The sequence below is a fragment of the Heloderma suspectum genome, chromosome 1 (genome assembly GCF_057233095.1).
Source record: "Heloderma suspectum isolate Gila_16-S chromosome 1, 16-S_ref, whole genome shotgun sequence".
In the NCBI taxonomy this organism is placed as follows: domain Eukaryota; kingdom Metazoa; phylum Chordata; class Lepidosauria; order Squamata; family Helodermatidae; genus Heloderma; species Heloderma suspectum.
Window position 1 is genome coordinate 80,357,912 of NC_139458.1, and position 144,179 is coordinate 80,502,090.

General features: G+C 41.5%; 1 protein-coding gene across 2 annotated transcripts; it reads right to left on the reverse strand.

Moving 5' to 3' along the window:
• Positions 1-5,982: 5,982 nt before the first annotated feature.
• Positions 5,983-117,941, reverse strand: FUT8 (fucosyltransferase 8). Of its 2 annotated transcripts, XM_084849085.1 has the most exons (10): positions 117,717-117,941; positions 106,807-106,922; positions 106,378-106,543; positions 97,959-98,073; positions 71,397-71,634; positions 69,001-69,078; positions 44,522-44,768; positions 37,360-37,536; positions 29,112-29,262; positions 5,983-7,767 (listed from the first exon to the last, which is right to left on the reverse strand). In XM_084849085.1, the coding sequence occupies exons 1-10, from the start codon at positions 117,917-117,919 to the stop codon at positions 7,450-7,452; spliced, it is 1,809 nt and encodes a 602-aa protein (XP_084705211.1). In that variant the 5' UTR covers positions 117,920-117,941; the 3' UTR covers positions 5,983-7,449. The 2 variants fall into 2 exon arrangements, with proteins under 2 accessions (XP_084705211.1, XP_084705219.1); XM_084849093.1 differs by lacking the exon at positions 69,001-69,078.
• Positions 117,942-144,179: the final 26,238 nt, after the last annotated feature.

Below are 144,179 nucleotides of genomic sequence, written 5' to 3' on the forward strand. Positions count from 1 at the left end.
AAGGTCCTAAAATCAGATTCAGTGTGTATGTGTGTGGGGCTGACTCAGCTCCCTAACCACCCTGAACAGCTCAAGTGGGCAGAGGTTTGTTCCTGGCACCTCAGGCGGAGGCAACAGTGAAAACCGCCTGTTATCAACTTTGGCTGATATGCCTTCTATGCCCATTCCTGGAACATGTGGACCTGGTTGGTGCATGTGTTGGTAATCTCTAGGCTTGATTTCTGTAATGCTCTGTACTTGGGGCTGCCTGTATATCTAGTTCGGAAAGTTCAAGTGGTACAAAATATGGCAGCCAGGTTGGTCTCCGGGACACCCCATGGAGACCATATTACACCGGTTTTAAAATCTTTACACTGGCTGCCAATTTGTTTCTGAGCAAAACAGTGAAAGAAGCAATTGTTAAATGTCTGAAAGAAGCAATTGTTAAACCAGCATAAAGTGCTGGTTCTTACCTTTAAGGCCTTACATAGTCTAGGTCTAAGGTACCTTAGGGAGCACCTTCTCCCCTACGTCCCAGTCCACCACATAAGGCCCTCTCAAGGTTATCTCCTGTGGCTGCCTAATGTGAGATTAGCAGCCACATGCAAGAGAACCTTTTCTTTTGCCGCCCCTCAGTTGCGGAATGACCTGCCAGTTGAAATGTGCCAGGTGACATCTTTGAAGGTTTTTAAATAGGAATTAAATACTATTATTCTGGCAGGCCTTCCCATTTTAGAACTCTTGCTCCTCTTTGTTGACTGCTACATACTGTTTTTATGCTGTGTTGTTCTTATTGTTGGATTTTTGTTAAATTGTTTTTAACTTTGTACACTGCCTAGAGTATTTGTATATGGGCAGGTTATAAATTGATTGAATAAATAAATAAATAAATAAATTGTCAACTCAGGGTTCAGCTGATTTTTCTGGGTCTTTGGGGGGAACGTTCTATCAAACACAGCTTCCAGAGAGGTACGAAAAGGCTATTTATGCACAAGTGCAAAAAGTTGTGACCACCTCTCCCAAAAATGTTCTCTCTCCAGATTAAAATAAAAATATAAACTCAATTACAGACAAACAGCAGTGTACAGTATTTTAAACAGTAGCTCTTTCAAACTGACATCAGGCCTATGCATCCAAAGTATGTAATAAGTTAGTCTAATTTTAATTTTCAGCAAGGGTCAATAAAAATTTGCATTTTTTGCCATCCATTAATTAGATGTAACTTCCCATCATTGTATATTATTTAAGGAGCAATCCTATGTATGTTTAGACAGAAAAAAGTCCTACAGCTCTAAGCATGCCCCAGCCAGCATGGCTAGCTGGGGAATGCTTAGATCTGCAGGACTTTTTTCCTGTCTAAATACATAGGCCTGAGCCCTTAGGGAATTGATCTTTAAAATTCCCAGATCTTTAGGTATCATCCCTGTGTGAAGGAAGTCACCGAGCTCTTCCACAGTTATGCAAACAGTAGCTTGGATGTAGACAACCATTAAAATTATATGCAAGGAAGGCTTAGGCATCACCTGTTTTATATACTCTAGAAGAATATGGATGCATTAGGCATGAACAAGCTGATTAAAAGAAAAAAAACTCCTCCAATTTAAAAAGCTGCCTTACATGGAGGGCTGGTAAATTGCAGTTCATCAATGATGGCAAGAAATCCTACTGTGTGCCTAGGTCTCATTACCCACTTCTTTGGGTTTCAGTCATTATTATCTAAGAAAATGCCTGCTCAAATCCAACAACAGGCAAGCGGGGAACAGAGAACTATCTGAAGAGCTGTGAGGGGGAAGGAAATATTATTCCTGCCAGTTTTTCAGCAATGGACGGACTGGTCCAGAGGAGCTGGCACTTGTCCCAATAAAAAAGCAAGCCTAGGATACTGTTGGAGGAAGCATTGCGCCTCCTCAGGTGTAAAGAAAGTTCTAGCACGCACGCATGACCAAGAGTCCAAACCTCTACACTGCCTTTCACATAGTGTTTTTCAGCACTCCAACACCACAATGCACAAAATGCTTTCAGGTTTGTCAAGCGCATCCAAGATCACACTGCTTTTGACGATGTACAATGATGGCAACAGTCTAATCAGGGTTCTGGGGTTTTTTTTAACAAGCAAGAATGAAAGCCAGCAAGTCCATGAATAAGTTATCAGTACAAAATGAAACAGTCAAAGAGAGTAATTTTAGGAAGATTGGCTCCTGAGAGAAAGCATGGCAAAATATACGAGACACATGCTATAGTGCCGCATTGAGATGCACACACCACTGTTGTGCCTAAGAGTTGGTTCCCACATCCAGCTGTAAGCTCCCTTCTGCAAATCACTATTCCACACATGAGCAACATAAGATCAAAGAGTCGTGAACTCAAACTAGATCACCACCCATCTTCTGTGGAAAAGGTTGTTTTCCACGCACCCACAATAGGTGGCTTTCTCCCAGTTCAAACAGAACTATGCTAAAAATCTAAAGAACATTTTTTCCCCCAGAGCTCACTCCAGGACAGGTAGGAAGGTAGAAAGTAATTTGTAATCTGAAAGAATTCTTCTCCCTGCTGTTCACCCACCCACTTACCTGGTTGCTGCTATGGTGGCAGCAGCAACAAGGAGGGAGATGAACACATTTCTACCATCTCTTCTCTTAATGGAACACTATTCCAGTGTTCTCCCCAATTCCAAGAACCCTGAGGTATGTACTTTCCCAGAGCACCTAATGTTAGTAGGATATCAGGTCTCTTAGGAAGGATAAATTTCCCAGAGCTCCTGGTGTTATCACAGCATTCTATGTGCAGAGGGAGGAGGACACACATTCAAATTGCTACCACCACAGAAGAGGAGCATGGGGTGAGAAATCCCTCCCTCCTGCCACCAGAGGAGAAGTGGGGGAAGAGAGAGACCTCCCTCCCTAGCCAATGCAGGCACCAAATAAGAGGGCTTGGAGGCTCACAATGGTGGCAATTATGAATTACAAAATGAGAATCTCTTTGTATTTTCCACCTTTGCTCGTAATTGCCAGCCCAACCTGAACTGAATCTGAGGGAATGTGTGAATCAGCAAAACTTGAGTTCGCCAAAGTTCTCCAAATTCCATCTTGATGCTCATTCCAACTCGAGTCTGTAACAGACTGCAAGCTGTTCTTTTTGCAGGAAAATCCATGTGTATTTTCGTGCGTATTTTTCCAAATGTACAAATAAATTGTGCGTATCTTTGAAATGTACGCATTCTTCTCCCCTTGAGTAACACGTATTTGAAGTATGCATTTTTTTCATGAACATTTTTCAAATGTATGTGTGCTGTTGAACACTCCCCCCCCCCCCAATCACAATGAAAGCTCAGAAATGTACGGACTTTGACCACGGATTGTGTCCAAGTGTGCTGGGTCTGTAAGGTGTGAACTGGGTAAACCCTGATCAAAAATGAACTGAGATGAATTTCCCATACATCCCTAATCCACCCAACATTAATTATTATTCAGATATTGCAGATGCAGGTCTGAAGGTAAAAACAGTTGTTCATGTAAGGCCAGAGCGTACGGCTTAGGTAGTGACTTCCCAGCTTACATTATTAGCTGCCACACTAAACCAGTTATTTATGAAAGAACATGCCATCTTATGCGCAACTGCCATGACATATGGATCAATTGATCAAGAGGAACTGAAGGATAATTCTCTTTTTTGTTTTCTTGGGACCAACATAGTTTATTGCTGTGTTTTCAATATAGCCTAGCCCAAGTGGTTGCAACAGGATTGTAGGCTCAAAGTATGGTCCTCTCATCCTTAATTTCTGTAGCTCTTTATGGTAGTCCAAAAGCGTTAAAATTCTCATCTTGTGTTATCCTTGCAATAGTTCTGTTCAGTAAGCTTCATGGCTAGGAAGAATTGTCCCACATCAAATCCAGCGCTATCAACTACACCATATGCAGTATCTTGTGATAATGAGTCTCTGTGACAGCTTAGGGGCTATTAACAAGGGTGGGAACATATGTGGACTGCATCCACCAAGGTGATCTGTGTAGAGATTAGGGTGTTATATTTCTAAAAACTGTGTTGCCACATATGCAATACACAACTGAATACATCTAAACTCTCAAAATACTTTGTATTGTCTTCCTCATTTCAGAGAGTCTTTTAAAAGCAGAAATTTGCCATGTTAAATTTAAACGTAGCTGTATGAGATTTGACGGTACTTTTTTTTTTTTTTAGTAATTTAGCTGCAGAAACAAAACAGCAAACATCAGACCACCTTTAAACATAAAATATCTCTTCAAAAAGTTTCAATTGTAAACTTAATTTCATTTAGAAACCTGTATATTTTAGCACCACTTTCAAAGTTTAAATGAAATATCATAAGGAAAAAATCATATGGTTCTCTGTTCACAATTATTTATGAACAGAATCAATTTTCTCTCAACTTTTTAGAGAGATGGAGTTAAGTAATTATCACCAATTTATTTGACAAGGAGAGTAGCAGTAAGCTCCCAGGATATATTAGGGTTAACCAAAAGATATTCTCACTACTATTGAATACTCAGGAAAAGGATGACAAAACTATCTTTATTTTTCTTCTTGTTAGTCTGGTGAATAGACTATATTTGTTCCTTTTAAGCAGAAAATAGGGTACATTTGTTTGTCTGCTCCAAGACATGCTAATTCAGTAAGCTATGCTAAGAATTGAAGTGGATGCATTGAACAAAGTGAGTTCTAGATGACTGCAGCACATCTGATATGGAAACTTGTGGATTACAAGACTGTAAAAAGAAAAACAAGTGTGAACCAGCAGTTTTGAAATGGCTCTGCAGTACACAGAGAGATGCATCCTCTGGATGGGAAAGGAGTGATACAGCCACCAAAACCTTGTTTTCAGAGGTTTGTGGCCCCTTCACAACTTGCAGAATTGGTGGGTACACCAAGTATACCCTGTAACATCCAAGGAGCTTATGTTTTTTCCACCACACTCATGCTGTAGGGAGACTGGGCCAACTGTAGCTTCCTGGAATGTGTATCTACTTGCTGTTTTAATGGGTACCCCGCAGGTATATATGATATACCCAGTAGGTTGTAATGTATAGGAGAGTTCTAAGATGATATAGCAAGAGTTCCTGAATTAACACACTGCCTTTAAGTAACCTTTTTCACAGCTGTTTGCTCCTAAATATGAAGTTTGGATTATCTCAGAGACAGACTCTCTACAACATACCACAACAGAGTCCCAGACTCATAGACTCATAGTCCCATCAAAGATACTTAAAGTGATTGCGTGGAAGGTTCTTGGCCTTTGGCAATTAAAACCAGGATAACTTTAAACACCATAAAAACATAATTTTAAAGAAAAAGGCTAACTCCAGAGGGGGAATAGTACCAAATAATTTTCCAGGCATTCAAAATATGCTTCTAAGCCACCATCCAAGAGAAGAAGATTTACAAAAACAGAATGCTTTAAGCTGATACCATCTGTAATTCATGCCAAAAGGCATCTCATAAATATCTAGACTGATAACAATGTAGGATATTACTGTAATACACACTGCAAAATAGCATAGTGTTTGATGTTAAACTGCTCATGTCTTCATAGAACAATACAATATAATTGGCTTTGAAAACTTCCTTTTCCCCTAGCCCTGTCACTTGCACAGAGATGTCAAGTCTGACCCAAGTTTTAACAATATGCAATAGCTGTCCTGGGAATCAGCAGGGTTTGAGCTAAGATCCAGCCTTCCATTTTGCCAATGGAAATTACATATTAGGGGTTAAGTTGAGCAGCTGTGCAGCAGTCTGCTGCACCAACTAGAACCAGGAGTATATAAATGACAGCTTGTATGGCTCAGTCCAGGAGTCAGAACAGAAACGGGTACACCCAGGTTTGGGACGTTTGGATCCAAGGGAGAGATAGAAGAGGTGATACATACAACACTAAATTAGACCAGTTCTATGTTAGTTTTCTGTCTTTTCTTATCAAGCTGGCACACACCGTGCATCTGTTAACAAAAAATATATATTGACCACGAAATATATCTATTTCGAGAACAGAAATGTTCATTTTAATATTCAAAAGTGTCTCTTGCATCCCACCATCCCATATTAATGAACTGCATGCTTATGTTTTACATTTCATTAACTGCTCTAACTCCATCAGCTCACTGCAAAGGAGTGTGACACATTTTGTAATGAGAAACAAAACAAAAAAAACAGGGCTAGTGCACTATAAGCCCTTGATAAGACAAGACAAATTACAACAATCTCAGCTTAATGCTATAAGCTATTCCACAATGTTGGTGTGGTATCATGTTATTCTCAGGTGATTTTTTTAAAAAAAATCTAAACATTGCCACAGTTAACCTTAATGAACTGTAAAAGCAAATTCACAATACAGGCTTGTACCAACAGCAACTTCAGCCATGGCTGATTTTGCATTGTGGCTGTAAAACAGGGGTGGGCAATATGTGGCCCTTGGAGACTGCTAGCGTGGCCCACTGCAGGTGCCCAGTGCCACTGCCACTCCCCAAATCCCTGTGCATCATGGCCATTAGGGATGAGGGTGCATGAGGATGACGCCAGTCCATCCCTTGGACTCACAAGGAATCAAAATGATAGTACATCATATCCCTGTTACTTGAGAGCACCAGAGAAAAATCTTATGTGTTGTCAAAATTCATCAGAGAGAATTTTCCCAAGTAAATAAGTAAACGGTCTGAAAAGATAAACTTCTGACAATTCTTCAAATTCAAATTACTTGTAGAACTCCAGCTATTTTTTTTATTTATTTTTTGTTATCAAAGACAATGTCCAGAAACAGTACTAAAGATTCAGTTCATGGCATTGTTTTACAAAAGTTCCTACCAGACAATTATTTTATTGTTGGATGTACTCTTTATTAATTATGGGATGAACTAAATCAATGAAATTGCTAACAAAACCCCTGTAAAGAAAGGTCTAGTTTGATTTTTGAATCTGTTGGTTGGAGCATGTTCAGTGGTCATAACAACATCAGTTAAAGGCAAGCATGACTCTCACCTATCAATAGAACTAGGCATGGCTCTTCTAAAAGGTCACTGATCTTTCAAAGAGAGGCACCATGTTTTAAATTCTGCACATACAAAATATGCTCATGTCACTCAAATTACACAATGCAGCAGTGTTAAAAGTCTTATTATAGTCTATTAATGGCAAAGAACTGAGCTCATAGCTCATATATGACTCATGAGAGGGACATATCCTCAAAGAGACAAACAGTATAAAACAACAGATTTCCTGTTGAATGTGTATCAGTGTGCATGTGTGCGAGTGCATATAACAAAATAAGTCCAAACAATGGCCCATCCAATTGTTCCAAGCTGAGTATCCAGTTTGAATGATAAAAGGCTTTCATTTTAACTGTACGTTAAAATGCAAATTCATATCCCACAAACGCCAACAGTAAATACGGTTGGTTGAAATAGCTTCAGAGTGGGAGTTGCTTTGAGTTTTCCTGCTTGTCTTCTATTTGTCAGCCTCTGGATATGTGGGGTACTTGACTGTTTCAATTTTCTCTTTTACTTTGTAGGAGGGGTATAAGCCTGTTTTTCCTAATTTTCTATTGATGCCTTTTGAATAACCATCCCAGTGGTTTCCAGCAACGCCAATTATATCTCCAGGTTCCATAGGAATTTCATCAGACGTTTGGGGATAGTGAGCATAAATGGCAATCTGGTTGTGTGCATTTTGTCCTCCAAAATAATAGATATCATCTAAAGAGTGAAAAAAGGCAGATGCATCTGGATGTAATGTCTGCATGATTTCATAAGCAACTCGACAAACCTAGGAAAAATAACCAAAGAAGAAAAACCAATTAGCGAAACAGTATTATTTAGCATGTTCTAATACGTTACTTAAGCATTCCTGAAGCAAGTGTATTTTGTCAGACTTTTACTCCAACTATTCTTAAAACATACTACTTCAATAACTTAATGAAGGGTTGACCCTTTTATTATTCTTACGGAAACCTAAACCTTTAGATATTTCAGTTAATTTGGAAAAAATCCTACATTTCTATTTTTAAACATTGTTTTCTTGAAAATGGAGAATGTGGCAGAGACAATTTCCTGAAACCTTCTCCACATAATGTGTTTCTTAAAAAATTGCTGTACTGAATGAGAGAGATATAATCCATCTTAAGTTGTTACTTTTGAGTGTGCCTCCTGTAGACCAGAATTCTGTCTTCTAGCCATTGTGAATACCTTCAAATATTGCAATCTGAACTCCCCAGCGTCTGCTACACAAGCAAAGAGGCAAGTCATAACCACTTAAAACTGGATGAATTCAGACCTGCCGATTTGCCTTATGTGACCCCTCTAACCACCATATAATTGTGACTTGCTGATGCTAGCAGGACGAGACTGCTCTGACATCCCTTAGGAAGTGGTGCAAGGAGATAATGGCTGTTTAGTCTCCCTCTGCACATTCACCCAAAGCCCCTTTGGTGGCAAAGTTGCATTATGCAGAAGCTTTCTCAGTGGCAAAAAGATGTCAACTTGCACCGGTGCTGAGAGCCTAGGTACCAGATCATGTGTTGCATTAAGTATCTCTAGATTATTCCTTCCACCTCCCATCTATATTCCACAGGTGGCAATATAACACTTTGTCCATTCCTTTAACATAATCAGTTGCTTTTGAATGCTTCAGATCACAGCCACTTTTTCTCTAGTTTTTCTGAGAAATCATAAGCACCTCAAACTGAAATGGGGAAGCATGTCTCTGCCTGTCTTGAGTGTTGTATACAAAATCTTATTAAATCTTATTAAGAGATGATGCTGAGTTTTGTGATTTCTTCACTTGGAACATTCACCTCAAATAAAAAGCAAACATTATGATCTTTCATGTTGTTCTCTGACTCAGATTTTAATCTGAGCCAGAGAAGAACTCCTTCCAATTTAATTAATTAAACTCAGTTTGATTCAGAATAAGCCCACCAATTTGTCCCTTACCAGCCACTGCCCACTTACCTGGCTGTTACTGCTTCAGTAGCAGCAGGAGGTAGAGAAGAAGTCTCCTTTTCCTTTCCTCATCCTAAGTGCACAGGAGCTGTTATGGTAGTGGTCTAGGCACAGGGAGTGCTGATAAACATAATTTTCTAAGTGCTCCCAAGATCCATCAGAAAGTTGGGAAAACTACATTTGCCAGCAAATGGACCCGATTCACTTCCATAGCAACATCTGCACCAGGTATCAGGTGGAAGAGAGACCCCCCACACCCTCCTCTAATAGAGCCATGGTAGCCACAGCCTCAAGGTAAGAGGGTGGGTGGGCAGAGAGGGATATTGCAGGGGGGCTGGAGAGGGATCAAGGATGTGACAGGGTCCAAGTTAACTCAGTGTGGTTCAGAATAAGCCTAGCGATTTCCAATTTGGGCGTGTGTGCCCATCTCTAATCTTAATAAACAGAAGTATGTGTACCTTTACCCAAGACAGGACAATATTTCCCCAATACCGTTCATCTGAGCAGCACCAGTTCATTGTCTAGAGTTATAGCAATTTTGCTGGATCAGCCTGATTTACCTGTATCACTAAGGTCTACTTAGCTTTGACAAAACTCAGGACAACAGTAGATAATGATTCGTAAGGTTAATGTCAAGGCTTAAAAAAATTAGAGCAACATGTTACTAACAGAGCACATGGAACAAAATGGCCATTGGCCAAGATTGCAATCAAACACTTCATGACCCAGCCAAAACATACAAACACTCAAGGTATAGATTCTTATTTGCATATCAACCGAACCTCAGGCTTTATCAAGATTTGTATCCCGGTTCTCCTCATATATGTAGAAGATTTAGATTTTCTAAGGTTGCTATCCCAAACACATTCATTTGTTTTGTTTGTTTGTTACATTTATATCCTGCCTTTTTTCCTCCCATTTACTTGGGAGTAAGCCCCATTGGACTCAATGGAATTTACTTCTGAGTAAACATGCAAGGATTGCCCTGCAAGTGTGTATTTTTCCTCGTATAGCCCCATGATGGCTAACAGGTTGGATATGAAGCAACTGTTGCCTGAAGAATTATAGGATTCTTGATTCTGCCCTATGTAGCTAGCTAGTTGTCCACACACACACACACACACACACACACGTGTGCACACATGCAGACACATAACTATCTGGGATACCAAGAAACATATATGATTATCAAGGCCTGGCATGAATTTAATTATCAATAAATTGACTGCTGAAACGTATTGTTACAAGTCAGTTACATGACTCTTTGACCAGGTAAAGTGGAGACAGATTAAGAAGGAAATATTTCACATTATCTATTTTGTTCGTTGAATTTAGTTGGCTATTTTCAGTCCTCTCAATTTGTTAGCTGTTCTGATAACCTTTTGGGATTGAGGAGTAGGATATAAATGTTTAATATAAACACAAATATTTTTCCATCACTATTACATCATTCTTCTTTTAAGAAGCTTGTCTTTGCACATAAACCACCTCTCATTTAAGAATGGCAACATTCCCAGAGATTATTATGAGGAACTGCCTTTTTTAAACTGCCTTTTTTAAAGGCAGTTTTCAATCCTTATGGTAAAGGTCTTAGCAAGTGCTATGGACACAAAACCACAAAACACACTGGATGTACTAATATTCTGTCAGTGATTATTTAAAACATAGTAAAACACTTTATAGGCCACAAGCCTGACTTACTGAATTCTTTACAAACCTTTAAAAAGTCTCAACTGAATAAAAAATAGCAACTCATCCTCCAAGAGGAACATTAGAACCTAACAGTAGCTCAAAGGATGTTTACTACATTGGTTATTCACTGGATTAAATTCAGATTCTTAGTATTACTCTGTAGACCCTCCTTAGAATCAGACCAAGGCACTTAGAGAACCTCTGCTCCCTATGACTATGATTTTCCTAGGCGGCTGTATTCTTCAACCACTCCAAAGCTGTCAGGCTTAAGTAGAAGTCCTCTTAGAGCTGGAGATAGGAATACCTTGGCATTAGCCCAAGGCTTTGGATAACTGGAGAAGATTACAATGACTAGTCATCTCATGACCTTCAGAGCAATGTATAAAACCTCTTGCTTTTTAGAGTTGCCACTAAATTGATTAAATGAAATATGAATAAGAAGACATCAAGACCAAAACAAAGTAGCAGTAGAAAAAAAAGGGGAAAGGGAAATGAAAAATGGATAGCATGCAACTGCCAGAGAATGTTGAAAGAAAAACTAGGCCAATCACTATTTTTATTTCATCCTTACACTTTTGAATGAGGTCAAAAATGGTGATAAATGCTTTAATAAAAAAAAAGGTAGATGGATAGTTGGTAAACAAAATAAATTCCAATCTAGAGTGATCAAACGTGTATCCCTTTTAATAAGCCTAAAACACGGAGTCATTTATCAGAAGCCCAGATTTACATATTCCCTATCATCTATGCCTAACAAAACACTAATAATGTGTTACGCTTGTTATACAGATTACCATACAACAATTTAAATGCATATATAGGTTAGTAAGAAAATAAGCATTACTTTGGTTGCTACAGTTCTAAGTCCATAGCAATTGACAAGAACTTTACGACCAAGGCTGACAGCTGATATCTAAAAAAGAAAAAGATGCAACCTAGCCACATTATAATCAATGGCGCTTCCTCATTCTAAAATCAGGAGGCGAATAAAGTGATTCCTCCTCACCCTTTTTAAAAGATAACCTTATCTATTAGTTAAACCAATTCTGTTCTTTTTTTATTTAGAAAGTGTAGTAGCCATATTTAAGGCCAGACTGAGTGGTCTTATATTTCTGCAACGTTAGTATAGTTTAGCAAAAGATCAGCAATGTAGAAACTGCCCTTGTCAGCAAGCTGGATTGCACAACCTAGTCATGCCTTTAACATTTTGCTTACTGCAGGCTGTAACCATGTCTTAAGATAGAACATCCTGTGGCCCACTTCCTGTACTGTAAACAACTGTGCTAACTGCAAAACCACGAAAGAGGGGACGGGAGAAAGGGTCGCATGTATGTCATCATTACTATAAAAGAAATGTGTAACCATAGTTCAGGGCTTTTGGCTCTTTGGAAAAGATTCCAGCCTCAAGCCCGCGCGTTAAATAAAGAAGTTCTCATTTTCCTTCACTCCGTGGTCTCTCTGACTTTGATTTCTGCTACATAAATGGTGCCGTGACTCGGATGTGGCAGGCTCTAAGCCAGACAGGTGGCACTTGCCTGCTCTTTTTTGCCGCACCAGGAGGGAGACCTCGGCGCACATTTTCCCTTCTTGGCGCCACCGACCTTTTGTCGGGTGAACGGGAGACCGCTTGCGCCGGGATCTCCTGAACGGCTGTGAGCATCAAGGGAACCCCGGCGAGCGGAGAAAGGAACTTGAGCCCTGCCTGTATCGCAGCTGAAATTGCGTTGAAACCCACATTGGAAGCCTTCAGGAAAAAGACAAGTATATGGGAAAAGAGGGCCCCGCCTTTAGGGAGAAAGGCCACTGGGCAGAAAAAAAGAGGGCCCCGCCTTATGAAGAAGGTCAGTGTTAGTATACGTATACGAAAAGAACCTACTCCTTGTGAGTAGAAGGGGGACCTCATCACACCCCCGAGTGGGCGCCAGTACCCAGCACGCCAGTACTCAGTAGGAAGCTGAGGAAGCTGGGGAAGCCGTTTTCCGCTCTGATAAAAAGTGGAAAAAGTGGGTGGCAGGGACATATGGATGTAGTGGAGAGAATGATGATTGTGTGAGTGGCTACTGCGGTTTCTGAAGCATACCGTTGACCGTCCGGATGCCCAGGCCAGTAGCAAAGTGCGTGGTGTATAAAATCCTCTTGTGTCGGCCAGTGAGACCCCTTACTCACTGACCAATCCCCATTCCCTAATTGTGTCTGTCTTCAATTTAGGAGGGAGGTTATGGGTGGAGGGGGAAGCAAAGCTTGCACCCCCTTGGGATGTATGTTAAAGAATTTTAAGAAGGGTTTCAGTGGAGATTATGGTGACCCCCCCATGACTCCACAACGGTTGCGAACCTTGTGTGAAGTAGAGTGGCCGTCTTTTGGTGTGGGATGGCCCACTGAAGGCTCTTTAGATCTTAGCTCAATTAGTCATGTATATGCCATTGTGGTAGGGGAGCCTGGGCATCCAGACCAATTTCCCTACATTGACTCATGGGATTCTGTGGTCCGCACCTCTCCCCCCTGGCTTAAGAAATGCTTAGAAACCCAGGCCAGAATTTTAGTGCTTAGAAAGGAAAAGATAGCCAATAAAATGCAACCAGTTAGACGCCCCAAATGAAGACTTAACAGAGCTAACGGCGTTGCCACCCGCCTATGCCCCGCTCCCACCGCGGGCCCATGTCACCGTGAGGCTGCCGCGCCAAAACACAGGAGTTCCTGAGCCTATGTCGTCTCCCCGGCCTCCCCGCAGAAACCGTATCATAGCCCCACGTTTCGATTTGGAACTGTCACCATCGGCTTCAAGCCTAGCAGGCAATAATTCGCCGCTTTCAACTACTGCCCCCAACTCCCCCATGATGCCTGTGGAGACGTCTATTTCTGTAGGGTCTGAAGGTTCTCTTTTATCGCCTCAAACAGTGCTAAGTAAGGAAACTGAAGAACTGGAAAGTTTAAGGAATTGGGCTGCAGATTTAGTAAAATCAGCAAATGCCCTTAAGAAAAGAAGTTTGTTCCGACAAAGTGACGAAGAGAGCTCGCCTACTGTTCGTCAGTCGGAAAACGAGGCTCAACATTTATTTCCCCTGAGGCAAGTAACCCAGATGGTGCATAACCCGGACCCAGAGGCAGAGGCGCATTATATTCCAGTTCAAGCTTATACCTATGCGCCTTTTACAACCTCAGACTTATTAAATTGGAAAACCCACTATGCCTCCTATACTACAAAACCTCATGAGTTAGTAGAACTATGCTCTAGTATTATGGCCTCGCATATGCCCAATTGGCAAGATTGCCAACAGCTACTATTGACATTATTCACCACAGAAGAAAGGCGACGAAACCATCAACAGGTAGAGCGTATTGCCTTGGAAAGGGCTCCTGAAAACCACGTAAACCCCCAAGGATGGATGAGAGAAAGAGTGCCCTTAGAAAATCCCCATTGGGATCCAAATACCCCCGCGGGGTTAGAGCGCCTTACCCAGTATCAAACCCTGCTGTTGCAGGCAATGAGGGCGGGTATGAAGAAGTCTATAAATATGACTAAAGTCTCCGAAGTGCTGCAAGGCGCAACCGAAGCCCCTGGAGAGTATTTAGAACGCCTCTTAGATGCATACCGCCAGTATACCCCCCTCGACCCCGAAGCCCCAGATAACCTGAAGGTAGTCAACATGGCTTTTGTAGCCCAAAGTTACAAAGACATCCGGAAAAAGCTTCAAAAGTTGACTGGGTTTGCAGGAAAAAATTTGACAGAACTTTTAGAAGTTGCTCAGAAAGTGTATGTGAATCGAGATCAAGAAGAAAAGAAAGAGAAAGAGAAGAGAATGGTTAAAAAGGCAGAACTGCTAGCTGCAGCACTAGTAGGGCCACAAATCGGAGAAAAAGGCAGAGGAAGAGGCAGAGGGCAAAGAGGACGTGGAAGAGGAAGAAGAGAACTTTTGAGGAGAAATCAGTGTGCACAGTGTGGAAAAGATGGACATTGGTGGCGTGAGTGTCAAGGTGGACCATCAATGTACCAAGAAGGGAATCAAGGAGAATACCAAGGGCGAGCAGGGGGGCAGCCAAGCTGGCAACCTAATAATTGGCAGAGGCAAGGAGAGTCCATAGAGAGATATGAGATGAATCCTTTCACGGGGATGGCCGCGACATAAAGTCTCGAATAGGACAGACCGGGCCCCCTTCATCTTGGCCCCGGGGAGCCCTTGGTCACCGCCACTGTTAGGGGCCGAAATATTAATTTTATGATAGACACCGGAGCGGCCTCCTCTGTAATAACCTACCCAGTGGCACCCCTCACCCATCAAAAGGTACGAGTAGTAGGGGCGACTGGAGTAGTAGAGGAAAGGCATTTGTTACAACAAAGGACTTGTCAGCTTGGGAGCCATATAGTAAAGCATCAGTTTTTATATATGCCCGAGTGTCCAATGCCATTATTAGGACGAGATTTGTTATCAAAATTAAGGGCCCAAATATCCTTTGAAGAAGACGGAACAGCGGCTGTAGCCTTTCGGCAGCCTCAGAAGGGCAAGCTCTTGACACTCACTTATCCGCAAGAGGAAGAGTGGAGATTACATTGGACCATGCCAGTACTCGATGAAGAGCCATGGCAAGCCTTTCAGGTGCCCGGAGTATGGGCGGAAGATAACCCTCCAGGAATGGCCAGATGTGTGCCTCCAGTTGTAGTTGAGTTAAAACCAGGAGCAATACCAGTATATGTGCGACAGTATCCACTGCCACGCCAAGTGATACTAGGAATACAGAAGCACCTAGATCGTCTACTAAAATATGAGATACTCCGAGAATGTCAGTCACCGTGGAATACACCCCTCCTGCCAGTGAAGAAGCCCGGCACTGAAGAATACCGTCCAGTGCAAGACCTGAGGTTGGTCAACCAAGCAACCGTGACAATACATCCAGTCGTCCCAAATCCCTATGTTTTGCTAGGATTAATTCCATCTGAAGCTACTCATTTTACTATTTTAGACCTGAAAGATGCTTTCTTCTGCATCCGACTGGCCCCCATAAGTCAAGCTATCTTTGCATTTCAGTGGGAAGATCAACTGACAGGGAGAAAAACCCAATTAACTTGGTGTCGTTTACCACAAGGTTTTAAAAACTCCCCTACGCTGTTTGGGACTGCCCCAAGTCAAGACCTTCAAAATTTCCATTCGGAACCGGGAAAAAGAGTTCTGTTGCAGTACGTAGATGATTTGCTTCTTGCAGCATCATCAGAACTTGAGTGTTGGCAAGGGACACGAGAACTGTTACACCTTCTGTGGGAACGCGGATACAAAGTGTCCCGGAAAAAGGCGCAGCTATGTAAAACCCAGGTGCGGTATCTAGGGTTTATAGTGTCTCAACATCAGCGAGAATTAGGCCCCGAACGAAAAGAGACTGTGTGTGCCTTGCCTGAGCCGGCCACTAGAAAACAAGTGCGAGAGTTTCTGGGGGCCGCTGGATTCTGTAGAATTTGGATTCCTAACTTCGCTGTTATGTGCAAGCCTTTGTATAAAGCTACTAAGGGCCCCGAGACGGCACCGTTTCAGTGAGAAGAGTCCCAGAAAAAAGCTTTCAAAAATATTAAAACAGCACTACTCCAAGCGCCAGCTCTAGGACTGCCTGATGTGACTAAGCCTTTTCTACTGTATGTGCACGAGCGAGACAATGTAGCTGTAGGAGTACTAACACAGCAGCTAGGCTCCTGGCAGCGACCTGTTGCATATTTATCTAAGCAATTAGACCCGGTCGCAAAAGGCTGGCCAGCATGTTTAAAGGCCATTGCAGCAACAGCCCTCTTAGTCCAAGAAGCAGATAAGTTATCAAGGGGACAGGAATTAACTGTTCGAGTTCCACATGCAGTACTCACCCTGATAGAATACAAGGGGAATTATTGGTTCACCAATGAGCGCATGACCAAATACCAAGCCATGCTCTGTGAGAACCCGCGTATCAAGTTAGAAGTGTCATCCAACATAAATCCAGCTACGTTACTACCAATAGCACCAGGAAGTCAGCCCGAACACGACTGTATCAAAACTATGGATGAAGTTTACTCCAGCCGTCCAGACTTGCGTGATAGCCCTTGGCCACACCCAGATGTCACTTATTTTACTGATGGAAGCAGTTTTGTCCAAAATGGAAAAAGATATGCCGGCTATGCAATAGTAACAAACGACAAAGTCATTGAGGCCAATCCCTTGCCTGTAGGAACCTCAGCCCAAAGAGCAGAATTAATTGCTCTTATTCGAGCTCTAACATTAGCCGCTAGACTTACCGTCAATATTTACACGGACTCCAAGTATGCCTTCACTACCTTCCACGCCCATGGAGCATTGTATCATGAAAAAGAATTAATAAATTCAGTTGGCCAAGGTCTCAAGAACGTTGCAGAAATATCTGCTTTATTAGATGCTGTATGGCACCCTAAACAAGTGGCGGTAATGCATTGCCGCGGACATCAAAAAGGGACCAGCGATGTAGCAAAAAGAAATAGATGGGCGGATCAAGTAGCAAAACAAGCTGCCCTTCAAAAGGGACAAAATATAGACAGAGAAGAAGTAACGGTCATAGCAACTCCGCTGTTCCAAGTCAACTTGGCGGATATGTGTCCAGCATATACTCCAGAAGAAGATCAGATGGCTGTTAATTCCCTCCAAGCTAAAAAAACAGCCAAGAAGTGGTCGGAGTTGCCAGATGGACGAATCTATGTACCTCATCGGCTCGCTTGGAGCATTGTACAAATGGCACACAAAGCTACCCATCTAGGGAAAAGTGCCCTGGCAGCATTGCTACAGAAGCAAGTTTACATCAATGGCATGCACGGCCTTGCCAATTCAGCATCTGCGCGGTGTGTAGAATGTTCCAAAAATAATCCAAGACAAGGAAAAGGGCCTCCACCAGGAATTCAGCAATATGGTTCTCTCCCTTTTGAAGCCCTAGTGGTCGATTTCACCAACATGCCCAAGGCAGGACACTATCGCCACTTATTAGTTTTTGTATGTACTTATACCAAATGGGTAGAAGCCTATCCCACCCGGCCTGAAAAAGCTAGAGAAGTTATAAGGGCCTTAATGAGGGACTTTATCCCCAGACATGGCCTACCTCTATTCATTGGATCTGATAATGGTCCTGCTTTTATTGACAAAGTATTACAAGAAATTAACTCGTTACTTGGCATTCAATGGAAACTCCATTGTGCTTACCGTCCGCAAAGTTCTGGACAGGTAGAGAGGATGAATCGAACCCTCAAGACCCACTTAGCCAAGTTATGTCAAGAAACCAAAAGAAAATGGACAGAAATGTTGCCCTTAGCTCTGTTCAGAATTCGCTGTACTCCTCACAAAATTACTGGTTTGTCCCCTTTTGAGTTAATGTACGGCAGGCCTCCTCAAATATTAGTTGGGTTAAGAGGAGACCTACAAGAATTAGCAAATGTCAGTCTAAGGCAGGAAATTCAAGCACTGGGCAAAGTTCTCCAAGCTCAACGCCGGTTTGTCTTGGAGAACCGACCCCCAATTCCCATTACAGAAATTCATCCCTTCCAACCAGGGGACGAGGTATGGATCAAAGAATAGAGAGATGACCCTCTGATTCCCAAATGGAAAGGACCAAATACTGTTATACTTTCCACCCCTACAGCTATAAAAGTAGCTGGAATTAAGCCCTGGATACACTGGACGCGAGTCAAGAGGGCAAGGGAGGGAGAATGGACTATAAACAGGAATCCTAAAGATCCTTTAAAAATCACTTTAAGAAAACAGTAAGAAGATTCAGACTAGACCCTACTGTAGACACACCGGGAGACTGTCCACCCTGCGTACGGTCAGATCTGCAACTGGAGAATTAAAAAAGGGGACTAGACCTTACTGCAGCTAACCAGGAAATTAGCTGTCCTGCGTACGGTCAGATCCCAAGAAGATCAAGTATGTGTGCTGCTAAGCTAGTAATATTAGTAGTAATAAATTATGTTTCTCTAACAACATGTAGAAAAGGGGGACCTGGTGTAAGTAAAAGAGAGGTTCTAGAAGGTGATGTCCCAAATTTCTTGCCTGATATAAGAGAGAAGAAGAAGTTCCCACAAGGCGGTGCCTTTAAGGAAAAAAGTCTGCCCCAAAAGTTAGCTGAAAACTATTGGCTACACTTAGCTAACATCACTGGAATCACCCACTTCTGCCTCCCAAAGAACCTACCCACCAGTAAGCTCATTAGCACATGTCTAATACCTGTCTGTAGACAACCTGATAAAATAGAAATTAGGCGTTATACTACAGATTTGTCTTATTCTCATAATCCTTCATGGGGTACTGTCTCAAAAACTCTACCCCCTGCAGAGTTCTATTTAGACACCCCTATTGTCGCCGCTACAAATGCTACGTGTGCACGAATGATTAATTATAAAAAAAGATGTAAAATTGTCCCTGGTCCATCCATAAATTGCAAAAAAGTTCAGGATATTCCCTTTAATTTTGCACATGTACTTTTACCTAATGGATGGTTTTGGACCTGTGGTTCCCGTACGTGGTCATTTATTCCAGCCAACTTGTCCGACAGCCAACCATGTTGCCTCAGTCGCCTAGCCCCTTTTCTTCCCCCGTGGCCGATAAAGAAAGCCCATCACCGACAACGTCGAGCTTTAAAGCTGACTGAAGATTGTAATAGCCATTAAGATTTGGAATCTAAGAGGTCAGCCAGTCAAGCCAATCATGTTTTCCTATTGTGATATCGGCCACAATTTGGTGCAGTCTGTTGATTTGTTTATCTATAGCATTGCTATTGTCAGATAAATTGGAACAACAGAGGTTCTGGTGGGTTTCACAACCTAAATGATGAAGGAGGTAGAGGTAATCTATACCAGCCCTGTTTTCTAGCACGGCACCTCTTAGGTCATGGAATTCTTTATTGAGCAAGGACAGAGCTTGTGAGGTGGCGTTTATACTTTTTGCCATGGCACAGGCCAACCGGTTGACCTCTAGACCATTTTCTAGGGCTAGCCCCCCTATCCCAACTAATGACACTGCTAATGCCAGCTTTTCTGAATCTGAGTAAAGTCACAGGCTCAAGGCGGCATTTGTTCTAATTCTGCCTGTAGTGTTAATGGGAATACTGTTATGTCTCTGTATCCCTTGGTTTATACGTTGCCTGAAAAATATGCTGAATGCCTTAACCTCAAAGACTGCCGCCCGTTATACGCTGTTAGCACTGCAAGATATAAAATAACCTAAGTTGCTAAGAAATGCTATAATTGTAAGGAAAATTATGCATTTAAGGGGGGAATGTAGTAGCCATATTTAAGGCCAGACTGAGTGGTCTTATATTTCTGCAACGTTAGTATAGTTTAGCAAAAGATCAGCAATGTAGAAACTGCCCTTGTCAGCAAGCTGGATTGCACAACCTAGTCATGCCTTTAACATTGTGCTTACTGCAGGCTGTAACCATGTCTTAAGATAGAACATCCTGTGGCCCACTTCCTGTACTGTAAACAACTGTGCTAACTGCAAAACCACGAAAGAGGGGACGGGAGAAAGGGTCGCATGTATGTCATCATTACTATAAAAGAAATGTGTAACCATAGTTCAGGGCTTTTGGCTCTTTGGAAAAGATTCCAGCCTCAAGCCCGCGCGTTAAGTAAAGAAGTTCTCATTTTCCTTCACTCCGTGGTCTCTCTGACTTTGATTTCTGCTACAAAAGGAGAAGCAAAGCCAATAGCTTCAGCCATTCTTATCTGATATTACTATCTCTCTGCTATAAATTAGCAGTATTTAAATTTCTTGTAGATTCTTTAAACAAACATATAATAAAGTAAAATTCTTGGAAACAGAAAATGTAGCTTTGAGAACACACTTAAGCCTCATATAGTCCAAGATGTGTACTGACAGGACTCATTACTGCTAAATTAATTTTGCCTGGTTTTCAAATAAATATACAATCAACTTATTCTAAAGCATCTAAAAATTGCATTAGTTGGTTTAGCAGGTTGCAAGTTCTCCTTACAAACAGCTCTTCATAGCTGGAAATATTATCTAATATACCATCCATTTCATTTTCCTGCAGTGTAAATCCAATGCATCTTATAATATTGGGGAAAGCCTATGATTATGACAGGTGAGGTACGAGGGGAAAGATGGCTTCATACATTGCAGAGACCTGAGAAGGAGTGTCTGCAAAGCATTTTGTGTGTTCTGCAAAGAAAGCCACATTGAACCCCATGGAATCCCTGTCAGTGGAGGCCATATGACCCACTGCAGGGGCAGTGGGGTGGGGGCGGTTTTGCTTCCATTAGATTGTTGTCCTCAAATGTACAACTCTTTTTCCTATAGGAGTAAAATCCAGTCAAGCATTTCTATTGGTAAATGTAAAAGGGTGCACACACATTTGTGACTAAGGTGGGACTAATGGCCAAATTACTTGCTATGTCAAATACATTTTTGCATTTAATGTGACTGTAAAAAGCAAAATAGTTATGCAGGGGCCAAATCAGGACCATGGTAGGTAGAGAGGGGGAGTTTAACCCATTCCCTCCTTGCCATGGTTCCAACAAAACTCAGCCCTTCCCAAAGCTGCCATTGGGAGGAAAGTTCCCCCTTGGCAGCAATGGGGATTGATATTTGTAAAATCCATGCCAGTTTGGGAAAGAGTTAAACTCCTCCGCCCCCCCTGCTATGGTCCTGACCGGGACCTTTCACACCTGCTATTTAAGTTTTAAAACGTAAAGTTGGTCCCAAGTCTGTCACATAGTGTTTAGTATGAGAGACAAGTTTTATGCCCTCCCAGCTGTGTCCAAGATTGCATCTCATTTACATTATCCCATGGAATTCAACTGGAAAAACTGAAAGCTGAGCCAAGTCCATTTGAATAGCCCTATCTTGGGTTCTGCTTCTTGGTGTAATGGTAGAATGTGATGGAATCTTGGGGTTGGATCCAGAGAAGGGGGAGCAAAACTATCCTCGAGCAACAGAGCTTTCCTGGCTTCTCCACCCCACTATAGAGCTCTGTGCCCCCAAAAGCAACCCCAAGGGTTGAAGTTTGAGGGATGTTCTGGAACAGCATAGGATGGGCATGGGCGGGTGGGGCGGGGCTGCTGTGGGACAGGGAAATCTGAAGAATTCAGCAGGGCTGCCTTGTGCAAGCCTTCCTCCTCACACAAGGCATCTCTGAATCCAGGCCTTGGGCTTCTTATGTATATTACATCCTAGCCCAAGTTTTCAGATTGTTTTGCCGTGTGTCTTAAAGCCCTAATTACGTAACTCAGTAGAGTGCCATATCAGAATAGTCTGTTGCATTGTTTCTGAAAGATCTGCTCAGGTTGGCTACCAGAAGCCACTGATAGCCCAGTAACAACAACAAAAACAAAACAGAGAACCACACACCTTCATTAAAAGGTAGCATACCACATTCTGCACCAGCAATAGCCTCCTAATTTTTATTAAGGGCAGCCTTACACTTGCCATATCATAGTAGTTCTGCCTTGTGATAATGAAATCATAAATGGCTGCCAGGTCAGCATTTAAAAGTGTCATGCTCTTCCATCAGTAGAATGTAGTAAACACTTTGGGCTACCAGTTAGCACAGTAAAATGGGTCTGTAAACACAAGAGTTCTAAAGACCGTATTAGAGCCGTTACAGGAAGATGAATGCCATCTAATATATAATATATATATATATAGTATTCTGAAATCAGATAGACTTCAGAGCTGGGGAAGGGGAACCATCTCAACTTCCCAGCCATGAAGATAAGGATGTGGATCTGAGGTATTAGAAAATTATAATAAAGGTAGCTTTTGGACATCTCTTTGTTTTCAGAGCAGTGGTAAACACCAGATCCATGACCTGCTTTGTGTCGGTTATGGAAGACACAGCTAATCCTGAGGAAAGGTTATTCAAAACTACTTTAAAAAAATTCTCCAATTCTTAAGCATAATTTCTGAAAAGCTCTGATATCTCAGTCAAGGAGTCTGTTGTATAAAGCAGTGGCCTTATACCAACAAAATGTCTAATGCATTCTGAGCCTCTAATATCAGAAAGACAGTTTCCATGTTGGGTTTGTTTGGAGTGGATATATTTGGCTGCATTTTTTACAGCTCAATCCCATGCTATTCCTTATTACCCACATAATCAAATCCTTCGCTAATGAGCTTGAGTTACCAAGCCAGAATTATTTCAGTCAGGACAGATCAAAAATTCTCAACCAGTTAAGGTTTCAGTAACACATGCAATAATTGGCTATTTGCCACTACACTTTCATTCAACAGCAGCAACATGTGGATGGGTTTCTATTTGCCTTCATCACAAAATCCCAAGGCTGGATAAGGGAGGATACCCCTCCCCTTCCCCCTAGCCATAATTTTCTTTTCTTTAGGATATATATATATATATATATATATATATATATAATTATTTATTTTTTAATAATAAAGACTTATAAAACTATCATAATTGTTTTTTGAATTCTCTTCTGCTTTTCTTTTAATCTCTCTTTACAGTATGATAAACCAACCTGAACATATACAGGTTAGGTTCTGAATTAACTTGGTGCTAACTCCTATTGCCTCCAACCCCGCCACAAAATATATAGGAATGGATTTATTGTTTGGTAGAGTCTGAAGTGCTTTACTGATGGTGAAAATACCTATGGCTGCACTCCACAAATTTCCTATTTTCTATTTCCTATTCCCTATTCATATGGCATAATGTTCCCACAAGCAGGCCATTTGTGAGCTAAGAAAATGATAGAAAGTAACATGTGAAAGACATCCTTAAGACTCACATCTTTAAGGCTATGCAGATTTCACCAATGCCTGGCTATTAGGGCTGGGCATGGACCCCCTGATCCAACTCAGAAGCTGCTTCAGGGCTTCTGAGGCGGGCCCGATTTGGATTGGGCTGATTTGAGCAGCCCCCGACCCATCTCAGCCTACAAAGCTGAAGTGGGATTTAGACATCCGAATCCCACCTCCCCCAACCCAACATGCCGCCCAGACCCCAGCTCCTTACCTGGGCCCTTGTTCCTTGGGGGGAGGGCGCCACCAGGGGAGCTGCTGCTGCCACTGCTGCCGGGGAAGCCAGTGCCACCGGGGAAGTCACTGCCGACACTGTCAGGGAAAATGCTGCCCGTCGCAGCTTGCCAACAGGCATGGGGGCAGGAGTCGTCCTCCAATTGTGCTCCCTCCTTTCCTTGGAAGGAGGGGAGGGTGCCCAGTTGGAGGATGACTCCTGCCAATGAGCGTGGGCTGCCGCCACCGGCTCCTAGGCCCTATGGATGTGTGCTGGCAGCCGTCTTGTTCTGGGGAATGGGCGGAGCCATTTCACCCTGTTTTTGCGCTGTGGATGATCCATGATTTTTCTGGTACAGTCTGTGGAGGCAGATGTGCTGTGTGGTATGTTGGTGGTTTGGGGGATTTGCTCTGCAAAAATCTATGAAATCAAGAATATTCCCTGCCAAGGATCCATGCTTTTGCACCCTAGCTGCGCCCACAAGTGGCAGATCCGTTATTTTTGTGGTTCAGTCCACAGAGGCAGATGTGCTCTGTGATGGGATGGTGGTTTTGCGGGTCTCTCCTTTAAAAATCATATGAAATCATGAGGATCCTTTTTTGTTTTTATGGATCCTCATTTTAACCAGTCCCCATAGCACATGCTTTCTTCTTGGCTTCGTTCTGCCAAAGGAGAGTGGGACGGGTTAAGGCTCTGCTGTGCTTGACAGAAACTGGTGCAGTTGCTCCCAGTGGCTATGACTGGAGCAGAGAGAGAAATGCCATGGAGCTTCCCTCTCAGCTCCCATCCCATCTTCCTGCCGCCGCCGCCACCACCATCATTGCGCACAATGGCAGCTCGTCAGGGCAGCGGGAGGCTGCTCAATTATCAGGCATCTCGCGCACCCCAATGGATCATCTTGCAGCCCCCCTGGGGTGGGTGCACCCCATTTTGGAGACCACTGCTCTAACCAAATAACATTCAGACAGTCCTCCAGTAACACCACCTCTCTCACAATGAGCAAATGGAAGCTACCTCACAGCAAAGCTCCCTCCTCCTCCCTCCCTCCTCCTCCCTCTCCTCTCCCCTTCTCCTGCCTCTCCCAGTGGCCGGATTGCTCTCAAATCAATACATTTGGCATCTCCATGTCCTCTCGCCTTCCCCCCTCCCTCCTCCTCCTCCTGCCCCTCCATGTGATCTTTCAGCAGTTGATACATTTTGGAGACAACCTGTCTAGGCTGCTCAGAAGGCATAAGAGGAACTCCAAATAGACAAGGTGTTTTGTGGAGGAGCCGCTTTGCTTCAGGGCGCCTCGGTGCTGGTCTGATCCACTTTGCATCATGACAAGGTACCTCCAAATCAGCCCGCTTCACCTTGTTATTCAGGCTTCATTCTGAGGCGGTGCACAGCCCTACCGGCTATACCCTTTTTGCATGGAAGTATATATTTTTCTCTCTTTCTTATAGTCACACTGCTGACACTCAACTTCTCAATCTTTGCAACCTTCTATAACATACGTCAATTCTTCTTTGCTGAGCTTAAGGTTCTCAAATCCATCAAAATTAAAAAGCCTAATTGACTTACTCATCAGCAAATCTCACTTAGAGAAACAATACACTGAAGTAATCAGCAAAACCAAATATGTAATGGTTTAATTTTTAATATAATTCAGTTTGCCTAGCTACAATAAAGGTAGATATTTCCTCACCACCCTAAAGTGATTGCTGTTTTCAACAACTGGTATCTCTCCATATTAGATTATCTCTTCTCATACTATGTTGACATTAGACTTGAAAAATGAGTCAGCACTAAGTATCAGGTATTAAATATAAGTACTCAATGTAATCTTCATTTGTTTATTTCATTTCTGAAATCTCCCTGTTCATAGAGAAATATTAGTATATATTTAATTATTGATACTTTTGTACTATGAGACTCTGCATTAATAATCAGCATTTCAGATGGAGAACGTGAGAATGGGCAACTGGTGAGTCATAAGTCTTGCACCCCTGTTTTATTCCAAACAGGTGTGATTGTTGCACATGTGGAAAATTGTTCACAGACATGAATAGCTGCCAATCAAGGCAACTGGAGATTCAACAAAACTCTCATTTCTGTTTTTAAAATTATTTATTTAGGGCACAATCCCATGCATGTTTAGGTAGAAACGAGTCCTACAACTCCCAGCATCCCTCCAGCCTGCCATGCTGGCTGAGAAATGCTAGGAATTGCAGAACTTTTTTCTGACTAAACGTGCATAGGATTGCACTCTTAATTTATATCCCAACGTTTGGCCCATACACACCATCAATATGACACTATGAATAATATAAAAAATTAAAGCACTGAAGACAATCCCTAAGTGTCATATTGTATTTTACAGAAATAGTACTACTGCTATATAGTAGGTCTCTGCATGGACCCCCCCCCCCAATTAATTTCAGAGGCTGATTCGGATCTTCTGAATCAGCCCTGATTCGCTTCAGATCTGATTTGCTTCAGATTCTGATCCAAATTGAGATCTGGATATCTGAATTATTCGGTTTTTACATTTTCCCATTGACTTGCATTGGAAAACATACATGACCATAACTTTTTCCATTTTTATGATAAATACATGAAATTTGGGAACCTAACAGCCTCCATGGAGGTGACTGAACCTGCCAAACATCAGACCATTTGGCCCAGTAGTTCTTCTGCTAGGCGCAGGTAAAATGTGCTTTTTTGAAGGAAATCTCTCAAAGCAGAGAGCTATAATTCTTCAGTGCTTCCACAGAAGTACATGAAATTTGGGCATCTGGCAGCCGCTATGGAGGTGACTGAACCTGCCAAATTTCAGATGGTCTGGTCCAGTAGTTTTTGTTCTAGCCATGCATAAAATTTCCTTTTCTCAGAAGCTAAAACAAAAGGTAAAAGAACTGTCAGCTACACAGGGGATTAGAGATCCTAATCAGAAGGTGTTTATGGCGACAATTAGGAGGCCACTATCCCTAATCTCTGGTGTAAGATTTCTTCTCTTTTTTTGAAGTGCAAAAGTACTTTCCTTTTGTCTGTCCTGAATCTGCGGCTCTCATTTAGGAAAGAAAAGTTAAACATCTCTTTGGCTGCAAATTGCAATACAGATTACCTGGTAAAGTCACACTAACAGAACTCAGTGAGGCTTATTTATTAATTGCACTGTTGCACTTTCTCTACTCCATATAATTTTATAAACCTTCCCCTTTATTTGCCTTTCTTCTAAATTAAATAGCCCAAACATTGAGGAACTGTTCCAGACCCCTATCATTTTATAGAGGAACTGTTCCAGTCCCCTATCATTTTGGCAGCCCTTTTCCCCAGGAAGTATAAGATGAAGGAAACATTCTTTAAAAACACATGTAGCCTAGCCTGATCATATTCTTCTTATGGCTATTTGATGTACACAAGGGAAAACATGCAACAGGCAAAGTGTCTTTGAAAATCAGCAAGTGATGATGCTTCATATTATGTGTATTGTGTAGTGCTTTGCTCCACAGTATATACTGGACTGTGTATTGGTGTACTGCTTTGGCCACACACTGTTTGCTTGTGTGCAATAATGTGTATGGTGCACTCACACAGCGCACACACACACACACAAAACCAAAAGAAAAGCAGATACAGAAAGAAAAAAATACTTACAAGCTAAGGGTGAGGGGAAGGGAAATAGCACTAAAGCCTACAGAAGAGAAAGTGCGTTGGTGTGTTTGTTTTTTTGTATTCTTTGTTTTTTTATCAGAATATAGAGAGTTGAAAAATGGGAAGGGAAGGAATAGTGAGTGAGAAGGGCAGGGAGGCAAAGAACAAACAGTACAAAGCAAGGAAACAAACTGCTGGATTAATAGTTCAGCCCTATTAGCACCTAGAGATGTCACTCTCCAAGGCTCACTTCCCCCCTCCCAACTCCTCCTCTCCCCCTTCCTTCTCTAGCAAGTTGTTAGATTTGCTCAGACAGGCTATCTGGGCTTCAGAATTGTCTGAAGCAATCTCTCTGAACTGCTTCGGACTGCTCCGAATTTGGAATGAAGCAGTCCAAATCACCCCGATTCCCTTCGGAATTTGGGATTTGGACCAAAGCAGTGCACAGCTCTACGATATAATTCCAAATTTGAGGAAAGAAATACTATAAGCAAGAATCTCAAGGTTTATGCACAACAGAAAGCTGCCTTGATTCTGAATTAAAAGGCTAACTGTGAAATGTTAGAATAAAAAGCAGGGATTTCTTGTGTGTTTGTCTTGAATGAGGTTAAGCGATGGTTTGTCAAAACGTCTGACTTTAAAAGTAATGTAAGGTTTTATATTGCATATGCATTTCTAGATTCTAAAAACCGTAGTTCACCATAAACCTGAACAGCATTGCTGAAAATACTTGTAATCTTTTATAATCCTATAATCTTTCCATCATGCTTAACCATTGAGACAAATTCTCTGCAGCAAAAGGTAGTTTAAAAACTATTAATGCAGGTAGCTAATCCATATTGTGTCAGGTACTGCAACAGAAGAGGAATGTCATACTGTTTAGGATGTTTTCAATCTATTTTGCATCGCAGTCATGGCAATGAAGCCTCTGACACTGAGAGGGTGGCATGGACTGTTCTATTGCTTGAGGAACTGAACAGTTTGCAGTCCAGTCTCTGTCAGAAAGGAAAATTGTCAGTTTGGCTGAGATTAAAAGTCTTGCAAACTGAGAATTGGGATGCCCGCACATCAAGGTAGATTCCTTATAAGAACACAGGAACTGATTTCCTGGATAATACCAAGGTCCTTCTAGTCCAGTTACTGGTCTCCAGCAGAGACCATCATAATGCTACTGGGAATTCACAAGCAGTATGTGTTATCTCCTAAGTGTTTGTCCCCAGTATCTAGTGTTCAGAGGCTCTGATACCTCTGATGACAGATTATCTATTTACAGACATCATGATTATCCTTTATGAATCTGTCCAACTCTAATCCCTTTTTAAGGCCATCTAAATTAGTGGTCATCACCATATCTTGTGGCTTGCATTCCAACAGTTAATAAAAATCTATATGAACAAATGTTTCCTTGAGTTTGTTCTAAACCTATAGCCAATGAATCCCACTGGATGACCCCCTGAGTTCTAGTGTTTTGACAAAATTAATTTCTCTATTCACTCTCCATACTTTTCATAATTATATTAATCTCTACCATGGCTCTTCATGTTCTCATTTTCAAAACTGTAAAGCTCCAGTCTTATAAACTTTCCTCCAGTCTTTCCTCCAACTAACACATGCAAAACTATATGTTGTTGTAATCTTTTTTTTTTTTTAACAGTGGCTTCACACTGTTTATTAGAGTGAGAGTGAGTGAGAGAGAGAGATTTTACAAATTTCTACATATATAAAGGAAGAATGTTCAAAATATGAATATACTGATAATTAAAATGGCGTATTACTACTATGCTATACTATACTTATAGAATATAACCCTTCTGGGTTTTTTGTGCTACTGGATTACTGGTGTACAGCACTTTACTATAATGCATACTAGCTTACCTGTGAAGAAAATGTACAGACAAGGAAGTCTGCCTGAGACAAGAAGTGTATATCCAGAATAACACCTCGCAGAGAGTTTTCAGTATATCGATTATGGAGACCCGCTGACCATGATATGGAATTGTCACTAATAAATTCATAGTTTGGATACCTGGAAAATGCAGCACAACATCACATTTTAAAATTAAAATGTTTTTCCTGTTGGAAGGTTGCTATGTTTTCAAAACCTATAGCTCTGATTAGAAATTAAATTTTGAATTTTAATCTGTTTGTTCTGAACAGAAATCAATGAATGACAATGATCCTATTATCTAATCCATTTGCAAAGATTTGAATAACAAATTCAAAATTTTCAGCTACGTTATATAAGAATTAGTATGGGTTCTTTCAGACGGAGGACTCCTAGTGCTGCCAATCAAAACATATTGTGTAGCTATTCTGTATTCTGTTTCATGGATTTTTTGTGGAAAGAAAAAAAATGGAGGAAGCAGTGGGAAAACATAGGAGGGTTACAAATTGAAGACAATGATGTTTAGACCCTCCATAAAATTCCATGAATGAGGCAGAGCAATTGCGTAACAAAAATTTCATCTAGAAGCACCCTTTGACTGTTATACCAGAACAATTTTGGAAATATAAAGCATATACATCAGGCCTCTTTTCAAATGCAGTCTTGAATAAAGGGATCATACCCAAATAACCATCATGCTGATGGAATGGTTTTTGTCAGTGGAACGGGGAGGGGGCAATTTCCCCTCCCCCTGGCAGCCCTCGGCATACCCTCAACACCTCCTCTGGAGGGCTAGGAGACCCTCCAGAGCAGATTTTGGGGTGGCAAGGGGAGCTGTAGAGGGAAGAGAGTAGGGGGAAGTCCCACTGTGTCAGTGGAAGTCTGCTCACACAACATTGGGTTTTGCCATATATATTCAGCAGAGAAATATGAGAATTTGAAACAAGGAGCATACTGACCTCTCACAAATGTAGTTTGGCCTGATTTAGCAACTCCGGTGTACACATTGAGTACTTGCAGACAGGAACTAACATGAAATCTGGGGAAATCTCTGCACATGACAATCATGCTTGAAATAAACTGTCTTCCACAATTAATTGAATGGGGCTGTCCTTGCAGTTCTCCCACAGAGGTTGAGATCACAGTGATAATGTACAATGATTGGTAGTTTTAAATGGGGTTGACACTGTGAGATCTGACAACTAGTATAGAGTCTACTTTTCAGCCATCTTCCCTAAAACACAAACTATGTTTCATTACACTTTAAAAATCTAATAGAAAAGGACAGAACTACATGACAGCCATGACTGTAAGATTTTTTTTTTAACTTGATTTCTTCTCTGGAGCCATTCATTCATGTTTGCTCAAACATGGATGTTATAATCCTGGTCAGATTCCTAGTTCGTGGTATTATACTGAAACCCATCAGATTCTTTAAACCAGTTAGCAAACCTGATTTAGAAGGTACTGAGAATGAGAAAATGTACCCAACACTTTGCTTACTTAGAGAGCAATTTTATGGCGCCTAGACAGCGTGGGGGGTGGCATAGGATACTTTGAATTCCTGGATCCGAGGTTGGGGACAGCACTCCAACCTCAGACCCAGGCATCCGCACTCCCCGGCCCCTCGCACCAGTTGCCTGTTCAAGACTGCAAGAGCAACAGGCAAAGGGAGCATTCCAGTGGGCAGGGAGGTGACAGGACTGGAGAGGCCAGTTTACATGGCTTCCTGAGGCTTCTCAAGCCTCGTTCCCTCCTGCTCCAAGACACTCCAGCTAGACGGACAAAAAAGCCTAGCTGAAATGCACAGCAGGAAGTCTGGCAGAAGTGAGAATCACCTCTGCCACGCCTCCCGCTCTGCACTGAATACTCTTAAGCCTCCGACTTCAGAGGCTTACGAGCATCAAGGGCACAATCAATAGGATTGTGCCCTTAATCAGAAAGAATGTCCCTGCTAAAACTCCAGTGTGAGAACTACTACAGATAAATTGTTCATCCTTATTTACAATCTGATTATACTTCTTACCACCTTGAGCCTCTGTTCATAGGAATTTTATCTCTCTCTCCATCATACATGCTAATTTATTTGATGACAAAACATAATCTTTCCTACTTTCATTTTCAGAAATAATCTTGTTTCTGATTTTGAACCATAACCACTCATAGTCACTGGGTTTTTAAGAAGCAGCATCATATTCTTCATTGTCTTTTGAGAGAGTCACAGGGCAGCAATAATCAAATCCCATTTGAAAAAAAAGTGACAGCCAGAGACTTCTTTTGACAGTAGGAGTCTCTTGACCACAGAGACAGAAATACAGCCTCTAGGATAACACTGACAATATGTAGTAGTATCATTTCAAGTATATACATACATACAGTTTATTGCTTTTTAGCCAATCAGGCCATCCGCACACAAAACAAATAGAATTCTCACATCAACCCAAAAGGGAGACCGAAGTACAAATTATTAATAAAATAACTAACAAGAGCAAGTTAAAAACATTTTAAAATCCTAAAACAATATCTGCCAGAATGTTATTACCATGTTTACGGATTTAGTTTTTTTATAACAGTCAATGACTTTCGCCTCTCCAGGGCTCGACTGACAAACTTAGCAGTCCTATATGATGTATAATGATCTGTTCCAGCTAATAATAATCGAGTTATGCTTGCACCAGAAGTATCCTCAAGCACAGTTAATAGGGGCTCAAGGTATTGCTTTCTCAAATCAATATACAATGGGCATTCTGCTAGAAAGTATACCATGTCCTCTACCTTGGGGCAACCAGCTGGGCAACCTGCACTCATGCCATGATGGGTCCTATAACGTGCCTTCACCTCCATCAATTGGAGTGAGTTCAGTCTACACCTAGTCATGAGCCATCTCAGTTCATGTGAGGTGATGGAAATCAAATACGGGGGAGCCTTCCCCGGAGAGGTCATGATGCTTTTACAGATCTTGTTAGAGTGACTTTCAGCAGCAACAGCCATTGTTGTTTGAATATCAACATCCTGTAACCTCTTTGAAATCTCATCCCTAGCTCTATCATAGCCCCTCGCAAGCAAATATGATTGCGAAAAGCCCAACTCAGAGATAGATGTGGTTATCTTGTCTGCCCATGAGCCCCTTCCCATAGCTTCATATGCTAATAAGACCAAGGGAGAGGCCAGTTGGAACACTATCTTTAACCAGAAGAAAGTGGCAGCTTTTTGAACAAGCATTCCCACTGAGTGACAAGCTGTTTCTAGTCGGACAATGGCCTTAGAAGTGAATCTGGGAACCCCGAGTACTCTGGATATTTCAAGTATATATTCAGGACACCCCGCACTGTTTTTCTCAGGCCGCAAATATTTTTTTTTAATGATCTGGTGATGTTAACAAAGGTCCATTAGGGCACAATCCTATGGAGATAGCCATCAGCCTCCAAACTTGGAGGCTGATACCTATCCAATGCAGAGCAGCCGGAGCATGGAGGTAATCCTCTCCTCCATGTCCGGCCACCCTGCATTTTTGGCTAGATGCACAATTTCGGCTGTTTAGCTGGGGCACGTTGGAGTGGGAGCAGGGAGGCTGTCCCACATATAGGAAGACTTGTAAAGAGGCTTCCACGGTCTCCTTCCCAATCTGCCCCCAGGAACACCCCCTTTTCACCATTTCCACACTCCATTTCTGAGTGCAGAGACCATCAAAAACTGTGCTGCATGCAACGGGGTGGTGAAGGGGGTGGGGAGTGTGGTTTCTGGGAACTGAGCTCGGAGCACAAGAAACTGAAAAATCCTACAGCCCTCTAGACACTGTCTAGTGGCCAAAGGATTGCTCTCTTCAACCTCTATCGGTATTTTCAAAAATTATTTTCCAATATTAGAAAGACTTATTCTTGTTGTATTTACAATGCTTATCTCCACAAACATGAAAACCAGGGCTGAGACCCAAGTAGTTCCACATGTTCAAGTGAACACAACCTCCACATGCCATGTAGCCAAACACTTTTGAAATTGAATGGAAATTTAAAAGCAACTTGTTATATGGCAATGTGGTATGTTGTTGGGGGGGGGGGTTAAAAACTCATTGGGGCTGAGATCCCAAGAACCATGGAACCTGAACTATGCTCCCTGTGGGGCTTTGCATTTTTCAAACAGCAGCCCCCATACCACAGCGCAATCTGGTTTTGAAAGTGAAGGGACTTTAAAAGGCAGGCTGCAAAATAGCATGGGGCCTCTAATTCAAAGCTGGGGAGAGAAGTAAAAAATCACACTGGACATGCACAAGCATGTGGGTGCACATTACATTGTCCTCTGGAACAATGCTGGAGGTCAAGTAGATCTGGATCAATGAGTGCCTAGATGTTGTAAGACCACCTGGGAACCCTATATAAGCTGCATTCAGTTCCATCATGGAAGAAAGGCAAGGTATAAACAACATAAAATAAACTAAAACACTGGTAAAAAACATGTCCTCTACAAATTCATTATTTTAAACTTCAACATCAAATAATTTAGTGTGGTCAGAGGTCATTCATGGCTGAGACCATGAAATTATATAATGAGATATATAATTCCCGCCCAGCAGCTGTGTGGGTGGGAAGTTTCAGTCTGTTTCCCAGCTCCTAGCTCAGCAGAGCAGAGCAGAGGAAGCTGCTCCAGCTGGTCTAGGGGCTATACAAGCAAGCAAGCTCCCAGAGAGCGGGTGATCAGAGCGAGCAAACAGGGAGAACAAACAGGAGTTGGCAAGGGGAGATCAGCAGGGGAGGTCAAGGGGGAGGCCCCTAACCTTAAAAAAAAATAAATCTTTTTCTTGTAACACACACTTCCATACCAGTGGGATTCTTGTTTTTAACCCCGAGTGAATAGGGGACAAAGCACAGCCTACTCCAGTACAATCAGAAAGCTAGAAACAAAAAGGGAATAGAGACTATGGAAGGAAAAGACTCTCCAGTAGTGGTTACCTGCAAGGTGTGTGCAATGTTTGTTTTCTTGCCTGAGATCAACATGGCCTACACGTGCAAGTTGATCATGCTGTTGGAAGAAAAAGTAAGAGGACTGGAGCAGCAAGTGTTGCCCCTCCAGGGAATAAGAGAACGCGAAGAGTTCTTGGACAGAATGGTGGAACTACAGCAGCAAAGTGAAGAACAGAGGCTAGAAGAGCAACAGCAAGCTGAGGCAGAAGAGAAAAATGATGAAGTGAGGAAAAATGAAGTAGAGGATCCTCCTTGGAAAAGGGTGACAGGCGCAGAAGAACTAGAAACCACTCTACACCAGTAGAAGTATTGGAACTATGGAACCATTTCCAGGTACTTGAGAATGAGACTGAAGGATAGCCTGCAGAGGAAGAATTACAGGGGTACCTGCATGACAGCGAGCAAGAGGCTGAAGGTCAGTCAAGCAGAGGCAACGAAACCAAGGCCTACAACAAGAAGAGAAGAGGAGGAGTAGTGGGAGACTCCTTGCTGCGTGGGATCGAAACCCAAGTATGTTGCAAAGACCCATGGCTCGCCAGGTATGCTGTCTCCCAGGAGGACGGATTAGAGATGTGACTGAAGGGTTGCCTACACTCATAAAGCCCACTGACAGGTATCCCTTTCTTCTCATCCATGTGGGAACAAATGATATCGCCAAGCAGAGCTACAAAGAAATCATGTCAGACTCTGAAGCTTTGGGAAGGAAACTCAAGAACTTTGGGGCCCGGATAGTCTCCTCATCCATCCTTCCAGTAGTTAGAAGAGGGATAGAAAAGAAAGAAAAATATTCTGGATGAATGACTGGCTATGAAGGTGGTGCCGACACGAGAGATTTGGATTCTGGGACCATGGGCTATACTTCCTGGAAGGTGGACTGTTGGCAAGGGATGGGTTATACCTCACAAAGGCTGGGAAGAATGTGTTTGGCCACAGCATGAAGAACTTCATCAGGAGGGCTTTAAACTGAATCCTACAGGGAAGGGAGACGTAAAGTTGGGGGTAACAATGGACGAAGGCTCAGGCATCGCAATGGAGGGAAGAGCACTAACAGAGCCCAATAATAGTCTTCAGAAACATGTAGGAAGAAAGCTAGACTATAAAGCACATAGTCTTCAGTGTCTATATACTAATGCCCAGAGTATGGGAAACAAATTCTGAGAGTGCCTTGGACTGCAAAAAGATCAAACCAGTCCATACTCCAGGAAATAAAGCCAGACCGCTCACTTGAGGGAATGATATTAAAGGCAAAACTGAAGTACTTTGGCCACATAATGAGAAGACAGGATATCCTGGAGAAGATGCTGATGCTAGGGAAAGTGGAAGGCAAAAGAAAGAGGGGCCGACCAAGGGCAAGATAAATGGATGATATTCTGGAGGTGACGGACTCGACCTTGGGGGAGCTGGGGGTGGCGACAGCCGACAGGAAGCTCTGGCGTGGGCTGGTCTACGAAGTCACGAAGAGTTGGAAGCGAATGAACGAATAAACAACTATGGGAAACAAACAGAATGAATTTGAACTCTTAACGCAGGAGGTAAATTATGACTTGACAGGTGTAACTGAGTCTTGGTGGGATGACTCCCATGATTGGAATACAGTAATTGAAGGATATAACTTGTTCAAAAAGAACAGAAGGAACAGAAAGGGAGGTGGAGTTGCACTATATATTAAAAATACATATCTCTGTACAGAAATACAGGAGAAGGAGCTTGGTAGCCCCATCGAGAGCATCTGGGTTAAAATAAATGGAGCAAAGAATAAGAGGAACATGGTGGTCGGAGTCTACTACTGGCTACCCAATCAAAGAGAACAAGAATGAAACTTTTGAAAAGCAAATTTCCAGGGTTTCAAGGAAGTATGATGGAGTAGGAACGGGGGACTTCAATTTCCCTGATATTTGTTTGGAGACAAATTCTGCAAAACATGGCCCTTCCAAAAAATTCCTGACTTGTGTTGTGGATAGCTTCCTCCTACAGAAAGTAGAGGAAGGAACTAGAGGATCAGCTATCGTTGACTTGATCCTAACCAACAGAGATGATTTAGTGAATAAAGTGGGCTAGATGAAACAACTATCAGGTGGATCCATAGTTGGCTACAGAATTGGACTCAAAGAGTGCTTATCAATAGGATCTTCTCAAACTGGGGAGAGGTAACAAGCGGGGTACCGCAGGGCTCAGTCCTGGGCCCAGTGCTCTTCAACATTTTTATTAATGACTTGGAGGAGGACATGCTGGGAATGCAGATGACACAAAATTGGGTGGGATAGCTAATACCTTGGAAGACAGAAACAAAATTCAAAGTGATCTTGATAGTCTGGAGCACTGAGCAGAAAACAACAGAATGAAATTTAATAGGGATAATGCCAAGTTCTGCACCTAGGAAAAAGAAACCAAATGCACAGTGACAAGATGGGGGATACTTGGCTCCACAATACTACAAGTGAGAAGGATCTTGGAATTGTTGTAGCACACAAGCTGCATATGAGCCAACAATGTGATGTGGCTGCAAAGAGGGCAAATGCTATTTGGTATTTCTATTCATTAATAGAAGTATAGCTTCCAAATCATGTGAAGTACTAGTTCCCCTCTACTCAGCACTGGTTAGGCCTCATCTGGAGTACAGTGTCCAATTCTGGGCACCACACTTTAAGAAGGATGCAGACAACCTGGAGAGGGTTCAGAAGAGGGCAACGAAGATGATCAGGGGACTGGAAACAAAGCCCTATGAAGAGAGACTGAAAGAACTGGGCATGTTTAGCCTTGAGAAGAGAAGACTGGGGGGAGATATGATAGTGCTCTTCAAGTACTTGAAAGGTTGTCACAGTGAGGAAGGCCAGGATCTTTTCTCGATCATCCCAGAATGCAGGACACGGAATAATGGGCTCAAGTTACAGGAAGCCAGATTCCAGCTGAACATCAGGAAAAACCTCCTGACTGTTAGAGCAATACGACAATGGAACCAATTACCTGGGGAGGTAGTGGGCTTTCCCACACTGGAGGCATTCAAGATGAAGCTGGACAGGCATTTGTAAGGATGCTTTTACCTGGATACCTGCACTGAGCAGGGCGTTGGACTCGATGGTCTTATAAGCCCCTTCCAAACTTACTATTCTATGATTCTATGAGATTTCATTCTTACACCCAGGTTTGACCACTGAAGAACTCACCCACTTACAGTGAGAAATGAGCAGATTTAAATACACATTAAATAAGACATGTTATTTACCTACGTACACTTCACGTACAATCACTTTTGTGCCTACTGTGAAAAGGATGGTCTTACTTGGATTTTGCTTCTTGCAATAACGAAGGATCGTCCGTAGCCAAATAAACTCGTTTTTTGTCAATATGCATTCTGCGGGAGAGAAGTTGAAAACGTTCTTCGACATGTACCATGTATTCTTCAATGGGATGAAATGCTGCTTCTGTTCCTACTTTGTCTGTCCTTCGTACATGAATACTGGAAAGTAAAAAAAAAGAAAGAAAAAAGATTACCCTTATACAGTTTTTTATTTTTTGCTTTTATCGGAAGGAACTGTAAAACAAATGAGCATTATTAGATAACTTTATTCTGAAAATAATACCTCTGAAACCACAGGGCATGGACTGGTATATTGCCCCATGTGGGGAAAAAGACTACTATTCTGCCCTTGAAAACCAAATATAATTGCTAGACATTTTTTGGAGGCCAAATGCCAATATATTCTACTCATGTCATTGTAGAATCATAGCATTATTATTTTGCAAATACCTTTAAGCTGCTATTGCTGAACAGGGTCAGCCTGACCTTCCTTTATACGCATGCCCAGCAGCTTTAAATTTAGTTGCCAGGTTGTAAAATGTAAACTTCTATGAAGAAGAGACAATGCATATATCTTAAGGGTGCAATCCTATGGCCGCTAGTCAGCGGCTAGACAGCCATAGGATAGGTCAGTTCCCTGAGAACCGCCCTCCACCCCTGCCTGTGCTGTCTCGTAGGCAGCACGGAATGTCCCCGCTCTTCGCGCTCGGAAGAGGAACGCGGAGCGGCGAACACAGGGTGTTCCTGGGGTCATGCCGGGGAGGGAGAAAGTGCCATTCTGATGCTTCCTATGCGTCAGCCGGTGTCTGCCCCGCCCCCCCGCTCCGCCTTCCCATGGCTAGACAGACAAAATTGGCTGTCTAGCTGCAAATGCGGGGCGGCTGAAGTGCGGAGGGGATGATCCCCTCCGCACTGTTCCTGCCCTGCATTGGATAGGCTGCTGCCTATCCTGATAGGATTGTGCCCTAAGTGCATGTTTATCAATCTGAAATGTTACCTTATTCTGTTTAAGGCAGGCTTATCCTTTTTCTACAGTTCTTTAAGGACAATTCTGTACTGGAATGGTTGAGGGAATTTTTTTTGCTGTTTCACTATATTTTAATGTGAACCGCTTAGGGATTTTAATATATTAACCAGTATAAAAGTATTAAATAAATCGCAAGCCACAGAAGGAAAGTACAAAATATATGGGTGTGAACGTGATAAAGGGTGATAACTGTAATTAGGTGGGCTGATTTGACAGTTACAGAATTTGGAGGATGCATTTTTGTCATCTATTGTGAGATGATTTTCCTATTAATTATCTTACTACCTTTACTATATCAGCACGATGGCTGAATTACAGCCCAATCTACTGCAAAATTTGGTATCTGGAATACTACAGAAGAATTCTGGATGCCTCATCTCAAAAACCAAATGAAGATATTAGAAGTGGACACATACAGAGAAAAAAGGACAATTAAAACAATTGTGGAAAGATTACAGTGTCTAGGACTTTTTAGTTGAGAAAAAATATTAATGTGGTTTGTGATGGCAGTTTATAAAATTACAGATGGTGAGAAAAAGAACTTGGTATTTCCAAATAAAATTGATTGGCAGTAGATTCAGGACAGAACAAATAAAATATTTAATCATATAAAAATGCGTAATTCACTAGTGTAACTCATTACTGCAAGAAATGTCAATGGTTACTAGTTTAGAAAGCTTTTTTAACTCTTTTATTTTAGATCTTTTTTCCCAAACATTTTCAAATCTGAACATTATTACAACCTAATGAAAATAATATCCCTTTTTATTACAAACACTGGAAAAATGTGGTAACACAAAATTATATTACCACCAATTGGGGCAAACAAGAGAGGGAAAAAGAGCTTGTTGGAGGCAAAGAGCCAAAGGGCAAAAGCCAAAGGGAAGACCTGTCAATCTAGGCCTGCAGAGAGGCCAGGAAAACTGATGCAGCTTCCCCCTCCACAGAGCAAGACTTTGGTAATTTGGCAGCCACATCAGCTAAGAAGATTTGAGACCTGTGAATGCCATCTGGGCTGTTCTTCACTATTGCTACACTAATTCCACCAGTGGCCAGATCAATTCAGCTAGCCAGGGAGCCCACTTCTATACTGTTGACATCTGGCCAGAAGGCCTTAGTATCTGGTATTCTTTGTTTGTTGGTTGTTGTCAGGGTGGACACTGAGCCCATAGAATCCCAGAGTAGTTCTGATGCTGAGGAAGAGCAGTCGCTCCTTCGGGAGAGGAGCACGCCCCTTTTTTCCCAAGCCCAACAGCTGACGGAGCTTCCTCCCACCCACATTCCTAGTTTAGAAAGCAGTCCAGGGAGTGACTCAGCACAGATAGCAGACTGGGGGGGATGCGCGGCACAGACGCAGAGAGCGGCGCCAAAGGGTTCGCGCTCAAAGAACGGTTGCGCCCAGAGGATCCAAGGGAAAAGGGGAGGGATTCTCCCTAGTCCTTATATTCAGGGGTCTGCCAGTAATTGCCCTTCAAACGGGGACCAACTGTTCTAACTTAGGGCATAGGGATGCTGCTGCTCAGATCTAGTTGCTACCTGTAGAGCTGTTAAGTTGTAAAAGAAGAATAAAGCTTTGAAAAGAATCCCTTTGTCTGTGTCTGGACTTGGCTACTGGATTAGACTGAGAGCCCTCCAAGGAGCCCTTGACAGTTGTTTGCCTCTTTTTAAGTAGGGATATTCTTGGCTGGGACTAGTGTAGTGGGTTTCAATATGTGCCTGGGAGATACTGTGGGTAATCAGGGGAGCAGTGTGGGTGCCCCTATCAGGGTAGATACAGGCAGGGGGAAGTATGGAGCTGGGGGATTAACATGCCCATTGAGGAGAAGGGAGATCAAATATCATATGCCTGTTCCCTCTTCTCGTTTCCCTTCCAACTGGATAGTCATTGGCTGTTCTACCAACTTTTCCTCGGATCTTGTGGTACTGCTGCTAAATGCTAGGTCAGTCCAGAATAAGATCTCACTCATCCATGATTTAATTGTGGATGAATGGGCAGAACTGGCTTGTATAACTTGAGACCTGGGTGGGTGAAGAGGGGGGAATTAGTCTCACCCAGCATCTGGCACTGCATTAGCACAAACTTGAGGGTTGGGGAGTGTGTGGGGGGGTGTTGCTGTGATCTAGAGGGATTCCATCTCTTTCTCCGGACTTCCTGTCTGCCTGAGTGCTAATTTTGAGTGTTTGTATCTAGTACTGGGAACCTGGAATAGATTACAGATTTTGCTGGTGTACTACCCATCCCACTACCCAGCAAACTTCCTGGGAGATAGTCTCGGACTGGTGCTGGATAATTGTCCTGGGGGACCTCCATATCCATACCAAGGATGTCCAATCTGGTGTGGCTCAGGACTTCTTGGACACCATGACAACCATGGGGCTGTCTCAACATGTCATCGGCCCAACACGTGCAGCAGGTCACACTCTGGATTTGGGTTTGTCAGTTCAGCAGAAAGGTGGTGTTCTGGAATTGGGGGATTTAACATCTATCCCTTTGTCATGCTTGAACAGGGATTGAGGGTTAGACTTTCATCAGCTTTTCCCCTCTGCAAGGAGAGGGGACCTATAAAAATGGTCTGCCCCTGGAGACTAATGGACCACTCCCCCTGAAAGATCAGGCACACAGCTTGGGGGTGCTCCTGAATCCATCACTGTCTCTTGAGGTCTAGGTGGCCTCAGTGGCCAGGAGTTCCTTTTATCAACTTAGTTGATATACCAGCTGCAACCCTATCTGGACAGAGATCTCCTGGCAACAGTTATCCATGCTCTGGTAACCTCCCAGCTGGATTACTGCAATGTGTTGTATATGGGGCTACTTTTGAAGGCAGTTCAGAAACTTTAGTTAATAAAAATAAAGCTGCTAGGTTACTAACTGGGACTGGCTGGTATGATCATGTAATGCCAGTGCTTCATCAGGTGCTCTGCCTTCTAGTTCATTTCTGAGCCCAATCCAAAGTGTTGTTCTTGACCTTTAAAGTTCTAAACAGCTTGGGACCAGAGTATCTAAAGGCACCTCTTCTCCCGCATGTACCTGCTACTCCCTCCTCTGAGTAGGCCCCCACCAAAGGAAGCTAGAAAGATGGCTACAAGAGAGAGGGCCTTCTCAGTGGTGGCATCCCATTTATCAAATAAACTCCCCAAAGTGGTTCACCTGGCATCTACATTGTTATCTTTTTGGTGTCAGGCAAAGCCTATCCTTTCTCACCAGGCAAGAGACCTATTTCTAGGTTATTATGGCTGTTTTATAGATTCTTGTGCTATTTATTGTTTTGCATTATACTGTATTTCATTCTTTTCAATATTTGCATTGTATTTTGTATTTGTATTGTATTTTATATTTTTAGCTGTTCTGTGGCATTTTAATTTTTTAACTGTTTGTAATCCACCTAGAGAACATTAGTTGGGCATACTAGAGATGTAATAAATAAAAAAATAAAATAAAATAAAAGCAGAGCCATAAGGAGTACTTAAAGAAGGAGAGCAAGCTATTTTTTTTCCACAGAAATGAATTATACTCTAAGTTACAGGGCATATGAAACAAAAAACTAAGGTGCATATATCCCTTTATTCCCTATCATGCCACCCATTTTATAATGAATAAGTGCTTTATTAAATAAAAAACAGAACTCCATCTCAGTGGTCCTTTACAGGGGCCTTGAGTGGAATAAAAAAAAAAAAAAGGAAATCACTTTTCCCAAAAATTATCTGCATAAGAGGGGGTAAGGGCCCCTACCTTAGAACATCTTTTCCATTACTCACTGTTGCCAAAGTTTGTCAAACCAATTTCTAATTGGGGATGGATGTGTACATTTCCATTATGGGGTTACCTCCAAATTGGTGATGTTAGTAAGTGTTAGTTGATCTAGACAATCCAATGCTACTACTGTTGCATCTAGAGGAATGCAATATCCTGCTAGAGATTTAACATACTGAAGGATACAGGCCTAGTATTTTTTAATTTTGGACAACTCTACCATAAGTTATCGTATGAGTTGATCCTGCCTCATTTCCTGCTGCATTTGTTAGGAAATCTGTCTGTATAATGTAACTTAGCTTCTATATGGTATCATCTGGAAAAGATTTTAGCTGTTGAGGGAAGAGGAGTTGAAAGCATGGATGACCAAATAAAGGATCACACACTTGGATCAAGTGCAGTTCCCACTTCCCTTATCCCAAGCTCACTTTTCACAAAAGGTGTACTCCCAATCCACTATTGGGATCCCAGGTGTTTAGTTATGAGATGAGGGGTAAACACATTACAGTATACGGTTTGATTCACTATGAGATTTTCAAAACCTGCTGCAACTATCATTATTTAATGCTGCTTCTGCAACTATAAAGATAGTCAAAGAATAGTTTAAGTTTACATTTTACCTGCAGTTCTTGCTTTGATAATAGCTTTTTTTATTGACCGCTTCACAAGATCTACTGGAAAGATGTTCCTTCTAGCCTTTAAAGCAGGGGTGGACAACTTGTGGCCTTCCAGATGTTTAGTCCTACTACTCCCATCATCCCTCACGATTGGCTATGCTGGCTAGGGACAATGGGAGTTGTAGGCCAAAACATCTGGAGATCCACAAGTTTCCCACCCTACTTTAAAAGCCTGTGGATGAAGTCCTGGTTCCAAAAAAAAAAAAAAGAGAACAAACCCCTCTGCTGCAGAAGGTGGAAACTGGGAAGAGATTGTGCACTAACATTTTACACCATCTATCTTACAATAAAACCAGTGTTAGGAATTGCAGGCAGTATCCAATTCAAACCTACCACAAATTATGTTGCGTTCATGTAAGCGCCCTCTAGTACAACATCAACAGAGGTTGCTAGTAGGGATAGTGTGGGCACCTGGTTGGGTCTGGCAGTTCAACGGACTCCCTGAACCATACTGGCTCACCCCCGCCCCAGGCTAGCCAAGCCACCCGTACTCACCTGGGAGCCATTGGCGTGAATGTCTCATATATGCCATATGGGCATGAATGTCCCATATATGGAAGAATACAGGCGTATATGGGCCATTCACTGCCCCTTTTGCACACAACTAGATGTGTGCATATTTTGAGAACACCATTTTTTCGAAAATGGTGCTCAGGGCGCTCACCGATGGCTCCCAGGTGAGTATGGGTGGCTTGGCAAGCACGGGGGGCAGGGGGCAAGTGCAGGTCTGGTGATGTGCAAGCGGGGGCATGGGGTGGGTGCCCAGCAAAACTGGGCAGCGGGGTGCCCGTCCATCCCTAGTTGTTAGTATGATGGGTTTTCCAGGGAAACTGGTCACACCAGGAAACTCTATTGGCATTGTACTAGAGGTTGCTTACTTGTGTAATTTACACTAGTAGTGGTGTCAAATTGGATACTTCCATCAAGTTGTTTTTAATGATATTAGAGGGCCTAGAGTCCTGCTTTTTCTATACAATTTCTTCCAAAGAGTACCACCTAAAAACAATTTCAATAAATAAGCTATTATTTTGATGTTTCATCCATGAACTGAATATGCCTTAAGTGAAAAGTCTCATACTACAATTTAAGATCAGGGACAATCAAACCCCACCTGTAGGTTGGCCACCTAAGAGGTGCTGAAGAAATACTTGCCCTTTGGTTTAGCTCTATAAATCTATGAAGTCATTGAGAATATTTGCTTAACTATAGGCAGGTACTGTTTGAAAATAAAAACAATTAATTTGGAGAGGCAGGCATCTTTATTGCTTGTATTCTCATAAGCCATAGAATATTTATTTCTTAGCTTTTAAAAAGGATTAGATAAATTCAAGGAGGATAGTACTATCAATGGCTATTAACTATAGTGGCTAAACTGAGCCTCCATATTTAGAGGCAGGATACCTCTGAGTAGATGCTGGGAACAAACAGGGGAGGGCCTTCATGTACCAGTGTGAGCTTGAAATAAAAGAGGCCAAAACAACTGTAAGAAAGCATCCTTCATTCCTGACGCATTTTGAATTATCACTTTCCCAGAGGTGTTTGGTAGTCTGCTGTTCAAAAGAGGATACAGAATAAGGTGGGGTGTTTTTATGCTTATTCGGAAGTAATTCCTACTGATTTCAGTGGAAGTAAGCATGGCTATCAGTATGGTTAGGAGTGAAGCCTTAGTCACATAATAAACATTCTTACCCAATAACTGGATGTTTAAAGCCAAGTTTCCTTGTAGCTTCTTCTATTTCTTTTTCTAACCAAGGCTGTGGGCGAATCAGGTATTTGACAAACTGTGAGACCCACCACACTGCAGGATCCCCATGGACACGAATTAGTCTATCAGCCAGATCTTCTGGAATAGCCAATGGCAAATATGGAGGCCGAGGGTGTAGACTGTCAACTATGGGTAGCTCTATCACTTGAACGTCTTTATCATTTGTCTCACCTGGAAAAGATATAGTGTAAATTAAATACTTCAAAAGTAGCTATATTGTATTCCATACATCTAAATAAGAGAGCATTTGTAGCTAACCGTTTTGTTCTTGTTTGATAATTACTAGGTTGAGAATTAAAGAAATCAAGCTCTTCTCTAATAGTCCTTTTAGGTTCAACCTGGATATAGGTTACAACATACATTAAAACAAATCAAGAAAATAAGATGGCAGAAAAACATGACCAATATTATTTTGCAGAGCAAGAATTTATCAGACTCAATTCAGGTAGAAGATCTTAGGAGTTTCAGCAGGAGTCTGATAAATAAGCTTGGTCGAATTGCCAAAGAACAGCCAAGAGTAGACCACAGAATTCAATTTGCAATGTCTGAATAAGAGTAAAGTTTGTGACTACATACAATAGCAGTCCATATATGCTAAACATGAAGCTGACAGGGTAGAAGATTAATAATTAACTTGGTTGTCAAAAATTACTGATGAAAGCTTGAATCCCAAAATGTAGAATTTGATGTTTCCCTTAATAGAGTGTTCTCAGATCTTCTGGTTGAGACCATCTACCTACCACCAACCCATTTTAATTAATACCTTGGTTGCGGCAACAGCACAGAATTCAAGATTTGCTAAGAGGTTCAGCACCAACATCAGATGCATTTGAGAATGCAAGGAGTATTCTAGAATGGATGCACGTGGCTGACATGTTCACCAGTTCATTTTTGCCCATCCTTAGAGTGTGAAATGTTGAAAGTATTTTAATACTTTTAAATACTTTAATAAGAAATATTAAAATTAGCCACCTGTGTAAAAGATGACTAGCTATTTGTTTGGACTTTGTGGTCAACAAGATTATCTTCAATTAACATCTAATAGGAGTTGGACAGAAACACACCTCCCACAAATTCAAGAACTTGTAAGTAATATACAACTTTTATAGTATATATATATTGTTCTCCTTACAACATACAAAGCCTCATTTACTTCACTGCTTACTACTAACTCTGGGACAAACTAGACATGGCAGATCATGTCAAAATCCATATAAAACTGGAGAGGGGACAATTTAAAGTGCAGCAGGGAAGAGTGGGGAGTGGCAAACCATTCTCCCAGCAAGGGGGTGTGAGGGATGCAGGCAGGGGGAAGGATTCAGCACCTCTCCTGCTTACCCTGAATTACCCCTGTCTTATAAGTATTTCAGTGGTAGACCTGATTCTGACCCATAGGTCTGCCACTGTCATGTCAAGTTTAACACAATTTAAAATTAGACATAGCACCTAGATAATGACTGGGAAAGATCCAATAACAGTTTCTACAAATCAGAACTCAGTCTTCACTAACAGTTCCAGCAACTTCAACAACAAAATACAGATTAAAGAAAAAATACAATAATGCATGTGAAGATATCCATGTTTGTTACTGAAGGAACTACCTAATCTAGAAGTGAAGGGAAAAATTAAGTCATAGGTAAAAACTAGAATTTGCATCATCACAAAACTGGAATGGCATGCACTGTAAGGTGCATGTTGTAGTTCTGATGGTTCCTTCATAATGTATCTCTCTCTCTCTCTCTCTCTCTCTCTCTCACTCACTCACAAACAGACACACATACACACACACACACACACAAAAGGTAATTTTGCAAGCACAAAGCAAAGTGAGAAAATCCGCAGGAGGGTTTAAGCTAAATGAACAGGAAAAGTAATTCAATGAGTTGAATCCAGACTGTGTCATACTTAGAGCAGATCCACTGCTTACAGGTAGAGTCTGCAAGCAACCCACCTGCAAGGAACTATTATTTGATCCAAGTAAGCCTGCATTAAAACCTCATTCTAAAAAGATCAGCTATGTCAGTAGATGAACAGTTACTTTCAAGTCTGGTTTCAACAGATTTTTAACTTCCAATAAACGTTAATGCCCAGATAGCTCAACAACATTGACTGACTGTCAGTAATTCCCATGAAAACTTCATGGATGAATAAGTGCTGTGTGATAAACACAAGACATACTAGCAGCAGATAGAACTTAGGACATCATGCCATGTTTTCAGCAAAGGCATAAAGCTAACCTTTGAGTACAAGGACTATCTATACTCTGAATCTGGGTCTGTCAAAAGTTTTAGGAAAAAACCAGAAGCCCCAAAGAACTGCATGTTTCTACCATCAAAAGGAGTGGCAACTATTAACCCCTACACCAAAGTAAACACATAAAATTACCACATCTAAGGAAATGCCAATATAAAATACTCAGTTGAAAGGATAATTTACTGCCAGACAACCATCATTAAGTTTTCTTCACTTACAAGACACTCTAAATGATTATCTGAAAAACAGTATACTTCCATAATCATTTGTTCTTTCCTGGGCTGATAATGAAAAATACTGGCCTTTCAGAATATAACCCATTCATTATACCACATTACCATGAAAAGGAAAAATAAAATCTTAAATAGGATGTGCTAGAAATAATTTATCATTCTTTCAAAGTATATGGTTGAAATTTAAATATTCTCTTTTTTGTTATTACACTATCAATATAATTGATTTAGTATAAACAGAGATGGACTGGTCTAATGAGTTATGTTTTGATCTGGATGCTCTTGCTAAAACAATTTTGACTTCAATATATTTCTCAAGATGAGTATTTCTATTAGAAATAATTAAAATGGAAGACAAAACTCAGTGCTCTAAGCAAATGACTGTGCTCACAGCGTGGAGTGGGGCGGAGTGGGGCAGAGTGGGAGAGGAAGAATTACACCAAGCCAGGAAATAGGTTTAAAATGGCTACAACTTACAGAGAGTTTGGCTTGGCATAGGGCAATGATCCAGATCTCTGACAGCCTGACTACTGCCCAACAGAAGTAGACAGCCCACATGCTGGGAAAATGTTAACAGATGAAAAGGGAGCTCAGGCACATCATGGTGCAGACTGATACTGTGGACCATCACTGCCTACCAGGATGCATGACAGACATGTCAGCCCCTGAACTGAGGTGAGCTGGGCTGGGCCTTGCAGCTCGGCTGGGCCTTGAAGTGACATCCATGTTAACCTAAGGTGTTCTCTCAGTGGAGACTGGCATGCCTATCCCTGCAATGGATCCAGCCCAATGCTTCCAGTGCCTGCACAACAGTTGTGATGCAATTATAGAGCAACATAACTAAACAACGAATGAAGAACATTGCTGGGGTGGGGGGGAGAGAAAAATCTTACATAATTAAAGTCCTGTGCAAGTGTTCAGCTGCAACCAAGTTACAATTAAAGTGGTAACAGGGGGCACTATCCAATGGGAACTTACACCCCCACCGATGCTCTTCCACCCTGCTGATCCCCTTCCACAAGTGGTGGGTCCTATTGATTATGTTGCGCAAGCGGGACGCACAGCTTATACAAACTTGATAAGGCAGGGTTCCTGATCATGAGAGCTTTAAGTGTGTCCAGCCAAATGTACTTACAACCCCTATCTAGATCACTCAACGAGTAAAGATCTGTGACGTAGCTGGGGGCACGGGGACTTTGGGGCAAGGCATGCTCACATTAGTCCCATTCACACTTTAGTTCTAAATGGGTTGCAACTTAAGTCAATCATTAATGCAGGTAAGACTCCTCCTAAGCCCCATCAACCAGTGGCTATCCTTTGTCCATACCAAGATGAGTTCTGCAACAGAGGGGAATGTGGGAGAGAAACTGGTGACAACACTGCCAAGGCCCAGACTAGGGCCCCTAGGAAGTCAACTGGCACAGTCAAGTAGCTTCAGGGGCAGGGCCTGAGCTGCAACAAAGCTGGATTGCAGGCTGGTCCAGAACACTTCCAGCCATGCCATAATGAAGCCCCCTCTCTCTCCAGCCTGCCGAACACACACAATGGCCACAGTTGGGGGCTGGTTTGCAGAAGCCATTGATTGATCTCTGTGAAGCCACAGAAGTAATTTCCCCCTTTACTGCTGTGATAACGCTCATCCCAATCATGCTAGATAACCCAAAACTCCAAGGAAAGAGGGAGGGAGCCTTGCCTTTCAGGGGCAGGGGGGGAATGAAAAGAAGCCTTGATGCAACTTCTTGCTATAAGCATTTTAATATATTTACATTAAAATATTGTCTTCTTCAGTCCCAATACACCAGTGAGATAATCTCTTATTTTCACATACCTTTATAGATGGGGAACTGCAGATACCAGTTAGTTACTCAAGTGGTTCATGAAAACACATACCTAATTTGGGAAACCTTGCTCTAATCTAATTCCCTGTAGACAACAGTCAGTGAGCAAAAAATCATATTATATGTTGTTCAAATTAGACTCCACTGGAAATAAACTATTAAAATGTGTGCACCTTTATACCTTGCAATAGCAATTCACCTAACTGTGACCAATTTGTGAAAGTATCTTTCAATCAAGGAAAAAGCTTTGGTTGGGATAAAAACCAAGAGGATAAAAAGCTATATCCTCTTAAATCAGCTAGAGGCCTTGTTCCATCATTCCCATATCTACAAAAGTGGTATTGATGTGGGAACAGAGCAGCAGGGGCTTCTCTGTTGTGGCACCCATATTATTGAATTCCCTGCCAGAGGCATCTTTTAAGTTACCTCCTTTTAAAATTCCCTGGCTATTGATAGGGGTTGCTTCTCAGCTCCTACTACTGGTTGTAGCTTTTAGTTTTTACAATACGTTTTTAATTTCATTGGGTTTTATACAGGATGTTATTTTGTGGTTTTACCCCTTGATGGTTAAGTCAAAAATATTTAGTGAAAAGTAACAAATGCAATTATTTATTCATAAATGTATAAATTAACCTATTTTTTCATATACATAAATAAGCAAACAAATGCCTAGCTCTGGTGTAAGTTGTGTTGCCCTCAAACTACGGAATGCACTCCCTCAAGAACTATTATTGGTTCCCACCCTCTTGGCCTTTAGAAAGGGTATGAGGACACATCTTTTCAGTTCAGCCTTTTAAAATAGGTAGCTTTAATGTTTTAATATTTTTACTGTTTAAACATTGTTTTTATTGTTTTAAATTGTTGTACACCACCTTGATGGATTTTTTGCAGAAATTGGCTGAAAGAGGTAAATAAAGTTGTACAGAACATGCAGTTGTTTGGGAAACAGTTTAGAAAAAAAAGAAAATGATCTTGAAAAAACAGGGTATTGCATCTGATAAACTTTTATGTATTCCCCGTTCCCCTTACTGAAACAGCTATGTAGCCACTCTAGAGATGTGGGTATAGGTGGATGTATTGCTAGTTGTGGCAAAGGGGCTTGCGTAACTCAGTGAAGCCATAAGCTATGCCGTGCAGGGCCACCCAAGACGGACAGGTCATGGCAGAGAGTTCTGACAAGATGTCGTCTACTGGAGAAGGAAATGGCAACCCACTCCAGTATTCTTGCCAAGAAAACCCCATGGAACGTATCACAAGGCTAAAAGAGATGACGCCGGAAGATGAGCCCCTCAGGTCGGAAAGTGTCCAATATACTACTGCGGAAGAGCAGAGGGAATTTTCAAGTAGCGCCAGAAAGAGTGAAGCGGCTGGGCCAAAGCCGAAAGGACACTCAGCTGTGGATGTGTCTGGTGGTGAAAAGGAAGTCCGATGCTGTAAAGAACAATATTGTTTAGGAACCTGGAATGTAAGGTCAATGAATCAAGGTAAGCTGGAGGTGGTCAAACATGAGATGGCAAGATTGAACATCAATCAACATCTTGGGAATCAGCGAACTAAAATGGACAAGCATGGGCGAATTTAATTCAGGTGACCATTATATCTACTACTGTGGGCAAGAATCCCTTAGAAGAAATGGAGTAGCACTCATAGTCAACAAAAGGGTGGGAACAGCAGTACTGGGGTACAATCTCAAAAACGATAGAATGATCTCAGTACGAATCCAGGGCAAACCATTCAACATCACAGTAATTCAAGTCTATGCCCCAACCACTGAGGCCGAAGGAGCTGAGGTTGATCGGTTCTATGAAGACCTACAACACCTTCTAGAACTAACACCAAAAAAAGATGTCCTCTTCATCATAGGGGATTGGAATGCTAAAGTAGGAAGTCAAGAAATCACCGGGATAACAGGTAGGCATAGCCTTGATGTACAAAATGAAACAAGACAAAGGCTAATACAATTTTGCCAAGAGAACACGCAGATCATAGTAAACACTCTTTTCCAACAGCACAAGAGGCGACTCTACACATGGGCATCACCAGATGGTCAATATCGAAATCAGATTGATTATGTCCTTTGCAGCCAAAGATGGAGAAGCTCTATACAGTCAGTAAAAACATGACCTGGAGCTGACTGTGGCTCAGAGCATGAGCTTCTTATTGCAAAATTTCGGCTTAAATTGAAGAATGTAGGGAAAACCACTAAACCATTCAGGTATGATCTAAATCATATCCCTTATGAATATACAGTGGAGGTGACGAATAGATTTAAGGGATTAGACCTGATAGACAGAGTGCCTGAGGAACTATGTACGGAGGTCTGTAACATTGTTCAGGAGGCAGCAACGAAATCCGTCCCAAAGAAAAAGAAATGCAAGAAAGCCAAGTGGCTGTCTGATGATGCTTTACAAGTAGCTGAGGAAAGAAGGGAAGCGGAAAGCAAGGGAGAAAGGGGAAGATATAGCCAACTGAATGCAGAGTTCCAAAGAATAGCAAGGAGAGATAAGAAGGCCTTCTTAAATGAACCATGCAAAGAAATCAAGGAAAACAATAGAATGGAAAAGACTAGAGATCTCTTCAAGAAAATCAGAGATCTCAAAGAAACGTTTTGTGCAAAGACGGGCATGATAAAGGACAAAGAAGGCAGGGACCTAACAGAGGCAGATAAGATTACGAAGAGGTGGAAAGAATACACAAAAGAACTATACAGGAAAGATCTTAATGTCCCTGATAGCCATGATAGTGCGGTCACTGAACTTGAGCCGGACATCCTAGAGAGTGAAGTCAAGTGGGCCTTAGGAAGCATTACTAACAACAAAGCTAGCGGAGATGACAGTATTCCAGCTGAGCTATTTAAAATCCTAACAGATGATGCTGTTAAGTGCTGCACTCAATATGCCAACACATTTGGAACACTCAACAGTGGCCACAGGACTGGAAAAGGTCAGTTTACATTCCAATTCCAAAGAAGGGCAACGCCAAAGAGTGTTCAAACTACCATACAATTGCACGCATTTCACATGCCAGCAAGGTGATGCTCAAAATCCTACAAGGTAGGCTTCAGCAGCATGTGAACCGAGAACTACCGGAAGTACAAGCTGGGTTTCGAAGAGGCAGAGGAACTAGAAATCAAATCACCAACATTCGCTGGATCATGGAGAAAGCAACAACAAACTGTGGCAAATTCTGAAAGAGATGGGAGTACCAGACCACCTTACCTGTCTCCTGAGAAACCTGTATGAGGGACAAGAAGCAACAGTAAGAACCAGACATGGAACAAGTGATTGGTTCAAAACTGGGAAAGGAGTACGACAAGGCTATATATTGTCGCCCTGCTTATTTAATTTACATGCAGAGTACATCATGAGAAACGCCAGGTAGGATGAATCACAGGTCAGAATTAAGATTGCCAGGAGAATTATCAACAACCTCAGATACGCAGAGGATACCACCCTAATGGCAGAAAGCGAAGAGGATCTCAAGAGCCTCTTGTTGAGGGTGAAAGTGGAGAGTGCAAAAGCTGGTTTGAAACTCAACATTAAAAAAATGAAGATCATGGCATCTGGCCCCATCACTTCCTGGCATATAGAAGGGGAAGAAATGGAAGCAGTGACAGATTTTATTTTCTTGGGCTCCGAGATCACCGCAGACGGTGACTGTAGCCATGAAATTAAAAGACGCTTGCTCCGTGGGTGGAAAGCTATGGCAAACCTAGACAGCATAGTAAGAAGCAGAGACATCACCTTGCCGACAAAGGTCCGTCTAATCAAAGCTATGGTTTTCCCAGTAGCAATGTATGGCTGTGAGAGCTGGACTATAAGGAAGGCTGAGCACCGAAGAATTGATGCTTTCGAACTGTGGTGCTGGAGAAGACTCTTACGAGTGCCCTGGACTGCAAGGAAGTCAAATCAGTCCATCCTAAAGGAAATCAACCCTGACTGCTCATTGGAAGGACAGATACTGAAGCTGAAGCTGAAATATTTTGGCCACCTAATGCGAAGAGAAAACTCCCTGGAAAAGACCCTGATGCTGGGAAAGATTGAAGGCAAAAGGAGAAGGGGACAGCAGAGGATGAGATAGCTAGATAGCATCACTGATGCAAAGAATATGAATTTGAGCACACTCCGGGAGAGAGCGGAGGACAGGAAAGCCTGGCATGCTATGGTCCATGGGGTCACGAAGAGTCGGACACGGCTTAACGACTGAACAACAAATTGCTTGGCACCAGTGATGTCATATAGTCTAGACAATAGGCTGATGCAGCAGCTACACACACACTTATGGAACCAGCTCTCATTTCCCCTTCTGGAAAGAGGAATCTGGCTTTCCTAGGTTCAGCTTGAAGCATGCTAAAATCTGCAAAACTATTTGCCCCTTGCAATAGCAATTCACCTAACTGTGACCAATTTATGAATGTATCTTTCAATCAAGGAAAACGCAAAAGTGTTATACAGGTAGCAGGAATGACTCCAGGAAATCAGCGGGCCTCAAACACAACTGTTCTTTACTCAGCACACACAGAAGTGAGGGCTTAGCAGAAACTCCACCCTCTGTTGCTGTTCCGAATTCTACAGGAACTGCCAAGGTTCAAAAACAATAACCCACAGTACCTGTTAGAATACATAATATTCCTTCCCCCTTAGCTATCATAGTCTTTCAGCCAACGAGGAGGAACCCTTTCACAGCACAGTCTCTGCAGTCAACTAATAGGTGTAGTCGACTGTAGGTGTAGGTGTAGCCGACAGATTGCTCAGATGACTTCCTTTCAGTAACTGCTGTAGGTAAGGAAGGAATATTGCTCCCATTGCTTAGTGGTTCTGGCACTTCAACAGCCGATGAGAGAAACTCATCAATTCCGGACAGATCTTCAGCAGACCTCTGCTGAAGATAACCCACTCTGGCCAGAACGCCTTCTCAGCTGGTCAACATCGTGATGCCACATTGACCCATCTGCATACTGGACCTTGTATGACACAGGTCCAGTGACCTCAGTGATAGAGAAAAGAACCCACCTCAGTCCAGCACCATAGCTCCTAGCAAACACCTGATCTCGTGGGGAAAACGGACGGAGAGTAGGAGCTGAGAAAGCAGATTTCATTTTAAGCAAGACTTGGCCCTCATCCTTGCAGAAGGCAGCTTAGAAGTGTACAAGTACTGACGGGCTTACCATTTAGATTTAGTTGCTCAGCAGCACTTCGTTACCAAATAGGAGGGCTTCAGTGCACAATCCGCCAGTTCCCTCCACCTACAAGAACAACTGCTCCCTCTCTTCAGTCACTATCATCTGAGTATGGTGATTACTTTTCAGTTTAAGAACAGAAACCAGTCATTGGTATATAAACTTTAAAACTTCCTTGGACTGAGGGCAGAATTGCTTCCATCACAGAACTGAGTTCCTACATGAAGCTTATCCAGGTAAAGTTACACAATTACATTAAAAACTCAAGTAAGTTTTTTTTCTTAAGTAGTTTGCACTGAGCACAAGAAAAGCAGTTTCTTCAACTTGCTCAGACAGTCACCTTGAAATAATTTAATCACCCAGAGTGATATAGATATTCTGCATGTGTTATTTACACATAACTAATGAAATCTGCATATATCTGGCAGATGGCAGGCCACACCAAGTGCAGACATATTCTGTGAAGCCACATAAACTGATATTGTTCAACTTCACCTTGTGCTGTATCGTCTTTTCAGGAAACAGTTCCTTTCATATTGGATAATCCAGCTTCAGCTGAGTAACGAAGCAACCTGACATTAGAAATCACAAATGTTCAAAATTATGGGCAGTATCCTATTGTGTCCATGTGCCAGTGGGGGCAACCTTTAGCACAACAGTGGTTCTAAAGCAACTCACAATGAGCAGAAACACTCATTTCCAGAACGGGGCAGGCCAGCTGAGCTCACAGAAGGGAGCTCTGCTGCCCTGCCCCAATATGGAAACGAGTGTTTCTGCTAGTTTCCAGGGTTACTTTTAGAACGGCTAAATCCCCATTGCTCAAGTGGTCACTCCCACTGGCACAACACAATCAGTGGGAGCGCAACATCCCAGTTGGATGCTGCCCTATGAGAGTGCTCCTTATGATCAAGTGATTTTAAAGAACCACCTTTGAAAAAGTTACTTGTGGAATCATTTTCTTTGCCTTTGAGAATTAACAAGATGGTGAAAATAGCAACCATCATACTTTACTGCCTAGAAAAGGAATTAAGAACTTTTATACTTTTTATGTCTTCCCTTTTTCATTTTTAAATTTACCATACTCCAGCAACAGGCTATATGCCCTTCCTACAGTAGTAGCTTATTGGTTAACCACTGGCCATAGCAGAAACATAAAACAAGTATAAACACAGATCACAGCAAGTCAAATTTGTTATAGTTTATTTATTTATTTACTTACTTACTTACAATATTTATATACTGCTCTATATCAGAAGATTTCCGAGCAGTGAACAATAAAGATAAAAGAATAAAAGACCAGGTTAAAACAGTTAAAACGTTTTTTAAAAAGGCAAATTCCAATAAGGCCGAAATCAGTAAACAAGAAAGGCCTCTTGAAATAACAATGTCTTCAAGAGGTGCCAGAAAGAACACATGCCTGCCTGACCTCCAAAGGCAGGGAATTCCACAGGAAGGGTCCCACCACACTGAAGACACTTTTCCTGGTGGACTCCATGTGGAACCACCAGGAGCGTGCACTCTGATGACCTCAGTGACTGGGCAGGTTGGTAAAGAAGGAGGCACTCTCTCAGGTATCCTGGTCCCAAGTTGTTTAGGGTTTTGTACACTATTACTAATACCTTATAGTTGAGACTAAAACAAAGTATAGTATTTTAATCTACTCTTTATTATTAAAATATTGATAATATAAATATATCCTCTGAAGTTACCATTGATAAATACCAACATAAATACTCAAATACAGACATAGTGAAAAGTAATAAATACAAAGAAATTAAATCAGGAACATCTGAATATTTTAAAAGAGCCAATTAGATAACAGAAAATAAAGTATATGGATAACTATCATGAAATTAGTTATTCTGTTATAAACCCCATTTTTCTACGTATCTAACTGTGTATTATGTTTCCTTAGCTTTTCTACAATATGTGAGTTTGGTTAAAATGTTTACTGCCCAAACAGGTCCATACCAATCCAAAATAGGAGGAGTTCTTATGGGCTTGGTTCAGACACTCAATGCACAGCTTGCTAAACTACAGTTTAACAGCTAAGAATGAACAGCAAGATCATGTGCTCCATCTTCACCCCTCTGTTGCCTCCTCCTTTTCTTGGCACTTTCTTCCTAGTTTAATTAAACCGCAAGTTGTCATTTATGTTCAACACAGGGAACTGTAATTTAATGTCAGTTTAACCAGGATCTTAAAAGCACAGTTGAGGTTGGTTTAAGATCCTGCTTAGTAAATTGACATTAAACCACAGACTTTAAATTTCCCTGGTAAGTTGACATCAACACTCAAGCTGTAATGGTGACAGTGAGGGCTTTGAGCTCACAGCCTTCTCTGTCCTTGATCTTCATTACTGGGAGCCAGACAGGCAAGTTCTAAGCTGACATTGCACTAAGGGGACCTGTGAGTTGGAGGCAAGATAATTACATAGGGTTTATTTATTTATTTATTTATTCATTCATTTCATTTCATTTCTATACCGCCCAATAGCCGAAGCTCTCTGGGCGGTTCACAAAAATTAAAACCAAACAACACACAATAAAACAATTTAAAATATATAGAACATTAAAACCACAATATAACAATACAACCACAATAAAACCTAGCAGCAGTGCAGGAGTTGAAACTACAGATTTAAAACAGCAAAGCTAAAAATTTAGAAAGCTAAAATGCTAAAATGCCTGGGAAAATAAAAAGGTCTTCCCCTGGCGCTGAAAGGAATACAATGTAGGGTTTATGCCTGTGCTTGTGCAGTAGTTGGGAACTCACCATTTCCCTCCAGCACAATCCTGATATAACATGTATGCAGTTGCCCTAATATACACAAAATAATTTCCCCCCACAAAATATGTATTTTTAAAAAGTTGAAAGGAAACAGGCTAATTGAAAGGCATGACTCCCCATGTCATAAGTCTGAAAATCATGTCTGTCTTGGTAGAATCAGAACTATTCGAGTGTATGCCTCTGCACTGAATATATTTTTAAAAAATGTTGTATGCAGCTTGAGCACTGGTTGATTGAGTGGAATAAGTGATTATTCATTAATTGTCAGAGAAAAAGTTACAGTTCCCTTTCAAGGAACAATCAGACTACAACTACTGAGTACTAATTGAAAAGTGTTGCATTCCTCTTCATACTTAATTGTAATTATTACATCTTACTATGGCTGTAAATTCTCTTTGAACTGCTGTAATAGGAACATTTTTAATGCAATTGTTACTGCTGGAAATATAAACTTAAAGTTTCTCCTTCCAGTGCTTTTCAGTCACTGTATGCAATGGAAATTTTTGCCGTCTTCATGAAGTTCTAACAGTTACTATTATACAATCTTATTTAGCACTTACATGGAGCATTAACCAAACCTTAACAGTATACTTATAGCACAATCTTACATATGTTTACTGAGAGAAAGTCCTGTTCTCTGGGGCTTACTCCTAGGTGAGAAGACATAGGATTGTGATTTAAATTGGGTTTCTGAGTATCCTAGTGGATCTTGGGCATCATCTGCTGCTTCCTGCCACACTGAAGTAGAGGTAGCAGGAAATGCAGACATGACCTTCATGTTAGAATAATCAGAGTATGAAATTCAGCCAAATTATGAGATACTTCCCTCTTGTTAAAATATACAACTGGCAACTCCTCACTAGCAGTTTAACATTATTAATACTAACATTCTGACACTCATTCTTTGGAGAATAGATAAAAAAGACTGGCTAATGAGAATTATGTCACCTGTTTCTAAATAGATAGTTTAGAAGGTGAAGACAAAAACTTTTGCCTTTTTATTTCATGTACACAAGAACTAAACAAAAGGATCCTGACAAATTCAGTACAGTGGATAGTTAACATGTGAAACAAATGATCAGTAGGTATCTAATTTACAGACAGATTGCTGAACTAAGGGTATGCACTGTGACAAAGATTGACTGATAAACAGAGCAATCTTATGTGATGAAAGGTAGAGGGGACAGCATTTTTCCTTTCCTTTTGGCCTTTTATGGACATTCTTCCATCTTTAATTGTATCCTCCCACTGCTCTCAATAAATGACACCACTTCTAGGGCTGGCATAGTTTACCCCCTGCTCTGGGAACATGTCTGGAGAGCAAGAGGGCTTCTTTTTGGTCACTCCAATGTTGCAGAGGGAGGACTTATGTTCACTGGACAATGTTTATTATCTAGACATTTCATATCCCCAAGGCAGCTTACAATATAGTTATTATTGTTCTGCAAGGCTCGCAGGATGGCTGAGTGAGCTGCCAAGTTTGATATTCATTTCCTCACAAAAATTAACCATTCATAATAATGCTTGTAGTCCCTCTAAGTTTTGATAGTCACATATTCTGTTAGCATCTTTCAGCTAAATATATACTTTCCTGACCATTAAACCGAACTGAATCCGGAACTTTTGCTTATTTAGTTTTAAGCTGATGCTCTAGCTCATTCCAAAGCCTTTTACAACCTTCAGTAATGTTACTCCAAGGTTTTCCTTCAAATAGGATTATCAGCACATGCATTAGTACTTCAGTGCTGATTTTAACCCAAAAGGTTGCCGGCAAAAGCAATAATCTTCATGGGAATATTAAAAATAAAGTCTTGATCAACTAGTGGAGTTTACTAAAAAGCCAGTTTATGTATCTAGTCTTAAGCAAAAATTAGGTTGCCAAAACATTTTTGCCCAGTAGGCAGAGAGTATACTGTTCCCCTTTTAATATATTATTTTATTATTTATTAAATTTCTTAGACACCTTTCTTAAGGCATTTTACAACAAAAATTAAAACATACAAAAATTAAAACAATTAAAATCAGCTAAACACAGTTAACAATACAATACTACAGCCCAATAAAACAACTAAATTAAGAAGCTCATCATATACCGTCAAATGCCTGGGAATAGAGGCAAGTCTTAACCTGGCACCGAAAAGATGACAATGTTGATGCCAGGCAGACCTCACTGGGGAGAACATTCCACAATTGGGGGGCCAACACTGAAAATGCCCTCTCCCTTGTTGCCATCCTTCAAAACTCCCTTTGAAGAGACACTCAAAGGAAGGCCTCAGATGATGATCATAATGTATGGATAGGTCCATACCAGAGGAGGTGCTCCATCAGATATTGTGGTCCCAAAATATGTAAGACTTTATAGATTAAAACTGGAACCTTGAATTGGGCTCAGAAACATACAGGCAGCCAGTGCAAGTGGGCCAGAACTACTATTATATGTTCAGACCTTCTGGACCCTGCTATCAATGTGGCCATGCATTTTGCACAAGCTGCAGTTTCCAAACCATTTTTAAAGGCAGCCCCATGTAGAGCGCATTGTAGTAATCTAACCTGGAGGTTACCAGAGCATAGACTATTGAAGCCAGGTTATCACTGTCTAGATAGGGCCGTAGCTAAGCTACCAGCTGAAGCTGGTAGAAGGCACTCTGTGTCACTAAGATTATCTGAGCCTCGAGTGACAATGATGGCTCCAAGAGAATTCCAAAACGATGAACCTGCTCCTTCAGGGGGAATGCAATCCCATCCAAAACAGGCTGAACACCCTCCATCCAGTCTGAAGAACCATCCGCAAACAGCATCTCGGTCTTGCCTGGATTGAGTTGCAATTTATTAGCTCTCATCCAGTCCATTGTCACAGCCAAGCAGCACTGTAACTTATTTACAGCCTCACCTAATGAAGATAAAAAGGAGAAATACAGCTGCATGTCATCAGCATACTGATAGCAACACCCACCAAAATTCTGGCTGACCCCATTCAACTGTTTCATGTAGAGATTAAACAGCATCGGGGACAAAACTGTCTACAGCAGAACCCATGCTGGAGAATCCAGAGTGCCAGGCGATATCTCCAAAGCAACACCTTCTGAAGCTGGCCATCCAAGAAGGAGCAAAATCACTCCAATACAATACTGCCCCCCCACGCCCCAGACACACATACACTCCCAGATCAGACAGTTGCCCCAGAAGTGTACCATGGTTGATGGTTTCAAAAGCTGCTGAGAGATCAAGGAGACCAGCAGAGTCACATTCCCCCTGTCTCTCTCCTGACACAGGTCATCATCCAGGGCAACATGCCAAAACCTGGCCTGAACCCCAACTGAAATGGAACCAGATAATCAGTCTCATCCAAGAACATTTGGAGTTTGTTGGCAACCACCTGCTCAAGGACCTTGCCTAGGAAAATAACATTTAGCCACTGGTCTAAAGTTCTTAAGATCTTCCAGGTCCAGGGAGGATTTCTTCAGGAGTGGTCTTATCACTGCCTCCCGGGACCACTCCTTCTCGCGAGGAGGCATTTATCACCTCCCCAGCCCAGCTGGCTGTTTCCTCCCTGCCAGATTTAATAAGCTATGTTGGGCAAGGATCCAATACAAAAGTGGTTGCATGAACCTGTCCAAGCATTTTGTCAATGTTCTCAAGCTGTACCAACAGAAAGTCATCAAACAAAACTGGACAAGACTGCACTCTGGATAACTTATCAGATTCATCTGCTATAACAACAGAATCTAAGTCCCAGAAGATGCAAGAGATTTTATCCTGGAAATGCCTTGCGAACATGTCATAGCAGACATCCGACAGTGCTATAGCGTCCTTAGGGCCAGCATATAATATGCTGCGAACAATCCTAAAAAGCTTTGCTGAACAACAGAGGATGCAATAGAGGCAGAGAAGTAATGTTTCTTCACTGCCTTCACTGTCCCTGAATAAGCTCAAACATGGGCACACAGCAGTGTTCAATTGCATCCATTGAGAGTTTTCCTCCATCTATGCCCAAGCTGTCTTCCTACTATTTCATCATTCTTAGCTCTGGGGTATACCATGGAGGTGTATATGACAACTACCTGGGCCATTTCCGCATTCCACAGATCAAGCAGAACTTTGACAGGACAGCCAGCCATATAACCCTAGAACCTCTAGAAACCTTCCTGATTCATTAGCCTCCAGGGGTGGACCATCTTAATAGGTCCCCCATTCTTGCAAAGGGGAAAAGCTATCCTCAACAGGGTCTAAAGCTCAAAAGGAGGTGATCTGACTATGACAGAAAAACCAATTAAAAAATCCTGCATCCATCAATCACCATCTCCATTTGTTCAACTGCTTTGCCCAGGACTAGTACACAGTTTGCCAAACTACATTGTTTCAGCAAATCTGGGAGGGGGATCAATCTTGCCTCCTGAAGGAGAGGGAATAATTCAACTGATTAGGGCAGGAAGACTGCACATTGTTTTTCATAGGTATGTAGCATGGTGAGCACCTGCCTCCTACCCTGCCCTTCCTTATCCATGGGGGAGGGAACTATGTTCTTAACCAGCCAACCAGAGCTCTATGTGGAGCATCTTTTGGGGGCAGGGAAATGGTGGCCATTGCTGCGCTTACCAACAGTGCTCACAGCCAGTCCAGCCTGCCAACTGGAAAGATTATGAGCAGTATACCATGCTGCTGCCTCACCTCCACTGAATATGTTACACCAGTGGGACCTACCACTGATGCAACAGAAAGCTAGTGCTTCCTAGAGCAAACCTGAAAATGAACCAAAACACTAGTTTCCTGAACAGGACAGGTCAACAGGGCTGCCATCTGCTAGCTCCACTGACCAGTTCCATTCCAGAAACTAGCGTTTCGGCTCATTTCTAGTTGCTTTAGGAAGTGCTAGGTTCCTGTTGCACCAGTGGTGGGTCCCGCTGGTACATAGGCAGTATTGGATACCACCCTGTATGTCCCTAGTGGTTTCCAGAATTATCTGCAACCCCTTCTTTTATAGCTTTGAAACTATAGATTGTAGCAAATTCATTGTCCCAAAATCATGTTTCACCTGAAGTCCAGTTACCATTAAGGTAATCTCAGTTTTGCTGCTGTATCCCAGTTCTCAAAATACAGTATGGTATTATCTAAATAAGGACACATGGTACATTTCTAGACCATGCTTGAAAATACCAGTGTACAAAAGCAAGAACGTATACTCAACTAAGGCTTCTCTTTTATATTATTTCTACTGGAGTAGAATATAATGGCTTTTGGAATGTACTCAATTCTTCGCTTCATTACCCATGCCTAGTAGACTGCTTTATTGTGCTTTTCCCCCCAGGAAAATGCATCTGTTGCAAGTATTCCTCCATAAGGTTCATTTTTACTACCAGCTCTATTATTTCATGGGAATGCCTCTGACTTTATGTCACAGATTAAAAATAGATTCCAAGCATGTCCCCATCATCAATTCAGAGTACCACTGGTGCAGAACAGAAATATCTAAAGTCCACCCTCCTGTGACTTTGCCTAGAAAGATACACTAAAGTGGTAAGGTACAATAGAGCTATTGTTATCTGTAGCATGCACATCCATACCACAATCAGCTCTGGTAAAACAGGCTTTTCAGATTTTTAGGTGCTTCAAAAATTTGCCTCTTCAAGCAGGTTTTGCACCAGAAGAAATGAGTGAGCATACTGCAGCAAAAGAGGCCTCCATCTTACAACTTTCATCCATCTGAAAAACTATTGTTAGCTTTCAGCCTTGGAAGTCAGCTTACGTCATATCAAAAACAGTTATTGGGGAGTCTGATTTATTATAAGTATCTCCTGCTTCTCCATTAAGGCAGCCCATAGCAGCTAACAACAGTAACAATTTGTACTTAGGTTGCTGTGTATGACTTAATTTTATTAAGAGACAAAAAAAAGTTCCAATCATCAGTCCATGCTGTGCATACATAAATTCCCTACTTCCATTTACAAGTACAGCTGTCCCAATGAGCAAAATAAAAATTAGCTTTAGGACGCAATCCTATCGATTGCGCCCTCACGAGACAGAAGCCTCCGAACTCGGAGGTTCTTATGTATCCACTGCCCTGCTGGGCTGAAGCCAGCAGGGTGGGAGGAACAGCAGAGCTGATCTTCCCCTTCCCATCCTCAGATAGCTGGGTTTTTCGCTAGATGGGCTTTTTTGGCCATCTACCAATGGTGCTTCAGAGGGGGAGGGAAGGAGGCTGGAAGGGGCTCAGGATGACTCATATCCTGGCCTCTCCAGTCTCTTCCCCTCCCCCCCACTGGAATAGCCCCCTTTCCCCCTCTCTGAGGTTGTTTTCTAACTGTAGAGGCCAGCTGGTGTGGTTCTTCCCATGCTGGCTGCAAGGGGTGGGGGAAGGGGATTGGATCTCCGACTCCACCTTCTGAGATCAGAGCACTGTCTCATACCTTGGAAGGGGGAATCCTCGCTATCCTATGGCCCCTGAGACAATGTCTAGGAGCCATAGGATTGCTCCCACCATCTACAAAGGAAGAATGGGTGTTGCAAAACCTATTTTGCAACTTCCTCCTTCCCCGCTACCCTCTGCTTACTAGAATATCAAAAGAAAATAATTCAGAGCATCCACACATAGACACTCACTCTATCAATCTACATGAAGTGCTTTGAGTTCTCAGTATTCATCAACTGTTTTTCCTAACTATCATCAACGTGCATAGTATTTGACATCTAGCATCAGATATAGTCGAGCCTATCTGACCTTTCAAGAGCAAAAAATTCAGTTTGACACATAACATGTGAGAAGACCAGAGAAAAAATTGACAGTTGTTTTGCTTCGCTTCTAGTAGGCAGAGTGGGAAAGATGGCAGGTTATGCTCATGTGGTTTTTTAATATCCTGCATTAATGGGGATCTCACACTAGAATGAGACCATTATTTCTCTGAAAATATCTTGAAGATAAACATCCTTAAACACAAATAGACTTAAGGCAGCATGGGAAAAATATTTCAAAGAAGAAATTGACCTCAAGGCATGGACAGCTCTGTGGAATAAGAATCCTATGACTCGGTGTTCACAAGACTTAGAGAAAGCTCTATCAAGGTAGCACTATGATGGTACTTAACTCCCCTAGTTTTGAGCAGAATGTTTCATTTAATAACTATCTTCTTTCAATTTGGATCTGAGGTTTCAGCACGGTTTCTGACAAACCCATGAGAGCAGTTTCACTCCCTACCTGCCTAGCCACTTGGGCTTGTGTTTATCTGTTGGTGCTTATGGAGAAGAGGAAAGCAAGCTGCCTACAGTGGTGACAGGAGATCTCAGTTACCTCACTCCAGGGAGATGTTGTTCTGGGGTCGCCTACCAAGATTACAGTGAAAAAAGGAATGGTGACAGCCACCATCAGACAGAAGCATGCACAACTGGTTTGCCTCACAAGGCAGTTGTGGCACAGCAAATCTTTGCACCCCTGTTTACCATTAGCTCACTCTGTGTAGAAGAATGAAAATCTTTGCACCTTTTACTTGAATGGTGGGTTCAGTGACCCTAAGCTTTCTTGCTACTTTTCACATATAATTTTTTTTAAGATGTGCATGGCATCTGGACACTACAATAGTTAAGGTGAGAGTGCATTGCTGATTTATACAGAAGCATTATTATATTTTTCTGTTTTCTAACAGAAATTTCCCTAATAATCCCTAAAATTAATATTCTGGCCTTTTCTTTGCAAATGTACTCAGAACAGATGATAATTCAGGGAACTGTCTACAATAAACATTAAGACCTAAGTGCCAAGAGTTACGTATCTCCTAATGACCATTCCCAATGACTTCGTATAAATGTTAAACAATATTTGGGAATATTTTAGAATACTGCCCTGTGTCACTCAACAGTTCACCTGCCAGGGAGATGAGGTACAGTCACCCAATGTTATTCTCTGGAACCGACCCTGTAAAGTAAGAGCCGAACCACTGTAAAACGTTGCCCCCAACTCCCAACTCACGGAGCCAGGTCAACAGTATCAAAAGCCACTGAGAGATGGATCAACAGGGTTGCATTCCCCCTGTCCCTCTCCCAAAGAAGGTCATCCATCGGGGCAACCAAGGCCAATTCTGTCCCGAAACCTCGTCTGAACCCAGACTGGAATGCATCAAGATAGTCAGTTACATCCAAGAGCACCTGCAGCTCCTGGATGCACCACTTTCTTGAGCACCTTACCCCAAAAGGGGGTATTTGTAACTGGGCAATATTTACTATAAATCTCTGGGTTGAGGGAGGGTTTTTTCAGGAGTGGGTGCACCACCACCTCCTTCAAGGCAACAGGGACCACACCGTCACACAATTATGCATTCACCACTCTCCCCACCTGGTCCAGACAGTCAAGTCCCCATGGTTAGCTTGAAGAAGCCATAATAGCCAAGGGTCGAGCGCATATGGTATGTCACACAGATGCAAGCATCTTGCCCACCTCCTCAGGCTTCAAAAAGTGAAACTAATCCCACAGCACAGGACAAGACAATGCATTGGACACATCAAGAGACACTGTATTAATTTATGTCACTTCTTTCTTCTTTCATGTCACTTTCCCCTGCTTTTATCCAAGAGGAACAACATGACAACTTAAAAATAGCTACTACTGACTTCAGTAAGCCTTGTTACAGCATAGAATCATTTAGTTCAGTAGTTGCAGGATCAGAATCACTTCTTCCAGATCAGTGTAAGTAGCTGCAGGATAAGACAGAATGCCCCTGGAGCAATACTTCTAAGAATCTGCAGGATCATGATAAATGTCCACAGAGTAGGTTAAGTTGCTGTAGGATAAAGTGGAATACCACCAGAGCGATACTTGTAAGTAGCTATAGCATCAGGATGAATGCTCACGGAATGAAGTAAGTAGTTGCAGGACCAGGGTGAATGCCCACAGAGCAACATAGGTATCTGCAGGATCAGAAAGAATGCAGCTTACATTACACATAGTGATGTAAGCTGGCAGTAAGTAGCTGTAGGGTCAGGATGATCTGATAAAAGTTTGCTGTAAAAGTGGGTAAGTCTGTATGTGTCCATTCATTCTTGTATTTTTCTGTCTGCACTGGGAAGTCTCTCCTACTGTTCCTAGCAGCCAGTCTTCTGCTTCAGCTCCTGCGCCTTCTAATGAGCCAGCTGGTCCTTTTCCATTTCTACTAGCCCTTTTTGTACCTTCAGGTCTTTGTTCCTTTCCTATTGCTTCTTCCAGCCACTTCTCTTGAGCCTATTTGCTTCTGCTTTGTCTTTCTTCTCTTCTCTATGTAGTTCCAGCATTCAAGCTTTTATCCTTTGCATCTGCCCCATCTCCTCCTTTTTCCACAGAGTCCTTGAGCCACTTCAAGAACCTTTGTCCTTCTGCTCAGCTAACCCCTGCTGTGGCTGGCTCCTGTTGCCCAGAAAACTTCACACTTGGGTTTAAACAACCTGCAGCCATCACGTCTAGTGTCATCCACAGGGTTAGACTGCAAAATGGGAGGTCTGTGGTTCTGAACTGAACACATAACAGAGACTGACTAGGCAATGGTGTGATAATGGCACAGAGTTCAAATGTAGACTAGATTATAAATACTTTTACATTTGCAATCATAATTAAGTTAGTCTTAATATTCACACACTCACTCTAGAAATACTGGTAGACTCTCATAAAAACATATTTGACTCATTGGCTGTTTATCATGTAAAGGTGGTCAACGGACTGATCTCATTAGGGCTGACAGCACCATAATTCCTTTTCTTGTAACATCCCTACCCCACCCCAGATATCAGGCTTGAGCTAAAGGCATATCATAGGAAGTTCACAGGAACATTCCCAAGATTTTTTTGCAAGAAGAGTACAAGGAAAAACACTGCTGATTTATTAAAGCCTATGGGATTACTGTCAAATACCTTACTAGAATTCATGCTATTTCCTTTTATACTAGAAGTGATTTAATTAGTCTCTGAAATACACATGAATGGCTAGTGCATATAAATAGAAAAGACAGCAACAATGGCGCTTAAAAAATCCTCTTAATTCACAGATAAACCTCTTAATTATTTTCACACTAGGTAACTATATAAATTGTTTCAGCCATCATAGGCTTTGAACATATTAAAATAATTACTAATCAAAATTAATTAAAGTTTTCCAATAGGGACATTTCAGTTCATTAGTATGAAGATAAATGCACAACTTTAATTACACTCTGCTTGATCAGAACAAACAATTTAATAACTGTTATTTAATGTCATTGTCTCCAAGTTATTACAATGCAAGAGTACTGCATGAGGAATATAAATTCTAAGAAAACATACTTTAACAGAGTTCTGGAAATGTTTGCTTTACATATCTATTAAAATGAATACATAGTAACTGCAAAGGGAAAACCAGGGAAATCTGTGTTGGCATAGCCAGCTAGTTATAGCTGTTCTTTGTATGTGTAAGTACAGTTGGAAATCTTTATTACTTTGGGGAAACAGGAATATTCACACTTGAATATAAACGCTTCCATTTCAAAAAGTCAGAATATCTATCATATTTTTCAAGCCCTGAAGTTTCCTTACAGAAAACATTTCATTTTTATTCTTTATTTTAAAATGGCTGCAGCATAATACTTTAGCAGGCTCATTAAAACCGCCTGAAGCAGGATGTAAAGCAAGGAGGAGGAGGAGAATAAAAGGGTGTTGCTAAGCATGATGAAAAAGCCTAGTCTGCAGTTTGTAATAATCTTAAATGTCTTACTTCAATCTGTATTGGTGAACACACTGTCCTCCCCAACAGTGGATAGCAGTATCTCCCACACAGGCTAAGCACTCATCTGCCCATTCAAATAAGCTTTTCATTAACAAAGACTAGGTCAGGCGTGAGCAACCAAAATTGGCTGGGGTGACCCCTCCTCTGGCCCAAGCCCTGCAAGAGACGAATGATGTCGAATGGGGTATGGCCTCAACCCTGACGCCAATTGGTCCCCAGCAGGCATGTTGGGAGGATGGTCCTCCCAGTGCATCCACCTGGACTGTCCCCCCACCCCCACCCCACAGTGCTTTCTACCATCAACTGCCCTGTGGACGGATCCTTTATTTAATATTGTCCATAGTGGTTTAAACTGATATATCGTCTTCTTATTTGTAAGCCGCCTTAAAAGGATTTTTATCCTGAAAGGCGGGATATAAATATTTATAATAAATAAAACATAAATGCCCCCAATGTCTTTGTTTCCTGCTCCTGCTATGCCTGAGTGAATAAGAGCAGCTCTGTAGTGTTTGTAGTGTGTGTTCAGTCCTGGCAGCTCCCTCTCTTTTGCCTCCAACACGACTCTTACTGGCCAAGCATACAAAAGGTGAGCAGGACCATATTTGCCCACATTCCCCATGATGGGGCTTGAACTCATTTCTCCAGTTTCCCAACCTTTAGTAGCTATTTGGTGAGCTACTCACCAAAGGTTGCTGCTCTCAGTAGGTTGCTGCTCTCAGTATGTGGTTGAGACTTCCCCTGTTGCCTGACCTGGTCCCTCTCTTACCTTGCTTTGGCAAAAGATTCTTTTCTTCCCTCCCTCAGTGAATCATGAACCGTTGTTCCAAGGAGGTCTGTGTGTCCTCTCTGCAGGCCTTCTCCCAAGGGAGCTATTTGGGTGCTGTGTTACATGGCCTCTCCTTTCTTCCCTTTGTGTACTGTACATGGTATAAGGAGAACTGAACCTCTGCATGCAGGAATGCCTGGGGCTCTTGGTTGCTGGTGTCTTCCTGCACATGCCACAGTGGCTCACACGGTAGAAGGTGCTCTAACAAACACCTTTGGGGAAGTAAGGCTGACCTCCCCAGGTCAGCCTTGCTTGTTCAGCTTTTGGATGTCATAAGACATATATTAAAGGCATATTCAGCAGGTATTTTCCTGTCTGCTATTTATAATCCATTTGCTGTAATAATTTAAATTTGTTATTTTAAAAAATATTAGTGTTAGACACCTGTGATTTACAGAAAGACAGTATATGATTTTTAAAAACAAACAAAAAGAAGCACATTATGGCAAATTACTAACATAATTGAAACGTTCCAAAACTATGAATTAAGTGAAGGTGCCTCTTGTACTTTGTCTACCCACTCCAAATAATCTTTATATTTAGAATTATATAGATAAAGTGTGTACCAACTACCTTCACATGTGACGATTCTTTTCAACTGGAGGATCCTGCAGTCTAATTCTGAGAGTCGAATCGAACCTGAAACCGAACCTGTAAACCGGTTCAGAGAGTGCTGTTTCAGAGAACCAGGGCTGAAACCAACTGTAAAATGCCTCAGATGCCTTGAACCCAACCTGACCCTTTGAAAACCAGTAACTGGTTCAAAGTAAGCGTTTCAAAGTGGCAGGAAGACTATGTTTCCCAGGAAGAATTTGGATAAGAAAAGAAGGAACAACCAATGTTTCTAAGACTAGCAGTTCTCTTCTCCTCTTAGTGAAGGACAAATAAAAGGCTACAATTCTTCTAACAAAAATGTAGGCTAATTGAGAACTCTAGTTTCATATTCCAGATGATGTACTCAATGGAACTGATTTTCAGTCAAACATCTGGTAGTCCTGATGATAACCTTGAGCTACTTTTCAAGTGAGAATTCCAAGAAGAGAAGAAACACGGCCACAGCTAGGTCTACAAATATATTGGTCTCTTCCCTGATTGCTTTATCAATAAGAGAAGTAAAAATATTCTTCAGTACAAGAAGAAACAAAAAAAAATATGAGACCTTAAAAAAGCTCAAGTAACTAGAATTTGTGTGCTTGGTATATCTATTATACTATGGGTTGAATCCGGACATGCCCACCTATGAACAGAAGGACTCCTTCCATTCACCGGGGGAATGGGAATCCAACAGAAGCTTTCTGATGAAGGAAGGAGATGGGGCAGCAATTTTTGCTGATTCCACCTTCCCCTTTTGCCTCCAGCACCATCTCCCATGCTGGAGTTCCCCAATCCTTCAGAGCAGTTTTTCAGGGGGCACAGTTTGCTGCATGAATTGGCAAAAATTGTTGCCCTGTCCTCCTCCGCTGCCAGCAGAATTCCACTGAGCACAAGTCTGGATCCAACCCTATGCATTAATGGACAGAGATTCATACTGATATCTTTCTTAAATTGTTTATATATAAACAGCTCTCTACAGTTGGTTTCTTCAGTGCAATTAGCGAACCGTGTTTTGATACATACGCGTTCAGAAAAGCTTTCTCCATGACCTCTTGGATCCCAGGCAATATGCCCAATAATCTATTCAATTACATTAAGAATGAGGGTTGAAGACTGTCCTAGATACTACTGATAACATGGTTGGCTAGCAGCCACAATTAAAAAAAAACCTGAGCCACAATATTCAAAAGCAGAATACATATTATTCTCAGATGGTGTGAACAAACAATGGAAGAGGAATATCTCTATTATGCCCATTTGTGGGCTTCCAGGTCCATCTGACGGGCCAGAATTAGAGCACTTGACTACATGGTGCTGTGATCCTCTGCCCTTGTACCTTCCAATGTGCAGTGGAGGATTCCGATGAAGCACAGGCTACATCTTTAGGGATAGGACAATCAGTGCCTTATTCGGGGCCCTCCTGGTCAGAGGACACAGTGCTACCATTGCCCTTTTTCTCAGAGGATCACTCCCTGGCAGAATCTCTACCTTCCAGAAGTCTCAGGCTACAAAATCAGGTGAAGATGACCACCCTACAGGTCTTGTCAACCTATTTAAGGCTTCATTTGACTTTAGCTCCCTGCTAGGACAACATTCTCCTACTGTCTTAGTAGGAGAGAATTCCAGCCAGCAGGACCTGCTATCCAAGGTCCTCTTCTCTTCTGCTTGACATTGCCTGCCATGCCTCGCCCTGTCTACTTGGATCAAACTGTATCTGTTTAACTTGACCTTCTTATTATGATCTGACTCTGCTTGCTGGTTGGGACTTCACCTGTCTTGATTTGACTGCTACCAGCTTCCCCTGCAAGCTTCAAGTAACCACAGAACAGTGTCATGCAATATGGCACATCTTCATAAAATCGTTCCTTATAGCCCAGTGATTCTTAACTCAGGAGGTAATCTACAAACCTTGCAGGACATTCAGAACTTTCAGGGGCAAATGGGAGCATTCAGGATTTTAAGAAACCCCTTCTCTCCACTTGTAATGGTTTCTGACAGCTAGCAGAGGAGAATTATTATATATTGCTCACCCTGCCTGGAAGATAAAATCTCAGATCAATAGATTTCCCCCCAGACCTCATAAAAGTAGTGCTCAGCAAAGATCAAGCAGGAGTGCCCCCTACCCACTTGGGCAAAAATCAACAAAAAATAACACTCCTGGAAGAATTCATACAGTGGATATTTTTAATTTTTTTAAATTTTTTAATTCTTTTTTTTAATTCTTCATTTCAGTATAAAAAATATCTGCTACCATCTACAATGGAGAAGCACACTGTGTCCCATCTTTGCAACTAAAATGTTAGTTAACAGATGTCTCTTTTAGCATGTCTACTGAGTAATAAAGAAAAATAATTATATAATTCACTGAGGCTTACCTGACCAGTGCCCTGTAGTACTTCCTGATCTGTCAGTGCATGTCTCACTCACTGGCCTAAAAACAGTCTCCCAGCCTCCAGTAGCATAGCGCCAATTCTGAGACTCCAAAATTAGCGTCCTTTGAGTGCCATATGCAATCATGAAGCAGTAGACTACGTGATGAAGTTGACAACCATAACCACAGCCTTTGTTGATATTACAAACTAGTTTCTTGGCTTTGCTGCAATCCTTGGGGTTCTATGAAGAATAAAGTAGACAAGAAGAAAACATAGACACAAAAGAAATGCTTTTTCCTCAGAATAAATGAGAACCATCATAAATTATATAGAAATTTTGAGAATTCATATGCAGGTGACGGAGCAGATTTCTGCTCCATCACAATTTTATGCACATACTTGGCAGTGAATATGAAAAGTTATTGCATATTCTTCACTAACCTAATATAAAATAAAATGCTTGTATGATTTTAGATTACTGTTTTATTTCTGAATCTGTCAGAATGATAACTTTTAGTCTCAAAGCTCACATGCCACCAACGTTGCTCTGAAAGTGGATGTTCTTCATTTCCACTGGCTATGTTCCAAATTGGTTAGCTTTTTTCAGTGAACATGCATAACATTCTCCCCACTCGTGTAATTCTGCCTGTTTACAACACCAAATGAATAATTACTTCCTATATTATTTTTCTATATATCAAGTACAAATAAAACAGATGTATGAATAAAAGGACATCCAGAATAGTAGCAACGCATACACAGACATATTCCTCCCCAAAATGAAAACAGTAAGTACGTTTGAAAGGATTCTAGGATGCATGTCTAGAGAAAACAAATGGACTTAAAGGATCTGTTGTTTGATAGAGTATAATGCTTGAATTTGTGGTACAACATGATGTGAGAACCACTGTAAATATAATACAGTATTGGACTTGGATTAAGGAGCCCTGTGTTCAAAATCCCTATCCAGTAAGTGCTAAACTGAAAGTTCACTGTGACAACATGTGACTTGAATTTGGGGAGGGGGTGGCCTCCCCAAATATGAGTGATTTGGGGGGGATTCTTTGAAATGTTTGGGGGGGGGTTACCATTTGTAGCAGCAGTGGCAGAGAGATCCTTTCTTTATTACTATTTAGTGATGCCACCTGTGAGGGCATAGCTCCTCTTAGCAGCCACTGGCTGCCATTATTTTACCAAAAGTGCTCAGACACAGCATTGTTCTGAGGCATTCATGTGGGCAAATGGAGGGAGAATGGCAACCAACAGCTAAAATATTAGAAAAAGAAAAAAGTAGCATGGCACCACTTCTGCCACAAATTATAAGCCCCCCTTGAACTTTTTAAAAACCCCACCAACAATTGCTAAAATGCCTCCCATTTCAGTATTTTCATTCAACTTTACTATCCAGTCATGAAGTCCACTGCTTTACTTTGGGCTTGTCACCATATCTCAACTTAACCTATGCCAAAGGGTTGCTGTGAAAATTAAATAGAATAGCCAAATGTGAGCTCTTTGGACGAGTGGAACCCATACGTGTGATGCACAGAGGTCACGAAGAAAAAATAAATACAGCTGGTTCTAAGAGAGTTAAGTCTGGTAGATTATGTGGTAGCCATAGACCTCTTGGCCTTCCCAGTTCTTCCTTGGTGATCCTCCATCCAACTGTTCTTTTAACATTTATCTGTCTGTCCTGCAACCCCTTCAGGCTTGCTTCTCCTCTGAGGCAAAAGCTACTTTGCCTTTACTGCCTCTTCTACTGCCTCTTCAATCCACCTTCACCCACCCGTTCCACCCCTTGTGGATTTGGCATCAGGTCTGAGACATTATGATTTCTACATTCTCATGGTTGTAAATGTACAGTACCTTTGCCTACACAAATTGACTAGCCTGTATTAATAAAATATAACATGATTTAGAGAACTACAGTTCAAATGGTAGAGTGTATGCTTTGCATACAAGAAGGATGCATGTTCACCCCTGGCACCCAGGGTAGAGATGGGATTCAGGATCTTGTTAAGTTTTCAAAGACTGCTAAAGAATTATTCTACCAGACTTTTGGGGACAATTATTGCTCCTTCTGCTTTGTATTTATCTAGTGGTTTATTTTAGTTTTTATTACTGATGCTATTTTACAGTATTGTTTTATGTATTTGGTGTATATAACTTTAGTCACTCACTGTTGTTGAAGTGTCAATTTTAAAATATTTAACATTTTAAAATACATAGGCCATGCAATCAAACACAGATATGTATCAAAAATCTTCCTCCTTCATTTTATGATTCTTCCCACAAATAGCTATAGTATATTGTGATCAACTGTCAACAATTCTATTTATACAGAATTTTTACAGCAAACAGAACTTACATTTTAAGCAAAATCCTTCATCTTCCAAACCCTGCTGCCATATTCTCTGCCATGTTTTTCAAATGAAACTGTGCTATCACATTTGAATCAATATCATGATATCCTCAACCAGCCAACTTCTGTCCCTATATACAGCAACATTTAAAGCAATAGATTGAGTTTATTGTTAAAGAATTTGGAAGTCTGTTACTAACTCACAATACAAGGGACTGTAGCACTATATCTCAGGAATTCGTGTGTGTGTGTGTGTGTGTGTGTGTGTATGTTCACTTTCCTTACAAACAGCCCAGGGCAGCTAACAAATTGTTCCCCCAATAATCTTTAAAATGTTATTTACAAACATTTCTACCTTGCTGTTCAATTTGAAAAGAGCTTCTAGAGAGGTAAGCAATTAAAAGAACAATTTAAAATAGCAATTGTCTTATTAAAATGAAATAACAGAACAGTGAAAATCACTGACAACTGTGGCAGTGTTAAGCCGCTTAAAACCCATACTAGTAAGATAAAATAAGGAAAGGCTTTATCTAGATATGGGTGAACTTGCCCCAGCTTGCCTCAGAGATAAACTGAGTTCCTTCTGGGGGGGAAAAAAACCTCTGGAAAAACCTACCTCTCCCCAAAGTCCTCCCTATTCCAAAAGCATTCTCTGCACCAGTTCCCTATTCCCCCGAATGACCTTCTCCCATTTTCCTGGCCAAGAGCAGGAGTAGCAGTGGTGTGTGAGAGGACCATCCTGGCACCTGGGCACACTGTATCAGTGTATCAGCATGCCTGGGTGCCAGTCCATCCAGTGGGTGAAGGGAGGAAGAAAAAACTATCCTTACTTCCCACTCTGTGCAAACATGACTGCTGCTCTTCTGCCCAGGCAGGTAAAGGTTTAAGGGGAAGGAGAGAAGGTAATGGGGGCAGTGGGGGGCCAGCAAGGGAGTGTGCTTTGGAAATCAGGGAGGGCTGTCAGAGAACCATGAATTCTTCTGCTGCTCAGATTGGGGATTTAAAAGCTCACATCTTAATACTACCACATAATTTCATATATGAAAGTGTTTTTAGGAGAACTTATTTGCAAATTCATACATTGAAACTGCAAAACTGTATGAGGCTGGTCCATAATAAGACGTCACTTATCTAGAAAGTGATCCTGGATGTATTTCTATGGTCTGGGTAGATGAGCTAGAAAGCATGGATATCTTCCCATTGTGCCCACTTGGGTTCTTGGTGTTCAGTGGCCAGGGAGGGGTGTTACAAAGGTCTATAAGATTCCTTCAAGCTTTCCAAACTTCCTGTCAATTCAGTACCCAATTTTTAGTACCTGGCTAATTGGGACAGATTGGGGTTTCAATTGGTGATACAACCCATCTCACTACCCAATGGTCTCACTACCCAACGGTCTCCCTACCTGAGCTAGAAATGGTCTTGAGTTTGGTGTTGGGAATCTTCAGCATGTTGGTCTTCATCAGTGCCAAGCTTCCTGTCGGGAGGTCACCCCTGCTGCCTTCTGAAATCCTCAGGTAGCCAGAATCAACACACAGACAATAGGGCTCTTTTCCAAGGCTTTATTTCCATTCAACCTAATGACGCTTACAGATGCTAATTGCTTGATCCTATGAGTGAGACTTAAGAGAGCTGCCCACTCGGGGGTTCTAACCTTAGGAATCAGTTGATCTCTGTTTGTAGGGGAAGGCAGGAAACCTCTGAACTTATTGGCTAGGAGGAGAGAGTCCACCCCTTTCCTGTGGGGCATCGGGGCGCCGCTGTTGCCGTTGCGCCAAGTGGGCTGAGCGCCTCCTCTCAGTGCCCGCCATCTCCCGCTTGACGCTGTGCCGGCGCCTAGCATCCAGAAACTGCTGTTGCGCCTCCCTCTCCCTGCCAGGGTCACTATCACTCTCAGGAATGTGTACCAGGAGGGGCTCTCCCCCTGGCTGCGCCCCTGAACAGCGCGCGGGTTCCTCTCCCAAGGTTTCTATCTCTTCCTCAGAATCAGAACTGCTTTGGGGCTCTCTGGGCTCCGATCCAACCCTGACAGTTCCCTTGTCATAGGATTCATAGGTTTGCCTTAGTATGTCATCAGCTGGTCACACTTTTGATTTAGCGTTCTATTTGGGCAGAACAACAGTTTGGAAGTGGAGACATTTTCTTTTATTCCCTTGTAATGGACAGCTTACTTTCCAGGTTTGCTGTGGCTTCTACCCTCTGTAGGAGTGGGCAACAAAATGGAATGGGCTGCCACCGTAGGCTGGTGGATTCCTGACAGCCCTTGGCGAGTTTCCTATTAACATGGCTAACTCTCCTATAAAAGCCCTACCTGCTCTGTGGCATACAGAGATGACTCTGGTAGTAGATATTATCATTCCAAAGCACTGTCTCCCAACTGGTAGAGTTCATGCAGTTCCTTAGTTTACTAGGAAGTCTGGAGCAATGAAACAATTCAGACAACTTGAGCACAGCTGGTGGATAACTTGAAATGAATACAATTGAACACATTGCTCATATCTGTGCCTGCTGTCTAGTAACAACGGTAATAAAGAAGCAATATATCCTTGCCACCATAGTATCTTCACAGTCTTCCTGAATAGAGCTGTTCTAGGTAGTTTGGAGCCATCTCCATCAGGGCCACCAGAATGATATGCAAGGACCCATTGTGACCTATCTGAGAACAACAGATAACATTTGTTGACTTGGACTCCGCTGTTTTTGCAGTGGAACATCCAATATATTGTCGGGGCAGATTTTGTTGAATGAGCTTTGGTTATTGAAGCTTGAGCACATGGGCAAGCTGCTTAGAAGAGTTCAGCCTGCTATCTCTATGTTCAACCCTTGCCCATCTTGGCTTGTAATATCTAGCAGTTGGTGAGCGGGTGGTCCCAGCCACAACTAGAGGTGCAACCAATTGTGCAACCAATCTTGACAAAAGCTAAGCTAGATCCAGAGAGCTGTGTCAAACATCAACCAGTCACCAATATACTCTTCTGAGGCATGATGCTTGAGGTGGCGGTGGCAGCTGGGCAACCCTAGACAGTTTTGCATGATATCTATTATCTAGATCCATTTCTGTCTGGTTACAGCCCAGGGTTTGGCAGAGACACAGCTTTGTCCATGCTGATGAATAATTTATACCAGGAGAAAGTAGGAGTATGATTCTATTGATTCTCCTGGACTACTCAGCAGCCTTCGATATCATTGACCATGGCTTTCTTCAGGATAGCCTGTGTGGAGTGGGAACTGGAGAGACCATTTTGCAATTGCTCCATTCCCATCTCAATGGTTTATTCCAAAAAGTGGTGCTGGGGGACTACTGCTCCAAGGCAGTTAAGTTACAGTGTCCCACAGAGCTTTATTTCGTTACCCATGCTGTTTAACATTTATATGAAGCTGCTGAGCAAAGTCATCAGTGGTTTGGAGTGAGATACCCACCTCTATTCCTGTTTTTCATCAAATTTGGGTAAAGTTGTGATTCGTTATGAACTGGATGGAGGCCCATAAATTGAAGCTCAATCCAGCTAAAACAGAAAATCTGTGAGCAGGTGAGGTGTATCATCTGGACTGGGGAAAGGATGTTCAGCTAGTTCTTGATGGAGATGCACTCCCTCTCAAAGACTGAGTTCATGGTCTGGGGGTTCTATTAGATCTAGCCTTGTCTTTGGAGGCCCAAATGGCCTCTTTAGATTCCACCAACTGAGGCAGGTATGCTAATTGTGACCCCTTCTGAACAGAAATACCCTGGCCACAGTTAGCCATGCACTGGTAGCATCTCGCCTTAAGACTACTACAGTGTGCTCTTATGTGGGGCTGCCTTTGAAGACTGTCCAGAAATGACAGTTAGTGCAATACATACAGCATCATACATATTAATTGGGGCTGGACATATGGAACATATTACATCAGCTTTGTAACAACTATGCTGCTACCAGGCATTTCTGAGCACAATTCCAAGTACTTGTTTTAAGCTATAAATCACTAAACAACTTAGGACTTTGGTACCTAAAGAACATAAAAAGAGTCACGCTGGATCAGACCAAAGATCCATATAGTCCAACATTCTGTTCACACAGCAGCCAACCACCTGCCTGTAGAAAGCATACAAGTAGGGCATGGGTGCAATAGCCCCATGAACCTATCTAGCCATTAAGATCTTGGAATTGTTGTAGATCACAACCTGAATATGAGCCAACAGTGTGATGTGGCTGCAAAAAAGGCCAATGCTATTTTGGGCTGCATAAATAGAAGTATAGCTTCCAAATCACGTGAAGTACTAGTTCCCCTCTACTCAGCACTGGTTAGGCCTCATCTGGAGTACTGTGTCCAGTTCTAGGCACCACACTTTAAGAAGGATGCAGACAAACTGCAGAGGGTTTAGAGGAGGGCAACGAAGATGATCAGGGGACTGGAAACAAAGCCCTATGAAGAGAGACTGAAAGAACTGGGCATGTTTAGCCTTGAGAAGAGAAGACTGACGGGAGATATGATAGTGCTCTTCAAATACTTCAAAGGTTGTCACACTCACAAGAAGGCCAGGAACTCTTCTCAGCCATCCCAGAGTGCAAGATATGGAATAATGGGCTCAAGTTATAGGAAGCCAGATTCTGGCTGAACATCAGGAAAAACTTCCTGTTAGAGCAATACAACAATGGAACCAATTACCTAGGGAGGTGGTGGGCTCTCCCACACTGGAAGTATTCAAGATGAGGCTAGGCAGCCACCTGTCAGGGATGCTTTGACTTGGATAGCTGCATTGAGCAGGGAGTTGGACTTGATGGTCTTATAGGCCCCTTCCAACCCTACTATTTTATGATCCTATGATTCTAAGATCACCCTCAGAGGCCCTGCACAGAGATCCCCCACAAATGAAATAAGGCGTGCTGTGACTTGAAAGAAGGCCTTTTCAGTTGTAACATCCTATTCAATGTACCCTCTTCTCAGATAGGTTAATTCTGTAGTCTTTTTTTTTTAATGTCAAGTGAAGACTTCCCCATGCCATTTAAAGCTATATTTATTTTATGCTAGATTTTTAAAACCTTCTAGATCTTGAGTGAAACACTGTTTTTTTTTAATTATGATTAATTGCTCTGTTTTCATATTCTATTGTTATTGTTTTTCTAGATTGCATTGATGTAAGCTGCTCTCAGGTGAAGGGTGAGGTCAAAATGTATTAAATCAAGCTAAAAATCACTTGTGAAGATCCTGTGTAAGCAGATCGAAATACCTTTGTTTTGCATTTATTTCGATTCCTTGCTGTGAAGTCACTTTGCAAAATAACTTTGTAATTTCAAAGATTCACCGATACAGTTTGGGGATGTTATTATTAGCATAGTTACACTCAAAAAAATCTATTAATATGACTTCAGCTACATCCACATAGGTACCATGGCTCTTGAGATAGGTGCTGCAAATAGTAACTGGCAAGCTGTTTTGGAAAATGCATCTGCAGACTTCTGCCAACCTGCTCAATAGTACTATCCATGTTTTTCTTGTTCTAAAACATAACTTCTACCTCAGTACAGGGAGAAATTGCTGGCAGGCATGAAATTTGTACAAAGACTATTTATATCTCATTTGAAGTGGGCTTTTAAGAGCCCCCCCCCCCCCGTTTCAAATGTGGCTCAGGAGAACTTTACCAGAATCCTGTTTTATCTGAGTCAGGATCATCCAGTCTTCATCATCCTGAAAGACCAGTTTCAGAGATACATGTTGCTGTCAATCGCTACCCAGTTGAAGTACAAGTTGAACTTTGCTCTTCAACAAGAATTTATATTGCACAGAAATTTCACGTTACACCCTACAGCATTCAATATATATACTGTCAGCAAATTCATTAGAATATTGTCCACCTAAGTTTAATCAACTACTTTGTTTCCGGGCACAATTCAAAGTGCTGGCTTTGATCTATAAAGCCCTATACAACTCTGGTCCAGGTTATCTGAAAGACCGTATTCTCCCTTATGAACCTGCCCATGTTCTGAGATCTTCTGGGGAGGCCCTTCTCTCAGTCCCACCACTGTCACTAGCATGCTTGGTGGGAACCCTGGAGAAGGCCTTCTCAGTGGCTGCCCCACAGCTGTGGAACACCCTTCCCAGGGAGGCTGGGATGGCTCCCTCCTTGATGTGTTTCCGGAGGCAGGCTAAAACATTCTTGTTCCAGCAGGCCTTTGGGACATAGCTGGAACCTGGGGGTAAGCTGCTAAAATGCTGTTTTAGAATGCTGTTTTAAAATGCTGTTTTAAAAATAATTTTAATTGTACTGTTTAATTATATTTTAACTTTTGTATATTTTCATATGTTTTAATTGTATATGTTTTAATTTTTGTAAGCCGCCTTGTGTTCCAGCACTGGGAAAAAGGCGGGGTATAAATATAGTAGTAGTAGTAGTAGTAATAATAATAATAATAATAATAATAATAATAATAATAATAATAATACTCCAATATATATTTTTCTTTAGAGGTGACAACAGTGGTAGACTGGAAAGCTATCTGTAAATAATAAGGAATATATGCATAGATCATGTTTTGGACTACAACTCCCAGGATTACCAACCTCTGACCATGCTGGCTGGGGCTGATGGGAGTTAAAGTCCAAAACATCTAGAGGGCACCAGGTTGGGGAAAACTGGCATAGATCTATATCTGCTAAGCTCCTGGTTGTGGAATCCTGATCATGTTGGATGTAGGAAAATTAATGAGACACCAGCTACAAGAGCTTAGCCTGTAGCATATATGGCTGAACTACATTCACTTCTGAATATAAGGCCACCCCAGATTTGATCTAAGTATTTTATTCTTAAAAATACACTGCCTTTCCAAAGAACGCCCAAGTTGGCAGACAAGAAATATATCACAGTAAAACAACCAAAAACAAAAGCAGTTAAAACAAATAGGAGTAAAAGTAACCATTCACAGTGTTGTGATCCTAGTATTTTAGTGCCTACCATGTCCAATATAGCACAATTACTACTTCTGGGTGCTGGGTACCAGGTGCTGGGTACCTGGAATAGACTGCAGAATCTGTAATGCAGAATCTGTACTGTACAACTCACTCCCTGGCTAACATGGTCCAGGGCTGGCCCAACCATAAGGTAAAGTAAGGAGACCCACTCAGGCAGCTGGTTTTGGGTGTCATGAAAGGGTAGCAAATAGTTATTTAATTTATTCCTGTTGCAGTTTTACTCCTAGGGAGTGGGAGAATCACTTGTGAGATTGTTTGCCTCAGGTGACAAAATAACTTGACTAACCATGATACAATGCACTATAACCATGGATGGGGGCATTTGCTGCTCTGCCTAGGTTGCAAAATGTCATGGGTCAGCCTTGGTCTTCATTGCTGGGTTGAAGTAGCCTAAAGTCACTATTCTAGGAAAGCGTCACCATACACACCAAGAAGCTAGATCTTCAGGATCAGCATGAACCTCCTGGCCTCTATGGCAATCATGGGTTTATGCTCAAGAATTGCCAACATGTTGCAGGACACAATCAGTAAAGTCTGTAAACTAGTTCTTCAGTAATGGGGGATACCACAGGGGCACTATGTTTTATAGTCCGAACATTACCTTCTCAAAGCATAGATCCCCATCCTCCCTATGTCTCCATAAGACTGGAGCACCAATAGGTTGCTTTATCTTCAGAGATTCAAGAAGCCATATCCCACAAATCTCAGGGAGGGGGACCATGCCAACCTTGATGCTGCCCTGTAGATGACCTTGCAGACCTGTGGAACATCAGGCTGATTTTAGCCGTTAACTGTGTAGTTCTAAAGCATCTTCCCTCCCTACTTCAGTGATATGGACCAAATATGTTCTGTAATGGAAAATTTTCTGCTGCTATATTCTCCATGGAAACACCTGTCTCAAAATAAATTGCTTCATAAAATTAATTACTAACATAAAAAATGGATACAATATTGGTCAAATCAAGCCATTTCAAAATGATAGTGAACTTTTCTCAGATGACTATACTTAAGAAATCTCTATTTACTGTAGATCTAATTCACAACTCACTGCACATACTAAAATTAGTATGTTAACAATTCTTAGTTGTTTTCTTCTTTAAATAATATAAGAGAAATATATGCTATTGAATTGTCATGTCTTAAAATATTTTAAAGTATTCCAAGAAAATAATTTCCAAGAAAAGCTTTCAATTTGTTTGAACATAACATTTAATCCAAGTAAATTGACTTTGAAAAGTTTTTTCTAATAGTGAAAAGTAGCTCAAATATTTGATTTGTTAAAAACTGAGGTATTTAAAAATCATGGAAATTAACATGCAATAGTTTGTTTTATTTACTGAATATAATCATAGAATCCAAGTTGGGAGGGATTTCAAAAAGCCATCTAGTCCAATCCCCATCAATGCAGGAAATCCATTACTACAGCAGTCCTGATAGATGTTCACCAGCCTCTGCTTAAAACCTCTAATGAAGGAGGGTCTACCACTTTCCAAGGCAGTCTGTTCCACTGTTGAACAACCTGTAGCATCAGGAAGTTCTTCCTAATGTTATTTCTAAACTATTTTTTCTTGTAATTTGAACTATTGGCTTGGGTCTTACCCTCTGGGGCACTATAAAGTCAAATAAAACCAAATGAGTCAAATAAAACACGCTCAAATCAGATACCAATCTATTAGGACACTGGAAAATTTTCAGATTCAAAATTTTCCAGAAAACCACATCACTACTACTTCATCTACACATTTCCCACAGTTTGTAGAGAAACCCAAATAAATGACAAAAGAAATGACACTACTAAAATGCAGCTGGCAATCAATCCACTCGTGCCAAAGAGAAACAAGAATTCCCCCAAATTAGACACCTTAGGATTCCCAATTTTCAAAGCTTCGCAGTTTGCCTAACATAGTAATGTTTGCATTCTTTATTACTGATGCAAAAGGGGAGACCCAAGACTTAATTTCTCTTTGTATTTGCCCCATGTATTGAGAAATTGTTGTGGGAGCAACTTTTTTTTTCTTTTTTAATTTCATGTCTTGACGTCCACAAAAATGTCTCAAGAAAGATTATCAAGGTTCTTCTGTTCTAAAGGATATTACAGTTCCGCCATTTTGAGTCATCCATAAATTTATCCTGATTAGCCATGCAGCTTCATAACCTACTAAGAGATTAAGTACTGTTGTTCTTCCTTTTAATGACAGAGCTTACATGGTGGTGGTATTAATCCTAGACCATATCTTCTGCTATACAAATTATCCAAAATCTTCTGCCAGCTTTTCACATCTTGATAATGATGACAGACAAAGGTAGTACCATGATTAAAACTAAGGATTTGTGGAGGAGTTCATCTTGATCATGCTGATTCTGGTGTACCAAGCCAGCTATTTTTTCCATCTATCTATCTCCATCAGCATTTTGAACAGGAGACTCATAATTGATTTTTGCCATTTTAGTTAGGACTGCTATTAATTAGATACCCAAATATCTCATTCATTTATTAGTTACTGTTATATCTGTAATGGAATGCTATATATAATAAGCCCTGTATAGGCCAATTTAATTGTGATAAATTCTCATTTTGTGTGTTTCTGTACCCAGAAATAGCACTATAGCGCTCTAGAACATAAGAACATAGGAAGAGCCACGCTGGATAAGACCAAGGGTCCACCTAGTCCAGCATTCTGTTCACACAGTGGCCAAGCAGCTGTCAACTGGGAACCCACAAGCAGGTCATGAGTGCTACAGCACCCTCCCACCCATGTTCCCCAGCAACTGGTGTACATAGGCTCACTGCCTCTGGTACTGGAGGTAGCACATAGCCATTGGGACTAGTAGCCATTGATAGCCTTTTCCTCCAGGAATTTGTCTAACTCCCTTTTAAAGCCAGCCAAATTGGTGGCCATTACTACATCCTCCGGTACTGAATGCCATAGTTTAACTGTGCGCAGTATGAAGTACTTCCTTTTATCTGTCTTGAATCTCCCACCACTCAGCTTCATGGGATGACCCTGGGTTCTAGTATGTTGACAGGGGGAGAAAAATATCTCCCTATCCACATTCTCCACACCATGCATAATTTTGTAGACCTCTATCACGTCTCCCCTTACCCTCCTTTTTTCCAAGCTAAACAATCCCAGCTGTTGTAACCTTCTCTCATAGATGCTCTAACCCCTTGAACATTTTAGCTGCCCTTTTCTGCACCTTTTCCAGCTCTACAATATCGTTTTTTAGGTGCGGTGACCAGAACCATACACAGTATTCCAAGTGTGGTCGCATGATATATTTGCATAGGGGCAGTATGATGTTGGCAATTTTATTCTCAATCCCTTTTCTAATTATGCCTAACATGGGAGTTTGCCTTTTTTACAGTAGCTGCACATTGGGTTGACATCTTCATTGAACTGTCCACCACAACCCCAAGATCTCTTTCCTGGTCAGTCACTGCTAGCTCAGATCCCATCAGGGTATACTTGAAGTTGGGATTTTTTGCCCCAACGTGCATCACTTTACACTTGCTTACACTGAACCACATTTGCCATTTAGATGCCCGTTCTCCCAGTTTGGAGAGATCCTTTTGAAGCTCTTCACAATCCCTTTTTGTTTTAACCATCCTAAATAATTTGGTGTCATCCGCAAACTTGGCCACTTCACTGCTCACATTTATGAACAGGCTGAAAAGCATTGGTCCTAATACAGATCCCTGTTGGACCCCACTACTTACTTCCCTCCATTGGGAGGATTTACCATTTATTCCTACTCTCTGCTTTCTGCTCTTTAACCAGTTACTGATCCATAAGAGGACCTGTCCTCCTATTCCATGATTGCTAAATTTTTTTCAGGAGTCTTTGGTGAGGGGCTGTGTCAAAAGCCTTTTGGAAGTCCAAGTAAACAATGTCTACTCGATCACCCCTGTCTACATGTTCATTGACACTCTCAAAGAACTCTAAAAGTTTAGTGAGACAGGACTTACCTTTCCGGAAGCCATGTTGATTCTTTTCCAGCAGGGTTTGTCCTTCTATATGCTTACTAATTTTATCTTTAATAATGCCTTCAACCAATTTACCCAGAACAGACCTTAAGCTAACCGGCCTGTAATTTCCCAGATCCCACCTGGATCCCTTCTTGAAAATTGGTGTTACATTGGCCATCTTCCAGTCCTCTGGTATAGAGGCTGATCTTAGGGACATGTTGCATATTTTGGTTAGAAGATCAGCAATTTCATGTTTGAGTTCTTTGAGAACTCTAGGATGGATACCATCTGAGCCTGGTGATTTATTTTCTTTCACTTTATCAAGAAGTTTGAGAACTTCATCTTTTCTCACCACTGTTTGCCTCAGTTCCTCAGACTCCTGAAAACATCAGTTCAGGCACAGGTATCTGTCCTATATCTTCTGCAGTGAAGACGGATGAAAAGAATTCATTCAGCTTCTCTGCAATCTCCTTGTCCTCCTTCAGTATGCCTTTAATTCCATTGTCATCCAATGGTCCAACTGCCTCCCTAGCTGGTTTTCTGCTTCGGATATATTTAAAGAATTCTTTATTGTTGGCCATGTTGTTAGCAATATGATCTTCAAAATAGTTTTTTGCATCTCTTACTGTCTGCTTGCATTGTCTTTGTGCAAGCTTGTGCTCCCTTTTGTTTTCCTCACTTGGGCAAGACTTCCATTTTCTGAAAGAAGCTCTCTCTTCTCTAATAGCTCCTTTAACACTGCTCGTTAACCATGCCTGCAACCTCTTGGACTTGGTGTTACCTTTCCTAACCTGTGGTATACGTTTTAGCTACGCTTCTATTATTGTGGTTTTAAGTAATCTCCAAGCATTTTGAAGAGATTTAATCCTTTTGACACCCCCTTTTAGCTTCCGTTTCACCAGTTCACTCATTTTAGAGAAGTTTCCTCTTTTGAAGTCAAATGTGACTGTGTTGGACTTCCGGGGCAATTTTCCACTTAAATATATATTAAATCTGATAGCACGGTGATTACTGTTTCCAATTGGTTCAACAACATTTACATCTCATACTAGGTCCTGGGCAACACCATTTAGGATTAAATCCAAGGTCACCTCCCCTCTGGTCGGTTCCATGACCAACTGTTCTAGGGCACAATCATTTAAGGCATCTAGAAATTTAACCTCTTTCTCTGGCTGGAACATGCATTTATCCAATCAATGTAGGGGTAATTGAAGTCGCCCATTATTACAACACTTCCTTGTTTGGAGGCCTCCCTGATTTTGTTTTCCATCTCAAGGTCCCTCTGAGCATTCCGGTCTGGGGGACGATAGCACTATGTTCTAGCACTAAATTAGTTTTGGAGCCTGGTATTGTCACCTACAGAGCTTATGTGGAAGAGCCTATCTCTTTTAGGTATTCTAGTCCGCTCGACACTATGCCCTCTTTGACATATAGGGCAACACCTCCCCCTGTATGCCCTTCCCAGTCCTTCCTATGGAATTTATATCCAGAGATGACCATATCCCACTGGTTCTCTCCACTCCACCAGGTTTCTGTAATGCCCACTATACTCAGGTTTTCCTTTACAATCAAGCACTCCAATGCTCCCATTTTGGCGCGGAGCCTTCTAGCATTTGCATAGAAACACCTATATGCAGTATCCTTCCCCAGATGCCTCTGGCATGTGCAGCTTTTGCTATGGGATGTTGGCCCCTTTGATTGGCTATAATGTTCTACCATGTGTTCTTGGCCTATTTCCTCCCCATTTGGGCAATCGAAAACATTTTCATCTTCATCCCTTTGGGATGGTTTAATCCAAACCGGATGCTTCCCAGACCCTGACAGCTTTCCCCTGGGGTTTAGTTTAAAAGCTGCTCTGCCATGCTTTTTATGTTCAGCACCAGCAGTCTGGTTCCATTTTGGTTCAAGTGGAGCCCATCCCCCTTGTACAGACCCAGCTTGTCCCAAAATGTTCCCCAGTGCCTAACAAATCTGAACTCTTCCTCTCTGCACCTCCGTCTCATCCACACATTGAGACTCCTCAGCTTCACCTATCTAGCTGGCCCTGTGTGTGGAACAGGTAGCATTTCCAAGAAAGCCACCTTGGTGGTCCTGGATTTCAACCTCCTACCTAGAAACCTAAATTTGGCTTCCAGGACCTCATGACTACATTTCCCCACATCATTGGTACCAACATGGACCACAACCACTGACTCCACCCCAGCACTATCTACTAGGCTATCTAGACAGTGAGTGATATCTGCAACCTTCGCACCAGGCAGGCAATTCACCGTGCGGTCCATAAGCCCATCACAAACCCAGCTGCCTATGTGTCTAATGATCAAATCTCCCACTACCACAAGCCCCCCTCCTCCCGGAGGCACATCCTTGGCATGAGAAGATATTTGTTCATCTTCTGAGGAATGGGTCCCTTCTAAAGGATCATTTCCCTCTTCCTCAGAATGACACCCTCCTTCCCCGAGACCCTCATTCTCCATGACAGCAGAGGAGCTGTCACCCTGGAGTGGGACACAGTTAATGGATCCCTGAAGGTCTCATCCACCAACCTCTCTGCCTCTCTTAGCTTCTCCAGGTCAACAACTTTGGCCTCAAGGGAACGCACTCATTACACCGAGCACACACCCACGACTTCTGTCCAGCAGGTAGACAGTCGTACATGTGGCACTCAGTGGAATACATTGGATAGCCCCCTCCCCACTGCTGCCATTCTACCTTCACAACTGGTTTTTTTTTTGGGGGGGTGTCCCTGGAAAACTTAGCTGTCTACTATGAGAAGGTGGGGAAATTATTTATAGCTATTTACAGTTACTTACTGTGAGTACAGAGCAAGGAGGGGAGAGTTCACTGTCTTGGCTTCCTTGCCCTGTTGCTAAACTCACACAGTTGCTTAACTCGCTTGTTTGCTGACGCTTCATCACTGGGGCTCCTCAAACTCGGAGAGCTGGCTCCCTCGCAAGTGTGCCTCCTTATATCCTGTGCTCTATGATATTTTAACTCATCCCATAGATACCACAGGCATACAGCATTATTTTGGCTTGGGACTTACTTATCTTAACTCCAAAGATTTGAGGTTCACAACATAATGGTTAAAGGTTTGGTCAGTATTGCGAATAACAGAGGTGAGAGTGGGCAACTTTGTCACGTGCCCCTTTTTAAGCACTGTGTTTTTTGGTTTGTTTACCCACCACCAGCCTTGCTAAAGGCACAGAATAGATTGCTTTTAAAAAGGTAATGGTAAAGGTGTCCCCAACCAGTCATGTCCGACTCTAGGGTGTGGTGCTCATCTCCATTTCTAAACAGAAGAGCCAGCGCTGTCCGAAGACGCTTCCGTGGTCATGTGGCCGGCATGACTGAACACCGAGGTGCACGGAACGCTGTTGCCTTTGTGGCCGAAGCGGTAGCTATTTATCTACTTGCAATTTCTTGCTTTCAAACTGCTAGGTTGGCAGAAGCTGGGACTGAAGACAGGAGCTCACTCCGTCACGCAGCACTCGGGTGTCGAACTGCTGTCCTGCCGACCCTCTGGTCTGCAGTTCAGCGCCTTAACCACTAAGCCACCCTCAAAAAGCGGGGACTGAGGTTTAAAGCAGCCATTACTTCAGAAAGATAACCCAATTCCACTATGTCAAATGCCTTAGGGTGTTTAAAAATAACAACACTGTGTGCCTTGATCTGTGCATTAATATTAAAAGTTTTCTTCGTTCAAATGTAATTGCCCAGCCTCGACAAACCTACTTGATTGGGGCTCTTCACATCATTCAGTCTATTTACTAGGATTCGTACCACTATCTTATAGTTTGAATTCAGGAGTGAAACTAGTCTATAAGAATTTACACTGCTTATTTTAATATGAGCACTCTGTTTTGCCTGATTTAAGCTATAAGGTATTGTTTCTTGTCATAAACTATAATTAAATAACTTTCATGACTGGTACCAGTTCTCAGTTAAATGACTTGGTGAGATTCAGCCCCTAGGCCATTTAGTCCTGGGGCCTTATTTTTCTTTAATTTATGAATGTTTTTCATAATCTCTTCTTCTGTTATTATCTCACTCACCTTTAGGTTATCTGACAGTGAAAATCTGGGTATCTGCATTTTATCAAAGTATCCCCTAATATCTACCCTTTCTATTTATTTATTGAAGCACATATCCAGGGTTTCCTGGTCAACAGTTGGTTGGCCACTGTGGGAACAGAATTCTGGAGTAAATGGACCCTTGGTCTGATCCAGCATGGCTCTTCTGATGTTCTTATGTGATATATCCAGGGTGATACACAATAATCATTAAAAACTTCACATCAGAAAACAATAAAGGCAGGAGCACAAGATAAAATTTGAGAGCTACAATTAAAATTTTAATTCCCTTTAAGTGCCCCTCTTTGAAGTTCTTAATATCCTTTGCCAAGCTGGTAAAAAATCTTAAAGTTAGTTGGTTTGGTGCATAAATTGATACTACAGTTTGGTTTATATAGATATTCTGTAACTAACCATCGTGTATCTTTCTTCATTTTCTGAAGATCTTTAAATTCTCATGAATATCCCCTGGTAATTACTAGGTGCACTTTGAGGCTTTTTTTCTGTAATCAAATATTTTAATTTATCGGCTTTTGGAGAATACTTGATATATTTATTCAGCATACGTGTAAAATTAACTTGGCTAAGTTGAGCATACATGCTAAGTCATTTCATAATCAATTTAGGGTAGCAGAAAATTTTCCAATTTAAACGTTTCCCAGCAACCCACATCACTGGCTAAACACAAGACCATGCTGATCATAAAAAAACAGAAGTCAGGAGAGAGAAAGAATGTGCTTACTGGGATAGTAATACACCAAGATTGTCTGAAATCTATAGCAGCCCAGTCCGTATGCAAAGCAAAATCAAAACCTGGTTGCAAGCTTCTTCAGCCATTTACTACCCTGTTCTCAGACTCTCTTTTCAAGCACTCCTAAATACTATCAATATTCCCAGAAGCCCAGCTTTTGTCTTTGGTATGTCTGATCAGCAAGGGAACTTACAGAACTAGGATAGCACTTTTGGTCTTCATCAGCAATATCCACCTAAGTACTAAGTATATCCTATGAAAACCAGTCTGTAGCCCACTGGGTGGTCCTCCAAGCCCTGTTGTAGGGTCCCCAAGACCTCCTCCAGCTGCCACCAAAAATACCGCTCAATTCCCAATTTTCCTCCCCCCGCCCCGCCCCCCGTGCATTGCTACCACTGCTACTATCACTACCACACCTGGTTCCTGTGGTTTGGGCACTCCCTTCCCCCAGCTCACCTCCCAGCTCCTATCTCTTCCATTAACAGCAGCTTCCTACTTCCAGGAGGATATTCTAAGATCAGCATCTGGAGGGCAAGAACCACAAAGCCCTATGAGTGTGGCTACCAGATCATCACTGCAAAGCAAAAGTGCATGAGCGATAGAGCTGGCTGCTGGCTGTCAGAGCATCTTCAAGAAGGCCGATCTGACAGAGCTCTATCACTCCTGCTTTCTAAGTGCGGCTATGGGCCTATTTTCTTGAGTGTTGAAGCTATTGCTGCCGGTGCAGTTGGAAAGCACTTGCACTTTCCAAAGTAAGTGGATAAGTTGAACAACAAAGCATCAACTGGGTGTGGAAAGGAAAATTAACTAAGATAATTAAATGGGAACAGAAAGGAATTCAATTGATCAAAACACTAGTGTAATAATCAGTACATGACATGAGCAGTTAATGAAAGGGCATATATGGAAACACAAGGGAAATCGATTGATCAATATACCAGTGCAGTGGAGGTTAAAAATTCAGGTGGGGTGTGTGTGTGCTGAGGTTTAAAAATAAGTACATGACAAGCAATTAATGAAGTGAATTAAATGGGAAAACTCTGTACATTTCAACAAAGCATCACAGAGATATGTAATGTGGAATGCTGTACTTAGCAATACAGCATTAAACACGGGTACATTTGGCTATGGACATTGTCACCTTTGGCTATGGATATGCCCATTTTTCTCATGCAGCTCCTTGTAGGTCACTCAACACACAAAATGGCCCCTGACCTGAAAAGGATGTGCACCCCTGCTGTAGCCAAATATATTATTGACCCTAAAATGTTAGTGGCACAAGTGCGAGACGTGAAAAGTGGCCCATGTGACTGACTGCTCAAGATCCTTTACTTGTGGTAAAAATTATAATCACCAACCAACATACACTTCTAGAAAGTGTTTGTTCATAGAACTGTATACAGCTTTTTACACCTCCTATTAGAGAAAGTGTTCTGTCTCCTTAAACAGGTAAGCTCTCCGTTATTCTATACAATTTAATCCAAAATATTTTTAATCCCTTCCTAAAAGTGGCAATAAATCCCTAAAACAAATATCTGTACTTAAATAAAACTATGCATTTGTATTTATTTAAAAATTTTCTTGGCCACCTTTCAGGGCAAAAGCCCTCCCAAGGCACACAGCAATAAAATACATGAAAACAGTTAAAATAGTAAAAGTGATAAAAACATAAACACAATAAAATAGCAATAAAAGCAACAATAACAGCTGACAATAAAACCAACAACAACAGCAACAGCAGCAGTCATATTAAGGCCACAGTAAAATAATACATTTTCCTATTTAATCTTAAAAGCCTGCAATGACGGAGCATGGCAGACCTTCAATGGCAACTTGTTCCAAAGGTGTGAGGCCACTGCAAGCCTTCTCATGTGTAGTCACCCTTCTAACTGCTCTCACAAGTGGGCAAATGAAAAGTGCAGGCAGGCTGATAGAGGTGAAGGCGGTCCTTCCAAGTAACTTGGTCCCAAACCATTTAAGACTTTAAAGGTCAAAAGCAGCACTTCAAATTGGGCTCGGAAACACACTGGTCACCAGTGCAGTGGTACAGTATAGGCATTATGTGATCAAATCGCCACACCCCCACCAATACCAAGGAAGTCGCATTCTGCACCAGCTGAAGTTTCTGAACCGTCTTCAAAGGTAACCCCACATACAATGCATTACAGTAGTCCAGCCTGGACATGACTAGTGCATGGATAACTGAGGCAAGGTTATCTCTCCAAATAGGGCCACAGCTGGCGCACCAGCCTAGGCTGGTAAAATGTACTCCTGAACACCACAGCCACTTGGGCTTCCCCAGTTAGCTCAGAGTCCAGGAAGACTCCCAGCCTGCACAGTTTGTGCAGGGGGAGTGCAACTCCATCTAAGACCAGTTGTAAACCTCCATCCGAAGTAGTTGGTTTCCCAACCCACAGTACCTCCATCTTGTCTGGATTAAGTTTCAGCTTGTTCACTCTCATCCATCCCAAAACAGCCTCCAGATGTTCAAGAGTTCCACAGCCTCCTTGGGATGTACAGATGGAAACGAGAGGTAGAGCTGAGTATCATCTGCATACTGATAACATTTCAGCCTAAACCTCCATGACTTCCTCCAGCGGTTTCATGCAGATGTTAAAAAGCATGGAGCATAAGATAGAATCTTGCAGCACCCCACAGGCTAACAGCCATGGGGTGGAACAGAAGTCCCCCAGGACCACGTTCAGAAAGTGTGCCTCCAGAAAGGACCTGGACCACTTTAAAACTGTGCCTCCCAAGCCCAATCCAGATAAATGATCCAGAAGGATACCATGGCTGATGGTATCGAAAGCCACTGAGAGGTCCAGAAGAACCAACAGGGTTGCACTGGGGTCTGTACATGGGGACTCCCTACCTATACAGAATTATATAAAAGTTTAACCAGCAGAATGCTGAGGGCAGGGAGATAACAAAATTGTAGAGGAACATATCGCATTGTCCGGAGGGAAACTTCTAAGTTCACACTGAATGGAATAGAGCAGTCTTTGCTACTACATTTTGTTCAGAAGGGGAGAGGAGAGGACACAGCTCCCCAATCACAGAAGGGGAGAGGAGAGGACACAGCTCCCCAATCACAGCTATGCTATAATCCTGGTTTTCTCCATCTTTTTTCCTAGGCAACTCTCACTTCCTCTTCAGGGAAAGAAAAAAAAGGAGTAAAGGAACCAGATTTCAGGCTGTGTGTGCGCGACTCTAGCAATTAAGTCTATGGTTGAGGGCAGCTGAGCCATTGAATAGTAAAGGTCAGTTAAAGGAGAGGGGAGGACTGTAGATGGAGAGAGAAGGACTTGGCCTGTTTGCACTCCTAACAGCTAATTGTACCATGGAAGTGAGCATTTCAGTTAAGGAGGGAGCAGCTATGCATGCCATAACATTAAAGAATACCTCTCATCTCCACACTATACTCCTCCTCCAAACCCCCAACTGACCCTAAGTCTTTTTGCGCTATATAGCACAGTGAAGCAAGGTTTCAAGAGGGAGGGAAAGAAAAATGGTATCCTCTGCGAGCCCCAAACAGCACTACAAGGCTCCTATTCCAGTTTGCCTGGAGCCCTAAACAACAGTTCTCCTGTTAGGAGCTGAGGATACACAGCAATGTTTTGTTGCGTGTCTCCACTTGTTAATAGAAAATAATCCAAGTTATTTCTCACAAGAGCAAGCAGACACTTTAGATCTCCGCTTTGAGCTTGCCATTACAGTATTAAATCTAAGATGGAAATATTTTCTAGGTAAAGCACAGACATCCTTTCTATAATTTGGAAGCATATTATGAGCTAAAATATTTTGCAAATCCAAACATCCGAACAAGAAGATCTTACTCCCAGGTAAGTACAGTTCTGCAGCCTTAGCTATATTATGTCCAAATATACGTGCCACTGAACACAGGCACATTTTCTCTTTCCTTCGTGCCTCACGTGGAAAGTCATACTCCTTAAGGATATCACTTTGCCCATTGTTTCAGTCTTGAAGCTAACATCCTCCTTTAAAATGTACAAGTTTTACTTTTTCCAAAGTATCTTGGAAAAACAAACAAGATCTGAATCATGTGTGTTGTCACAGGAAATGAAATGATGCACATATCTGACAAAAAAACCAAGACTCAATGAACTCTTGGTTTCAGAACTAGCCTTTCTAATTTAACAGTTTGCTGTTTAATGCTATATTTATAGTTGGGCTTGTATTTTTACCTGTGAAGTGTTAACCTTTATTCTATTTTGATTGTATATTTTTTCATGGCACTTGTATTCCACTTTTAGCAGTTTTGTTGATAACACAGGATATAAACGAATTATAAATATTTCTAGTCCAGAGTAGGGAAAGCATAAGAACCTTGTGGCACACCAAGAGGCAATTTTTAAACTACTTTTTCCAGACAGTAGATAGTAATGGTAGAACTAGCCTCAGTGTAAGATAAAAGAGACTCTTTAAGCAATATTTTAAATCCTGCAAATATGAAGATCATATTTGCAGATTGGAGTTAAGGTTGGTGCTAGAAGATCAGAGACAGAACCACCTAGTGCTATGTGGAAAATCCCCACACATGCAGTCTTGAGGGATCTTCATGACAATGGAATGAGAAGCACGGAGTATTACCTGGATTTTCATGGAATCGGCTTTGCTCCATTAGGGACACATGAAGCAAGATAAGTCGTGTATCATACCTTTAAAATCTGGTTTTCAGGGGTCACACAGCACTTGAAAGGAACATACTTATGGGTGGGGTGGGGGGAGTAGAACTGATCATCATCAAACTTGCAGGGGCTGCTCAACGAATGAGAAAGGCGTGCACGCATGCGTGTGTGTGTGTCCCTGCCCCATCCAGGCTCCCTCTTGCTACTACATTATGAATAGAGAGCAACTAATTTTCCTCATGTGTGCAGATTTCCCTGAAGAAGCCAAAATCCCCAGTTCTCAAGTGCAGCACCAAAATCCCCCGGTTCTTAAGGTCCCCCTGGGAGCTTCCCCCCACCCCAATTTCGCCCCATTCCAGCAGTCTGCTGCAGAATTATTGCTCCTACCCCATTTTTCCCCCATGTGCACATTTTTGCCTTGAGAAGCCAAACCCCCCAATTCTTGAATGCAGCATCTGAAGGCTCCCTCTGAGAGCAGCTCAGCCCCTCAATTTTGCCCCATTGCAGCACTCTGCTCTGGAGTTATTGCTTCCAACCCCCCTTTCTCCCTCTCCCTGCTTGCAATGAGAAACTCCCATAAACCCAGAAGATCATTTCTGTGATAAAGCGAAGGAGGGACTTTACATAACAGAATGAGTTGAAACTACAGAACATCAACGAAGAACAGCATCTGCAATAGCGATTTAAGAGAGGATCGGAGAAGCGAAAGAGTGTTTTAGGGTGAATTAGCCTTTAACCCTTTCACTGCAGGGGAGTGAGATTTATTTCTTACTTCTGAGTAAACATACACAGAAGCAGGGGATATGTAAAAGATTAAAAGCAGGCTCGCTAAGGTGAATGAGTGTCCCCACTACTGCGGTAATGGGAGGGGTCACTGCTGCGCTCCTGGGGATTTTTTCAATGAGAAAAACTACTTCCATTGGGGAAACAAGAAGAAATGGGGATCCCACCCCCTTGACTATGTCACTGGCAGGTCACAGAGGCACACCCAGGATTTAATGTGTGTGTGGGGGAGAGGGGGACATAGCACACTGTGATAAAACCTCCAGGGAGTCGCTTTCAGTAAAAAGAAAAGTTGGACTAAAACAAGTTTCAGAAAATGTGGCTTTTCAAGAGGGAAGTGGCTGGTTGGCAGCGGATTGGTGATGATGTCATCTGTCATGAAGGAATTTAGACTGCTTTAACTTCGCACAAAATTGCTTGGGAAGACAGCCCCTTTAATGCGGCTGTTTGCAAGCTATGAAAGAGGGAAGGGCTGTTTGGCAACGTTCTCAGGCGATGGGTGAAAATCAAAGGGGGGTGTTCCATGACAAAAAGTGGCAGCAGAAGTCTTTCCCCACCACCATTTTTCTTCTTTAAGAAAAGCATTACATTGGTAACAAGTTATAAGAATTATCAACTATTTATATTAAAACAATGTGGGAGTAAGTGAATATACATGTTTTTTCAGTAAATACACTGTAGAAGAGAAGATCCAACAGAAACTGCAGGAAGTAGTTTCTAATATTAATGCAAAGGCTCTATACATGTGCCACACATCTACCTTAGGAATACTACCATCTAATCTGTTCCCTCCCAGCTGAATGTAACTTCTTGGTTCTCTTCTGCCATTTATTCTTCCTCTTTCTTTCTTGTTCCTTTGTAAGGTAGAATAAGAGACAAGAGGGAGTGCTTTAGAGCTTCTATCTACTCCCTGAAGTCAACTAGTGTAGAAAAGTCAGATTTATGCTTTAATTTATACAACTCAAAGATGGTGACTGCATTTTGTCCTCTCACAAGGATGCCAGTATTAACAACTATATTAATTCCCATCTGTTTTTTAAAAATACCAGTTGACAGACATTCTGCCATCTCTTTATTCTTATTTTGTTTTTAGACTATTATCTTTAAAAGTTTATAATCTTAGAATAATCTTTATCTGTATTCACCTGAAAGAGTGGCTTATAGTCTATTTATAAGATTATCTCAAATCAAAGCAATCCTAAAGCTATAAAGATAAACAGAGATGCTTAACTACCATAATACCTGTACTAGGAACCTACCAGAAGATGAATTGTACCTCAAGGAGTTAGGTGTGACCTGTCACAGCTTCTCTTCATGCCTTTATTCCCGAGGAAAGAGCTTGGACACAGCAGCTCCTAGAAGCTGCCAAGCTATAAGGCCACTTGCTATGAACAACCATGGGAATGTCCCTTTAAGTAGAGACTGCTAGGACTGCATGGTGATGCTGTATTTCCCACAAGTGTAGGCAATCAGCAGGTGGGATGGATTAAGCCTACAGGACGACTGCCTGCAAGGCCCTGCTAATGGACTATAAAAGACAGCTGGAAAAACATGAAGGAAGGTTGCCAGCAGATGCCTGGTGTGAGAGTCCACTACCAAAAGCTGCTGACTTGTCTGCTGCATCCCTCCTTCTTGTCTCTGGGATTCCAGATGACTTAAGCCAGAGAGGTGCTGTGACTACAACCTGGAAAGCGACCCAGTCCACCAATGGGAAGGAGGTATCATGCCTTTGCCTGGGGGATACACCATAATTTGGGACCAGTTAAATGAATTGCTGGTGTTAATATATGCAATGGATAAAACCCAGTGGGTCTATTTTGTAATATTTATGTTGACCAATAAAGCCTTCGGACAGCTGCCTGCCTTGATCTGCCTTATGTTGGGTAAAATCAAGAACCAAATCACTTTGGCAATACAATACCCCACCTAAACTAAAATGACTTAGGGCTGCTTCCTATATTATTTTCTGAGATTACTTTTCCATATCAGAAAAAAGTATGCAGTCCATAATGTGAAGAATAGCGCAATAATTCATTTTGCCTTGGGAAGCCACTCCATTAATTAAATTCTTGATGTGCTCCTCCAAAACACTTGCTCCCTACCCTTATAAATAATACACACTTTTGGGAGAGAAAAAATTTGTGTCAGAAAAAGTACTACTTCAAGTATCTAAGGACATGGTGCTTCTCCTCGTTGGCATTGTAGCGCCAGGAATTTCAGAGGTATCGACACAGAACAATCAAACATAACACATTGGATAGTGTGGACAGTGTGTCCTTTAGCCACAAGGATAGCTGGTAGATACTGAAGGCCGATGGACTTGTGGACTTTGGGGATTGGCTGTACCGCATGTATGATTCAATCCCAAAGAACATCCCCATACAGCTTTTCCTATAAGCCTGAGTAATCAGTAATACAATTCTCTCTAAAACAAAGAATGGACAGGCATCCAAATAAGATTTCTTCTTCAGAAAGTTAATTTAGTTTTAAAAACCCCACTAATATGAAGGTGATGAAGGGTACTGCTAGGTCAGAGTACTAATAAATTTATTTGTCATAGCTAAATGACTGGAAATGCACTTCAAGCATTACATGAACACAAATTCTTAATTAATTTGAATAGATCTATAAAGTTTACTGAATGCTCACTTAATGCCCAACCACATATCAGATTCCATCCAACATCACATGAGCAGACTTCCACTTGTGCATCAGAAATTCTTCCTCCTCCTCCTCCCTTGTGCACCCCCAAATCTGCTCCAGCGGGTAACCCAACCCTCCAAAGCAGATTGGTTGGGGTCGGGGTGCTGTGTGGGGGGTGAATCCATTGTCCCAGCAATGTCCCTTCTGGACAACTGGACACAAACAAGTATATGAAATATTTGCAATCTTTTTTCACTAAAGTTGCTTTAGCCTTCATAAATACCATTTTTTCTAAAGCCAATGTGTGTTTTCTCACATTGCCCTATATTAGCTTAGATTAAATATTCCTTCAGTAAATTTCCTTTGATAGAAGTGATCTTTCTACAGAATCTTACCTGAAGATAAGTTATTCTCCTCTGTACCAGCTCTGTCAAATCTTTGGCTTCTTTTTCTCGCCAATCACCTGCTCCATCTGTTTGACTGAGGTAGTACAGATCTGTCATTATTGACCTATTTAAAAAAAAAAAAAAGAGTGACACAAACAACCTTTGTGGCTAACTCAGCTAATCAGAATGATCAGTGACAAAATGAAAACTAAAATCTTCAGAACTGTAGAATATATCTTAAAATAGGAAAGTTATTATTTTTCCACTTTATTGCTAGAGCCACCTACCTGTGTGTGCATACATGCACATACATACTTTCAACCTGCCCCCCAACACATTCAGCAGTCTCAAACCCCATGTAACCTCCAATATTCCTACAGTTCAGGCATGGGAAAACCAACCCCACTGTCTTCTACTCACTCTCAACAGGGCCAAAGCCCACGGGGCCCCCAAATGATGAGGACAGCAGAAGCAAAGCCCATTTTATTCCAGTATTCATGATGGTGCTACGACTAGAGCTTTAAATGCAAAACTGCATATGTTCACATGCTCTAGAAGCCAGAAGAAGCAGGAAGAACTGGAGGCAGAGGGAGACGGGTGTACAGCACCTGTTCCTGTTTGTAAAGAAGTTTAGGAAAATTCTTAAACCTGTTCCTATTTGTTGGGTGGAGCTTAGGGAAATCTGACCTGAAGGAAAAGCTACTGAGATTTTATTTAGCTGGGAAAGACTCTGTTTAGGAAGGGTAAGCAACCATATTTAATTTTACAGCCTTGAAGCAATCCCAATCTATTTGAAGAATGACATTTTATTCAGTTTTGAAAATAAATTATGTTAATGACCATCTTATATTTCGTTCATTTTAAAAGGTTGTCTCTATTGGTGGTGCCAATCCTATACCTGCACCACAGGAACCAGGCTACTTGCTTCTTTTAGATAGAAAGGGCTTATTCTAGTGGCAGCAGTTAAAATATTTTATAGTTGAAGCAGCATTCCCTGGTAGTGAGGTCTAATTGAGAACTTTATTAAAAACTGTGGCAATGAGTTCTATAGATCCAAGCCTCAAAGTTAATTAAAAAAAGATGGGATAACCCATCTGCTGTTCAGCTGAATCTGGTGACAGTGGCAGGATAACCTACAGTGTCTTTTACTCATGTCTTCTTACACAGTTTTTAGAAATCATTTGTGGGGAGTACAAGCTGGGTAACAATATATAGACTCCTGATCTTAAATTCTAAAATAAAATATTTCATAATACAAAGCTGTTCAATTTTTCCAATTTTTCAGAAAAAAATTATGGTCCTTGGAAAAAAAGGGGGAAATACGTGTTTAGCGCTTCTGGGGGCAAGCCCCCAAAATAGTGGAAATACTTGTTTCTGGAAGAGGTGAAAGTTGGTGAAGCTTCCTTACGCGAACTCCACTGACCTGCCCCCTTCCAAAAATAAGTGGTTCATGTGGCCCCGGAAGCGCTAAATCATCAATCTGCAAGCAGTAGGGGCCAGCTGCAGAACAGCATTGACAGGGCTGGCCATGTACAGACCAGAATCGATGGCCAGCTCTGCTAGCATATGGGCAGCACTGGATTCTGCCCATGGGTATAAAATTATTTAGCTGCACCACTGTTCTCTCTCTCTCTCTCTCTCTCTCTCTCACTCAAACACACACACACACACACACACGGATTTTTTTCCTCTTCCCTTAAGCACCCGAAATAGTATTCATAATAAAACAAATCCTCCGGCACAGGCAGACTACTATAATAATTTCTACTGAAATGCTGCCATGAAACATTAGAAGAAAAGATGTAAATATATTAAAATAGGTTTGCTACATAGCCTTCCTTTGTTCAAATAATTTTGAAACCTCTTCAGTTTGCTGACTCCAGACAGAGATACACGCTAAAAACAGGTCAGATCATAACATCAAGGAGAGGAATTGGCAAGGAAAATGAATGGATTCCCCTCTTTTCCCTCTGTTAACACACTATCAACAGAGTTTGATTAATTAGTCAACAATTTTAAAAAGAGAGATCAATCTATACATTCAGCCTCCCAAAGTCCGAAGATTTTAACAGAAAGCAGCCATCCTATAGTTTTCCTGGCTTAATTCATAATGTCATATAGCAAAATGGCCAGCTCCTAGAACATGACAATAAACTTTGTTGGATTTGACCACTTACACCAATTTGTCACTAAAGAAAACAAAGCTTCATGATAGAAGTTGTAGGCATTTAGCTAATCAGTAGGCTCCAACTACTTCAATCCTGCTGCAAAAGACATGAACCAACCAGTGCATACTAATGCATGTATCCCTAAGCAATACTAGTCTTAAACCATTCAATCCATCTTTAGAAAACAAAGCTAGGCTACAAATGTGTATAATTACACCCAATGTTCACAGTTTAGTAATAACTACATATATATAGTTTGGATCTTACACCTATGAAGTATCACCCTAACTAGTATCCATTCTTGTTACAGTTTCAGAACCAACCAAGGATGCTTTCTTAACTATACCACAGATGCACTGAATCTATATGACCAAAAGAACAATTAGAAGGGCTGCTCCACAATAACTGAAACTTCCTTCTCCAGTATGCTCACCAAAGCCTGAACATCTTTTAGAAATGCTATAGGACCTTGCTGTCTTACTGGCTTGCTAAGGCCAAGGCCAAAGGACATTAGGAACATAGGAAGCATTCTTATACTGAGTCAGAAACTATTAGTCTATCTAGCCCAGGAATCTTGCTCCAGCCACCCTGCATTTGTGCTAGATGGGTGATTTCGCCCATCTAGCAGCAGTTCCTTGAAGGGGGAGGGAAGGAGGCTGGGGATATGTTGTATTGCAGCCACCACAGTCTCCTTTCCTCCTAGCCCCGGGAACGCCCCCTATTCCCCATCTCCACACTCCGTTTTCTGAGCAGAGAGAAGTTGCCAGAGTGGTTCTCTCCATGCTGGCTATGAAGGGGAGGGGGCAGGGAGTGCAGTTTCCTGGCTCTGAGGTAAGAGCCCTGTCTCCATCCTCAGAGCCAGGAAACCAAACTATCCTATACCCTCCAAAACACTGTCTGGGGGGCATAGGATTGCTCCATTAGAGATCTAAGTATCTATAGATAGGCTTCCAACTGTATTTCCTTACAGTGTATACTGAAATGAAACAAACAATCTTATGCTTTCAGTAAGGCACTTTGACTGTGTTTAGTATCTAACATTATGGTCATCAACATTAACACCAAGTGTTTCTACCAACTCAGAATTTAATCTTGCCTCTTAAGCCAATCACATCTGCAAACATCTTGTAAAATATTATTTTGCCAATGGTACCTGAAGTTTCAGATTTACAGAAATGAACAGGGACATAAATAATTCAAATGTTATTAACTTTAATGCCAGGTCTAGAGATAAAAGGTAAATTTAATATGTTCTTGTTGTCATAGTAAGGAAATGTACAGTTATTGAACACCCAGGCTAACAAATTAATCTAGTTAGAAGTGAGACTGGCAAAGAATAAATCATCTCTAGTATTATAGCAATCTTAGATGTGGCTTATTATAGCTTGCGTTTTCTGCACTGTGGCAGTTATTTTCATGATGAAATATGCTCCCAGACCCTCTTTAGAAGTACATACCTCCAAATAAATAAATTTAGTTTAGGACATCAAACAGAACAGACAGCTTCATTTTGCTTAAAGTTTAAAACGCAATTTATAACAAAATATATAGATAACTGACAAAACACACATACATACAGCATCTCTAGCATACATGCATATTTCATACATAATCATAACAGTCCAGAAAAGAAGTTCCTTAATATATTCCCATGAGATCTCAAGACATTTGATAAGTTAAATTATCTTCTAAATTGCAACTGCAGTATCATTTTCTCTTATTCTACCCATGAGCATGCTGTTTCAGAACAAGTTTCATACAAATAAAGTTTGTCAAGGAATACCAGGAGGAAAAAATATAATTGCCCAAGCCAGAAAGACAACAAGATATATAGATTGACCAGGAATACATAGCTCAAGGGGAATGTATGACCTTCAGACACACTTCTGATTGAGACATCTTTCAAGTTTCAAGAATCTATTATTATTGTTGTTGTATTATTTACTTGATTTTCTACCAAGAAAACTGGTGCTCAAGGCGGCTTGCAATCAAAAATGAAACATGATAAAAAGAATAATGAAACCAATACATTACATCACATTTGAAAGAACAGTAACAGAGTAAAAACAGCATCCAATCCAGCAAACCTGCTTAGGTACCAAAGGCCCGCTTGAATAAAAAGGTCTTTGCTAGCAGGACAGCAGAGAGGGAGCGTGTATACAAAAACACCAATAACCCTGTGTTCACTTCAGAATTGGGGGTGTGGGGTGACCTGCTGGACACTGTCTCAGAGTCAAGAAGGAACACACAATGAAATCTGTCCTTTATCTATGGAGCCAGGCAATTCTGGGAGGATGATAATATCTGACATTGACTAAATTTAGCAATACATAAAGGTATGCTTAATCACAGTTTTAAAATGTCAAAACTGAAATCTCTGGCACAGACTCAAGTAGTATATGAGTGGATCTAACAAGTAATTTGTCAACACTAATAATCTTACCCTGAGAACAGCTTTAACAATTTTACAAATCATGTATAAATAACTTAAATTCCCTCTGACATGTAAATCAAGGAAATTTCTGATCAGTCACCATGTCATACTATGCTGGGACTTTAAACTCACTGATAAAATTAATGCATTACAATGCAGCTGTATGCATAGAAGACAAGTTCCATCGTGTTCAATCATATCTATGTGTGTAGCATATGAGTGACCAAACTTTTTTGAAAATGTACTTGAGTCTGAAATATGAGACTCTAATGAATACTACAGCGGCAAGAAAAAGTTTGTGAACCCCTTAGTATTGTCACATATTTTCAACCTAAAATGTTATTCGATCTTAATCTAACCCCATACACCTATATAAAGAACAAGTGATAATACGATTAAACAAATGACACACAAACATGATGCTTTTTCAACATTTATTTATCCACAGCTGATTCAACATTCAATATCCATGTGTGAAAAAGTATGTGAACCTTTAGATTCAGTACCTGCTGGCACCCCCTTGAGCAGCAATGACTTCAAATAAACATTTCCTATAACAGTTGGTCAGTCTCTCAAATCAGTTTTGAGGAATTCTGGCCCATTCCTCCTTACAGAACTGCTTCAACTTAGTGACATTTGAGGGCTTCCTTGCATGAACAGCTTGCTTCAGGTCCTGGCCACAACATTTTGATGGAGTTTAGGTCCGGACATTGACTAGGCCATTCTAAAACATGGAATTTCTTCTTCTGCAGCCATTCCTTTGTAGATCTACTTGTATAAGAACACAAGAAGAGCCAAGGATCCATCTAGTCCAGCATTCTGTTCACACAGTGGCCAACCAGCTGTCAACCAGGAACCCACAAGCAGGACATGAGCTCAACAGCACCCTCCCGCCCATGTTCCCCAGCCACTGGTGTACATAGGCTCACTGCCTCTGGTACTGGAGGTAGCACATAGCCATATGTTTAGGATCATTGTCTTGCATAACCCACTTTCAGTTCAGCTTCACCTCACAGAAGGATGGCCTGACATTCTCCTCTAGAACTTTCTGATACACTGCAGAATTCATGGTTGTGTGCATGATGGGAAGCCGCCAGGTCCTGAGGCAACAAAGCAGGCCCAAACCATCACATTCCCACCACCATGCTTGACAGTTGGGATGAGGTTCTTCTGTACGAACTCAGTGTTTGTTTTTTTGCCAAACATAACATTTCTCACTGGGGCCAAAAATTCTACCTTTGACCTGTCTGTCCAGAGAACCTTGTTCCAGAAGTCTTGGGGTTCATCTATGTGATCTTTAGTGAACTTCAGATAGGCAGCAATGTACTGTTTAGAGAGCAGTAGTTTCCTCCTGGCTATCCTCCAGGACTGAACATTCTTGTTCAGTCTTTTTCTGATCATTGAGTCACCAACACTCACATTAGCCAAGGCAAGAGTGGCCTGCAGATCCTTGGATGTTACTCTGGAGTTCTTTTTTACTTCCTGGATGATGCGCTGGTTTGTTCTTGTAGGCATTTTGGTAGGACAACAACTCCTGGGTAGAGTGACTGTGGCCTTGAACCTTCTCCATTTGTAGACTATCCATCTGACAGTGGATTGATGGAGCCACAAATCCTTAGAAATGGTTTTGTAACCGTTTCTAGACTGATGTGCAGCAATAACTGCTTTTTTGAGGCCCTCAGAGATGTCTTTTGATCGTGGCATGATGCGTTTCCACACAACCATATGACGAAGACCAAACTCACAAATTTCTGATCCTTTTATAGGGTGGGGCCTCCCAAATGCATCCCTGAAGATTTATTTAAACACCTGATGCTAATTATTCCCTTTAATTGAGCTGATGCAACCAGAGGTTCACTTACTTTGGCACATACCCTGAGTCTTTACTCATTGTTTGCCTAATTTATACATCATTTTATTTTATAAGACACAGAATTGGTTAATATAAACCCTATTGGATATTTAGAAAAGGACTAGTTTTGATTCACGAAGGCTATCATGGTAAAACTATGGAATTTCTGTAATCAGCATAAGGGTTCACAAACTTTTTTCTCGCCACTATATACAGCACACATGCTACTCTGTGAGCCTTGGTGTGATTTTACCACTTATCTACTAAGCTGGAGAGAAAATATCAACACATCATAAGAGAGGGAGACAGCAGTCCTGGCTCTGCCATAGCCTAGCTCTCCTACTCCTCTTCAAGAGTGTCACATAGCCCTGCTGTCTGTGTGAGCTATTGCATCTGTGCTGCAGACCGGCTACCCATGATATATCATAACTTGCTGGTCATGTCAAAATTTAAGAAGAGCACTAAAGGGGGGGGGGGGCATGAAGCAGCTCTTCGCACAAAAAACAGAGTTACCGGTTGTTACAACAGCTCTTTCGTTGTTCATAAGTGACACACAGTAAATGCCGTCCAAAATTTACATGTTATACTTTTAAAAACATTTCATAATGTTATTTTGGCTACATTATGTTCTGTATTAAAATACTAGCAATTACATATTTCAATTTTGTATGACACACTTAGGTAAGGGATATGCAACTAAGCATAAATGACTAACACCCCCCACACACCCACACACAAAGTTTTGCTTTAAAATCTAGATTAAACAGCAGCTGTTTTCTGACTAAAATGCATTTTCAATTACTACAAAGTAGTTTTGAAATCAAACCATGAGAACTTATTTCATTTTCATTTTTTAAAATTTCCTGACATGCCAATGAACATTTCTTCTTTTGTAAATTATAAACAAGAGCCCTATGGAACATGAAAGACTACAAAATTTATTGTGATATGGAGGTTTCATAATCTACTGCTGATCTACATTCTACTTCATTGGATGCATAAATTAGTCTGGAATTAGCAATAGATGAACTGTCCCAAGCTCACGTTAACCTCGGAGTTCTAGAAAGTTCCAAAATGAGGCTTGTGCAAATGCAGAACCTATTTGTGTGCCTGCACAGACATCTTGAAGAACTAGATCTTCTGTGATCCCCTGGGGCTTTTTGCACTCTTGTTACCTATGGTGTCAGGGAGATGGGAAAAGGAGAGAAGAGAGTAATCTCTCTCCAGTCCTGTCTTTAAATGTCAAGCAGGAGAAGAATTTCGGGGTTTTAAAGCTTGCCTCACATTTGAAGTGGGCTTTTAAGACCCTCCAAATAAAAATAAGTTCTAGCCATGAAATACCATGCCACAATAAAAGTGTTGTTAGATGCCATATTCGGTTTCCTCTGCTACAGAAGACTAACATGGCTAGTCTTCTGTGTAGCATGATGTGAAGCATGGTGAAATAAAAGTCTAAACATAATTAATTCATTTATTATATATTTTATTTGATCCATTTATATACCATTTACCATATTTAAAAATATCTCTAAGTGGTTTACAAAATCAAAATTAACGTTTGCTGTATACCAAAATTTAATTAGTGAGCTTTTTAATCTGCTTGTATCGCTACAAGATATTTCCTAAAATGAAAAAAAAGTGAAGCTAAGCTGTTTATGCATGGTATCAGATCCAATTGTAAAAGATGGGCTCAATGGTACAGTTATCTATATGCAGGCCACTCCTTCCACATTTGCAAGAAAATACTGTGCAGAGGCAGAAAATGTCAGGCAGCCTGCAGCAGAACAGAGGGGGGGACACTTCTATATCATATATCAGAGCATTTATATTTAAACTGATGCAATTAGCCATTACATATTTCATTTATCACCAAGACAGGAGTATCTAAAAAGCAGAAGTATATAATTACTATCCATTTTACTTAGCTTGCAATGTTTAGTACAGCAAACATTCAGCAGTAATAGTTATTAGTACCTTTCATGATTACCCAAGTCAGATAGAAGTTCATCAATGTGTCTTTGGAATTCACTTCCTTCCAAGTTTTTTAGTTTCTTCAATTCACTCTGGAGAAAAAACCAAAGCTCCTTGGCTCCATTTTCAATCCTCCTCCTCAGTATTTCATGATCTTTTCCTAAGCCCACTAATAAAATAGAGGGGAAAGGAGAGTGAATTATCTATATTGTTTATTTCTGTACACAGAACCCACACTTCTGGTGCATCCCAGCCTTCCCCAACCTGATGCCCTCCAGATATTTTGAACTACAGTTCCCAGCATTCCTGACTATTGGCCATACTAGCTAGGTATGACTGATGGGAGTTGAAGTTCAAAACATTTGCAGGGTACCCAGTTGGGGAAGGCTGGTGTATCCATTCTAATGTAAAAGAAAATATTCATATACAAACCATCTCCTGTTTGCTGCTTATAGTTTTCCATCTGTTCTTTGGCCTTTATTAGCTGTTCTTCTAAAGCATGTACTCTTCCTGCAGCAGGGCCCTGATCAATAGGACCTTCTGGTATCCTATAGCAACAGTGAAAACATGCAACAAGTAAGTTTGCATATGCCATAGTATTACTGATAGCTCTGGGCAGTATCCAACACTGCCCAAGTGCCAGTGGGGCCCACCACTTGCGCAACGAGGATTTAGCACTTTGGACAGGAACCAGAAATGAGCAGGTCAGTACAGCTTGCACAATAGAGCTCCGCCGACCTTTCTCAATCTGGAAACAAGGATTTCTGCTCATTTCAAGGCTTGCTTTATGAAGTACTAAAATCCTGCTGCACAAGCAGTGGAATCCGCCTGTGCAACAAAATCAGTGGAAGCGCAGTGCCCCCAAATGGATACTACCCTAAGTATGTTAACAGCAATAAGATTTGAGAAATTAACTAAATTTCCCCAAGGTTAATAAAGTTACTGTATAATGTAACTTTAAGTTGCAATACAGTAATACATTGCCACAAGAGGGAACAATTTGATTCTACATACACATTTCTCTCTGATACCATAACTAGAGATTATGGCCTGAATCCTAGCCTAAGGCCTGAATCCAAAAGGGCAAGAGCAAAAACAAAATAACTAGTTCTACATCTGGATGTGCAACCACAAGGAACTAGCAGGATACCAAATAGCTGCCAGTTCTGCTCTTGAATATATGCACTGGACAGATCTTGTTTCCTTGGAAAGGTTTCTACCCCAAGCAGTCTGGTCAAGGAAACAACACTATCCTGCAAATGTCAGATGGCCATCACAAGCATGATAATATCTTTCCCAACTTCCTTCCACTTTAAAAAAATGAAAAGAATGAAAGCTACTATTCTCAGAACTGCCACCTATGACCTTGTAATAATCTCTATGTAACTCCACAACGTATAACTACAAACTGATCTACAGTAAACAGCAATGTTTCTCTGTTTGGGTCACATTTCTCTCCAAAATATTGTTGGCAGCATGCTCTGTCTCCATGCATAACAGCTTTTGGGGGTCAAGTTAACATCTCATAATGTCACCATATGTCATTAGTTCATTTTTATGGACACTCTTTGGTCAAAGAATTTATTTTATTTATTTATTTATTAAATTTATTAATCGCCCATCTGGCTGGTCACCCAGACACTATGGGCGATATACAACAATAAAAACAGTTTACACAATAAAATTCAACATTAAAAACATCACATTTCTAAAATGACCCTAGCCCAATGACAAAAGTCATTGAATAAACTGCTCTAAATCAAAAGATCTGAAGATATCTTCAAGTCCACTCTTTCAAGGAGACTGAAAGTTAAACTTGAGGATGTTAAATGTATTCATACATTTAATATGCCTGATTTCTTATATTTAAAATAGCTACTGTGGGCGTGCGGAGGACGTGATCAGATTCAGGAATGTGCTGCACAGGGAAAGGGATCAATTTTCTCCCCTCAGCACCACTATTCCCTGCTGTTAGTGCCAATGGAAGCTTCCTTCCTGGGATGAATAGTAACTTTGTGCACGTGCACATGTGCGCACCCATGCGTGTGTGTATGTGTGTGTGAGAGAGATTGATTCTTAGGGATGGGTGAGAATTTTGTTCAGTTCAAATATTGTTAGTATTAGCATTAAATTTTTATTTATTTATTATAACATTTATATCCTGCCTTTTTTCCTCTTGCAAGAAATCCAAGGAAGCTTACACAGTCTTCCTCCTCTCAATTTTATCCTTACAACAGCCCTGTGAGGTAGATTAGGCTGAGTGTCAGTGACTGACCCAAAGCCTCCCAGTGAGCTTCAGATCTCGAGTCCCAGTCCAACTCTCTAACCACTATACCACACTGATTCCTTTTAATAAGAACCAAATTTACCCAAATTTTCAAAATTTGCCTTAAATGGGATAGAAAGAACTCAAGATTTAAAAAATATGAATGTGGAAGAAACCAAAACTGGTGGATCCCTAGTGATTTTCATCTGAACCATGGTATAAGGGGAAAGGGCTGAAACAATCCTTTCTGTGCATTACAGCCCTAATCCTGATAGGGCCCCCTCACAGTTGCCATTTAAAATAACAAAAAATCAGACACATTAAATGGGTACAAGCACTTAATGTACTTAATACATTTTCACTCCTCCCTTTTGTCCAGGCGCTCAAAAGGCTGATACAAAATGTTAAGAACAAAACAACTAAAAATAATTTCATACAGTTTGATTCCAGTTTAAGGACAATTGGCTCCAATTAAATTGTCCAATTCAAGGGCGATGAGAATTTGACCTTTTTACACTTATCAGTCAGAATCTTCCTTTTACAGACATTGCTTGTTTGGTCAGATGAGCAAAGTTCCTGGAGTATTTGGAACTATCTGATTGTCCAGCGGAATGAACTTAAGCTATCTTGTAATATTCTTCCTCACGTCTCACCCAAATACCTTCATGTAGGAAACATAAGACCTTTCTAACCTCTAAGTTTCGCATTTTAATTCAAAACTCCACAAGGGTTCAGCTAACTGGAATGGTAAGAGACAAATTGTCCCCCACCCACCACCACTCAGTTAAAAGAGAAGATTGCAGTATTCACTGGCTGGGATATACACAGCTGTGAGGTTTTTGAAAATGTGAACCAATACTGCAAACTGCTTCAATGTGATTGGAACAAACAATGGGTTGGATCCAGATTTATGCTTAATCAACTGTCTTGACAGAAATGGACTTCTCTGCCCTCCTTCCCACAGCAGCCCCTCCAGCCTCTGAAAATGCTACATGGAGTCAGAAGACCCTGCTGAATGGGCTGAGCTGTGGGGGCGGGGGGACTGAGTGATTCCCAAAAATTGGGTGGAGAGACCTTCCACAAGCCAACCCCTTCCTTTCATGGAAGGTCCCTTCCTCTTGCAGAAGGCAGGACCTGGATCCAACCCCATAGCTTACATTGTTATCAGAGTTGAGACAGAAGGGAAGACTTGTATTGTTAAAAAAAAACAACCATCATTAATATTAGAAGGAGGCAGCTCTTTGCTATTTTTTCAGGGATTGCTACAGAAAGGCTGTGGAAGTGTCCAATTGTCAAGAGTGATCCCTGACTGGCTATAGGATCACCTATTTGAAAAGTGTAGGAGACCACTGCCTTCACTTTAAAATGGACTTCATTTGCCTATAGAGAAGCAAGTACATAAACAAATCAAATTGGCTACATAGCACTGTGATGTCATTATGTTCAATACATAATCCCTGATTAGCTAGGGTCATTCAAAGAGGAATGAAGGAAAGGGAAAATTGAGCCAAACCAGCAGCAGAAAAACCATAGCTGCAAGCAACTGTGAACACTTATGCAAGAGAGATAGGATTAAAAGGGTTTTCAGGAGGGGGGATTTCTCACTCCCCAAACTTGCAACTTTTGAAGCCAGAAGCATACTAGAACAGTGTTCATCTGAGGTTTAATCATTACTAACAACAGATTTGGTGTGGAGAGAGTGCTAATACTGGTGTTAAGGCAGTATTATGAAGACCAGGCAGCATAGACGAAAGATGCAAATGACAACCTGTAACTAGAACTAAAACAAATATAGGTGAATATTCAAAGTTTCCCAATTTGCTACTTGATTTTTGAAGGAAACATTTTAAATACAAAATTCAAACTTACATTTTGAATGTGAAATTTTTACATGTGTTGAATGTTAAGTATTGCTGCATGTCAGCAATCAAATAGGATACATCAGTGATCAGTGCAGAAAAGGGCAACTAAGGGCGCAACCCTATGGCCACTAGTCAGCAGCTAGACGGCCATAGGATAGGTCAGTTCCCTGAGAACAGACCTCCACCCCCTCCCGCGCTGCCTCACAGGCAGTGCAGATAGGCCCCGCACTTGTAAGAGGAGCACAGAGCAGCGAAAATGGGGAGTTCTTGAGGGCGGGGACGGCAGAAGTGCCGTTCCAACACTTCCTATGTGTCGTCCAGCACCCCCCCCCCCACTGCTCTGACTTCCTGTGGCTAGACAGCTGAAATCAGCTGTCTAGCCACGAATGCAGGGTGGCTGAAGTGCGGACGGGACAATCCCCTCCACGCTGCTCCTGCCCTGCATTGGATAGGCCGTCGCCTCCGAGTTTGGAGGCAGCCGCCTATCCCGATAGGATTGCGCCCTAAAATGATCAAGGGGCTGGAGCATCTCCCCTATAAGAGAAGGTTACAACAGCTGGGATTATTTAGTTTGGAAAAAAGGAGGATAAGGGGAGACATGATAGAGGTGTACAAAATTATGCATGGTGTGGAGAATGTGGATAGGGAGACATTTTCTCCCTCTCTCAAAATACTAGAACTTGGGTCATCCCATGAAGCTGATTGGTGGGAGATTCAAGACAGATAAAAGGAAGTACTTCTTCACACAGCACATAGTTAAACTATGGAAATCGCTATCACAGGATGTAGTGATGGCCACCAATTTGGATGGCTTTAAAAAGGGGTTAGACAAATTCCTGGAGGAAAAGGCTATCAATGGCTACTAGTCTTGATGGCTATGTGGTACCTCCAGTATCAGAGGCAGTGAGCCTATGTATACCAGTGGCTGGGGAACATGGGTGGGAGGGTACTGTTGCACTCATGTCCTGCTTGTGGGTTCCTGGTCAAGAGCTAGTTGGCCACTGTGTAAACAGAATGCTGGACTAGATGGACCCTTGGTCTGATCCAGTATGGCTTTTCTTGTGTTCTTACGTTATTATCAGACTGTCTTCCAGGGAACCAGCATTCTTTGGAAGCTTGTCAAAGGATTCTTGATAAATTTCCAATGAGAATAGCAGCAGCGGTGCATAAGTTTCCCTAAAAGACAATTTGCCTATCAGTATTAATTTTCCTCTGGAATAAACAGCCAATATGAAATGTTTCGTGTGTTCCAGGGCACACCCAAATTTCATAGTGGGCACCAGCACACCTTGTGAAAGACATGCACACTCAAGATATGTCCCATAATCCTCTGCAATGTGCAGTATTTCCACAGCAGTTGCACAGGGGTTCCTTGGAAGCCAAATCAAGTGTTTCTTAAAGGTAGTCACCCAGAGAACCTTCTATTATAGCACAGCATACAAATGTTGCAAATTAATAGATGAGGTAGAAAGTTTGAGATACTATATTATACCACTGTGTATCAGTTACTAATACAATTGTATGTCAGCTATCTATTATCAACTGTCCTAAAACCAAAATCAAATCTCACTGGCATCAAAAATTGATATGAAGTATTTGCAAAATATTTGAGCGTTCCAAGTAAAAGCAGTGAGTGCCACAAGTTTCGTTAAGTCAGCAAGTTCTGTGATATAAATCATTCTTCACTGAGCAGAAATGCATAAGAAAAACATTTCAAGCAGTACAGAACACCTTAGTCAGATAAAGCACCATATAAAAAGGGGGGGGGGAGACCTGCAATTTGTCCAAGACCTTATAAAATTCCTCTTGTATATTCTGTAATATCAACTGTGATAAAGATGACCAACTGACTACTACAATATCAGTGATTAGAGGTAGCTCAGTGGCTAAGAATGCAAGCTGAAGAGTCCACAGTTCAAATCTCACCTCAGCCATGAATTCATTATGATTAGGCAATATTAGGCAAGCCACTATGTCTCAGCCTCAGACCCTAAACTGCAATATGAGATTAAAGAGTACCTTGCAGAATTATTCTGATGGAGATCATGAGATCTGAGATCATGTAGACAAATCCCTTTAAACCCTCAAGTGCCATATTATACCACTATCTCCTATGGAAACAGGAAATGCTACCACACTTGTCCATTGAAACATAAATAGCAAATATACAGATAAATGGTGTGTGTGTGTCCATGTGTGTGTGTGTGTGTCCATGTATCAAAACCTTTTCATTATCAATCAAAATCTTGTCATTATCAAAATCTTTTCCTACTGTTTAACATTCATACTGAGGAAAGGAATGTCTTTGTCTAGCTTAGACTAACGCACCAACTACTATGCAGGTTCCTGGAGACTGCAGATATGGCTGGGAGTGACATATACCTTAATTACATCACATGTGGATTACTGCAATGCTCTCTACACAAGGCTGCCTTTGAAGAAGGGGGGAGGAGGAACCTACAGCCTATGGCTTGAAAAAACCTTCAGGGGTTCCCTAGCAGCTTCTCCCTTTGGCCCTGCCTCTGCCCTTTCTGCCACGGAAGGAAAAGTCCTTGTCTCTGCTCAGAGCTTTTCCCATCAGGGCAGTGGAGGTGGAGCCAGGACAGGAAGCTGCTGAGTGATTCAGGCCTATTTCCTTCTGAGTAGTCATGAAGAAATACTGAGGCTTACCCTGCTTACTTCTGAGTAGACCTACAGAGGCATGGTGTTTGGGATACTTCTTGAAAGTGCTGCTGAGTGATTCTTTCCTGCGTAGTTCTGAGCAGACATGCAAAAGCTTGTCTGGCTTACTTGTGAGTAGACAGACTGCTCATGCTTACTTCTGAGTAGACATGCAGAGATTTGATATTTGGGGTGCTATTTGAAAGTGCTGCTGAATTTTTCATTCCTCCTTACTTCTGAGTAGACATGCAGAGGCTTGTCTTGCTTATTTGTGAGTAGACATGCTGCTCATACTTACTTTGAATAAACATACTTCCTAATATAAATGGGTAAAGACAGGTTGCTACCCATAACTATAGTTCTTCAAGTGGTCATGAAGCTCTGTGCCTGTGCGGAGCCTTGATTCAGGAAACTTTTTTAGCTTTAAAGTTTTGGCGGCCCATATCGGAACACAACTTAGGTAGACATGCCCATTCTGGTTCATGGATTCTGTAGCTACCATTTTCCAAAATGGCTGACACACAAATGGGGATATTTCATAACTGGTGATATGGGTTTTCCAGAAGATTTTTAATTAGAAATTTTTTCCATGCAAATCAGGCTAATTTGCATAGGTAATTTTTATCAGAAAATGTTCTGATGCACTAGAGGGTGATGTAATTAAGCATATTTTACTTTTATTTAGTAAACAAAGCTAAAACAGTACCCGAGGTTAATTTTTTGTCCAAATACACAAGTATTTGACCTGAGATATTTGAGGAAAAAATTAAAGCACACTTAGTATAATTTAAATGCTATATTACGTAGAATTTTTATAGGAATACTTGTAAAAATTTAAAGACAAAATTATGTACTTCCTTTACAGTTTAAATTTAAGAAAAGGAAAGATACTGAAAACTATTAGCAACCTAATACATTTTAGCAACCTAAAAAACTGCATAATTTGCTGACAACCACTCATCTACAATTCTGAAACTGTCAACCTTGCCTAATGTTGTATTTGCAATTGGCATATTTCACTGTTAATAATGAACTTATGAAATGGAAATTTTTCCATGGAAAAATAAAGCACCATCACATTTTCCAGGAAAGTTTCCACTCCACATCACTGGCAATAACCCATGAACAAATGCTTGTAGAATCTTATTCTGGTCGCAAAATATGATTTTTTACCCAAGTTGGGTAGAACTATTACTAGTCACTGTTACCAGACAAGATGGGAGATACTGTTTGTGGGTGGTTCATTTTGGTTAAGTGGTGGTCACCTTGTTCTGAAATGGGTTGCTTTCCTCCTATAGGACAAAGCTTATAGTTTGTGGGCATCATTATCACTAGACTGACCTCAGTGGCTCGCATTGGCTTTTGATCAGCTTAGCCTGATAAACCAACTACATATAACCCTACCTGGACAACGATAGTTTTGTGAAAGGTCTTTTTTATTAAATGAATTTTGACACACACATTTTCAGATATTTAAAAAAACAAAAGCAAATGTAATATAACATGCATTTCAACTATGGTCGCAGTTGACAAATATTGAAAAAGTAAAGGAATTATGGTTATGTCTAAGATGGCATACTTTGCATAGTACTTATGATGGCCTTGTGACAGTTATTCACGCTTTGATAACCTCCTGTCTGGATTATTGCAATGCATTATAAATTGGGCTGCCTTTGAAAATGGTCTGGAAACTTCAGCTAGTCCAAAACAGTGCAAACAGACTGTTAATGGGACTGATACGATTATGCCAGTACTTGGCCATCTGTACCAGCTACCAGTCCATTTCCAAGCACAATTCAAAGTGCCAGTTTTAACCATTAAAGCCCTAAATAGGCTTGGGGCCAGGTTACCTGAAGAAGCCTCTCCTCCCATATTTACTTACCTGGACATTATGGTTATCATCTGATGCCCTCCTCCAGGTGCCCCTGTGAAATGAGGTAAGGCAGATAGCTGGAAAAGGAAGACCCTTTGCATGGTGGCATTCTGCATGTAGAACGCCCATTCCAGAGAGGCTTGCCTGGGGCCTACATTACATTTTTTTTAGTGCCAGGTGAATACCTTTTTATTCTCCTAGGCATATAGTTGTATATGTATAGAAGACCTTTGTATGCGTATTAGAAGTCAGTAGTTTAATTATCGTTGGTACAGAATTTATGTACCAGAATGGGCATGTCTACCCAAGTTAAATGTGTTCCTACATCAGCCTGGAATACACACAAACTTCAATATTATCTGCACATCTATTTTTTATGGGGGTCTATGGCAGATCCTGGACTAAAACCCAAGTTGGCAGGCCTCAAACTCAGCCTCAGTTCCACACTTGCAAAACAGAATAGTAGTGGCTACCTCACAGGAGTGGTGTAAGGATTAGTACTGAAGTACTATTCTGCATAATGGCAACCCCTTTTCAGACATTTGAGCAAATGTGTGTGGCCTTAAAGTAAAGATGGAAGACCTGTCTCTTGATCGATGCCAGCTCTACTTTAGACCTTTGCATGTTCAGAGCAAAGGTCTGAAGGGGTTTCTAAGCTCATTATCATAAACTGATAATACAGGGTTCCCAATCAAGGGGAAGCTTCAAATATGTTCAACAAGCCATAGCTCAGTTGGAGCCAGTGCGCATGGGATGTTGGGGCTTGCATGTATGCCTCTGCCCCCTTCCTAGTTTAAGCCTTCATGAGTTCCTTGAATGCATGAACAGGGCTGAAGTGGGAAGATAACGCCCATCCTTCCTTTTAGCCACCAATTTACTAGTGATGCAGGAAAAAAACTAAAACAAAGATGGTCTAAATATAATCTCCCATCTATATGCTGTTTGATACATTGATTTGTATATCACTACCAATGCACATTACACTTTTGTCTCAAGCAGCCTCAAAGAATACAATAGAAAATGGTATTAGAGTATCAGGAAGAAACACAATAGCCCATGCATCTTCCTGACAACCCAAAGCACCCTCTGCTGTCCTTGGTATTCCACTGATCCCACACCACCTGGAAGAAACACAGCCGACATGCACCTTCCCAACTTCACATACCCCATCCTCTGTCTCAGTCTTCTTGGGCCACAGTGTCTTCCCCTAGCCAGCCCAACATAGGGCTCTGTTGAATGCTCAACATGAGACCAGTCCCTAAAGTTGAGTTAGACCAACCTTCCCCAATCTAGTACCTTCCAGATGTTCTAGACTACATTTCCCGGCATTTCTGACCATTGACGATGCTGGCTGGGAGTGGCGAAAGTTGAAGTCGACAACATCTGGAGGGCACCAGATTGGGGAAGACCAAGCTAAAGGTTCCAATGTTTGATTCTTACCCCTCTTGATCAAAATAAGTCAGCCCTAGCAGAGGGACAGCACCTGCATGTAACCTTCAACTGACAGGAATCATCCCATCCACACAAACACACACACTTTAAAAAAAACAAACTGCAACCATAGGCAATCTCTATCAGAAATCCTCTGGTACCGTGCCCTTCCCACTGTGTTTACAGAACCCAAAATGTCTGCACATCTGTGCACTGGGCCACCTCTCTATTTACTCTGTTAATATGTTCAAATTCTAATACAGGCCCAGAAAGCGGGGGGGATGCAAAATGAGAAGTTATTAATTCCTACTCTTTTTATAGCCAGGTGCAAGTCCATGTGATGTGTTCTCATATCCCATGAGTATATCATACATGACCCTTTCCACTTTTAAGGTATCAATCAATTTTATCTAGCAGGTAATGGCAATAAAACACGGTATCCCCTGAGAAAAATTTTTCTCTCTCTCTCATCCCAACCTCCCCTCCCCCCAGTATTGGGATTGGCTCAAGAAAAAAAGAACACTGTGATGTTGTCCTCAATTATTCTCAGGATGATTCCAAAATTAAGCTGGAGGAGGGGGGAGTCATCAGCCAAAGACAGGTACTGAGTCTTCATGCCATAATGACTGAAAGAGAACATAACACTACCAACTACTTAAGTAGCAAAAAACAACTTTAGCTAACAATTTCTTCCTGTTCCTCTAAATTCAGATAAAGGGAAGGGAAGGAAAAGTACCTGGGAACACATCCTTAAGTGTTGCCTGGAGGGAGATAAAAGCCAAGTACTAACCAGGGTTAGAATTAAGCATGCAGTGTTTTAGTTTTAGCCTGATATTAATGTAAACGTTTAAAACCCAGTAATTTTCAGCAGCCCCAAGTTCAGCATGAACTTTCACAAATATAGTACACAAGCCAACTACCAGCAAAGATACACCATTAAGTTGTTTTATATAGTTTTATTGATATGTGTGTACCCTGCCCTGGGATCATAAGATGAGGGCTATCAATTTAAACAAATAAATAAGTAATAAATTATGTTTCAACCCCTGAAAGAATACATGCCAGGAAAAAAATTAAGTGTATTCCAGAAGAGATGGTAGGCCACATATGTGTACCTCCAAATACAGTGCTTGTGGGAGTTACCAGGAAATTATTACGCTATGAATTCAGTTTTGTCCTGTGTGCTCACACAGAGAAAATGAAACTCTACAAGAGTACCCAGTTCCTAAGAAAGATTTCAAAAACCTACCTGAGAGACTCTGCCATTCTTCTTAAGTCTTCATTTTGCTGTTTTAACCGTTCAAGTTTTGCTAGTATCTTTGATAGTTCACGACTAGAGTGATCTGGATGCTCATTGTCTCGTACTAAGTGTCCACCTATGTAAAACAGCAAGGTCCCCCAAGCAAAAAGGATGAGCATAATCCAACGCCAGGAGCCAGTCCATGGCCGCATTTTCAGATTTCTGTCCACTACCAAATAGTTTTTGTTCACAAGGCAAACATTGTAACTCTTCAGTCAGTACAAAGATTCCAAGGTTTCTGTGCTGTTGATTCACCACATTATGCTTCTCGCAACATTTGTCCTACAGCAGAACATAAGAACATAAGATCGTAGAGAATGGATAATCCACGTTTCACTGTCACAGGTGTTTTGATTTTATAGTCTGTGGGAAAGAAACAAAATGAAGTTAAATTCTGCAATTTAAAGATAGCAGACTATATTGAGGCACAGCTTAAATTATTTGGTATTGAACTGAAAGTCAGTTAATAGTATTACAACACTTCAGCAACTCACAAAGGAATTATTGTTGTTCATGTTATGCTTTAATTAAGATTTTGTTTTTAATCTGAGATTTTTTAATTAAGATTTTGTTTTTAATCTGAGATTTTAACAGATTTTGTTAAAAATCTGCCACTTTTTGGCAGAAAGGGAGGATATCTATTAAAAAAATTACTTACATTTCTATATCAACTATGTGTATATGAATGACAAAAAAAATTCAGACTAAAAAAGGAAGAATATGCATTTGTTTGTGCACTACTTCGTGTTTTGCATTTTAGTCAACTATAAAATGTCTAAATCAGGAGAGACATTATGCAGTAGATTTATGCAAGTACCTGTGTCTAGCACTGCAGTAAAAGAGCAATTGTCTTCCTTCATATGAAGCAGAGTTTGGAATCATGAAACAAAACTGCTAGGTTTTGAGCAAACAACATTTTATTGAACACAAAAATATTTCTTACAAAAACAATTAACAGATTTTTAAAAACATAAAATCATTTTGAACAATAAGAAATTGTTTAAAAACATAAAAGCAATATATTAATTCAAAAGCCAGTCCTAACTTTAAAAATTGCTGGAAGCATGCCAGAATTTAAGTGGATGCCATGTCTGACACTGAAGTCAGTCTAGCGGTCCAACTCCTGCTCTACAGTAGCCACTCTCATTGACAGAAGTTTCACAAACCTGTTAAACCACACATGCAAGGCAATCAACTGGCCAACTGTGGTGGCAATATGAAAGTATGTGGACTATTGTCAAGATAATGCTGATACATGAATTTTTCTGAGGATAGGTTATTATATCAGATGTGTCTTGCTGCATATGAGCAGTCACATTAAGTACATATCTCGTATTATCTCAGTAGAAGAGCACATGGGTTTGTATTTAGAAGCTCCAAAGTTCAATCCCTTATTAAAGGATCTCAGGTAGGTGAGCTGGAAAAGATCTCTACCTTTATTCTGATTGGCTGCTGTTGAAATCTTTAAACCTCTGTAACAAAGTAAAGGGGAAAGCTTCCAGTCTGCTAAATAAACTACAGTGTGCATGTACAAATGATTGTGCATAATACTGCATCAATACTAGTGCTGCCCGCCAAACTATTAGATCTTGACTGGAGTGTGTGCAAAACAGCACAGACACCATCACCACCAGTGACAAACATTATTAGGACAAAGGAAGATATTCAGGACATCATCATAATTGTAATGTTTTTATTGTATTTTAATGTATTGTTTTATTGTTTTGATTAATTTTAATTCTTTTTGTAAGCCACCTTGAATGCCATTTTTTGGTAGAAAGGCAGGGTACAAATAAAATAAAATAGATTTTATTCTCATAAAAGGCTGAACTTTGGAAAAAAGATGTAGAGCTCACACACTACTAAAAGCACAGAAGGAAATCTGGTTAGCGTTGAGAGCTTGATAATAATAGCTTCTGAAAGTAGCTAACTGAAATAGTGATCTAACTGAAAGTTAGAAAATATTTTGTGAAGAAGCATGAACTAAGGTATCCAAAAGTGCAATTTTCTCTTAAGAACTGGGGGGAGGGGAAATGGGCTGATACTTCTCTCATCTTTCACTTTTTCTTGTAGTTGCATGACTGCATTTATTATGCCATAGATGAAGTTACATACAATATAGTATCATTTCATCTCTAAGCAGGAATCGTGAGATAATGAAGGACAAAATCAGGGATAGTCTTGAAGCAACTTTAACCAGCCCCCAATTATACTTTCAAGTTAAAGTGCTCTTAAAAATTGCTCGGTTTCTCTTGCCAAGAAAAAGCAGTACTGAGACTCTGTTGTTCATATGTATTTTATTATATCTTTCCCCTGAAAAGATCTTTCAGGAAACACATTTTTGTTCCTCTGAGACACACACACACACAAATGAAATAAATGCAGAAGGCAAACCAACAGGTGCAGAAGTAATTTCTCGCTAGACTAATTTGCAAAGCATTTTAAATATAAGAGCTGCTCTTCAGAGGAACAATTTTAATATGTAAGTAAGTTTCTAAGGCCAGCGGAACTGTAACTCTCCTAATCGCTGAACCATGGATAAGTGATTGAGATGTGGACTATAGGATCATGCACTTCTTCCCCCACATCCATTCTTTCTAAGTGCAAATTTCTACTATTGGTCTTAACCACAGTTAAGCATGTTATCAACAGCCATTAACCGCTATAAAGGTTAACCAAGAGTATACCTTTAAAAACTCCAGTAATCACCATTTTTCTATCCCTTCTACAAGTAGAAACTTTGATCTGCCATAAATCCAGTTAAAAAAGGGGGCACCAGGTTCCAATTGTATTATTACTGTACATTGTAAGAAGCCATTCTAAATTTTCTCTCCCTGCACTGGCAATGTTCAGAAAGGATACCCTCTAGAATACAATAAATTCAATCCAAAGGTAGACAAGCGGAGTTCTGCTTGCACAACAGGACTTTCTGCTCACTCGCTCACACGCGCTTTCTCTCTCTCTCTCTCTCTCACACACACACACACACACACACACACTAAAGTCCAAAAGACACTCCTGAGGGTTGAGAGGCTTTGTGATGGGGCACAGGGGGTTCCAACAGGTCAGAGAAATTAGAGAATTCGGCAAGGCTGATTTGCACAAGCAGAAATGCCTTTCCATTCACATAAGACATCTTTAGATTCAAGTCACTATTCCTGTAACCTCTCTGTGATGTAGCAAAGCCAAGCTGTGTTGTCTTTTGCTTCACCTTCAATCAATAAGGTTGAACAGACAAAAGAGCGCTTGACTTTTGTTTCTGAGTTTACTTTTAATAAGAAACACAGCATTACATAGCTACAGGAGGCAATTTTGTCCTTAAATTAAGAGAGATCGTTATCACCAGATTGGAACCATGTGTCAAGCTGCTGCAAAGTTTGTTCCATTAAAGGGTCCATAAAGGCAGCTTTTTTGTTGTATTATTTGGGCCTCAAAAACACACTGATTAAGCCAAACTTCTGACTGAAGCTTTCTCCTCCAAGATATGTTCACTTACTAAAATCATCTCCCCTCATAAAAAGACAGAATTATAGTTTCCCTAGATACCTCTGATCCAGAAAAATCCATATTGGACATTATATTCTGCTACAAATTTATCACTTTAAAATTGAAACAAAATATAACTTTAAATTACTTCAGATTGGCATTTTAAAGAACACTGAGAAAAATAACTCAATTATAAAATGTACTAGTTATGGATGATTAAGCACCATGATATCGACTTTTAAAATTGATTAAAATGACGCACACTTGTTTTAAATCTTTAGAACAACAGTCAGAACACCCTTGGAGCAGGGCTAACAAACTGAAGAAACAAGAAACACTACCACGTACACCATTTTACAAGTCAGGTTCAGTTTGCAGTTTTCCTGCTTGGCCACCTGGAGCCACTATGATACCACACATGCTATCAGGTGCGTGTAGGGATGTACGGAAGTCACTTACCTTTTCGAAGGGTGACATTCGTGGTGGGGAGGAGGCGCTCCATCCCTCCCCCTGAAATTCTGGCCAGGGGGAGGCGCTCCATCCCTCCCCCCCCCTGAAATTCTGGCCAGCCGGCTCCGCTCCGCAGGGATTCTACGGAGCCACCAGCCGGCTCTGCCAGCGGCCGGACATCCGGCCGCTGGCTTGCAGGGATGCAAATGGCGGCGGCCATAGCCGCCGCCATTTGCGTCCCTGCAGTCAGCCGTGATAGGCTACGTAAATGTTTACGTAGCCTATCACGGCTGATTTAAAAGAAAAAAACGCGCGTACGCAAATGGCGACACCCATGGGTGCCGCCATTTGCGTTCCTTATTTTGGCACGTCTTAGTCTACGTAAACATTTATGTAGACTAAGACGGCGAAAATAAGGGGAACGCAAATAGTGTAGCGTCTACGCTATTTGCGTTCCCCTTATTTTCGCCGTCTTAATCTATGTAAATGTTTACGTAGACTAAGACGTGCCAAAATAAGGAACGCAGATGGCGACGCCCATGGGCGCCGCCATTTGCGTACGCGCGTTGTTGTTTTTTCTTTTAAATCAGCCGTGATAGGCATTTACGTAGCCTATCATGGTGTTTTTTTAAAATCTAGCCGTGATAGGCTACGTAAATCTTTACGTAGCCTATCACGTTTTTTTTTTGGTTTTGTTTTTAACTGGAAATGGCGGTGGCGGCAGCCGGTCGGAAGACCGGCCACCGCCGCCGCCGAACCGCCACCGAACCGCCGCCGCCAGGAAGATCCGCCCAAGGTAAGTCCCGTCCCGGGGGGGGCAGGGGGGCAGACCGTTCCGCCACCGATTTCGGGGGGCCGAATGCACTGGCATTCGGCCTCCCTGAGATTCATGGCGAAATTCTCTGACATCCCTAGGTGCGTGCCTCCCCACTGCCATTCTATCCTAGAATAAGATGCTACCGTTTAAAGTAACACCACACACTAATTTATTTGAAGCCCCCATTCTAGAGGTTGACTCCATCCTCCAATACCAGCTTGTTAACACAGTATCTACTCCAAGCATGACAACTTATCAATATTTGCAGTTACTACTACTGAGATGGCAACCTACCCCGCCCCACCTTTCAGATACAATACAAGCTGTTGGTTTTGATCTATAAAGTACTAAGCAGTTGGGCTCTTAGGATACCAACCCTTCATATATACCAACATTATCTCTACTGGCAACCAAGCACAGCCATGATATACTCCTTTTAGGGTGCAATCCTATGGTCTGTGGAGAGTGACCCAGGGACCATCGGATATTTTGGATTCCCTCTCCCAAGGCCATAGACAGTCCTGGAACCTCAGGACCGGGGACTCTGACGTCAGATCCCTCCTTGCAGCGATTACCAAATGCTTTCCAAAGTCACAACAGCACCTCAGTGACCTTGAGGAGGTTGAAAAGGGGGCATCTGGTGCATGGAGAAGGAAGATGGAGAGAAGAGGCCAGGATCTGCAGAGTCACCCATCCCCACCCAGTGGGGGCTCAAAAGCCCATAAAGCTTGTGGTTTGCAGTGGTGGGAGGAGGAATAGAAGGCAAAATTGCCTCCACCCTCCTCCTGTCCTGCTGGCAACAGCCGGGCAGGGTACAGATTTACAGAAGCCTCCAGCTTCCATCTAAGGGGCAGCAATCCCACAGGATTGTGCCCTCGGACTGATACAAAGAGCAAGGATTAATAGAGTGTTGGTACTTGCAGTATACCCTTGTTTTGGAATTTCCTTTCCCAAAGTCCTCCCAAACACAAGCAGAATGTCTTCCAGAAACAAGGAAATTCTTATCATGAATTTCTGTTTTCCAGGACTTCTAGAGAGCATTATGTATTTTTGTTATTTATTTAAGAATATTTATAAACTGCTTCCCATTTTAAAAAATCCCGAAGCAGTTTTCTGACTCATTTACTCTGTGGGGATGCCCCTCCTCCTTGGTTCAGTAGATACAGCCAAAACATTTTGCTATGTCTCCTCCAAGGAAAGGGATGTCCCTGTCGTCCAGACCAGTACTGGAAAATCAGCAGAACCCCTTCTATCCCAAACTAAAAATAAATATTTTCATATAACAATGGCAAACCATACCATAGCTGTCAAACTATTTGAGAAAGAATAACTAGAAAGGTTACAAATCTTATAGCAGGAATTTATCCCAGGTACAGCCCCACATGTATGGGAAAGACAGAAGCCCTGATTAGTCTAGCAAGAGCCCACCTGGATTACAAAAGTAGGGAGAATGCCCTCCAGGAGTCCTGCAAAACAGGAATTGAAGGTAAAAAATTAAGTTTTTCCACAGGATTCCCAAAAGGTATTCTGATTAGTTTACTCCTCGAGATGTGCAAGACCAGTTCCATCCCCAAGCAGGAATCCAGATGTATTAGACACCCCCTGGAATTCCCTCCTGCCGAATGCAACATCTGCAGAAGATGATTTCTCAATCTTATAATGCCTAGGGAAGGTGTTTGCAGATGCCCATATGGCTACTTGACAGATCTCAACAAAAGACATACTACTCAGTGCTGCCAAGATAGCATCCCATCTAATAAAATGAGTGGTGACCTCTTTGGAGGGCTGTTTTCCCAGACTAACAGAATACAGTCCATCAGCCATCTGGAAATGGTTGATCTTTACACTATTTTGTCCACAGACACATTCTGAAAAGACACAAACAGAAATTCTGATTTCCTAAATGGCACCAATCTGACCAAACAGCACACCCTTCCAATATCCAGTCTATGCTGCCTTTTCTCCTGCTGGTGTGTTGGCTTTGGGCAAAATCATGGCAGAATCACTTCTTGGGAACTAAGGATGACCAAAGTTATCTTTGGAATGTAAGATGGATGTGGCTGTACCTTGACCTTATCCTCACAGAAAACTTGCAACTTTGGGTTGGAGGACAGGACCCCCAGCTCTGACATGAGGAGAGCCAAAGTAACAGGCACAAGAAAAAAAAAAAATTTCCAGTAAGAATCTTAAGGAAACCTTCCACATAGACTCAACGGGTGTACCCAGGCAGAGAATGTATTAGTATCACCCTTTTTAAGAACCTATGGACATGAACATGGTTAAATGCCTCCCTCCCTTCCCCCCCCCCACCCTGTCCTCACAACCCAACGCACTGTTAAGATACTTAGCCTGCCTTTATAACATATTTGTCCCTAGTCTTTTGGAGAGGCTGGCCTGTAGAAAATTCAGAATGTCCTGTATCTGCCACACTCCAGAATCCCTATCTGCCCTCTTAACAGTAGGACAGGAAGGCTTTCCAAGCATTTGAATATGCTATATTGATAATGGCCCTACAGCAAGGGTGGGAAACTTCTTTCTGCCTGAGGCCAGAATTCAATTTCAGAGCTCTCTGGGGCCACATTCCGGTTGTGGGCAGGACCAAAGGCAAAAGGGGTGGGGCCAAAAAATACCAGCATATTTCACCTCAAAGCTCTTACTGCCAGTAACCAAACGTTAGGAGGGCATTTCACCCATTTAAAAGGGGAGGAGAATGCACAAAAGCCAGGAAACCACCTAACGTTCAGTGGTTGGGGGAAGGAAAGGGGGTGGGGCTAGGGGCAGGGAGCGTATCCATATGGAGAACCCCAGAGGGCCAGACCAGGACCCCAGCCCTGTGGTTCCCCACCCCTGCCCTATAGGAAGATAAGGTCTTAGAATCATAGAACCATAGAATCATAGAATAGTAGGGTTGGAAGGGGCCTACAAGGCCATCGAGTCCAACCCCCTGCTCAATGCAGGAATCCAAGCCTTCAATACCTCTTCTGAGTAACTCAATCCTCCCAGCCATTGCCACTCAAACTCCAGGCTGTCAGATGGAGTATGCATATTTCTGGATGGACTGCTGCTCCTTCCAAGAGGATATCTTCCCTCTTGGGAAGCCTCCAGCAGTTCTTGAATGGACAAGCTGACCATTGAGGCCAAGAGGGTGCCATTAACATCATAGATCCTGTATCCTCTGGAGCACTGTGAAAGCAGTGGCAGGAAAGCATAGAGAAGGCCCCATGGCCATTGTGTCCCAAGGACATCACTTCCTACAGCCTCTGTGCCCTAGAGTTTTGTCATGAACTGTGGTAGTTAAGCATTTCCTGGTGTGGTGAACAGGTCTGTTATCAGTTGTCTGAAGCAAAGGGTTTGAAGAGTGCCCACTCAGAGTCCTGTAAGACATCTAGCTGAGCCATCCACCACAGTTGGATTTCTTCACCAGCTATTGGGCTCTGGTTGACAGGTATGCTTCCATCCACGTCATTATTGCACAGACTTACTTGTGTAGTGCTGCCTGTAGTGCTGACAGCCATGAGCATCCATATCTCATCTATGCTGACATATGCTACGACATGATAGTTCTGCATCCTTTCTTGGAACTCTTGAAGTACTAGTTTCACTCACTGTAGTGGCCTGGAGTGAAAACAGGCCAAACCAACTACAAAATAAATGTGCCCTAAGGCATGCTAGTCTGGACATCTCATAGCCCCCTTTCTCTGGATGTGAAGCAGACCAGAATTTCATCAAGCATTAGGTATAAACAGATTCCCTTCTGCCTCAGGTATGCCACCTATGGCACCAGTATCTTGGTGAATACCTTTGGTGCCATTGTGAGCCTGAAAGGCTTGACCTTGTACTGATAATGGTAACAGAAGTAAGTACATAGTAAACATCTCCTGTGGTTGGGTCTGACTGGTACATAGAGATATACCTCAGAGAACTCTATGGATGATAGGCAGGTAGTTGTCCTTTGCTATGGCTACCACTATGAATATCAGGGTTTCCATCATCAGGTCTCTCTTATGGACGCATTTGTTCAGCCACTTCAAGTCTAGTGTTGCTCTTATGTTCTCATTCTTTTTTGGTATTAAGAAAAAAATTGCAGTAGACTCCCAGTTTGCCTTGGGTTCAAGCCATGTGTTCAATGGTCTGGATATCCAGCAAGTGTTGGATGGTTTACCTGAGTAATTCAGTGTTTTACTGTATTTGGAGACGTTGGAGTGGTCCAGGACTTGTTTTTCGGTTGATGTGAGAACTTGGAGGGCATAACCCTGTAGGAATGACTCCAAGACCCAGCCATCTGAGATGGCCTTTGGCCACACATGGACAAAGTGGAGAAGTCTGCCCCCACTGGAGGCCAGTCTATTTGGCATCAGGAAGAGTGTGGTTTCTTCATCCCTCTGGAAGAGACTGTCAAGGTAGATGGTGATTAAATCTGCTTTTTATGTATGTCTCTAGAGCAGAACCTCTTAGGTTTGGGTCTTCAGAACTCTTCTAACATAGTCATGTAGGTCTTGTAGGTGTGAAAATGCTGTTGCCTGGTCTTCCAACCATCCCTTTTTGATGTGGGAAAGGCCTTCTTTTTGATCTTGCCCTCAATGAGCACCACTTCCATGGACTCGCTGAAAAGCTTGGACCCTACAAAAGTCTAGCCTGCAATCCTGGGTCCACACTGAAGACGGCTCTACATGTCACAACGCTGGCTGCCATAACTATTGACAAGTTGATAACTATTGACAGTAGGGCCTCTGAGTGTGAAATCTTCCATCCTTCATCAGTTTAGAAGGATCTAATGCTACCAGGTCATCTCCAAGGTACATTATCCTGGCAGACAGAGAGTTTCTCTAATGCTTTCAAAGTCACTGCTTATGCTTCAAAAAACCATGCAAAGCGTAGTCTCTATGCATTTGACCTATGTTTGTTTCCTCTTTACTGTCTGCTGAATCACTGTGCTGAACATCAGAGCTGCCGCAGATGCATCTCCAAGGAGGACCTTGAGGTGGTCCATTATTTCTTTGTGAAGCAAGTATACCTTGTTGACCATATGGTTAATAGGTCTGTTCTTTGGCGTAATGTTCCACTTGGTTTTCCAGATCTTGTTGAAAGATTCTGGGAAGGGCACTGTTTTAGCCTTAGGGTTTCCTTGTAGGAAAATGCCCTTGGCTCCCTTTGGCAAAGGAACATTGTTGCTCTCACCCTCTAGCTTGTTGCCTCTTCCCAGTAAGATGTAATGTGCAACAGGCCTTAGCTAGGAGAATCAGAAACACATCAGCCTGGATTAATCTGCTGGTCTTTGAAGTAGACAGGTCCATCTCCTCTTCTGCTGAGGACAACTATTATCTCACTCCTTAGAGGCTTCAGTCCTGTCTGGAGACAGCTGTAGCTGAGCTTTGTTTACCAGGTTGACATGATCATAATAGCCCCCAGCAGTCTCCAGGTAACCTGGAATACCCAGCCAATTTCCTGTTTCCTGCCCTTGTGCCCCTTAATGATGATCCTGACTCCAAGACAGGTTTTGGTAAGATGTAGAGGGAGATCTGTGTTCCAGTTTGTGCTTGCACCGTGATCACCTTGATCAGCCACAGGAGTGGCTACATCTGAGCAGTTTTTCTTTTCCTTATGTGGCTTTTTTAGGGGTGACTAATATCTGGGGCAACCTTTCAACTGATCCCCCATCCCTGGGTCTCCTAACAACCTAAGCTTTGCTCCCACTGCTAAAACTCAGGGAGCACCCTGTCCCCACTGAGGTCTGGGATGCCAGGGTGGGGGGAGAAGCAAGTCCACTTACCCCCTTTAATGCTTGAGTTACGTGCCGTCGGGCCCTTGTGTTGCTTCAAAATATCCTACCCTTTGAATAGTGGCCACAACTGCTGGTATTGTTCAGGACTCTAGCTCCATCTCCTTTCCTGATCAGTGGGAGGAGAGAACAAAATTTATTGTTGCCAAGCCTGCCTTGTGCGAAGGGGAAGCAGCAGGGATCACAGTTGTTGCACCACTATTCCACTGTGTCAGATGAGTGGTAGGAGAGAACAGGGCATAAAAAAGGCCTGAGAATGGGTGATGCGCAGCTGTGAGCAGCAGGGGGAGAGAAGGGAGGGAAGGAAGGAAAAGCAGTGGGGTGGGAAGAACTAATTTTGCAGAGTGCCAGATGCAGTGAGTGTGGATCTCACCTTGCTATAGTGCCAGTAGGCAGGTCAGGAAGACAGGGTCAACCCTCCCCCCACACCACCACCACCACCACCACCTGAAGAAGACATAGAAAGACATTTTGGCCCTGCCTAATGACCAAAGGAAAAAGGGCATTCGCAAGGCTAAATAATCAGAAAGCCCTCTGGGAGTTCTAGGTGGAAAGTAGCAGACCTATGTTCAAACTCCTGCTCAGATATGAAGTTCATCAGGTACTCTTGAGCAAGGCAATTTCTCTTATCCTTACTGCACAATGTTCTAATAAAGCTCATATGGTGCTCTGAGGTCCTGAGACAGGACAGAAATGCATCTTTTAAAATTGTTTTTATTATTATTATTATTATTGTTAATATAAGGAGGAGTAAGAACTAATCTACACATACAGCAAATTAAGCAGTGTGGATTTTCCTGCATTATGACATTTCGACTAAAATAGGGCAATCACATGTCTCAATATTCCTGTTTGGGGGGAAGGGGGTCTACTCCCTACACTAATGTATCACTGCAAAGGATAGTTAGAAGCCTTCTCCCCAATATCTTAGTTTTCAGTATTCAATTAGTACTATCCTGGAGGAGCATTCAATATGAATCACCTCCATCAGTCCAAATGGTACACTCCATGGAAACCACGCTATGTGATTCTGCCACAAATGTAGATCAGCTACGAATAAAATTGTACTATAGTTACTAGATCAACCACTTTAATATATCACAAGCTTTTGAGCATGTACATTCCAAATAACCTCTTCACTATTTATTTATTATTTATTTTATATATCCCACTCTATCCCATGTTTTCAAAATGTTTTACAGCAGTTTTGCTTATAGTTCTGTCATCAAGAGGCTCACAATCTAAGGACTATGTTTATCTATACTCACCAATATAAACAATGTCAATTTTGAAAACTAACTGTATGCATAGTATGAAATGCATTATCTGTATCTATCTATACTACGAACAGAAAAATTCAAAACTGACTCTGTCAGAATTCTTTGGTATTTCCCCCCAATACAGAAAGCTGAAATTTGGTGCATGCATAATCAAAGATTCCCCTATTAATAAGGGGAGGGGAATATGAAAATAGGACATTTTAATTTTTAAAAAAATTAAAATCCCATGCATAACAGCCAGCACTGAGCAATTCAAATCATACACAGGACAGTTTTGTTGCCCCTTTCAAACTTTGAGAGTGTTAGCATACTTCCCATAGCTAAAAATGTGTACACTAGTAGTCCAAGTCACCCTGAAAATACTTTTTTAAAGTCTGACAATGGTATATTATTTTTCCATTGAAATCCAGGGTCTGCCTCATAACTGTGACCACACTAGCAAGCAGTCTAAAATACAACAAGCCCAGGCACATATGGAATGTTATGATGGGCTGTGGAACTTCCATGTTCCTCAAATAGGGAGGGGAGGGAGGGTCAGGACAGAGTTTCTCTACTGCAGTCCCATGACGGCTATCTCAGGCAAAAGGTAGCAGAGATGAGGGAGAACAGAGAACGAAAAAGATACAACCAAGGACAAATATGTACTGTACAAGCATAGGACAAATATGTACTGTACAAGATTTTTAGCTGATCAAGATCAATATTCTGTACTTCATATATATGGAATGCCTTCCCAGTAATTAATTTTAATAAAAATGTCAAATAGGTAATCACAAGCTGATAATTTGAAATTAAAACTAAATCATTACACTTGAAAAATATCTTACTTGCTTCCTGAAAATCGGGAATAGAAGTTGCGTGACAAGACTGGGGTTGGGACAGCAACCTGAGGGAATGTGGCTGGGGGCATGGGGAGTGGAAGAACGGTTTCCCACCTGTGTTGTAAAGGCTAATATGCACACTAGCCCAATTTGTGCAATTCTTCCCATTAAAAAATTTGTGTTACCTAAACCTCCACATGGAGCATCCTCCCACACGTTCAGTTACGTACATGGTAAAGGGTTAGGGGCATGCCCATTTTTCTCTCATCCAAGTTTTAGTGCTGACCCAATAAGCATCCCAATGGTACTAAGGCAATTGGGCACTTGGGATTTTTCTTGCCCGATATTGCTGCAAATACCCCTCAGTATTTTACTGAACAGAAGCCAATGTGAAGTTTTCCACACTGTTTAATTTGCTGTATGTGTAGACTAGATGCAACATATGAATAAACATATTTATAACTCTATTAACATGGAATAAAAATAGGTCTCAACTGTAATTCTGACAAGCATAAGCACAGCATATTAAACCAATACAAGTTTTTTTTCCTCTTCTGTAGTCATTGCCCAATATTCAACTGGCATTTGAAAAATTCCTTAGTTTAAAAAATCCTCCTTTTTTGGTAAAAATAACATTTGATAGTTCTGCAGATATCAGCCAACAAGTGAAAGAAGATGGAAACTAGAGTTGCCTAAGGACCATATTGTTGTTGTTTATTCGTTCAGTCACTTCCGACTCTTCATGACTTCATGGACCAGCCCACACCAGAGCTTCCTGTCAGCCGTTGCCACCCCCAGCTCCCCTAAGGTCGAGTCCGTCACCTCCAGAATATCATCCATATACACTGAAAAATATGTTCAGTCAAGGCAAGTGGCAATCACACTTAATTTAAGCAGTTATGGTCTATGCTGCAACTACCTGCAAGAGTGCCAAGTCCTTCCACATATGATACATCAATTCTGAATGCATGGTGAGCCCCATGGGGGCAGAGTCTGAGAATAATGAGGCAAACATGTTTGAAGCCATCCAAAATCTCTGCACTGTAAGTCCTTAGAACAGCTACTGTAAACAATTGTAATGTCCTCACTTCTTGTTGGATGTAGTGACACCGCAGCATAGGTGAAAGGGTTACCATAAGGCATTCCAGCAGTAGAATACACATACACAGACTCTCCCCTTCTTATATACAGCTTTGCTTGCCAAGGCAGCTGATAGGTTCAGGGCCTTCTCAGAACTCTTGACATTGCTTTAGGATTTTTCTCACCAAGCAACTAATGCAACTGTGTTCACTATAATTTAGTACACAGAACCTACATGACATCCCCCAGAAAGAGCAAGTGCTTTATTTTAGTAGAATAGAAACCTCAAGTGCTTTGAAAATAACTGACTAGTAAGGTCCTCTCCCTTCAGCTCTCTTTTCTTTTTTCTTTTGACTTTCTCCACATGTCTGCACATGTGAGCTGTGTGACTGGATGATTCTCCAGATATTTATTGTGATGTTTCACACTTTTGGGTGGAGGAGTGCATGTGTGCGCATGCACCGACACAATAGCTGCTTTTAGCTTAAAATGGACACATATTCGGAGATCCAGTCATGGGTCTTTCCCTTATCTTGTCTGTTTTGGCCCACAGAAGGGCAGTGTAAAATTCAATTATACCCCACCATTCCCATATTGTCTTACAAAGCCCTTTAAGGGGAACAAACACTATATAAGTTTAGACTCCAGGGTGAGGAATTTGCAGCCCTCCAGATGTTTTGGCCTACAAGCCCCATCATCTCTCACCATTGGCTATGCAGGTTAGGGCTGATGGGAGTTGTGGCCCTCCAAATGTTTGGGCCTACAAGTTACCCAGCCCTGGTTTAGAGTAAAGGTAAATTAAATAATTTATATTTGTATTTATTAATAAATTTATGAGTCACCTTTTGGCCCAAACAGGACACCTGTTTTCATTTTGAGTTGAAGAAGTTATCAACAATTAAAAAATCCCTTGAATTGTTCTACCTAAGGTGACTCCTTAAGTCTGTCAATATGAACTCTCCAAAACATCCATGAATTGAGCCAAAGGGTTCTTCCACCTCTGCTCATGTTGAAAATGAAAATCTGACTTTATTCAGTATATACTTTCTGGCTATGCAGTATAGAATGGTAAAGAGCTGCAAAAATAAAGGATAATCAACCCACCTTCAGCCTGTGAAGAAAGCCCTCTCTGATTGATGATAGATAGGTTGCTCAAGGGCCAAGAGTTAATTGACACCAGCCTTCCGAGGCTCTTTGTTTTTTGTCAGGGCCTCCCCTCCCTCGGAAAATAATTGCAGGGGCCTGTAGCTACCTGCTAAGTTACAGGCTTGTCATGGGTACTTATCTATTCAGTATTCCCTATGGAGGCCTGCAGAGGAAAAACAAGTTGTTTACATTGCCATTGTTCTTTGTATATTCTTCTCTGCAGTTACACATATGTAGCCCCTGTATAAGCACCCAACACAGAAAAATAATAAAATCCATTAACCCAAAGCTTGAAGGAGGTGCTACAGCCTTGGTTAGGTTCATGCCCTCAGCACAAGCCAAGTAGCAGGTCCAGCACTTTCCTACAACACTCTCTGACTTCGAGGTGCCACATGTAATTATATTCCACAGCTGATACATTCTATGGTGGGCAGAGTACACAACTGCACAGGGATCTACTCAACCAGAAATAAGGGATTTTAATCTTTTGATATGACCCCTGTTCAGACTTGCACATGGGAAACTTACCTAAAGGAAGATCCGCAAACAAACTAGCTTTGTTATATAGTTCTCCTTGTACACCAGCAAATCTGGGTTAATATGGGGGCAGGGGGGTTTACGTTCAGTCCTGAAGTTACTCCAGATTCCATTGCTGAGATATTGCAGCAGTGGAAAATAAATTAGTACAAGGTACCTGAAACCAAGAGAAAACTCCCTGGAAAAGACCCTGATGCTGGGAAAGACTGAAGGCAAAAGGAGAAGGGGACGGCAGAGGATGAGATGGCTAGATAGCATCACGGATGCAATGAATATGAACTTGAGCACGCTCCGGGAGAGAGCGCAGGACAGGAAGACCTGGCGTGCTATGGTCCATGGGGTCACGAAGAGTCGGACACGACTGAACGACTGAACAACAACAACAACAACCTGAAGCCATGATCCAGAAAGTCTTATCTGAACTCTAGTCCACCTTCAAGACTCTTTCTATAACCACACATCCTCATTTGTGGAAATATGTTTGCCTACCAACATTTCACCAAGCAACGAGTCCAGCTCTTCAGGATCATGTTCTAAGTTTGACAATTCAGATTCACCTTCAGGATTCTCAGATTATCTTGTGAAATGTTCTATGCAAGGTCCCATATATATTATTAGGGAAATGTGAATCATGGCCTTCATTCTTTAACAGTAATAGCCTACATATTGTGTGTGTCATGATCAGAAGGATAACAGTCCCCAGCATATCCAGTTAAGAAGAGTCAGCTCCCAGAAAGTCCTCTGTCTGACCCTGGGTAGCTGCTGTCAGAAAATGCAATACTGGGTTACAAAGATCAGTGATCTGACTCACTTTAAAGACAACTGCACATGTTCTTCAATCCAATGACTCTGTGGTCACTCTTTCAGCCATTTTCCATCCTTTCCCTATGTGTGGGCCTACAACCAGATGAATATTTTTTCTGCATTCCTCAAAAAGAAGCTTCTGCTCTCTTCACAGCAGATGCAATCCAAGCTTCCATCAGTGAAGGATGTACAAGATATGTATTCTGTCCCGCAACTGAAATAAAACGTCTAAGCACTCTCATGTTCGTTACAGAATGTTTCTCGCAGTCAGATGCAATAGAAGGGATATTTTAAAAGTTCTGCATAGAGAAGTGGTACACATGGGGGATAAGAGGATACAGAGGCTGGTATCTAAAGAGTAGGAAAGCAAGGGAAATAACTTAAACAACTAGTTCTTATCTGCAGGGGCATCTCTGACATCCCTAAACAGATTCCTCAGGGATGTCAAAGATGCCCCTGCAGATGAGAAAAGCACGACTTTTGATATTCACACAGGATTCTAAAAACAGTTGTAGATTCTGAGCAACTGTAGATTTTGCAGTTCCGATATTGGAGAGAGTGAGAATATTTTCAGCCACACTGACAATTCAGATGTACTTACACAAGGGCAGTTTCACAGTAATAGGCTATGCTAAGAGTTCCATTTTAATTTCTGTGCTACTTCACTAAGATTATTCAAAGCAGCTTTAAAATACTCTAGTAAAACATATAGTCCAACATTACAATCATAATAGCTACATTAAAAAGTCAAAATACCAACAAAAGCAAGAACACATTTTACACAATCTGTACCTCCCTATTTGAGGGTTGTCTAACCCTCAACCCCTGCTGTCTGGATTCCCACAACACAAGTCCTGGCAAGCCAGGCACCTGTGAGCACCATGCAAAAATGGCACCTGCAGGTGTCCAGCACAGCACAACACCCCCTACAGGTAAGTTAAGCCATGGTGAGCTGTTGTGATATGCAAACAGGCCCAATTTGTGACACTAGTAACCTCATTTCCCTTCTTATGAGATAAATGAGAGTTTATCTGAAGGTTTAAGACAAAGTATCTGAATTTTGGAGGAGAAATCAAGCATCTCCCAGATCTATATTTCATGAGACTGATAACCCCATCCTTACAAAATGTGAATTTGTAGGAAAATATATTACATGGATTTCCCAAAATAAGTACTGTTTGAGAAATCAAAATTTCCTCCAATCTGTTTACACTGGCATTGAAGCTACCACCACCACCATTTCACAATCTAAAGGTTGGTAGAAGCCAACTAAAAATTAGAAAACTGGAAGTGCATTATTTTCATTAAGAACAGATTTGAGGTTTCAGATTCCTTGCCCCACACACACACAATTGCTACCCATAGATGAACTGAACAGAGTTAATATTTCTAGCTTATCTGAAAGATGGCAAGAATATAGATATGTAAGAAAAGCACTGTCAGATCAACATAAGAAGAGTTGTGCTGGATCACACCAAAGGCCTATCTAGTTTAAACTAGCATTCTGTTCTCACAGTGGCCAATCAGATGTCTATGGGAAGTCCACAAGCAGGACATGAATACAATAGCATCCTCTCATCAGGGCCAGCCCAAGACATTTTGCTGAAGCAGAACAGCAAATAAAGCCCCACCCTGCTTCAAGTCACAGTGCATAATACCCAAACCCAGTTAAGTTATTTTGACGAAAGCTTATTATGCTATAATAAATGTGTTAGTCTTCAAGATGCCAGAAGACATTTTGTGGCTTTTGAATACAAAATAAGAAGAGGTCCCTATGCTTCTTCACATCTGTTCACCTTTCTCTAGTAAGGGCAAACCCCTGCTGTCAGGGAGGACTACACACCCACCACAGCCTGGCCTTGTGGATCACGCAACCAGCAAGTGCAGTCCAGAAAGATACTTTCAGAGCCAAGGAAAACTAGACACATTCAAGCTAGCCAAGCCAAACCACACTACACACTCATATATTACCTTGCCCCTAGTCCAAACATTGCTGCTCACATCCCTTTCTGCTGCAATACCACTTCTGCCCCCCACCCCCATCCCTGATAAGGGGCCTAGGCCAGCTTGGAAAAAGCAACAGGTAAGAAAGGCCTCTGGCACTCCACTGAACATGTCATCAGCCAGTGCACCTGCCCTCCCACACTGCCTACAATGGCAAAATCTAGTAATTGGCTGCGCACCTCTCTCTGCATAATCAGGCACCAACTTACAATGGTGGTGTTAAGCAATTTTGGACGCTGGATGTAATAGTCTTATAGACCCCTTTGTATCTTAAAATGCATAACTTCACTTCAAATGGCAGGTATACCTTCCACACTGCACAGCTGCTACATTCCTGATGCTAGAGCAATAATATTTTTTTTAAAAGATTCCACACATGTGCGGAATTTCACATTTTAAACTCACTTAAGGTGCAGTCCTATGCATGTTTAGAAAGAAAAAAGTTCTACAACCCTCAGCATGCCTAGCCAGCCATGCTGGCTAGGGGATTCTAGGAGTTATAGGACTTTTTTCTGTCTAAACGTGCACAGAATTGTGCCTTTAACTCATCATGTCACACTAGCATGACTACAGGAATAAAATAGGATTTTCTTCTGCTGCCCTGATGCTGCACATACTTACTTAGGAGTAAGCACCACTTTGTTATAGAAAAGGATAATATATATTTTAATTAAAATTTTAAAATAAGCATCTGTGACCATGTACAGAGTTTTCCCATGGAAAAACTGGCTAGTTCATTGTTGTGATTATTTGATTGGGATTGAAATGCAGTTATGCATGACTTTAGGAGAAGCACTCAATATATGTTTAGGGACGCTAATCATTACTGTACTTATTATGGTCTTTAAATATGGTTAAATATCCCACGGTATCCTGCTATTCTATGTCTGCAATGTCTTCATCTGTATCCCCTTCTCCTAACTTTTCTACACCCTCCCTTGTTTTTCAGGCTGCAATCCTATCCACATTTACCTCAGAGTAAGTCCTACTGATCTCAGTGGGGCTTACTTCTGAGTAGACATACTTAGGATTGTGCTGCAACTGTTTTTAAGGTGACACAGAACACACACACAGACACACACACACAGCCATGTTTACCAAAAGAATTACTTGCTGATTACTACATCATATTTGCTTGAAAAAGGGGGGGCACCCTAAAATAAGCAGGGGGCAGATAGGAACTGTTTTAGCACTTTGATACTGTTGCAAACCTGAAGCTAGATGCAGAAAGACACTGCTCAATCCTCTTTACCCAGGAAGGGCCTTGGGGCATTGCTATTCTTTTTTTCTTCCCCTTTCAGATTCCAACAGCTGCTCTGGGAGAGAAAAGACCAAGTTCACTGCAGCCTCTCCTTTTCTCTCCTGGATCCTGCTGGAGTCTGGAGGGTGGGGGTGGGGACAACACAGCAACCTCAGGCAGAGGCAACAGCTCCTGCAGGAGAGAAGACACAAGCTTTACTCTCCCTCTCTCAAAACTCACGCTACAGCAGGGGCTGCAGAGCTGGTTGGGATGAGAGGGCAGCAGCTCAGTAGGGGAGAGGGCCCCAATCTGCAACTCTTCACAGTCCCTCACTCTGGGAGGAAACCTGTTGATGAGTGCAGCGGTGGCCTGATGCAGGAGCCTCATTTGGCATAACGAATGGGCCAGCTCTGCCTCTCATTCATGTTCCCCAGCAAATACTGCCTCTGATATTGGAGTAATATATAGACATCATGAATAATAGCCATTAATAGCCTTATCCTCCTTAATCTGTTTCAGGGCCAGCACGATCATTAGGCAGAGTAAGGCAGCTGCCTCAGGCAGCAGATGTTGAGTGGCATGAAATTGTAGCAAATCATTTGTTATTTAATTTGTTACTATTTTATTTTTAGTGCCAGGGATGGAGAGGCACTTTTGGGATGTTCTGCCTCATGTCCCGAAGTAACTTGGCTGGCTTTGGGTACTACGCAGCTTGACTTGTGGGGGTGCCATTTGCTGCTCTGCCTCAAGCAGCAAAATGTCTTGGCCCAGCAAAATGCCTGTTTAATGATTAGACCAACAATTTGACTCTAATCCTCTTTTAAAGCAGTTCAAGTTAGTGGCCATCACTTTGTCTTGTGTAGCAAATTCAATGGTTTAAACAATTTGCTGTGTGAAGTAGTACTTTCTTTTATCTGTCCTGAATCTTTCACCATTCAGCTTATAGGATGACGCCAGGTTCCAATATTATGAGACAGGGAGAAAAACATCTCCCTATCCATTTTCTCAATATCATGAATAATTTTATATATCTCTATCGTGACTCCTCTTACTCCTTTTTTGTAAACTAAAAAAGCCCCAAATGTTGTAACCTCTCCTTATGGAGGAGTTGCTCCAGCCCCTTGATCATTTTGGTTTCACTTTTCTGCACCTGTTCCAGCTCTCCAACATCTTTGACGTGTGGTGACCAGAACTGTACACAGTATTCCAAACATGGCCATATCATGAATTTGTAGATAGGCATTATGATATTGGAAGTTTTAATTTAGAGTCATTTCCTAATTATCCCCAACATGGAATTTGCCTTTTTCACAACAGCCACACACCAGGTCATCATTTTCATCAACCTATTCACCACGACCCCAATATCCCTTTCTTGGGGCCTGAGCTAGCGATGCCTGACCATCAGCATATACATGAAGCTAGGAGTTTTTACCACAATGTGCATCACTTGATATTTGCTTACACTTGAATCACATTTGTCATTTTAATGCCTATTCCCCCAGTAAGATCCTTTTTGAGCTCTTCGTAATCCATTTTTGTTTTAAGCACCCCAAATAATTTATGAACAAATCAAAAAGTACCAGTCCCAATATATATTCTTTGGGGGCCACACTGTTTACATTGCTCCACTGTAAGAACTGACCATTTATTTCTACTCTCTGCTTTCTGTTCTTTAACCAGTTATCTATCCATCAGAGGACTTTTCCTCTCATCCCATGACTGCTAAGTTTGCTCAGGAGAATATGGTGAGGGACTTTGCCAAAAGCCTTTTGGAAGTTCAGGTAAACCAGCTAGTTCAGCATCCTATTACCAACAACGGCCAACCAGATGTGTCTGGAAAGCCCAAATGGTTCTGTTCCCTGTGTGATAACACCAGACTTATGTCCCACAGGAGATTGCGTATTAAAATGCTAATCCGGAAGAGCCAGGGTTAAAAAACCTTATCACTCTTAGCAGACAAATTCAAACCTACCATGACTAGAAAGCACTTGCTCCCTTGATTGTTTTACACTTATTTTTTTTTTGTTTGGTTTACATGTGAAGAGTACTTTGTTTATAGTATAATCTTTATACTACATTGACTGGAGGAGAACAGTACTTGATCTGCACAGTAGTAAATGACTGGAGGTTATAAGAATCTTGTTTAAACTGGAGAAGAAAATCATGCATGGGGTCTCCCACATTACAAGGTGGCAAATTAAACAGAGGTGGTGGTTGTCATCATCATGTTTTACTAGCCTGAAGCATGCTAATTCTCTTTCAAGTAAAGGAGGCAAGGGTAACTGATCACAAACTTACCAGGCTTCACATGCCTGCTTTTTCCTGTGGGCAAATGTTATTGAAGGAGAGTAAAACAAAAAACACCCACCTCCTTTCTCACTCCCAATGCCCACAGAAGGGCATAACAATCACAGGCTAGAGTAGCTGGGTTTCTCTTCAGCACTACTGGCGCTGGTACTGCCCGTTCCCCCGTTCCCCAGAGTAAACAACATAGACAGTGGCCAGTGTTTGGAATTTGCGCATATCCCACAGACAATATTTTTAAATATAAAGCAGGTTGGACAGATTTATATCAAGGTGGCTCAAATCAACTATTTCAACCAGCAAGAAAAAAGGGGTGATTTGAATCATGAAGTCAAGTTTCCCACTGATACTTCCTCATATTTCCTAAATATTGCAAATCTGCCCACTAAACCATGTTAATTTACAACTAAATAGGGTACTATTTACCCTGTGGTTTCATTCTTACAACTAGATCTTGCATCAATTTGCTGCACTGCTTAAGTTTAGCACATTTTCCTTTACATACAGAGGGGATGTCCTTAAATTATCCCCATATATGGAACCCTCACATAACCCACAGTCTGTTGTAGGATTATACGAGGCTTGTTTAACCCTCACATAACCCACACGTGTCAGGTTCGCGGGACACAACAACCCATGGGCGCTCCAGCTCGTTGTGGGTTAAATAACCCACAACGAGCAGCAGTATGTCATCTGAACCTGGTCACTGAGTTGATGTTTTCACTGAGCCACAACACCAAAATCTCTTTCCTGGTTAGTCACTGCCAGCTCAGACCGTATCAGTGCATATGTAAATTGAGGATTATTTGTTTTGCCCCAATATGCATTACTTTACACTTACTTACACTGAACTATATTTGCCATTTTATTGCCCATTCTTCCAGTTTGGAGAGATCCTTTTCCAAGCTGCTTTCACCACCCTAAATAATATGGTGTCATCTGCAAATTTCGCCACCTCACTGCTCACCCCAAACTCCAGATAATTTATGATCAAGTTAAAAGCTATAGCTCCTAGAACACCACTTGTTACTTCTCTTCAATGCGAAAACTTTCCATTTCACTCTCTGCTGCCTGATCTTTAACCAATTACTGATCTATTGGCTGTTGCTTTTTCAGTTAGGAGAGAGAGGGAATAACAGGCATTTGTTTTTCTTTAGAGAGGGAGACAGGGATTGGCTTTCTGAGGGGTAGGATTAGGGCACAGGGCTCTAGTTTTGGGAGTGGTTAGATTCCCGTGGGAGGTGGAGGGAGATATATTTGTTATGTTGATGTCTTATTATTAGAAAGGGTAGAGCAGGTAAGGAATTAATAAAAACCTGAAACAAGAATTTTACCACATGAAATTCAAACTGCATTGAAACATACCATGTAAATAAAGTTTCATTTTTAATTTGTTCTTTCAAACCATGCCATTCTCAGTCTCATTTGTTAGCAGTAAAAAGCTATGAAATGAAGCTATGGAAAAAATAAGCAACGGTCTATGAATCTACACCCCCCATAGAGAGAAATTGAAGGTTCTCTCCTCACAAGGAGGAGGGTGGTCGCATGTCCTAATAAAGTGGTTGCTTAAGTTATCATTGATGTATTCCTTCCACACACACACACACTCACTCATTCACTTTAAGCTATTACCTCAAGGAAGAGGCTGAGAGATTACAGAGGTACTAAAATTCTGGAGCTAGAATCACTACTTGGTGTTGTGAAAATATTTATGAGGAATGGTAATATTATAATAATCACAAGTGGAGGAACGGTGATACATCACAGATGGTGCTCAGCGGTGGGATACGTATTTAAAAGTGTGGGATCTGTAGTAATAAACAGCTGAATAGAAAACAAGAATAAAAGAAACCCCAATAGAGAAACATTATTTAAGTGTGTGAAGTAAGCAGGTTGAAATTTGACACTCAAGGACACAGTCCTCTCCTCAACCTCAGAGGGTGACTCGTTCACAGCTTCTCCTATCCCTTGGCCATGCTAAAGCATGAAGCTACAGAAATAAATGTGGATCCTTTAAAGGCCACAGCTAGCATCCAGAAGGGACAGAGCCTCTGGAAGTTAAAGCCTCAGTTGTCTGCAGTCCCTTGACTGGAAACACTCCAGTCAGCATCCCATGTAGTATGCCGTTGAGGGTCCTGACAGTTCCCTACCTGGACATGACCCCTTCTCTACCTAATGCTGAACCATCCATGCATTCTCATGTGTGGTAAAGTTTAAAACTGGTTTGGTTACCAAATGATAACACTTACCCACATTTTTCATGTCATTGGATGGTCATATATGTATTAGTAAGCTAAGGCTTGTGATGTTGAGCAAGGAAGGTATTTACCTCACACATTATAGAATTTAATGACTAGAGTTATCTTTTTAGGAATGGCTTGTCTTCCTTGCTTTTTCTCTAGTTTTCAGATTTCACATTTCCAAGTATTTCTATTTTAAACCTTTTTATTTTTGGTGTACAAATGATATGGGGAGGGAGACTAAAAAACTGCATCTCTGAAGTTAAATTTGCGTGTGCCCGCATATGTGTTAGGTGATAAAGAATGAGGGAAAATATCATTTACTTCGTTCTCAATGTGTATAGTTAAATCTTCTATAGTCCTTTTTATATATTTTTTCAAATTTCAGGTTTAATGCACATCTGTGAACATGCAGACTAACAATATTTTTTTTAAGGAACAAGAATATGGCAACATCCACTGTCCCCTCCCAACATCTGTAGTGAATGAACATGGCTAATTCAAGTAATTCACAATAGGGGTTTTGCTTTAATCTCTCCCCACTTCAAAGGTGTGCAGGCAATACAAGAAATTCTCAGAGCTTGTAGTTACTTTAAAAAGTTTAGTTACTTAAAAATAACTTTTTTGAAGAGAAAGGAAAATGTTCTTTTAACATTTCATATCTTTGGAAACCAATGCAAATGCCACCATTAGCAGGAAGAGTTCACATTTACCATATGGCCTTTTTTCCACATTATGGAACTCTTCCTCCCCACCCCCACCCCTTTCTTACTGGTTGGAAGTGACCAGTAATTTGGGGGCTATCTTTGGACTTTTTTTTTTTTTTTCTCCTTCTCTTCCCCATTAATAAGGAACCTTGTTGTGTTTAAATCATATTCTTTCTAAATGTTATTAAATATTACCATTACCAATATGCTAACAAAGTTACATGTTGTCGGGCGCCGCGTAGAGGGGCTGTGAGGGTGGGTTATGCTGCCATCTGGTGTGAAAGCATGGGGGAGGGGGGTCCCTTTACTTTTTTTTTTCCTTTCCTCCTCCCTTTAGGGTTATTGGTTGGGGGGGGTGTTTTATTTTGGCTTAGAGATTTGCTTTTTATTTTATTGTTTTCCTTTCACAATGCAAGGTTTATTAGTCAGTTCCCATGCTTGGTTTGTTATAAGCATCATAAATAGTATCTTAGAAGCTCTGGGCATGCAATGTGTGATAATGTTTAGATGGCTTGTTTTGTGAAGATACATCTTAAAAGTATAAGGAATGAAGCAGTGAGTTGTCTTCAAATCTATATAGTTCATGGACTTCACATATGTGAAATCTTTGTTAGGCTTTATAAATGGTGCAAATGGTGTGGGATGTAAGTGTAAATTAGTGTTTCAGATACATAATTTTTAGAGACTGTCTCTAATTTGTGAATTATCATGTCTTTGAACATTATTACCTGGAATGTTAGGAGGTTAGGCACTCCTAATAAGAGAAAACAAGCACTTTCCAAACTCAAGAAGTTAAAAATGGATGTTGCTTTCTTACAAGAAATTCACCTTTAGTGTGAGATAAGCCCAGACTTTGCAAAGATTGGATAGGGGAAGTTTATGCCAGTGGTAACATATTTCAAGGAAGATAAGATGTGGCTATACTTATACATAAAAAGGCACCAATGTCAGTGTTATAGTACTATCTAATTCACATGGGTGCTTCCTTGTTTGGGTGGTCAAATTTATAAACATGGTAATTGCCATGGTAAATGTATATGGTCCTAATTTGGATTTACCTGCCATGTTTTGAGTGCTTCAGTCACCTGCTTCCTATGACTATATGTTAATTGGTGGGGGCTTTAATGAGATTCTTCACCCAATTTTGGATAGAAATAATATCCTTTGCAAATTTCAGTCCATAATTTGTTCAGTACTGAAGGCCTATATGACTGAGCAAAGTTTAATAGATGTATGGTGCATGCTACATCCTGTGGAATGGGATTATACTTTTTTGCATCCATGCATCGAAATTGTTTTAGATTACATCATTTTTTGGTCTCTTCGCCTTTATTTTATTTATTTATTATTAATTACATTTCTATACCCCCTAATAGCTGAAACTCTATTTCAATATATGACAGCATGTGATGTTGATACAATTGCTATCTCAGACCATACTATCTCAGAACCTGTTCATTTAGGAATTAAATTGCCTAATTTTGTTATGTTTTTTGGCGCTATATGCATAAATGTTTCATTTCTTTATTATTATAACTTTAAAATACAGATGGCTTCCAAATTTAAGGAATATTTTGAGGTTAACAAGGATTCACCTACATCATGTGACATCAACAAGCTAGCTCCTTTTTTTAAAAAAACCATTAAGCTTATGCACAAGTCAGCTGTAGCAAATGAGTGGAGATTTTTTTTAAAAATTATCCCAAAAGCAGTT

Coding starts and splice junctions, on each gene's coding strand:
- FUT8 (XM_084849085.1), bottom strand. CDS start 117,919: ATGCGGCCATGGACTGGCTCCTGGCGTTGGATTATGCTCATCCTTTTT. Junction 71,635..97,958: donor GGAGAATAACTTATCTTCAG/GTAAGATTCTGT, acceptor TATTCTTCATAG/AACCCCAAGGATTGCAGCAA. Junction 29,263..37,359: donor TTGCAAGAAGCAAAATCCAA/GTAAGACCATCC, acceptor TGCATTTTCCAG/GTATCCAAACTATGAATTTA.